Raw genomic sequence first — 137,094 nt, 5'->3', positions numbered from 1 at the left:
GTGACCTGATCAGATGTACTCTTTAGGGAACTCTTTCTGGCTGCAAGGCAGGCTTTTCCCGGGGAGGGAAAGCAGAATGAGACTGGGGGCAGGGAGACCAGTTAGGAGGCTGGTGTTGAGAATCCAGAGAGATGAAGACATCCAAGACTCCAGCAGCGGGTGGGCAGACGTGGACAGACGGGACAAACCCATACGAGGTGCAGCTGTTGTGGGGTAAGCGGTGTCCCAGATGACACCCAGCCTCTGGCTTGGGTTCCTGGGGGTGGCAGTGGGGGTGATGCGGGCAGAGGTCTGGGGCGGGAGATGCTGAGCTCAGTTGGAACACGATGCGACCAGGGGCCTGGGGGACACGGCGGGGGTGTCCACGGGATGGTGGTGTACTGGGCACCTGCTGTATTTCAGGCCTTGCACTTGGCTCTGGAAGTTGTGTCTCATCTGCCTTAGAGTTCTGAAGATGGAGAAACTGAGGCTCAGAGAGATTAAGTAACCTGCCCAAGATCACACAGCTAGCCCCAAACAGAGCTGGGGTCTAAATCAGGTTGGTCTGATTTCAGTTCCACGGTCTTTAGGGAGAAGGGGCAGGTAGGAGTTTTTTGAAGGGGAAGGAGGAACCTGAACATGCAAAGGTGACCTCCACCCACAGCCATCCGCCCTGTGTAGCAAGCGTGGCCAAGGGTGAAACTCGGCCCCGGGGAGGGTGGGCGAGCTGCGGGTCCCGGTACAGCCGCGTTATCCAGCCCCTCTCCCTGCCTCCAGCCCCTCTCCCTGCCTCAGGCCGACGGGAACAGCACCAGCTATCAACTTCGAGCTGTGAACCTGGGGACATAAATACCAATTAACCACCCCAAGGTTTCCTATTAATGAACATCAGTCCTCAGCCCTGATGCAGGGCTCATTTGTGAGTCACCAGCTGGATCCAAGACGGCATGAGGCCAGAGGGACACGCTGTGCAGGGGTGGAATTGTTTCTGGCTTAAGAGGACAAGATTGATTTATTGAGGCGTCTGCTTGGTGCCACCTTGCTTTAGAGGCCTGGGCTCTGTGTAGGGGTGAGACTGAAGCAGGAGGAAGGGGGGTGAGGAGGGGTTGAGGGGCAAGGGGTGCCAGCCTGGAGTTCCTGGGGGTGCTTCGGATGGCTGTGGCACTGGGGAGGGTGCTGGACTGGGCATCTGGTGGACCTGCCAGGTCAACTCAGAGAAGTGGCATAGTGCAGGGGTCAAGGCACGGGCTGTGAGCCACATCGTTGGGTTTGAATCCTGGCTCCTGCACTTCGTAGCTGACCCCTCTGTTCCTCAGGACCCGTAGAACTGAGCCATCTGAGCCAGGCTGCGTTCTAGGCACACTGCTTCGGGCTGCTCCCTGGTGCTGCCAGCTATATGCGAGATTTCAAGGGCTCTCCTGGGTGGACCCTTGCCTCCATCAAAAACCCTCACAGTCTGGGAATTCCCTGGCCGGCCAGTGGTTAGGACTCCAAGCATCCACTGCCAGGGACCCGGGTTCGATCCCTGGTTGGGGAACTAAGATCCTGCAAGCCACGTGGTGTGGCCAAAAAAAACAAAAAAACCCTCACAATCCAACTGGGGAGGCGCGACTCACCTGTCTCTGCCCCACTGGGCATGCTGACGGCCAAGTGCCTCTATAACATGTGCCATCCTCCCCAACCTTCAAAGCGGGAGAAAGTCACCAGGCTGGCGTGGACCAGTCACCGAGACAAGGGACCACTCTGGACCCTGGTCTGGGGCTTCAGGTAAGACTCCTTTGCTTCCCTGAGCCTGTTTCCTCAACTGTAAAGTGAACTGATCATATCTCCTTGCAGGCACCAAGGTCTCGGAGTTAGCTTGAAAGCCAGTATCAGGGGGTTTGGGCTAATTCACTTCGGGCCCTATCGCTGGGGGGGAGCCAGGGACTTTGTTGGGATTATCCAGGCATCAATCAGTCCAACTTCCTGACCTCCTAACCCTGCCTTGGGCTCAGCATCTGAAGCAATCTGGGGAGCTGGTGGGGCTTTTACCCGGAGCTCGTGGTGCCTGCTCTGGATAAGGATGCATCTGATCTCCAGGGTGGAGGTGACAGCTTGCCACACCTGCTTTCTGTCGCCAGGGCAAATCTTCAGACCTCAGGATCTCCACAGCCTGCTCTCACCTCTCTCTCTGGCCAGCCCCTCACGCTCCCGAGCCCTGCATTTTTCCAGGCCATCTCCTGGCCCCAAAGCCAGCTTGTGCCTGTCCATCCACCAGGCCTGGCTCATGCCGCTCCCAACTCTCCCACCACCTCGGAAGGCCTGCAATAGTTTGGGTAGCCACCAAAGATCAGCAAAGACCATTCCAGACCCAGCTCAGTCCCATCACCTCACACTGTCCTCTCTCCTCCAGGTGACCAGGTGCAGGCCTTGTCCACCGAGCACACCGTGGCATGTGCTCAGCGAGGAAGGGGCCCACCCCTCCGTGCATGGGGACAGAGACATTCACTCAGTAAGGTCCATCAGTTTCTACTGTGTCTCAGGAGCCCTGGGGACACTGGCACTTTGGGAACCTTGGCAGAGATTCCTGGGCTGGGCTGGGTCCTGCACTGCTATCTGACCTCAAGCAAGTTACTCTCTGCCTGAGCCTCAATCTTCTGCATCTATAAAATAGTGGGAGCAAGGGCATTGGCTACCCTTTTGGCTGCAAACACTAAATCAAAGGGCTTGTGTAAAGGGCCTGCTGGCACACAGTAGGAGCTCAACAAATGTTGTCACCCTGTTTTAGGAAACTCTGCTTCTGAGAAAGCTCTAATTTCAGGCGTGGTGGAAACAGCATGAGCTTTGGGGGTGGGTCCAGGTCCAGCCCAGCTGCCTGGTTGGGTCACTCTGGCAAACCTGCATTTTCTCACCCGTTCAAAGCACCAGCAAGGCCAGTTATCTCACAGCATGGTTGGGAGAAGTTGTGAATATTTCCCAAGCATTACCGCCGTCTGCCATGGGCAAAGGCAGGGATTTTATTTTGCTTTTTTTGTTCCCTATTGTATTCCTACCTGGAACATTGCCGAGCACGTGGCAAGTGCTTGATAGGTATTTCCAACGTGAATGAAATGGGAGGTATAAAGCAAAGGACCCTACCCAGCTGGTGAAATCAGCAAACAGGATTTCTTCTTACTGCCCCCCCACCCAACCCCCCGGCCCCCTCCCTGCTCCCCCCACCAACTTGGTAGCTCCCAGAGCAGCTAGTAACAGAGCTAACTCCTGTGTGGGCAGCCTCTGTCCAGTTCTCCATCCTGCCCTGACCAGCCCAGTCTGCTCAGGGCCAACTTGTATGTTTTCTGACTCACCCTAATGTCTGAGGCTGACTTTAACTGGCTGGATCTTCAGAGAGATTTGGGATTGCAGGAAAAATCTTGGCCGGCAAAGGATCGAGGCAGATTGGCTAGCTGCCTGGCTGTCTGGCAAGTGTATGATGGCTGGCCCATAAGCCACCTTCATCTGTCAAGCCTTTTGTTCACTGTCTGTACAGCCAAGGTGGGGTTCACGGTGGCCCCCTTGCTTGTCCCAGTGGTCATTCTCCTAGTTACATGGCTACAGGGCCAGGGATGGGTGGGCGAGGCACCATAGGGATGGAGGATGCTGCAGGGAGGTGCCCCACTTGCCAGGTGGGGATAGCTCGGTCCAGGCCAAGGACTTGTTAGGGGTTAGTTCGTGAGTCTCCGAGGCAGGTTAGTTATCTTAGAAATGCGCAGTCATCTCAGGGCAATTTCACAAAGTCTCAGCATGCCCCACCTCCTCATCTCTGCCAATAGAAAGCAGGCTGCCCTAGGGAATAACAGGTCCCACAAGTGCCCAGGCAGTCCCCAGGATGCCCTGGCCAGGCCTCTCACCTATCTGCTCCTAAAGTTCTGCAGCAAGAGATCCTAACCTCTTCTGAGTGTGGACCCTGCTTAGAATAAAAGCTATAGACCCTTTTATCAGTACATGCATACTCTCCACACAAAATCTTGCATCGTTTCAGGGGGTTCGTACCTCTCTAACGGCCCGCTAATTGAACCCCTTAGACCTGAGGTTGAGAAACCTTGCCTCAACGCTCTCTAGGGTGATCAGCCCTGGAGGTGTGCTGGAGGGAGGCCCAGAGAAGCAAGCTCACTGAGTTTGAGGTCCCTTCCCTCCCATCCTGCTTCTCCTCTGCCCCAGGCTCTTCCCTGCTCAGCCCCACCCCTGGGGCCAGGGGCAAAGCAGGGCTGTGTCCAGGCACAGGCCCCAGCAGAGCCCCCAGAGGAGGGCAAGCTCTAACGTGCCCCCTGGGCCTGAGTGGGCAGGCTCACCTGAGGGGGTTAATCACGTGGACAGGAAGGAAGGGAGAAAGGCCACCCCGCCCACCCACCTGTCCCACTCACAGGTCGCCCCTCACCTTACTCTGGCACACGGCCAGCCAGCAGCCACCTTGCTCACAGCAGCAGCAGCTTGTGTTGCATGGACACACTTTACTGCTTCCTCTGCCCTCCTCTCCCCCCAGTCTTGGGGAGGGTACCTTCCCCAACCCTGGCGACCTGGTGGGGCTTGCAGCCTCCCCTCTCTCAGGGTCCTGGAGGCAGCCCCGGACCTGTACCTCAGCCCCACGGAAAGACCCTTTTTTTCCTTAGGGTCTGGGGAACAGCTGGGTCCCATGAGTTCAGTTCAGGTCTGATCAAGCTGAGATTTGGGAGACAAGCTCCCTCCTCTGAAAAGCAGCCAGGATTCCAACTGGGTGAGAGGGAAGGTGGGGCAGAGCCCGAGCAGACAGGGAGGCTCTGGAAAAAGCCTGTCTTTACTCTGCCGTCAATGCTTCCTGGGAGAGGGCTGGGCACAGCAGGACCTCCCTTCAGGCTTCCTGCTGTGGCAGATCCCTTCCAGGAGGGGGCGTCGCCTTTGGTGTGTTCGAGCCCCAAGGGGAATAATGTCTGCTCCCGTCGGGGCAGAAGTGGCAGCGGCGGGGGGTGGCGAGGTGGGACTTCTTTGCAGTGAGTTTTTGGGCCTTCAAACAACACAAATTTATTCTTTTATGGTTCTGGCAGTCAGAATCTGAAATCTCTCCGGGCTAAAGTCAAGGTATCAGTAGTCTGGTCTCTTCCGGAAGTTCTGAAGGGAGAATCCATTTCCTTGCCTCTTCCAGCTTCTGGAGGCCGCCTGCATTCCTTGTCTTGTGACCCCTTCCTCGAGTTACTCCGATTTCTTGCTTCCGTCACCACATCTCCTGCTTCCTCTCTGAGCTCCTGCTTCCCTCTAATAAGGATCTGTGTGATTATATCTGGCCCGCCTGGATAATTCAGGACAGTCGCCTTGTCTAAAGACCCTTAACTTAATAACATCTGCAAAGTCCCCTTTGTCATATAAGGTAATGTTCACAGGTTCCTGGGATTAGAACATGGCCATACTGGGGGCCACTCTTCTGCCTACTACAACTAGGCTGCAGAATGGCGACCCCCTCCTGGTGTTTCAATGATTGGGAGAAAAAAGGCTGGGGATTACCTGCTTTGGGTTCAGCCGGGCCCTTCCTAACTTTGCATTTCTAAGGTCTAGGCTTCACCAACGCCCTCCTTCCAACCAGAGAAACTCACTGCCATGTCTCGTTGAAAGTCCGGTGACAAGCCTAAACCTAAGTGCTGGTGAGAGGTGCGGGGCCAGCCCAGAAGCCCCCTAGGCCAGAGGGTGCCTGCCCTAAGCCAAATCCTGCTGGTTGCAATGAGCCCACAGTTGGAAAGGGACACAGAGAAGGGTCTGGGGCCTGCCAAGGGTGCCAGGGAGGCCATGGGACGAGTGAGGCCTGCTAGGATAGCATGTCGGCCAGAGCTGAGTGAGGCGTGGCTGCGGTGCTGTGGGAGCCAAAGGAAGACGCTGTGGGCTGTGGTCCTGGCCCCCAGGGATGATGGAGACCGTGGCTGGGAGTGGCGCTGAGGTCAGTGAGAGAGCATCTCTGCCTCGCAGCAGCTGGGGGTGAGGGCCTCGGCAGACAAAGTCCCAGGCACTGGGCTTTTCCTTTGTAACGAGAGGGCAGTGGGGCGGGGGAGAGTGGCGCAGCGGGAGGGCGGGGAGCCTCTCTTGCTACCTCTTCTCCATGTTCTGCATCTGCAAGCTGAGGGAGGTGAAGCTGGCCAGCAGGTCGGTCACTTCATCCACCTGCGGGATGAAACCGAGGTTCTGTTATGGGGTGCCCCCGGGTCCCCCCAGCAGCACCACAGGCATGGAGGGCAGACACTGTCTCTCCCTGCAGGGCATGTGGTGGCTTCACCCTGTCCGAGGCTGAATCCTTGCTGCCAGGTGGTCTCAGACCGCCCCAGAGAGAAGGGCCAGGGCAGTTTCAAAGGAAGTAGACAGAGGCTCTGAGGTCCACAGTGGGCGACAGGCCCGCAGCCACGCCTTTCTCCTGTGTCAGAGCACGGGTGGACTGGCCCTGAGGCTCCGGCCAGGGCCTGGGTCTGGACCTGCAGCTGCGGCTCACCTGCTCTTTGGTGCTTGTCATCTGGAGGCGGGTGCAGAGGTCATCCAGCCGCTCCCGCTGCTCGTGCCGCCCCAGGCGCTCCAGGTACTCCCTCAGCATCTGGATGATCTGAAACCAGAGGGTGGGCTGAGGGTGTGCTGGGAGGCACAAAGTGGCCTAATGCTGCTGCCGAGGGGCACAGTGGAACAGGTGCCAGCTGGGGTCCGGGTGAAGCCACCCAGGAGCCCTGGTGCCGGAGGTGGGCGTGTCTGTGGTTCGGGCAGCACCTGCCCAGGGTTTGCTTGGGGCCGCAGGCTCAGCTGAGGGGGGCACTCACCTGCTTTACCTCCAGCCGCACGGCCTCCAGGCACTGGGAGTGGCCTTCCTGCAGGATGTTGAGCTTCGACTTGGCCAGGTGCAGGGGTGTGCGGCCCGCTCGGTCCAGGGCATCTACCCGGGCCCCTGTGGGAGCAGGCAGAGGTGAGCATGCTGGGGGTGAGGGGGAGAGGTGGAGGGAGAAGGGGAGGGGACCACTCACCTCCTCGCAGCAGTGTGGTGATGACAGGGACGTGGTTGGTGCAGGCCGCTGAGGGAGAAGAACAGAGACTGAGAATCCAGGACCACTGGGGCTTGGCCTGGGTGCCCACCAGAGGGAGCAGGACTATGTCTCTGAGGGTCCCGATGCCAGGTCACGCCCCTGAGAAGGCATCACCAAGGTAGCGACTGGGAGGGACTCGGTGATCAAATACGACTCCCTCCCTGTACAGCTGGGGAAACTGAGGCTTGGAGACGGGACCTGCCTCACCATGAGCCACAGTGTGAGTCAGCTGCAAGGCGGGAACCTCCCCTAACAGAGCTGCTGCTGAGTCAGTTCAGGTTGTGTAATCAGCTCTGCTCAGGGCACAGCCAGGTAGTGATGGATGGGGACAGCCATGGGACACAGCCCAAGGGGAGTGTGGCCCTGGGGGCTCAGGCTCCCCCCAGATGATAGCAGAGACTGCTGGGAGCCCGCAGGACCCCAGGCTCTCCATCAGAGGAGCCTGTCTGTGCTGCAGAGAAGGGTGTCTTGGCAGCTTGCCAGGCACTTACCCAGGTGCAGTGGCGTGTTCCCCAGCCCATCTCGTTGATTGGGGTCGGCTCCATGGTCCAGAAGCAGCTGCACTGGAAACAGGAAAACCCAAGAGGAGCTGTTGGGGGCTTCTATGAGCAGCACCCTAACCCCCACCTGTAACCTAGCTAAAGAGGTTCACTCAAAGTGGGGAACACTGAAAGCTGACACAGTCCCCCATGCTGTTTCATTCACTCACTCACTGGCTCATTCACCCCTAAGGCTCATGTGCAGGACTCTAGGGCCAGGAACTGAGGATTCTGGGAGGGCCCCCTGGCCTATGCAGGTATTACGGGACTGAGACTTCAGGGGTTAAAGAAAGTTCTTCCAATGGCAGTGGCTGCTAGTGAAGGCTCTTGAGGGCGTTTTCTGTTCCTTCCACAGCCAAGCACCACAGTGGGAATTAGGCCAATAGAAGATGCTGAGCAGCCCCTCCTTTCGAGTCTCTAGGTCACATCAGTGGTGGGCTGTGGTATCACCAGGACTCACCAATTACCCAGATGGATGTGCAGGCAGACTAACTCATATGAGAAGGCCAATCTGAGCCTCACAACATATACAGAAACTAATTCAAGAGGGACCATGGACCTAAATGCGAAAGCTATAACAGTCAGGTCTGTAGAACAGAACAGGAGAATATCTTCATAACCTTGGGATAGGCAAAGATTTCCTAAACAGGTCACAAAAATACTAACCATAAAAAAGAAAAGATTGATAAATTGGAATCATTAAAATTAAGAACTTGTGGGACTTTCCTGGTGGCGCAGTGGAAAAGAATCCGCCTGCCAATGCAGGGCACACAGGTTCGATCCCTGGTCCAGAAGATTCCACATGCCGTGGAGCAACTAAGCCCGTGCGCCACAACTACTGAGCCTGCGAGCCACTACTACGGAAGCCCGCGCTCCTAGAGACTGTGCTCCGCAGCAAGAGAAACCACCGCAATGAGAAGCCTGTGCACCGCAACAAAGAGTAGCCCCCGCTCGCCACAACTAGAGAAAGCCCGTGCGCAGCAACGAAGACCCAAAGCAGCCAAATATAAATAAATAAATAAATAAATAAATAAAATTAAAATTAAAATTAAGAACTTGTGTTCATCAAATGAGAACATTCAGAGAACAAACAGGCAAACTGAGAAAAAGTCATTTATATTTAATAAATGATTTATATCCAGTATATATAAAGAATTTCTACAAATCAATAAGAAAAAGATAGGCAACTTGTTAAAAAAAATGGACAAGAGACTTGAACAGATACTTCACAAAAGAGGATACAAAAATGGCCAATAAATACCTGAAGATGTGCTCAACATTACTGACCATCAGGGAAACGCAAATTAAACCACAAGGAGATACCACTATACTAGAAGGGCTAAACTTTAAAAGCGATAATACCAAGCACTGCCAAGGACGTGGGAAAATGTGGAACTCTCTTACAGTGCTGGTGGGAGTGTATATTGGTAGAACCATCTTTGGGAAAAGTTCGGTAATACACACTAGCTAAACATGTGTGTACCCCAGTGACCCAACAATTCTAACACAGATAAGTGCTTATATCCATCAAGTCACATGTACAAAAATGTTCCTAGCAGCTTTGCTCCTCCTAATAGCCCAGACCTGGAAAAAACACAAATGCCCATCAATAGTAGAATGGGTGAACCATGGTCCATCACACGATGAAACACCAGCCAGTAACGAGAGCAAAGAGCTACCATTACTCACAACCTTCAGGGATGAGTCTCAAGAATATAATTCCTTTTTTTTTTTTTTTGGCCGCGCAGCATATGGGATCCTGGTTCCCCGACTAGGGATAGAACCCTCCCCCATGCATTGGAAGCGCAGAGTCTTAACCACTGGACCACCAGGGAAGTCCCTCAAGGATATAATTTTGGGTGAAAGAATTCAAGATACAAAAGAGTGCGTATTCTGTGCTTCCATTTATGTGAAATTGAAAAACAGGCAAAACTAATCTATGGTGATCAAGGTCCACGCAGGGGTAAGGACTGGAAGGGGCATGAGGCAGGCTGCTGGGTGCTGAAAATATTCTATATTTTGATCCAGGAGGCGGTTACAGCAGTGTATACACACAGAAAGCTCGCTGTTTATAAGTTATACCACATCCAAAAAAAAACTTATAAAAAAGGGGGTGCTGTCCCGCTGCTGCCCTTAGCACTGAGTAAATGTTGCCTGAATGTCTTGAAGGACTGGTCCGACCTCAGAGGCAATCATATTCTTTCCCCAGGTGGACCCCTGGCCTGGTCTGGCAGTGCCAGTTCCACAGGCTAAAGGAGTGAGAGGGGCCGGGTCTTCCTTATATCCAGCACCCGGCTGAGCAGGCAGCAGATCCTCCCCCAGCCCCTCTGAAGTGATGCTACTCGCCCAGCCTCCCTCCCTCCCCCTCCCCAGGACTCACCAATCTGGTCATTGCCGTTGCAGGAGGCAAAGTGTAGGGCTGTGCGGCCCTTGTCGTCAGCTGTGCAGGGATCCGCGCCGTCTTCCAGCAGCTGCTGCACTGACACCACCAAGACAGAGGGAGCAAGTGGAGAGAGTGGCAGTGTTAGCCAGGCTGCAGCCCCAGGGGAGGGATGGGGATGCTCAGGGGCCCTTCCAGGCAAGGCACTGACAATGTTCGGGAGAGCTAGTCCCTCCTAGAGGCTGGCCCCATGGGGACTGCCAATGACAAGGGACTCGTTCTCCTGAGGGCACAACTGAGGGCCCGTATTCTGGGTGCTCAAACTACGTGTCTAGGGATAAAACATCATAGAAGAATCTCGGCCCTCAGGGTCAGAAATATGGGAGTCATGGAAATCGCCAGCATAGACTCTGGCCCCGCCCCTCTACCTGCATCTGGCTACACATCCATTCCAGCTGGACACAGCCGAGAGAGCTGTGGGCTGATTCTTACTTTGCTCCCAGGAGGCAGCCCTTTAGAGTGGACAGAGCACAGGCTCTGCCACACAGACCAAGTCCCAGGCTAAACGAAGCAAAAAGGAAAGGAGTTCATTGCCAACAGCATGGGGCAGTGGGAAGGCCTAGATTTGGGCCCCCATTCACCGGCAAATGGGAGGAATCTCTGCCCTGCTAACCTCCAGAGTTGCTGTAATGAGAATAATGGATGAGAAATTCCTGCCTTGAAAAGTGCAGAGCCATTATAAAATGTGAGGCCTTATGCATTACACGTCCACGTCAACTGAAAGGCAGAAATTGCTGCCAAACATCACTTAGAGCAAGAAACAAAATGCTCTAGTGATCCCCCAGCAAACCTCTGAAGGACTTGAGTCTTTCAAATGAATCTCCTGCTTTGTGAATCTCTCTCATCTCAGGCTGAGTGACCTGCCCCCTCTCCTGCATCCCCACAGGGCCCTGTTCATCCTGCTGCTTCATGTTAACACGTTGTGCTGTTTTAGAGTAACTACGACTGTAGATGGAGCAGCAGCCCGGCATCAGGTACCTGACTGCCGAACCCCTCAACCACTCAGCACAGTATCACGTCCATGGTACAGATCAGGAGACAGACTCCAGCCCAAGCCAACAGGAGGCCAAGCTCGGCTAGGAACCCAGGCTTCTCTGGCTCGAGAATTTACACCTCTCCAACTAAATATAGGACTTCAGTTTCCTCGTTTTTTTTTTTTTTTTTAGAAGTGGTGTTGCTTTATACTCGTCTTCTCCAACTATTCTGTAGGTTTTTTGTTTTGTTTCTTAATATCCTGGACCGAGATATGACTTGCCCTGCTCCACGAATGTTGCTGACTGACTGAATAAATGAACGAATGAAGGTGGTGGGAAAGGGTCATGAGAGTGGAGGAGGAGGAGGAGCTTCCAGTCACCTCGGTGTTCACCACCAAACGGGAGCCAGTATCTAAGAGACAAAGCAAAGCTAAAATAGTCAGTTCCAGTTTTGTGATTTGTGCAGCTACAGTCTTTATGGAAAGCACTTTAGCAACATCTATCAGAAGCCATCAAGATGTGCGTATCCTTTGATGTAACAACCCCATTCCTGGGAAATTATCTTAAAAATGAAAAACCAGTGTGCAAACATGTGACTGACTAAATAACTCCTGCTTTGTCCCTCTGAAGGCATCATGTGCATCCATTACAAATTGTGGTTATAACTGAGGCTTGGAATTACAAGGTGATTTCTACTTTTTACTTTATAAACTTCAAAAAAATTGTACAGCTACATATTCATTCTATAAATAGGAAAAAATAACGCTTCCGTTTTGAAAAAACAAATGGTTATGAAGACTATGAAAAATGTTTATGATACACAAAACATTATGCGGGCTACAAAACTGTATATACAGCACAGTTTGCAAGCCCTTCAAGAAAATTCCTCTGCATAGGAAAAAGGACAAGAAGGATATTCACCAAAATATTAACAGAGATTCCTTTGCTGACATTAAGGATGTTTTTCATGAAGATTTTTCTAATTTTCAAAACATTTTAAATGCACATATTATTTTCACATTTAAAATCTTTTAAATGATCATGAATTCACAGAAAGGCACTTACAATTTAACAATAGCAGGGTATAAATTTTACATCCACTATAATTGCTAACCTACACCAAAAAAACCAACAAACATGCAGAGAAACATTAAACAAAAATGGTAACCATAGAGGAAAAGGAATGAAGAGGCTAATCTACAGCCACTTTCGCTGTCAGAGTCTGGCAAGAGCCTGGTAAATCTAAGAGCCACTTAGATTTGAAGATGGATGTGTCACAGACTCTGAATGGAAAATTACAGCATTTCCACCAAAATAATAAAACCACCATGTGGACACCTGATTCAAGATAAACTAGATGTGGGACTTCCCTGGTGGCGCAGTGGTTAAGAATCCGCCTGCCAGTGCAGGGGACACGGGTTCAAGCCCTGGACCAGGAAGATCCCACATGCCGCGAAGCAACTAAGCCCATGAGCCACAACTACTGAGCCTGCGCTCCAGAGCCCCCGAGCCACAACTACTGAGCCCACGTGCCACAACTACTGAAGCCCACATGCCTAGGGCCCGTCCTCCACAACAAAGAGAAGCCACCACAATGAGAAGTCCTTGCACCACAACGAAGAGTAGCCCCTGCTCACCACAGCTAGAGAAAGCCCATGCACAGCAATGAAGACCCAACACAGCCAAAAATAAATTTAAAAAAAAAGATAAACTAGAATATAGCCAGTATTTTATAATAACTATAAATGGAGTATAACCTGTAAAAATTGTGAATCTCTATACTGTACACTTGTAACTTACATAATATTGTACGTCAACTATACTTCAATTTAAAAAAGAGAGAGGGACTTCCCTGGTGGTCCAGTGGTTAAGAATCGGCCTTCCAATGCAGGGGATGTGGGTTCAATCCCTGGTTGGGGAACTAAGATCCCACATGCCACGGGGCAACTAACCTGAGCGCCACAACTACTGAGCTCATGCGCCTCAACTAGAGAGCTTGCATGCCGCAACCTACAGAGCCCACGTGCCGCAACCTACAGAGTCCATGTGCTCTGGAACCTGTGCACCACAACTACAAAGCCCACGTGCCCTGGAGCCTGCATGCCACGACTAGAGAAGAGAAAACCCACACGTCACAACTAGAGAGAAGCCCACGTGTCGCAACAAAAGATCCCGCATGCCTCAACTAAGACCCAACACAGCCAAAAAAAAAAAAATTAATAAATCTTTAAGTAAATAAATGTGAGAAAGAAAATAAAAGAAAATAAACCCATTATAAAAAAAGATAAACTAGACTTTCTGTGAAATGGAAGTATAATTAAAATATTCTCTGGCCACACACTCGAGATATTAAAGAGAACACATCTTCTTTCCTTGAAAAGCTATTTAGGTTGCTACCCGAATATTCCACAATATTAAAGTTCATGGAAAAGAGATGAAAGTGGAGAGCGTTCAAAACCCCTCCAGTTTCCAGGCCTACTCACTATGCTCTGCCAGGGATAAGGGACCCACTCAAGGCCTGTGTTTTAACGCCCAGCTCCCTGAGGGGAACGACCTTCTCTCCACGCCTGCTATAAACAGGCTCTCCTATCCCTCGGCTGACTTTGAAGATGAAGGTAGAAGACTACGAGCCAGGGAATGCAGGCGGCCTCAGAAGGTGGAAAAGGCAGGGAAACAGATCTCCCTTGAGCCTCCAGAAAGAAATACAGCCCTGCGGACACTTTGATTTCAGCCTGGTGAGACCTGTGTTAGACTTCCGACCTACAGAACTGTCTGATGATAAACTTGTGTTGTTTTACAACATTATCTTTGTGGTAATTTGTTACAGCAGCCAAAGAAAACCCATATACCACTTTCCCCTGATTCACAGAAAGGATTAAGTCAGTGGATACAATGAAAATTTTTTTCCTATGGCTTGTCTTGTAGCTTTGATGCTGCTACTGCCCTGTCAGCTAGCAAATGGTGAAGGACAACAACAAAAAGCCAAGTGGTGTCCTGCTAGGAGCCCCTCCCATGCCTTTCAGATGTTCTGTCAACTAAAGTTGGAGAACCACTGACCCAACTACCACAAGGCCTCGGAGCAGTTGAAGGTGGTAGCTCTCCTGGCACTTCAAATTGACTATTCATTCCCATTAACCACAAGCTGCAGAAAGTTCCTACTCTGCGGCTGGGTGCCAGGGATACAAAAGCAGACACGGTCCCCACCACCATGGAGCCCACAGGGTGATCAACGCTATGGTATCAGGAAGTACAGGGTGACAGGGAAGCGTGGGAAGAGTGAGCATCTGAGCCAGACTTGTCATCTGCAAGATGACTGCAGTTATACAATAAGTACAGCAAGCCTGGTCCCAGGGGTGAGCCAGCAGAATTCAAGCACTGTCTTCCCAGATATTGGTTACCTGGATTTTTCCTTCCCCGACCAGACCAGGGAGCTGGACTCACTCTGCACACTCACCTGTTTCCACATCGTTGGCATTGGCGGAGTCCCTCAGCCTCTTCAGAGCTGTGAAGACAATAAGAGTGCCAGTTAAAAAAAAAAACAACAGCAACGGCCATGATGAAGCAAAAAGTGATGGCTTCCTAGCTACCCACCATTCAGCCACAGTAGCATCTAAAGAGAAAGAAAGGGGTCAGGATACAAGTGACACTACCCTGGGAACTAGGAGAAACCTGAAATGTGACACAGCTAGTGCAAAAGCCACATTTTGTAGCAAATCCTCCAAGGTCTTTGGAGCCAGATATTGGCTCGGCCACTTGTTGGAGCTGGGTGACCGTGAACAAGTTAGTTAACCCCCTGGGCCTCAGGTCTATCACCTGCAAAACAAGGTTGAGCTCTTTCCTGACAGGCCTGAGTCGTTGCAAAGACCAAATGAGATGATTTACACGGAAGCACTCTGTGAGCTCGTTACACAAATAATCTTACATCCTCCTTCAAAACAGACCACTCCCAAATGACTTACTTAAATTTGATGATTCCTATGCAGAAACTTTTTTCTCCACAATGACACTACCTGTATATTAGAGGCTAACAGAAAGCAATGCCTTTATCATCAGAGAAATGGACAAAAATTGCAATTCATATATATAACGATTCCTTACATTCATACAGCACTTTCAAATTTTCATTTAATCTTCATAACACCACTAAGATATGAGTAGGTATTAAAGGGACCCTAAAAGTCCCCATTCTTAAAACTTTCAGGGTGTTGGTTTCCATGGCATCCATAAAATGTAAAAGACAATATGGTAGAAGTACCAGAGCAGGAGTTCTAATACCAGCATAGCCAATTTCTAGCTATGTGACTTTGGAGCAAGACAATTTCTCTGAACCTCAGTTTCACCTTCAGTAAAATGGGAACAGTATCTGGATCTCAGTGAGTTTTTACGAGGATCAGAAATGATCACAAACCACCCAACAGTGTTTGGCACACAACAAAGGCAGAATAATAACTATATATTCCTTACCTTACTTAATAACTCTGGCAACATACCTGTAAAGCATACCATACCCATTCTACAGATGAGAAAACTAAAGCTGAAAGGTTCTATAGTTTGCCTAAGGCCTAAATGAGATAGAAAAGTCCAATCCAGGTCTGTGCAGTTAAAGAAATAAGTTGGTAGGACTTGGCTCTGATATGATAATATTCTCCAGTATCCCATTTATTATCTACAAATAAACACCTGGAGTTAGGAAAAGTTTCTATTCAGGAACTACCAAATGTGAAAAGCCATCGGGACTGGTTCTGAGCAGGAAGACTACTTTTTTTACACTCATGGTCCTTAGCAGCTATAATACTACTATTGGTACTGAAAGTGGACTCAGGGGTCACTCCAGGTCCGTAGCTCAGACGTCGGAGGACACCATCCTGAACGGGCTGGGGAGATCAGGGCCCGATTCTCAGCCGAGGGCCAGCCCCGCCTCCAGCCGCGCTCCTCACCGTGCACCTCCTTGCCAGTGGGCCCGAGCCGGCGGTGGGGCCTGGCGGCGCGCCTCAGCCGGCCGGAGGGGATCTTACAGAGCAGCTCATCGCGGGGCTCCGCGTCCTGCTGCCACAGGACGTGAAGGTAGCGTAGCGGGGACTGGGCCCCGCCGGCCGCCCGGCCCGGGAGCCCCTCGCCGCCGCCCAGCGCAGACCCGAAGTCGGCGAAGGAGAAGAGGCCCTCAGGGCCCGTCAGCGGCTCTGGCGCCACCGCGCACTCGCCATCCGAGCTCGAGCGGCCAGAGCGCGACTCTTCGTCCGCGCCCCCGGCGGCGGCTGCCATGGCAACGGCTCCGTGCTGGCCTGGCCGCGGGAGCCTCGTGCTTGACGGACCGACCGACCCGCTTCCCTCCGCCCTAAGCCTCGCTGTCAGAGGACAAGCGGGCGGGCCTGGCCTGCAACCACGGCAACCGGACAGGGGGCGGGCTCGGGCCGCAAGCGGGGCAGTTCCGGACCAATGAAAACCCTTTCAGCCTAAACCCCACCCCCTACAGCCAATCGGGAGTAGTACGGGCCACAGAACTTGGTTCGCTGCACCGTGACTGACGGATATAAGAACCAATCATAAATTTGAGATGCCCACGTCCTCGCCGTACGTCCCTAAGCGGAGCCAATAAAACAGCCGAGTTTAATACACTTTTTTTCTTCCCATTTCGCCCATCGGATCAAGGGAAAGATAACGGGCAGATGCCCTAGCCAATCATGTTAAGATGATTTGCAGCCAATCACAAAGGAGTGAAGAAGCCAAAGGAAAGGGATTGAGAGATAAGAAAGTGTGTAAATCAATGACCGTTAAAAACAACAACAACAACACAGAACTTCCCACAAATACAGAATGTAAGTAGGAAAGTGAGAATATGTTAAAATGTGGGGCTAGCAACACGAACTGTGGAGTGATAGTTTCTAAATGCGATAGATCCCGTTCGTTCTCTCGGTAACCCTGGGGTTGATCACTGATTTACAAAGAATTCTATAATTCAACACCAGAGCGACCGACGCTTGAGTCCGAGAGCCAGTCACTGACCCAGGTAATTCTCTGTGCTAGGTCCTGGACGCAGAATCAGACTCGGTGCCCTCTGAGATGCTCAAGTGGGATGGGAGAAGTCAGAGCCGGAAGCGGAAGTGTTCCGCAAACAGCTGATGATGAGCTTAGCAACCCCTCCCAGGTGCACTGTTCTGTAGAATTTTCACAACCCTGAATCCCACAAACACTTCTATAAAGTGAGCAAGGAGGACCATCCCTATTTTATAGACGAGGAGCTGAAACCAGAGAGATCACGGACTTGTTCATGGAGGCCCAGCTCTCTTGAGAGGAAGGTTGTGTCCAGGCAAAAGTTGTTCCTTGTCATTCAACGCAGTGAAAATATAAGTTTGGGCTTCCCTGGTGGCGCAGTAGTTAAGAATTCGCCTGCCAATCCAGGGGACACAGGTTGGAGCCCTGGTCCGGGAAGATCCCACGTGCCGCAGAGCAACTAAGCCCGTGCGCCACAACTACTGAGCCGGCGCTCTGGAGCCCGCGAGCAGCAACTACTGAAGCTCTTGCGCCTAGAGCCGGTGCTGCGCAGCAAAAGAAGCCACCGCAATGAGAAGCCCGCGCTCCTCAACGGATAGTAGCCTACTGCTCGCCACAACTAGAGAAAACCCCGCGCAGCAGCAAAGACCCAACACAGCGAAAAATAAATAAGAAAATTAGAAAAACAAAAAAAATGTAATCTTTCTCTGACAGTTGAAAAGCACTTTCAGATTTTGCAGTGTTCTCACAACACCACTATGAGGTTTATCATTGTAATGTATGGAGAAAAATGTTTATTTGAACTCTCCTCCTCTGCCCGATGCGGGAGAAGGACATATGCCAACTCCCCTTGTAGCTAGAAGGAAACCGAGGAAAGAAAGAAACATTGAACGTGTACCATTTACCAAGTGCTTGATACGTATTTTACCATATAGTTCTCCTTCACAAGTGTCTTAGCAGGTAGATATTATTATACCCACTTTGCAGATTAGAAAATTGTAGTCCCTAGATGTCATATGAATTGTCCAGGGGTACAGGACTAGAAATTTGGAGGACTGGGATTTGAACCCAGAAAAGTCCTCTCTTTCCATCACGCTGATCTCTTTAATGAAGAGCCTACTGGAAATCTGCCTCCAGAAAATTTAAGTGACATCTGGATATTTATACCTCACTCCTGCTGAATGTACCCTGAAATAACTTTATTATTCATTTCTCCTCTTTTTCCGTGTAATAACCTGCAAAATTGTCGTCATCCCTCCAGTCCCTCTGTGAAGAACCAAAGGTGTACTTGCTGTCTAAAGTACAATTCTCTTCACATCTCTAGGATCTGCTTGCCCATTGAGCTCAGGCTAAAGTCCAAACCTTTTATCGTAGCAGTCAAGACCCTTGATGATTCTGACCCAGTTGTCTTTGCAATCAGTGTCTTTCTCCTATCAGTGGGTCTTCAAACCATCTGGTCTACGAAGATGTTTGCATTGTCAGAAATCTTTTAATTTAAACAGGATCCCTAAACATCTAGGGGTGGCCGTTACTTCTAATTTTTAAATCAACTTTGTTGAAGTACATAGCCCAACCCTCTGTGTGTTGCAAGAACCACTTGTTGTTTTGGACTGGAAGAACGGGATGTGGGTTGAATTGGACCCAGTTAGCCTCACCAGCAGGATTTTAGACTGGAACTTGGGTCTATGAAGCTGTATTCCCTCATAATGCCTGGCTCAGCAACTGGCACCAGCATGTTGTAGCTATTTGACTGACTGATTGATTAAATGAATGAATGAGTAAAAATAGTAGCCCATTGGTTAAGACCATCAGTTTTGTTGGTTTGTTTTAATATATTTATTTATTTATTTTTGGCTGAGTTGGGTCTTTGTTCCTCCACGCGGGGTTTTCTCTAGTTGTGGCAAGTGGGGGCTACTCTTCATTGTGGCGCGCGGGCTTCAGTAGTTGTGGCTCATGGGCTCTAGAGTGCAGGCTCAGTAGTTGTGGCTCGCGGGCTTAGTTGCTCCGCGGCATGTGGGATCTTCCGGGACCAGGGCTCAACCGCTGTGCCACCAGGGAAGCCACAGACCACCAGTTTTTTTGTTTTTGTTTTTGTTGTTGTTTTGCGGTACGCGGGCCTCTCACTGCTGTGGCCTCTCCCATTGCAGAGCCAGGCTCCGTACGCGAAGGCTCAGCGGCCATGGCTCACGGGCCCAGCCGCTCCGCGGCATGTGGGATCTTCCTGGACCGGGGCACGAACCCGTGTCCTCTGCATCGGCAGGCGGACTCTCAACCACTGAGCCACCAGGGAAGCCCAGACCACCAGTTCTGAAGCCACAAATGAGTGGGTTTATAGCTTTGAGCAAGTGACTTTCCTTTGCTTATCTTCAGTTTCCTTATCCATAAAATGAAGGTAAGAGTACTACCTATATCGGACATCCCTGGTGGTGCAGTGGTTAAGAATCCGCCTGCCAGGGCAGCGGACATGGGTTCGAGCCCTGGTACGGGAAGATCCCACGTGTCGTGGAGCCACTAAGCCCGTGCACCACAACTACTGAAGCCTGCGTGCCTGGAGCCCGCGAGCCACGACTACTGAGCCTGTGCTCTAGAGCTCATGCTCCACAACAAGAGAAGCCACCAAGAGGAGAAGTCCACGCACCGCAACGAACAGTAGCCCCCACTTGCCGCAACTAGAGAAAGCCTGCGCGCAGCAACAAAGACCCAACGCAGACAAAAATAAATACATACATAAATAAATAAAAGAGTAGTACCTATATCATGTGGTTATCACAAGGACTAAATAATATAATGTGAGTAAAGCACCTAGTACAGAGCTGGGTACAGAATTAGGGCTCAAAATATGGTAGCTATTGTTGTTATTATAAAAAGTTTAGATGCAGGCTAGGGCCCATGCAAATCCTAGGCAACTGTGGGCACATAACACTGGCATGAACTTGACCTGAGGGTGCTGCAAGCATGCATACACAAGTCATGTATGTTTGGTCAATCAGCAAATAGAACATGAAGCACTTAACAGGAGACAAAGAAAGTACCTACAACGTTGCTTTGGGGGAAAAGCTTCTGCCTGGGAATCCAAGAGCTTGTGTTCTAAGTCCTACTCTGCCGTGACTCACCTCATGATTTGGGGGCAACTGTTTCCTTTCTTTGGGCTTCAATCTTCCCATCAGAAGGTATTGTTCTAGGTCAGCTATTGACACTGGCTCAGGCTGGCTTGGCTTTCCTTTTATTCTTTCCCTCATCCTGTTGGCCTACACGGTATTTTATTTTTTTGCTTTTGTTTTACATTTTATGTCTTTGTATCAACAGGGGCACAAGAGAAAAGATCCAAAAGCAGGTTGTCCCTGCTGTCTCAATGCCACCAGCCGCTTCCTTCCCATGGCTTCAGATGTGATAAAGAAAGCTGTGGCTTTCTGTAGTTTTATCCACAGTCCTTTTTTTTTTTTCCAAAATACCACAAATGTACTTTATTTCTTCCCATTCACCTAAAGCAAGTTAATTAATAATCAAAATAATCAGTGAATTTTCTTTTTTTTAATGCCTAAATCAGAGTTTATTATATGTTTTTTTAAAAAATCTTTATTGGAGTATAATTGCTTTACAATGTTGTGTTAGTTTCTGCTGTACAACAAAGGGAATCACCTGTATGTATACATATATCCCCATATCCCCCCACCTTGTTCCTCCCTCCCACCCTCCCTATCCCACCCCTCTAGGTGGTCACAAAGCATCGAGCTGCCCTCCCTGTCTTATGCAGCAGCTTCCCACTAGCCATCCATTTTACCTTTGGTAGTGTATGTATGTCTGCTACTCTCTCACTTTGTCCCAGCTTCCCCTCCCCAACTCCCCCCCACCGGCCCTGTGCCCTCAAGTCCATTCTCTACGTCTGCGTCTTTATTCCTGCCCTGCCACGAGGTTCATCAGTACCGTTTTTTTAGATTCCATGTATGCTACACAATATTTAAGAGCAATTTGAACTAGTTGCCAACATATAAAAATTGAGAGCTTTAACATAAAACTTTTGATTTCCAGATTCTCTTAAAAATGAGAAGAGGGAATTCCCTGGCGGTCCAGTTGTTAGGACTCTGCACTTTCACTGCCGAGAGCCGGGGTTCAGTCCCTGGTGGGGAACTAAGATGCCCCAAGCCGCGCAGCGTGGCCAAAAAAAATAAAAAAGAGAGAGAAGATATGGCAATACGGGACCAGTTGGCTGGAGCTGCACAGCAACTCTCCTCTTTAGATGGGGTGTGCTGCATCCCCACCACTCTCCCACTCTGTTACCTCCACACTGAGGCCTAAATACAATTGCCATTTATCCTCATACTTTTCATACTTGTGATGTTGTTTTTCTTTTTTTTCTTCGCGCTACACGGCTTGTGGGATCTTAGTTCCCCGACCAGGGATCGAACCCACGCCCCCTCAGTGGAAGTTCGGAGTTGTAACCACTGGACCGCCAGGGAATTCCCAGTGACGTTTTTCTTAAATGGAGTTAACAGGAAATTAAAATATCGCTTGTCTTTATCAAGTGTGGAGTAATGAAAACTAGTGTGGAGGAAAATTATTTAGTATCTAAAAACATGACATACAGTGATTATGTGACTTCTTAATGTCATGCTAGAGTATTTCTAATAAACCCACATAAGGGACATCTGACTCTGGGGAAGTTTAACTGTGACTAACAATTGACTAGGACTCAGTGATGTTTTATAAATCTGTAAAGTTAGAAGTTAGCTTTCAGGAAACTGATAAGGTGCAATAATTTTTGTATGTCCAGTGGAGAAGATAATCCCAAAGGTTATGGTTTTATTATTCTGTAGGGCAGGATACAGATTTGGATCTAATTTAGTAGTTGTATTTCATCATTCCTTTGCCCATTAACTATTCTCAAATTCTTTTCAAGCCAGCTCTGTCATACTGCTGTTTCCTTTATTAATGATTAAATAAGCTCACTCTTTATTGGTAGTAGAATTACGTTTTTAATCTCTTAGTGGCATTACTCTTTTGTCTATTGTGTAAGTTCCAAAAATTTTTGGTTAGTTATTTGTTAATTTTACTTATAATTTTTAAAATAAATTTATTTATTTATGGCTGCATTGGGTCTTCATTGCTGTGCACAGGCTTTCTCTTTGCAGCAAGTGGGGGCTACTCTTCGTTGTGGTGCGTGGGCTTCTCATTGTGGTGGCTTCTCTTGTTGTGGAGCACGGGCTCTAGGCACGCAGGCTTCAGTATTTGTGGCACGTGGGCTCAGTAGTTGTGGCTTGCAGGCTCTAGAGCACAGGCTCAGTAGTTGTGGTGCACGGGCTTAGTTGCTCTGTGGCATGTGGGATCTTCCCGGTCCAGGGCTCGAACCCATGTCCCCTGCATTGGCAGGCAGATTCTTAACCACTGTGCCACCAGGGAAGTCCCTACTTACAATTTTTTAATCAAATTTATTGAGGTATAAAGTATATACAGTAAAATCCCCCCACACACAAGGGGATTAAGTGCACAAGGCTGGCGATTTTTGACAAATGTATACACTTAGGTGACTACCGCTCCAATCAAGATATATAGCATGACAATTATATTTTTAACAATTTGAGAATTGATCTATTGATCTTTTAGACTGCAGAGAGAGGGCACTGTGTCTTAAGAAAAGTAAGTGAATATTTATTTGCAGGCAAGAACAACAGTCTTCAATATTCTCTGTGAAAGAAGGCTACAACTTAACATGCATTCAGGAAACATTCATTGTTTTTTTCTATCTAGTGGATTGCTATACCAGATGATCCCTAAAGACACTTCTAGCTCTGATTTATAAAGACTCAGCTACTGGTCTCTCAAGGCCTACACACTCCTGCCCCAAAAGGCAATGAGCAGAGTCTTCTGAGATCATCTCAGGAGAGTGAAACAAACCAGACAGTACATGAACTACAAACAAACTGGAGATTCTTGGGAAGTGGGGCTTGAAATGAACATAACTGAAGAACCCAGGACGACTATAAAACATAACTAATGGCTTTTCTGAGTCAGAATTTCCTGCCTCAAATCCCAAGCAAAAGAAGATCAAGAGAAATAGGGTAGCTTTTCAGCTGCTGAATCCTCTCAGCCAACTCTCCCAGGTAAAATTACACCAGGAGCTTTGTTCTGCCCACAGTTTCATTCTCTTTGAAGTACTGGTTTTCCATTAACCAGGGAGACTTGCAAAATCAAACACCCTGTGATCAAACATTTCATAGTCCACAATGGGGGTCCAGCTGCTCTCAGGTCAAAGTTGGATTTCTAAGCAGACTAAATGTGCTGCCAAGCAATGTCTGAAATTTCCATTCAAATGCAATTCTACAAATAGGGAGAACTGGAAGCAGGAAAGGTGAGGAAGCTGCTACAATGCAAATGAGGTGATAGTGGCTTAGACTAGAATGATAGAGGCAAGATGGTGAGAATTGAGTCAGGGAACATTTTGAAGGTAGAGCCAAGCAAGGGCAGATGCATTGAATGTGTGCTGTGAGGAAGACTCAGTACAAGGGTGGTTCTGAGTCTTTGGCCTGAGGGACTGAAAGAATGGAGTTGCCCTTAACTAAGACAGGGAGAACTGTGAGAGGAACAAGGTTGAGGCAAAAAAATCAGAAGCTTGGTTTGGAAGTGTTAAGTTTGAGGGCCTATTAGACATTCAGGTACTCACATGGCCCATGAGTCCACTTCATGGGTGGGGTCTGGGATGGAGATAGAAATGTGGGGAGTCAATGGCAGATGGAGGATATTTAAACTGGACTGGATGAGCCACCCAGGAAGGGAAGGTAAACAGAGGAGACCCAAGGACCAACCCCAGGAGGAGGGTCAGTCCACTATTTAGTGATTGGAGAGGAGGAATCCACAAAGGAAAGTGAGAAAGAGTAGCCAGTGAGGAAGGTCCTCCCAGAGCCTTTACTATTCTCTAAGTTAGGGTATGCATTCTGGAAGAGGTAGAAAGTCCTAAATAAATAAATAAAATATATGTTAGATGGTTATAAACAAGGGATACACGTTTCTGGTGACTGAAGCTTACATGAAGAATAAAGAACAGAAAATGACAAAACCAAAACTAGGTAGGAAGGAGAATATTTATTTAGAACAAGAAATCACAACACAAATTGTGGGAGAAATCTTGCAGTTACAAATTGCAATTTGTAATTTTAAAAAGCTGACAACACAAACATCACAAAATCCAGAAACGAATTAAATTTTCTTGAACACCTCCATAATATTTTTTCTTTTTAAGGTTGCATAAACTTTGATCACTTCTTTATGAAACAATTTTGTATCATTTTCCACAATGAGAATGGAAAGATAATTTAGTCTTTCCTCTAGCATGTTAGATCAAAAATTTTTTATTACTGCTATTTAAAAAAAATTTCTTCTGTGTTCGCAATTCTTTTCTAGTAATGTTATGAACACTTGGAGAGCTGTCAAAGTTGAGGGCAAACTGTATCAAATTTTTGTCATAGATTAACTGTAATTTCAGGCAATTTCAAGCTTTCTAGTGCCCTAACCTTAAATACTTATTTCATTGAGGACACTCATTGATCACAGCGGGTTAGGTGTATCTTACACACGGAAGGCCAGCAATAACTATTCACGTTAGAGTGTCACATAAATATATCCTACTGAACTCAAATGTTCCCAACAGGATTTCCTTTAGCTGAATCCCAAACGCCACTAGACACAAGGGGAAGTGTGACAGGGGAGAAATCGGAGTAGAGAGCGGCTCTAAGCGATTGCAATAAAAATATTACTTTTGCAAATTTTACAAAAACATATGATCATGTGAGCACGTTGCTGGGTTACCCTCCTTGCGCCTACGAAGAGTCTCCATGGGTCCTTACGCTTAGTTCCACGACGGTTATCACCTCTAGGTAAGAGACAACGGGGGAACGCAAAGCAAAAACTCGGTACAAAGAGTTGGGGCGTGGCACTGCTATTCTAAATGGCTAAACTAAGGCCCTTGACCCACATATCGGTTTGTGTTAGTCTGTTTAATAACCCAGTCCCTAACTCTAGGGTTTCCTCAGGAGCCCAACCCACCCCCGTGCCCGATTCCGAACACCACCCACAGCGCTCAAGGCTGCACGAAGAGGGTGGGTCTCACGACTCTCTCCTCACATCACAGCTGGCTTCATCTTTGCCTGCTCCAACCTTAATGTGTAAAGTCGGCGGGCGCCTTTTCTCAATGCCCTCTCACTGTATTGGACTAAGCCTCAACTTTTACACCCAGTAAGTTTAGACTTTTGAGGGCAGAACGTTTGAAGACTTTTTTTTTTTTTTTTTTTTTTTTGCCGCAGGCAAACCTCTTGCAGCTAAATCCACGATCAGGCCCCCCGCCCATATCCGATTTTCCCTTCACGCGAGAGGGCGGCCGAGGAAGCTGTCAGCCATCTTTTGAGTGGCATTATTTCTTGTTTCAACTACTTTGCCCATCCTTTATTACGCCGAAATATTTCACGTGTTTATTTCTAAATCTTTGCAAGTATTATAGAATCACCTTCCTTGTAGAGCCTCTATTTGAAGAAGGAGGAATAATGTATGGGTTTTTGCTTTCGCCCTTCCAAACATGGCTGCCTCAGATTTCCGGCGGCCCCGGAAGAGCTTCTGGTTTCCCGGCAGCCTCGAGGGGGGCTGGACTTCCGGCGTCAAGAGGCAGGCGAGGCCCACTTTTTCCGCTCTTTCCGGCCTGGGTCCGCGAGCGCCGCAGCCATGTCGTATCCTGCTGATGATTACGAGTCTGAGGTAATCTGGTCTTGAGCGTGTGCTGAGCTCCGCGAAGGGGCAGGGCTCTTTGGATGCTGGGCCCCGCGGGGAGACGGTGTCCGGGCCTCTCCGGGAGCACTCGCGGGCCGCGACCAGCCCCAGCCCCGCTTGCGCGTTCCTCGTGCCGTTGCCACCCGCAGCTCCCGGTTCTTGATCAGCCCGTCTCGGCCCGCCCATCTCGTGTGTCCGGTCCCCTGGTCCTCTCCTTTTCCAAGTCCGGGAACGGAGGCTAGTTATAGGATTCTGTGTGTCTGTAACTGCACTCTGATTTCTTATGGTCTGGGTTCAGTCTTGTCAAGCCCCGCAGACTCCCACAGCCTCTTGTGCTTTGCTCTGCCTTATTGCAGCCGTAACGCGGTATTGTCATCGTCTGTTTGTTCTCCCTTTTCTCACAGGCGTGTGAGTTCCTCAAAGAACGAGACTGTGTCTTATCCACCTTTGTATCCTTAGAACCTAGAATGAGCATTTTGGATTCACGAACTGGTGACTGTCTTGTCTGTGTCTCTTTCGTTTCTAGGCTGCTTACGATCCCTATGCTTACCCGGGCGACTATGATATGCACACAGGTGAGTCTACAGGTTTGTCTGGCCAGCTTCTAGGGATTGGCACCTTTTTGGATGTCTCAGAGCAGCCCTGACGGGCAGCTGCTTAAAACTAGGTCTGGATGGTCCAGGTTTAGAGTCAGTTACTATCTCTCAGCAGGAGAGCTATTAAACCAGGCCTTATTCATGGTCCACCTCAAAGTCTCAGAAGGGAAGGTTACTGTCCTGACTGTGGTTTCCTTGTTGAAGCTGTTAGCTGAAGAAGAAAATCTTGTTGTGAAAAATTAAAGTAATTAAAACCAAGTCCAAGTGAAATCTTTTTTGGAAGGTTTTTGATGTTTCCTGAGTTGTTCCAGTAACTTGGTTTGATTTAGCACTTAGTAAGTGCCATGTGTTGTTCTGGGTACTTGGTGTGAAGTATTTCATTTACCCCTTACAGCAGTTCTACAGAGACATAAACTAACATTACAGGTGAGAAAACTTGAGGACAGAGGAGTTTAGTTACTTGCACCAAGTCATATGGGTAGAAAATGGCAGTCATTCATTTATTCAAAAAATATTAAGTGCCTACTACTTACTGCCCTTCGCACAGTTCCCCGCCCCATAACTGTTCCGGGTCTTGAGGGTACATCTGGGTGCAAGACAGGGTTCTTGCTTTCATAGACGTTAGGTTCTGGTGTGGGAAACAATAAGCAAATAAATAACTTCAGTAAATAAGTAGTGGGAAAATGTTTTGAGGAAACAGGCCCGTGGGGATTGGGAGTGACATGGAGAGGATTTATATTTCTGAGTGTTTAAAGGGGAATTATACCCGATTTTATAGACTTGAGTTTTGTTTAGGGGATGGCCTTGCCCTTTTGTTATGTCCTATGTGTGGATTTCAAGTGTTTATTATATCTAATCTCTAGGAGATCCGAAGCAGGATCTGGCTTATGAGCGTCAGTATGAACAGCAGACCTATCAGGTGATCCCTGAAGTGATCAAAAATTTCATCCAGTATTTCCACAAAACTGTCTCAGACTTAATTGACCAGAAAGTGTATGAGCTACAGGCCAGTCGTGTCTCCAGCGATGTCATTGACCAGAAGGTATATGAGATTCAGGACATCTATGAGAACAGGTATGGGCCATTGGCTGAAATGATCTCTTACTGGGTGAGACTGGCTTAGTAATGCAGTCTCTAAAAAGGGGTGATGTTTATTCATTTCTCTGTAAAGAGAGTGCCCGAGGGGTTTCTGTGATTCTTTGGGGGCTAGGGACATGTTATTTTGTTGAACTCATTGCCCAGAACTTGTACAAGGCCTAAAATAATACCATCACTATCAATAATTATAATAGCAATAATATGTATGATCATTATAGATCAGGCAATGTTCAGAGTGCTTTTTCTGTATTTACTGATTTGTCCTTCACAGTAACTCCATGAAGTAGGTTCTGTTGTTTTCCTCATTTTATAGATGAGAAAACAAAGCACAGAAAGGATAAATCTCATAGCTAGCTAAGTGGATGTGCTGAGTTTTGCACCTGTCCAGTCTTTCACCAGAACCTAATTTCTAAACTGTGTTGGACAACTTCTCAACACAAAACAGGGTGAGCGGAGCTCTGAGTGGTTGCTTCTGGTTTTGAGGGGACTGCCCTTATGTAATGGGCGTTAGAAATGAGACAGGTCAATCACAGTTGGATAGTTAGGAAAGACTTCATCAAGGAAATAGGGTTGTGAAGCATCTTGGGCAGCAGTGTTTGCGTTGGATGCTTGAGGGCTGTTGTGGCATCAGACTGCAACAAACAGACTGATTTGCTTCCATGTTTGGAGAGGGGGAGGAGGCACAGTACTCCAGGAAGTGGAAGGAGAGGTGGAAAGCTAAGGGAGGGGGGTGGGGGTGTCTAAAAGGTAGTTCTCAAGTCAGGGAACAGTAAGCAGTGAAATATGACTAGAGTTCATGATACAGAGGCAGGAGATGATCCTGAAGAGCTTGGTAGGTGCCTAGCTGATGTAAAAGAAATGTTTCACCTTATTAAGAAAGATTGTCTGGGGTATAGAATTGGGTTGAGGAAAGTTGTAGACTTGGAGGCTCTGGCCCTGGCTCTGTTTCCGTGACTTCTTCCCTTTTCGGAGTTTGGGTACTTATTTATAAATATGAGGATTGTCTCTTCTCAGATCCTTCCTATTTTGGAGTTCTAGAATACTTTTTCTTGATTTTCAGCTGGACCAAGTTGACTGAAAGATTTTTCAAGAATACACCTTGGCCTGAGGCTGAAACCATTGCTCCACAAGTTGGCAACGGTAGGTGTGAGTGTTTTGTGTCCTGTGTGTTGAATGGGATCCTATGACTGAGGCTCATTAGAAAGCTCAGGACGATCTGTGTCTGTTTTGCTCACCATTTTATTTCCCCAGGGTTTGGTACATAGTAAATTCCTTAGTAAATAACTTGTTGAATGAAAACTGAATAGATGAAGAGGGGACATAGGTGTTTCACATGTGGTGAAAGCTGAAGTTGGGATTTTTGTCTTGACTGGTTTCCTCTTCCCTCCGTAATTTTTGGGGTCATTACAGTTGCTTCAGAATGGGTTCTCTGGCCTCCTCTCATGTTTCACTTTCTGATGATGTCTTTTAAATATGGTGTGAAGTAAGAAGAGCCAGCTTCATTCTTTTGCATGTGGATAGCCAGCTGTCCCAGTACCAATTTTCAGAAAGACCATTCTTTTTCCATTGAATTGTCTTGACACTTCCCGAAATCTGTTTTCATGTAAATGTAGAGGTTTATTTCTAGACTGTCACTTTGATTCCATTGATCTATGTCTATCCTTATGCTTGTACCAACCACACTGTCTAAATGGTTGTAGCTTTGGAGTAAGTTTTGAAATTGGCAAGTGTAAGTCCTCCACCTTTGTTGTTCTTTTTCAAAATTGCTTTGGGTCTTCTGAGTCCCTTGAATTTCCATGTGAATTTTAGGATCAGCTTGTCAATTTCTGCAAAGAAGCCAGCTTGGATTTCGATATAAATTATGTGGGATCTGAAGATCAATTTGGGAGAGTTTTGCCATTTAACAATATTAAGTCCTCTAATCCATGGACATGGGATGACTTTCCATTTATTTAGGTGTTTGATTTCTTTCAACAGTGTTTTGTAGTTTTTTAACGTACAAGTCTTTCACTTCTTTTGTTACAGCTAACATTTTTTGAATACTAAACATTAGTATCATCATCGTTACTCAGGTTTAGAACTCAGGTTTTTTTTTTTGGCCACACAGTGCGGCCTGCGGGATCTTAGTTTCCCGACCAGGGATTGAACCCGTGCCCCCTGCATTGGGAGTGCAGACTCTTAACCACTGGACCTCCAGGGAAGTCCTAGAAATCACTTTTTTTTTTTAAATTTATTTTTTATACAGCAGGTTCTTATTAGTTATCTATTTTATACATATTAGTGTATATATGTCAATCCCAATCTCCCAGTTCATCCCACCACCACCACCCCGCCACTTTCCCCCCTTGGTGTCCATACGTTTGCTAGAACTCACTCTTAAATGTGTTTCCGTATTGCTCAGACATTACGCTCTGTTTAATATTTTGCCTGTGAAGAATATAATATTGCGTATGTTGAGCACAATAGGAGTCCTGTAATACATGTTTTTAAACAGATAAGGATTCACAGGACTCAAAAGTATAAAAGAATTGGTATAAAAATCCCCCTCCCATTTTTATCCCAAGTTGTCCGTTTTTCTCTCTGGAGCCATCTAGTGTTCACCGTTTTCTTGTTTATCCTTCTTCTGATACTCTATGCATGTATAAGCTATTAGGAATAACTTGTTCCTTTTTTACAAAGACTAGATAGATGCTCCTTTCTTTCCATTTTTAAAATTTATTATATTTTTGGAGAGTATTCTGCAGCTCCAGGATTCCCAAGACCACCCCCAGGTTTGATTATTTGCTAGGAGGATTCAAAGGACTCAGTCCAACAGCTGTGGGGCTTTCTATGGCGCTACCAGAGCAGATCATTACAAACTCAATGTCCAGTCATTTTATTGGGGGCTGGTGTTGTAGGCATATCCTCTGCCTAGCATGTACTTAAATTCCAGACTCCCAGAAGGAAAGCAGGTGTTCAGTATAAACCATGTTGTTTGCACAAACAGTTTAGGGATAGCAGACCACCCTTATGAGATTGGTGGGAAACCCTCCTGAAATCTAGGTTCTCAGATGCCAAGCAAGGACCAACTTTACCAGCAGGCCTTTCTAAGGCTAATAGTCTCAGACCTGTATGTTAACTTCTGCACAACATTGATATCCAAAGACCTCATCCCCGCTTTTTAAAAAATTAATTAATTAATTAATTTTTGGCTGTGTCGGGTCTTCACTGCTGTGCGCCGGCTTTCTCTAGTTGCGGCTAGAGGGGGCTGCTCTTCGTTGTGGTGCGCAGGCTTCTCATTGCGGTGGCTTCTTTTGTTGTGGAGCATGGGCTCTAGGTGCACGTGTTTCAGTAGTTGTGGCACTCAGGCTCAGTAGTTGTGGCTCGTGGGCTCTAGAGCACAGGCTCAGTATTTGTGGCGCATGGGCTTAGTTGCTCTGTGGCATGTGGGATCTTCCCGGACCAGAACTCGAACCCGTGTCCCCTGCATTGGCAGGTGGATTCTTAACCACTGTGCCACCAGGGAAGTCCCCGCCTTCTTTCTTTTTTTTTTTTTTTTGCGGTACGCGGGCCTCTCACTGTTGTGGCCTCTCCCGTTGCGGAGCACAGGCCCTGGATGCGCAGGCTCAGCAGCCATGGCTCACAGGCCCAGCCGCTCCACGGCACGTGGGATCTTCCCGGACCAGGGCTCGAACCCGTGTCCCCTGCATCGGCAGGCGGACTCCCAACCACTGCGCCACCAGGGAAGCCCCTTCTTTCTTTTTAATGGTTGCATCATATCAATAGGATACATTCCTTGAAATAGGACGTCTAAGTCAAAGATCCCCATGTATTTGCAATTTTGATACTGTCACATCGCCTTCCATGGAGCCATTAGTATTTACGTCGTGGTTAAGCAACTGTATGGCAAAATATCTAAGTGGTGAAGGGAAATGGGCCTGAATGAGATTAAGATGAGGTTGAAAGAGTAAAGTGGGAAATGAATTTTCTCGTTGCATGTATTCTTGGGGTGTAAGTGTTAGAATTTTGATGTTGTTTGGTTTCTGAAATCACATTTACCACTTTACTTCCCACCAAGGGCTGAAACTGCCAGAAGACCCCAGTTGTTTGGTGGATTACTAAAGCACCCTTCTGCCATCTCTTTCAGATGCTGTCTTTCTGATTCTGTACAAAGAATTATACTACAGGCACATATATGCCAAAGTCAGTGTGAGTATCTAAACGTTGCTGGCAGTTTTTAAACTCTATGCCATTTTTGTCCCTGGAAAACAATTGCTAGTTTATATTGGTTCAGTGTCCAAGAGTGGTTGGCATGTTTTCTGAGCTTTCTTTTAAGAAAGGATGGAGGGAATGATTGAACCCAGAAAGCTGGGTGTCTGTTTCAGGCAAATGGTACCACTGCATAGCCTGTCCATCCTTTTAATTTCTTTATCCCCACAGTTCTTGACTGGACACTTATCACATGCACTGGGTTGCAGGACGTCATCCTAAAAGTGTGTTCCCAGGTACCTTCGGATGCCTCCGCTTGGAATGCCCTTGCTTTTTCCCTTCAGTGCATTGCCACTGAGCCTCCTGCCCTCTGAGAAATACATAGAACTGTCGCTGTGTGCCAGGCACAATTCTAGGCACTTGGCATGCGTCTGCATGTCTCTAGTCCCCATGGTGATCCTGCAAAGTAGGCAAACTGAGGCGCAGAGGGGTTGCTTTTTCTCAAATTCGTGCAGCTAGTAAATGGCAAAATTCTTTGAAGCTAGGCCTGTCTTATTGTGACATCATTGTTCGTTCTACCACACTCTTCCAACTTTGGGCACTTGCTTGATTCTTTTCTTCCTGAGTTCTAAATTTTAGAGTGCCCTAAGTCTCTTAAAATACTGTCTACACTGTTTACAGGCATACCTTGGAGGTATTGCAGGTTTGGTTCCAGACCACTGCAATAAAGTGCATATCACAATAAAGCCAGTCCCATGAATTTTTTGGTTCCCAAGTGCATATAAAAGTTTCGCTAGGGACTTCCCTGGTGGTCCAGCAGTAAGGAATCCGCCTTACAATGCAGGGAATGCAGGTTCGATCGCTGGTTGGGGAACTAAGATCCCACATGCTGCAGGGCAGCTAAGCCTGCGTGCCACAACTAAGACCTGACACAGCCAAAAATTTATTTTTATTTTTTTTAAATTTTTATTTTATTTTATTTTATTTTATTTTTTTGCGGTACGCGGGCCTCTCCCTGTTGTGGCCTCTCCCGTTGCGGAGCACAGGCTCCGGACGCGCAGGCCCAGCAGCCATGGTTCATGGGCCCAGCCGCTCCGCGGCATGTGGGATCCTCCCAGACCGGGGCACGAACCCGTGTCCCCTGCATCGGCAGGCGGACTCTCAACCACTGCGCCACCAGGGGAGCCCTCCCCAAAAATTTATTTTTAAATAAATAAATAATCTTTAAAAAAAAGTTATGCTACACTGTACTGTAGTCTGTTAGGTGTGCATATGGCATTGTATCTTTTAAAAATGCACATACCTACCCTAGTTGAAGGCATTATCTCTTGCCTGAATGACTGCATAACTGCTTACCTGTTGTCAGTTTCCACTCTTGCCCGCTTAAGTTTATTCTCAACCTAGTAACCGTGGTGATCCTTTTAAAACATAGTCTCATCAAGTCACCGCCTTCCTCACAATCCTACCATGACTTCCCATCATACTTAGAATAAAATCCCAAGTCTTAGTCATGGTCCTGCTTGACCTGGCCCCTGACTTCCTTGCCAGTCTCATTTCCTGCATCTTTCCCTCCTTCCCTTGGCTCCTAGCCATACTATGTGACACTTCAGAGCACATATCACTCTCTGACATTGTCTTATTTATTTGGGTTTTGTTTGCTTCCCCCACTAGAGGGTAAACTCCAGCAGGGCACGGACTTTGTCTTGTTCCCTGCTCTAATCCAGTGTCTGATCCCCAACGTTGACACGTTAATTGTTGGAGCGTGTATGTGCGTGTGTAAATTAAAGAAACTGCCACCACAGTCTCCTTAGGGTATTTCCATCTAAAGAGTTCCCAGCTTCTCACACTCACTCTCATCCCCCTGAGGATGACTTGACCTGACAAGAGCTCTGGTCTTGGCCCAGGAGCCCCCCACCATCAGTGGCGGTAGGTGAAGGAGTTCTTGTTGGCAAAGTAATGTGGGGGGCCATGTTTTTCTGGCATCCCAGTGACCTCTCTAACTACCTCATTTGATAGAAAGTAAAGATTCTCTTCTATCATTGATGCTATGGCTCAGGTACTTTGCAGGCTGAGCTAGTACTCTAACCAGCCTGTATAACATGGCTTTCGGCAGAACGTGGCATCAGAACCCATAGTATGGCTGGTTGTCACCTCTGATCTTTCCTCTGGTCTGTAGATGAAGATACAGCAGAAGTTTGTTGACCCCATGATTTCTTCACTAGGTACCAGATGGGGCAGTTTCATGTACATGATGGGGGTAGTTGGAGGGGGAGGTTTTCATTGAAAGAGCATTTACTTTATTAGGCACTTGCACTTCATAATCTCAGTTTTCAGAGGGATTAAGTACCTTGTCAGACCCCACAGTTAGTAAGCAGTGGGGCTAAGACTCCAAGGCAGTGTTCTTTCTACTCCATCATAAAATACACCATACATCACGTTGTTCCCCAGCTCAGAAATCTTCAGTGGTTCTATGTTGCCAGCCACATGAAGTCTAGATCAGGGGTCAGCAGCCTGCTATGTACAGGGCCAGACAGAGAGTATTCTAGGCTTTGAGGGCTGTAATGGTCTCTGTCGAATCTATTCAGCTTTGTAGCAGCCATGGACAGTGAGTACACATGGCTCTGTTCCAGTTAAGGTTCTTATTTACAAAAACAGGCAATGGTGGATTTGCAGACCCCCTGGCTTAATTCTTGTTTGGCACTGTAAGACCTCTGCATTTTTGGCCTAATGTAGCCCAGTGTAGCATTGTCTGCCTTACTCCCTAACCTTCAAGCACCATGATTTTACTTCTTTGCCTTCATTAGTCCTGTTTTTCCTGAAACACCTTGCCCTCACTCCTCTGCCTTGCCAGATCTATATGCCTGAGCTTTAATGGTCAGTTAAAGTTTTTTTTTTTTTTTTTGCGGTACGCGGGCCTCTCACTGTTGTGGCCTCTCCCGTTGCGGAGCACAGGCTCTGGACGCGCAGGCTCAGCGGCCATGGCTCACGGGCCCAGCCACTCCACGGCATGTGGGATCTTCCTGGACCGGGGCACGAACCTGTGTCCCCTGCATCGGCAGGCGGACTCTCAACCACTGCGCCACCAGGGAAGCCCCTCAGTTGAATTTTTTGGTTTAAAACTTGACCATTGGCGTCAGGTATTCAGTGCCCCTTTGAACTGCTGTAGCACTTAACTATCTTCCCTGTCACTTGAGTGCTCTCACATGCTAAGAAGGGGAGAGCCGACGTCAATTCTCATATATAGTTGACCCTTGAACAACACAGGTTGGTACTGTGCGGGTCCACTTATATGCAGATATTTTCAATAAATACTTACAGTGTTATAGGATCCACCATTGGTTAAGTCTGCAGATGTGGAGGGTCAACGATACATTATGCACAGACTTTTGACTCTGGAGGGTTGGTGCCCCTAACCCCTGTGTTTTCAAGGATCAGCTATATTTGTTTTCAACTGTCAGTGGCGGGCCACAAGTAGAACGCATTTAGATTAAATGTGTCCTCCTTTCTCTGCTTTGTTTACAGGGGGGACCCTCCTTGGAGCAGAGGTTTGAATCCTATTACAACTACTGCAATCTCTTCAACTACATTCTCAGTGAGTCTGAGGTTATGATGAGACCTCATATTGGCCTTCACCTCTTTTTAGCAGGATTTTAATGTGCAGGTGGGAAGAGGGAGAAGTCTTGTGGTTCATAGTCCTTTTAAGAGAGAAATTACAAAATGCATTCTGCAGCCTTACTGAATGGGCATAGTCATTGATTGAGTCTGACTTTTCTGTGGTCTCTTGCCCAGATGCTGATGGTCCTGCTCCCCTTGAACTCCCCAACCAGTGGCTCTGGGATATCATCGATGAGTTCATCTACCAGGTATCTGGTCAGCCTTGGCCTAATTTGAAATACTGGTCCAGACAAAGAGCAGCTGTTACCATTGTTTGTGTTGTTAAAAAGATCATGGTATATAGCCACCCTAGGGTAGTGTGAAATACCCTTTGCAAGTGGCCTCTATGTTGTTGTGTTTTGAATCAGTGAGGTCTAAGAGCTCCATTCTGAACTCCAAAGTCTGGAGAACTGAGCTCCTGACATTGACCACGTTCTTAACTGACCTTGAGAGGTGGTCTGGCGGGAAGAACACAGGTTTCCAGGCTTTGGAGTCTGCTAGGAGTGGGTACTTGTCTGGGGGCTGCCACCTGGTGGCTCTGTAGTGATGACGTGTTACTTAGCTCTCTGAGCCTCACTTTCCTCGCCTACAGGAGAAAGATTCTGTATCTTTTTTTTTTTTTTTTTTTTGTGGTATGCGGGCCTCTCACTGTTGTGGCCTCTCCCGTTGCGGACCACAGGCTCCGGACAGGCAGGCTCAGTGGCCATGGCTCACGGGCCCAGCCACTCTGCGGCATGTGGAATCTTCCCGGACCGGGGCACGAACCCGTGTCTCCTGCATCAGCAGTCGGTCTCTCAATCGCTGCGTCACCAGGGAAGCCCAAGATTCTATATCTTGATTGTGGTGCTGGTGATGTGAGTATATGTTGGATCAGAATGAAAGAACATTTTTATCAAAAGGGAAAAATTACCTATCTCAGAGTGCTGTTGCTAAAAAACATAAAATAGTTGATTTTGGAAAACATCTTTTCCATGTTTTACAGGGATGGCACAGTTCTTACTAGGTATTTCAGGAGAAATCAGTTTCCTAATAAAGCAGTTATTTGAGCCCCATGGATCAAAGAGACTTTGAGTACAGAGTGCTGATAAGTTGTGATTGGTGAGCTGAGGAAACCTTCCTAGGGCTCTTTGAGAAAGAGGCTTCCTGCTTAAGACAGGCTTCAGTCCTTTGTGCAGTAAAGGCCACAAACCACACTGGCCTTGTTTGCCCTCTCTGGCTCCTTGGCTCGTTATTTGGAGTAATTTTAGAAGATTGTCTGTCCTGTTGGCTAGCAGCAAGTCAGGGAGGATCATCTGTGCTAAGGTTCTTCATCCGTCTTAAGATAATCCTAATTCCCTGGGCTTAACTTGTGTTCTCTTAAGGGGTTTAAGTGCTCTTGCTTCTAACAAAGACTGGCCAGTGTGGGCCAGGTGTGATTCCACCAGCCAGTCTTTGTGAAAAGTGAGAGCACTATAAGCCGCTTAAGAAGAAAACACCAGTTAAACCGCATGGGGTGAGGGGCTCTTCCCCACCACTCTCTTCTTTATTCTTGTTGTTTGTCTTTTTTAAAATTTAAAAAAAAAAAATTTTTTTTTTTTTTTTGCTCCTTATTCCCCACCACTCTTTCATTTATTTGTATTGATGCAGTAATATATGAATGTGTTGCTATTGTTGAGTTTTTGGTTTTTTTTAACTGCAGATAAAGTGAAAGTGTCTTCCTTCCTTGCCTTTGCAGAGGCATCAATTACTGTCTGGAAAGATAGTCATCATATAGAGACGTGCCTTGTTCTTTTATGCCATGTACATGGTGTACCACTCTTGTGTATGTGTTACAGATAAAGTCTATTTCTAGGGATGATTGTAAGTAGAATTGTTGGCTGAAGGATATTTGCTTTTAAAATTATTTTATAAATTTGTTTATTTTATTTATATATTTTTGGCTGCATTGGGTCTTCGTTGCTGTGTGTGGGCTTTCTCTAGTTGCTGCTCTTCATTGCGGTGCGTGGGCTTCTCATTGCGGTGGCTTCTCTTGTTGCGGAGCACGGGCTCTAGGAGCGCGGGCTTTGGTAGTTGTAGCATGTGGGCTCAATAGTTGTGGCTCATGGGTTCTAGAGCGCAGGCTCAGTAGTTGTGGCACACGGGCTTAGTTGCTCCGTGGTGTGTGGGATCTTCCCGGACCAGGGCTTGAACCTGTTTTTCCTGCATTGGCAGGCGGATTCCCAATCACTGCGCCACCAGGGAAGCCCTTAAAATTATTTTAAATCAGATATGTAGAGTCACAATTTGCATGCAATAAAGTGTACCAATTTTAAGTGTACAGTTGATGAGATCTGACAAGTGTATACACCACTACAATTAAGATATAGAACATTTTGTCACTTTGGATTTTAATAAATAGTAATTACTGCCCTCCTAAAAGGCTGTGTCAAATTATACTCCTACCAGCAGCATTTGAGAGCAAGTTTTCTGTACCGGATGGTATCAATCTAATTTTTGTCAGTTTGATAGGAAAGAAATGATAATCATTTTAATTTACATTTCTCTGAAGAGATTGAGCATTTTCCCTGCTAACTGACCAATTCTGTTTTTCTTCGAAGTGATCATCAGTATCCTTTGCCCATTTTTCTATCGGATGATCTTGTTCTTTTTGGCTTATGAGAATTCCTTGTATATTCTGGATATTATTCTTTGTTTCGTTTTGTTTTTCTTATAAATTTATTTTTATTTTTGGCTGTGTTGGGTCTTCATTGCTGCGTATGGGCTTTCTCTAGTTGCAGCGAGTGGGTGCTACTCTTCGTTGTGGTGTGCGGGCTTCTCACTGCGGTGGCTTCTCTTTGTGGAGCGTGGGCTCAGTAGTTGTGGCACATGGGCTTAGTTGCTCCGCGGCATGTGGGATCTTCCCAGGCAAAGGATCGAACCTGTGTCCTCTACATTGGCAGGTGGATTCTTAACCACTGCGCCACCAGGGAAGCCCTGATACTATTTGTTTATTGTAAATTTGGAAACGTTTTCTCCTGCACTCTTCGAGGAGGATGATATTTTAGAGTTGAAAAGTAATCTTAGGTCATCTAGAACCTAGATTCTAGGTCCCTGGTTTCCAAACCTGTGTATGCACCAGAAATCAACCAGGGAGCTTTTAATTCTGACAGAGTAACTAGGTCTCCTGTGCTAGTCTCTGGGTGACAGATGGAGCCAGCCCAGTGCTGGTCCCAGATAGAAACCCTGCCCCAAACAAATAGCTGTGGTATGTACCCTATATGTGCCTTACACTTGGCCAGGCTCTGTGGTTGGGACAGGGGTGACTCAGACTGGGTTCCTGTCACAGGTGAATTGATGGTCAGCTCTGGAAGGGAAGACACACACATGCAGGTACCTGCCCCATCTCTACCATGTATGAGTAGATCTGTTGTAAGCCACCTGATTCTGGTGGCCAGGCTGACGGCACTGTGATGCCCAGAGACGTTAAGTAAGTCTAGACTATGTTTGACTCCAAATTGAATGTTTTTTTCCACAAATTACCTCTCATTTTAGAGCTTTTTGCTTAGCTGTGGAATAAGTAACATAGTCAGTAATGAACAAATCCACAGCTTAATCAAAGGTGGCTTTGAAAGAACCAGTCGTGCACACGCTGGTGTAGCGGGAGAAGTGGTAGCAGTAGCGTGTTGTGTGCTTGTGCTGTCCCTTTGGCGTGAACGCCACTGCTGCATGTTTCCCTTCTTCCTCAACAGTTTCAGTCGTTTAGTCAGTACCGCTGTAAGACTGCCAAGAAGTCAGAGGAGGAGATCGACTTCCTTCGTTCCAATCCCAAAATCTGGAATGTTCACAGTGTCCTCAACGTCCTTCACTCCCTTGTAGACAAGTCCAACATCAACCGACAGCTGGAGGTGTACACAAGTGGAGGTGAGTGCCGCCTGCCATCTATGCCTCGTGAGTAGAGGCCGCGGATAGTGCGGAGGAGCGGTGGGCTGCTCCTCTTTGGTATTTGGGTGTGAACAGGAGCCGAGGGCTGATTTGGGGGCTGCTGGGCTTGGCAGTCTGTTGGCCGACAGACTGAACAGGCACTTCCTGAGAGCTGCATTTGTAAACACTTCTACTCCCTCTCCAGGGCCTTTGTTTAGATAAGCACTTCGAAAACTTTTTGGTGTGAGGACCACTTTACAGTCTTAAAAGATTAAGAATCACAAGGTTTATCTATATACAGATCTTGTTACAGTGAGAAGAGTGGTGTTTTTGTAAACCTCTTTAATGTCTGGCTTCATAGAAGAGAGCTGGAGTCTCCTGCTTCTTCACTCAGTCTTTGGCAATATGCTGTTTTGGTTGAAGTATCTGAGGGAAATCTGGCCTCACACAGATATTTAATTGGGACAGGGAAGAGAAACTTAATAGCCTTTACAGGTAGCCTGGCTCTTCTCTGGTTCTGCATCACAAGTTGACAGGGGGTAGTTTCATACAGGTTAGTTGCAGTGTGGAATCTGAAGCCTTATCAGTGAACTTATACTTTGTTACATTAAAGTTTATTGGTTTATCCTGCAGCTTGAATGAATTTTTTTTAACCTGTGCGTGATTTTGTAAAATACTGATTCATTGAGCTATCGAGATTTTCTGAAAGTTGACACATTTTATTGTAGTTTTTTGTTGTTGTTGTTTTAATTATTTCTTTATTTTGGCTGCGCCAGGTCTTAGTTGCGGCATGCGAACTCTTAATTGCAGCATGCATGCAGTATCTAGTTCCCCGACCAGGGATCGAACCTGGGCCCCCTGCATTGGGAGCTCGGAGTCTTACCCACTGGACCACCAGGGAAGTCCCAATTATACAGTGTTTTGAAACCACATCTGTTACTTTGACCATCAGCCTTATCAGATAGGTCTTCATTGGGGAACTGTTGAGTTCGTAGTGGCAGATAGAAGTTTTATGAAATTCTCATTTTTACTTAAAAGCTCAAGTTTTCATTGGCAGCAAACACTGCCAGTTGTTTTCATTGATACTTTAACAGGCTCACTGCACTCATTTTTGAGAAAATACCCATGTCTCTCTATTCATACTCTGTGTATCAGTTATTTTTTCAAGTAAAAATGGGGTTTTGTGGGGAAAAGAAAGTGGCTGGTTCTTTTATTGCAGGTGAGTGGTGGTAAAGAATACAGTGATGACAGTAGAGTTTGGTGCCACTACCCGATTGATGCTAAGTTGTCCATAGTTTTACCCGCGTTGTTTTTGCACCATCAGTGCAAATGTCAACTCAGTGAGAAAGGCAAATAGTATCTTAGGAAGATAAATAGGAACACACCTAAATAGTGTTATTAGGAAGATAGCTTTGATCTCATGGACTTCCTGAAAGGAGGGACCTTGCCAAGTAACTCTTATTGATGAGAGGGGTCCTCTCATATTCTTACGTGTGTATGGATGGGGGGGCCTGCCACACCCCTTAGGTGACGTAGAAATGTAAGCTTAGCGTAATGCCAGGCATGATGTTTCTTGGTATTCCTTCTAAGGCAGTTATTCCCTATTGCAGGAAGCTTTAGAGACTGGCAGTAGATGAAGAGTTTACTGAGGGTAAACTTCAAGGGTCAGGCTTGCCCTCCTTCCACTGCCTCTGCTGAAGTGCTCACAGTGTCTGTGTGTCTCTCTCAGGTGACCCTGAGAGTGTGGCTGGCGAGTATGGACGGCACTCCCTCTACAAGATGCTTGGCTACTTCAGCCTGGTGGGGCTTCTGCGTCTGCACTCCCTGTTGGGGGATTATTACCAGGCCATCAAGGTGCTGGAGAACATCGAACTGAACAAGAAGGTAATTCATTCCCTGTTTCCTGAGGCCCATCTTCCCAGAGCCAGAAAGTCTGTCTGTCTGCTTCAGGAGAGACTCTGATCTTTTATTAGGACAGATTTCATGGAGAATAAAAGAGGATTCCTCCCCAGGTCAGTGGAAAATTGAGACAAGAACTGGGAAAACCACTGCAGGGAAAATCTGAACCTGGACCAGGTGGTTTCTCTTTGGTGCTTAACAACACTTAAAATATTCAGCAGTCTTTTGATTCTGTTTTCAAACCAGACTGATGCTGGCAGGTTTTTACTTTTCAACTTTCACTGAAGAATTAATGAAAGACTTACTTAGTTCTAAGGTGGCACAGGTAATGATACGTTAGCAGTGGTTGTTTTCCTAGCCACAGAAACTTGGCACGTTTTTGTTTGACGTGTGTGTATCTTATCTGTCCTTTCTCTTATAGGGCTTATTTGGAAAAGCAAGGACTAGAAAGCAAGAAAGAATGTGAAAGTGAGGTGTAGATGATTTTAGAGCTGAAAGAAATTTTAGGGTTACCTGGTCCAGTCCTTTTCTGTTACAGCCAAGAAAATGGAGTCCTCAGGTCACATAATCAGTAAGTGGTACAATCTGCACTCAGAGACTCTGACTTCAGAGCCAGGATTCCTCTGGGTAGTTCAGGGCCTCTGCAGGGAGCCCTCAGTGCTTCCACCTCAGCTGACACTAGGCCCCAGCAATTTTCAGATCCTACCTGGGATGAATTGGTCTTGAGATTCATGGCTGCTGCTTCTGCCTCCTTCCACAGAGCATGTATTCTCGTGTGCCCGAGTGCCAGGTTACCACATACTATTATGTCGGTTTTGCATATTTGATGATGCGTCGATACCAGGATGCTATCCGGGTCTTTGCCAACATCCTTCTCTACATCCAGAGGACCAAGAGCATGTTCCAAAGGACCACGTACAAATATGAGATGGTAAGGAGGCCTCTGACCAGCTGACACACCTATGCCAACAGTTTTTGGGTAAACACCTTCCAAAATTTTGCTCTTTTATATGCTTTTTCAATAGGATGATTTTTTAATGGCTAGCCTACTTAAGTGTTTTCTTTGTTACACCTATTACTTCAGATCATTAACACCCTGATGATAAGGACAGAATTTTTGTTTCACTTTTATTCCCCAGCAGTGCCTAGAGTGTTCACTGGGCTGTGGGTGTTTAAAATCAGTTAGATGTGGGTACTGCCCTCAAGCAGTTTGCCTGGAGGAGGGTGGATTCAAAACATGCATAGAATTGGGAGCAGGTTTCTAAGCAGAGCAAAGGTGTTGAGACTTGGAAGTATGGTCATGTAGTAGCACAATAAATCATTTTGGCTAGAAGGCAGGAGAACAGCCAGATTGGGGTATTAGAGTCTGGGATAACCTTCACTACCCAGCTAAAGTACTTAATCTTTATTCTGGAGTCATTAAGTGCCATCAGAGATGTCTGGGTGAATTGATCATAATTGGTGTGGAACGATCGACGTGCCAGTGATGAGGCAGAGTTAGCAGTAAAGAATCCAGGTCCTACAGAGGACCTGGAACTAGGCGAGAAGTTCCGTAGAGCTAGAGGGAGGATTGGAGGAGACATTGGGAAAGTTAGCTGAAGGGTGTAAGACAAAGGGAGAAGTCAGAAGGTCTGTACAGAGTGTACTTGGGAGGATGGTGGGGACCTCAGAAAATCCATTCATTTGACCCTGCACCGATCTCTCCCCCAACCCCCAGATTAACAAGCAGAATGAGCAGATGCACGCCCTGCTGGCCATCGCCCTCACCATGTACCCCATGCGTATCGATGAGAGCATTCACCTCCAGTTGCGGGAGAAATATGGGGACAAGATGCTGCGCATGCAGAAAGGTGACCCACAGGTCTACGAGGAACTTTTCAGCTACTCCTGCCCCAAATTCCTGTCACCTGTAGTGCCCAACTATGACAACGTACACCCCAATTACCACAAGGAGCCCTTCTTACAGCAGCTGAAGGTGTTTTCTGACGAGGTGCAGCAGCAGGCCCAACTCTCAACCATCCGCAGCTTCCTCAAGCTCTACACCACCATGCCTGTGGCCAAGCTGGCCGGCTTCCTGGACCTCACTGAGCAGGAGTTCCGAATCCAACTTCTTGTCTTCAAACACAAAATGAAGAACCTGGTGTGGACCAGTGGCATCTCTGCCCTTGATGGCGAATTTCAGTCAGCCTCTGAGGTTGACTTCTACATCGATAAGGTATGACTGCCCCTTGGGCTAGGTTCTCAAGGCACCCACTGTTCTGGGCATCTGGGACATATCATTGAACAAAATCAACAAAGATTTTTGCCCTTGTGCTGGTATTCTAGTGTTAAAAAAATGACAAAAAGCATTATAATTAAGCAAAATACATAGTAGTTTGGAAGTTGCCACATGCCGTGGAGTAAGTTGGGGTAATGGTGGTGGAAGGCACAGGCTGCAGTATTAAGGTGCTCAGGGTAGACTTTGTTGAGAAAGTGAAACTGAAGCTAAGACTTGAAGGAGGTGTGGAAATTAGCAAGCAGATACCTGGAGGAAGAGCGTTCCAGGTGGAGGGAGCAGTTAGAACAAAGGCCCTGAGGCAGGAGCGAGCCCAGACAGCTGCAGTGTGGCTGGAGTGGCCTGAGAGGAGGTTGTGGTGGGAGATGAGGTTGGAGAAGAAGGGGGGAGGGTGCTTAGTAGACTGCTGGAAGTACTTTAGTGGGTGGGAGGCCATTGTCCTGACTTGTACCACCCTAGATTGGTGCTGCCTGGTTTTGAACTTGATATAATGGGATTATGCAGTATGTGGTATTTTCTGTCCAGCTTCTTTTGCTCAACATTATATTTGAGAGAATCACCATCCACCGTTGCCATATGTAGCAGTAGGTCAGTCATGCTTATTGTTCTGTGATGTGTGATGGTCCAACTTCTACTGCAGTTACTGACCATGGTGTTTCCATGCTTCTACTGGTGGACATTTGGGTGGTTTTTGGCTATTGAACAGTACACATAACGGTGTTTTTTTGGGTTTTTTTAGCTGTGTTGGGTCTTCGTTGCTGCACGCAGGCTTTCTCTAGTTGAGGTGAACGGGGGCTGCTCTTGGTTGTGGCACACAGGCTTAGTTGCTCCGCAGCATGTGGGATCTTCCCGGACCGGGGCTCAAACCTGTGTCCCCTGCACTGGGAGGCGGATTCTTAACCACTGCACCACCAGGGAAGCACCTATGAGGCAATTTTTTAAAATATCCTACATTTTTGGTTGCTTTCAGAATGATGTTGGTCTACAATACACACATATGTACACAACGTCTCTTAGGGATACACAACCCTAAGAGACAAATAACCTCACGATATACCATACGTATGTGTGTGTTTATCCATTGCTAACAACTACTCTTTATTTAATTTAAATACTCTTTTTTTACAACGTTGTAAATCAACTATACTCCAATAAAAATTCATTTTTTTTTTTTTTTTTTTTTTTTCTGTACGCGGGCCTCTCACTGTTGTGGCCTCTCCCGTTGCGGAGCACAGGCTCCGGACGCGAAGGCTCAGCGGCCATGGCTCATGGGCCCAGCCGCTCCGTAGCATGTGGGATCTTCCCGGAATGGGGCACGAACCCGTGTCCCCTGCATCGGCAGGCGGACTCTCAACCACTGCGCCACCAGGGAAGCCCTCAGTGTTGTTTTTAAGTCATGTTTTTAAATATCAGAACTGTCCATCCCCTGCAGTATCGCATCAGCTAGCTAAAGTCCTTTTTGAATTTATTCCCAATGCCTGACATGTACACGTTCTTTGGCAATATCAGTCATTTGCTCCATCCCTCTATCCCTTTTAGTGACCCAGCTGAACTGGTCCCAACCATCTGGATGGTCTTTAATAAAACACTTCTCCCAAGATTTAGCAACTTGGTTATTACAAATAAAATTTTGCTGTGAGGTTATATTCAGGTTAAATTAATAATATGATTTAAATTTCCTACATGAAAATGTTTTTAATTGCATGTTTTTATTATTGTTCCTTATTGGTTCAGGTTTGTCTTTGGCAAAATACTTTCTTTTTTTTGCCTTTTTTCATCCTTGACTTGAAAAAATCCTATCAAAGAGATTCAGAAAGTTCTTGGGTCTTAACCTAGATTATGTCATAATTTACAAGTAAAATGGTGCTCAACAAAATATTTTGAGCTAAAAAGCAATTTAAAATCTAGACTAGTTTGCAACTTTATACTCATAAACAGTGTATAAGAATAAAATGCTATTTTAAATGTTACTATTGCCAAAAGATTCATGTTCGTTAAAAAAGACTAGAAAATAAAATAAATGAATTAACAAGAAGAAAATAAAAATCAGCCACCTAAAAAGAAAGAGTTGCTATTGACTGGTAATGCTCTTCCGCAGGGGTTTATCTAGCACTTAGCATCACTGCTATTTGCAGGTCCATAAGTGGCTCTCCCTCACTGCTCCTGTCTGGCTGCTTTTCTCATAGGACATGATCCACATTGCAGACACCAAGGTGGCCAGGCGCTATGGGGATTTCTTCATCCGGCAGATTCACAAATTTGAAGAGGTGAGAGGTCTGAGAGAGCGGTGTGTGGGCTGGGGACAGAGGTTAGGAACTGGGTGGGGAGTTATAAATCGTTTATTTCTCATTTCTGTTCTCAAGAAAGCCTGAAATTGGCCCTTTAAGTTTCTGAGCTAGACTGGCTGGCTGCTTGGGGTTTGGGGAGTGGGGTTGGGCTTGTAAGAGTTGCTGTGTCAGCCTTCTCTGGAGCATCTCTTTCCAAGATCTCCCGCTGCGGGTGGCCAGCTCTCTTCTCCCTCCCTGGTATTTCCTAATATGGGTGGATTCACTGCCTGCTCTTACCCATCCCTCACCATTTGGCAGTTACTCTCTGACTTAGGCAAGTCTGGCCAGTTTCTGCAGGCTGAGACCATGAAGCTCTGTTCTGACAGACTTGGTGCATACCACATCCTGCCCTTGGAGAGGTCTTGTGGGTCACGTTTTGTGGCCATAGCTAGAGCCACTGCGTCTTGGTGCTTTGAGTCCTCCGGCAGAGGTCACTGTCACTGCTGTGCTGTGGTCCATGCTTCTGGACTCCTCCTGCAGGATAATAATGCAGCCCTGGCAAGTCTAGCCACCCTGGGTCCCTTTCCTGTCTATAAAATGGGCAGAGCAGTATGGGATGTGTGTTTGTTGAGTGTGAAGGGCAGATAGAACAAGCTGCATGACTTGTGTGACACCATAAGAATGTCAGGTGGAGGACCTAACCGAGCATTTACACATGATAGTAGACAATTCATGCTCATGTCAGAGGGGTGGCCTGGCCTGGTGATATCGTGCACACTGTAGGAAAAGGTTTGGTGGAAAAGCCATATCTGACTGGGCTTCCCTAGTGGCACAGTGGTTAAGAATCTGCCTGCCAATACAAGGGACACGGGTTTGAGCCCCGGCCCAGGAAAATCCCACATGCCGCAGAGTAGCTAAGCCCGTGTGCCACAACTACTGAACCTGTGCTCAAGAGCCCGCAAGCCACAACTACTGAGTCCACATGCCATGACTACTGAAACCTGCGTGCCTAGAGCCCGTGCTCCGCAACAAGAGAAGCCACTGCAATGAGAAGCCTGCACACCGCAATGAGGAGTAGACCCTGCTCACCACAACTAGAGAAAGCCCGCATGCAGCAATGAAGACCCAACACAGCCAAAAAACAAACAAACAAACAAACAAAAAAAAGCCAGACCTGATTTTGCTTTTCTTTCTCTTCCAGCTTAATCGAACCCTGAAGAAGATGGGACAGAGACCCTGAGTATATGCATACTTGACACTACTCAGGAACCTATTTTGATGTCATCGTAGGTAGGGAGTGTTTTTGCCACCATGAAGCCTTTACCTGGCTCAGCCATCAGCCAGTCAACTGAGTTGAAGTTTATTTAAATCGGAGTGAAATTTTTAAAATAGGTCTCAATAAAGGATCTTGTTTAGAGTCAGATTTGTTGTCTCATTGTGGTTGGGGAGCATCTGCGGACAAAGGGCAACAATATGTGATTTCCCATTTGTCATGAGATACTTTCTCCTGATGCGTTCCTTATTGGTGTTTGAATTATTTAATCCCTGGATTCATAAAGTATTATACAGTATACAGGACATTTTCATATTCAGTATATTATCTGCATCTCACAAGAATCCTGTGAGCATTAATGACCTGCCATAATTTGCATGCATGTTTGTGGAAGTGCTGGGTTTCAGGAAGGAACTACTGAACACACTGCCAGGACTATGCTGAAAGGAATCCATGTACATTGCCTATACTTCACAGCTCGGGTTTAGTAGGATCCCCATTTCACTGATGAGGAAACAGACTTGGAGAGTTAAGTGACTTGATCGAGGTCACGTAGTTATAAGGAAAAGCAAAGAGTTGGCTCCAAACTCTACTGTCTTCTGCTGCCCAGGTCTCCTGACTTTTCACACTGAAAACTTTGGTTTATGTCGTGGGCAGCCTCTCCCACCCTCAGTGAGGTTCGGAGCTACTGCTTGTCTGCCGCAACCTTCACGGCCAGTCACAGCTGGGTTGTGTCTGTTTTTCCCTCTCTTTGCCATCCCTCCCTTAAACAATCATATGGGATCTGCCATCTTGGGTATTTCTTTGAGATGGCATCTTCTGCATCCCAAAACCTGGCAGCCCACACTGTTACCGGAGCCAATTTCTAATCTTTTCTAACAAAGCACAGATCATACTGATCTATAATAATTACAAACTTTACTGAAACTGGTTGTCTCAGGTAACTCACACAACCTACCCATCAAAGATCAAATGTTCCTGGAGCTGTAGAAACTTTATATTCAGGAGTAAGGCCCTCAGAATGGTCTGAACACTGCTTATGCATTATCTCACTCTGGAGATGGGTAGATGTGGAATCCTGGTTTTATTAATGAGGAAAGTGAGGCTCAGAGTAAATAGCTTGTCCAAGGCCAAAGTAGTAGGTAGTGAAGGCAGGTCTTTCGTTTCTCAAACTTGTGGTTTTACTTTAGAAAGCCCTACCCTAAGACTGGCAGCAAGAGGTGAAACAGCAATAAATACCCCATCAAAATCTGCACGGTCGGGACTTCCCTGCCGGTCCAGTGGTTAGGACTCTGCGCTTCCACTGCAGGGGGCACGGGTTCCATCCCTGGTTTGGGAAGTAAGATCCTGCGTGCCGCGCTGCATGGTCTATATTAGCTCCAAAGCAAAGGGGATATTTCCTGGAACTTGGACGGGCGTAGCTGATGAGGCTGCTACCCCCCACCCAGTGACAGGGTTGCTGTGAATTCTCACGCTAGGCTTTGTGCTGGTTCCTTTTGAGTTTTCTGGTTATAAAGGAGCTTGAGAACATGGAAAGAGCCGCTGGCTTGAAGGCATGACATCTAGATTCAAGTCTGAATTGTCTCACTAATTTACTATGTGACCTCTGGGCACACCTGAGTGTCCCTAGAGCCTACGGCCAGGCAGAGCTGGGCCTGCTCCAGGGGCTTGGCATGGGGATGGCAGTGGCTGGAGCTGGGTGAACTGGCTTCCTCCTTACCTGGGGTGTCACCTGTCACTCAGGTGGACACCAATATGGCTCTTGGAGTGGAAGCTCCTGCTTGCAGGAGCGCCGTTCCTTGCATGTAAACAAAGATAGTAGAATCTGCCTTACGGGGCAGTCGTGAGGAATAAATGAGATGCTCAGTTATTTCTCCCCCACGCTTGGAATTCATAAGCTCTTCTATATCCTTGTTTCCTAGTAGTTAATGAATGCTGGTCCCCGAAAAGATACATCTGTGTCCTAACCCCTGGAACTTATCAGTGTGACGTTTGGAAAAAGATGTGAGTTCAGGATCTCAAGATGAGTGTACCCTGGATTATCCAGGTGGCCCCTAAATCCAATGACAAGCGTCAGACACAGAGACACACAGGGAGGAGGGGACCACATGAAGACAGGCAGAGATTAGAGTGATGCAGCCGCAAGCTAAGAAACACCTGGAGCCACCAGAAGCTATGAGAGGCGAGGAAGTGCTCTCCCCTAGAGCTGACACCTTGATTTTGGACTTTTCACCTCCAGAACTGTGAGAATAAGTTTCTGTTTTAGCCACTAACTTTGTGGTAATTTGCTGCAGCAGCTCTAGGTGTCTAATACAATGCCTGCTGTGTATCAGGCACATTATAGGATTTTATGCACAGAAGGTTGTATCCTTTTTTCTACAAGTGAGCCAGCCAGGCACTGCTAGGCGAGAGGGAAAAGGAAGTGGGTAAAAAACAAAACCCCTAGAAAACAAACAACAATTTAATTTTTCAATTATAAAGAAAAAAAGCCCCTGTCCTTATGGGACTTAAATTCTAATGAGTGGAGACAGGTGGTAAAGCGTGTATAGTATGTTGGACGGCGAGGTATCTTGTGCAGAAAAATCAAGGGTAGGAGTTACCCTTTTAAACTGGATGGTCAGAAGAGATCACACTAATTGGTGTCATTTGGTCAGAGACATGAAGGGGGCAAGGAGGCCACATTGCAGATACCTGAAGAAAGTGTTAGGAAGAGGAAACTGCAAGTGCAAAGGCCCTGAGGTCAGAGCATGTTTTGTAGGTTGAGAGAATGTAGTGAAAAGGCCAGCTGGAGCAGAGCTAGCAAGGGCGAGGAAGAGGCCAGAGACCAGTGAAGCTCCCGATCGTGTGAAGTCATATAGGCCTTGTCGAGACTATAAAGGCTGTGACTAAGTCTGAGTTAGGAGGCCATTCTCCACCAGGGAGGTTACACAACTTGTCCAAGTTCCCAGAGCTAAAGAGGAGCCAGGACAGAACCAGGTCAGCCCAGTGCTAAAGCCTGTGCTGTCTCGGGGATGCCATCCTTCCTCCAAAAGGAAGGAAAACCAAAAGCAGCCTCTTAGTTAATATGTAATAAGTCCAAACATTCATAGAGCTCTTGGTAGCTTTCCAGGCACTTCATCTCTTACCTTGCTGGGGTCTAAGGAGTGGCAGCATTGGGATCCTGCCAAGCATTTGGATTGCCAGGCCAGTGCCAGCCAGGCCTCACTGCATCCCCTGCCCCCAGTGCCTGTGTACACCCTGGTTCCCTGGCCTCGTTAAGAATGGCCCATGCAGTACCATCTCTTCTGTACCTACAACCAGTCCTGACATTTGGCAATGGTGACTCATAGGATATAGACCCACCTGAGCACCCCTGGTGTTAACTTGTTTTGATTTCACCACCAGAGTCTCATAGTTCATGTCAGAGTCTCCCGTCTCCATCACTAAAATTATGCCAGGTCAAGGTGTGTTGTGTCTGACCTGGTCCCTTAGCACTCTTCTCTTTTTTTTTTTTTCTGCTTCCTAACAGTAAATTTTATTTTTTAATTTAATATTTTTTTTTAGGTTTGGGGGGAAATATTTTATGTGCATTTTATTAATAAACAAAATATAACATGCATTCACTTTTCTTTTCACACACACACACACTGCTTTTTATTTTTACAAGAGATAAATAAACTGACACCAAGCATTGTAAATGGATGACCACAACAAAAGCAGCAATGATTGCAATTACCAAACATGAAACACACTCATACTATGTCATAATATTGACATTCAGTCCAGTAATCCTCCACTGTTACAGCTCCTTTACTTTGCAGTGAAAATTGATTTGTATATTTTTTGCCTCTGAGTCCCTGTGGGATTTTTTTTTTTTATTCCAACAGAAAGTCACAAAAATTATAATCATCCTCATCAGTTCACTTAGTCCCATGTAATTAATTTTTTTTCATCTTGATCTTTTGTTAGCACTTTTATGAATTCATCAGTTTTCCATTAGAGTTCTGAAAATGCTTATTCATTCAGTTCAGCAGTATAGTCAGTTACCAGAAACCTGTCCTTGTCAGAGTCTTTTCCATGAATTCCTTGAAGATGAAACCCTTTTATAGGAACATTTTTGCAAAAGCATCAGAGTACACCCAGAACTGTCTGTAAATGACAAAAGACTTAAAAATGACCACAGTTAAAGATTTGATGAAAGTTCATAATAATGCAGTTGACAAGGAAATTTAGTTATTTCTGAGATATACATTTTAAAGTAATGACTAGAATTATGACCTATAACATTATACCAGAACATACAAGATTTTTAGAAATTTCATGTAATGTCTGAAACATTTATATTAACATATTTCCATACAAATAACCCAAAGAAAGTTTAGTATTAGTTGTTTTTTTTTTGTTTGTTTTTTTATACTGCAGGTTCTTATTAGTCATCAATTTTATACACACCAGCCTCAGCACTCTTCTTACCAGTGGATGGGCCATTTGAGGAGCTCAAGGTCACACACAGCCAGTGTGTGAGAGCCTGGCTTGGGCCGTTTCCCAGTGTCTTGGCCCATGTCCCGCGGCAGTGCTGGGCAGCCGGCAGCCCTTGTGAGGGGGCAGGCACAGCTGAACTCCGCCTGGTACCGCTTGAGGAACGCAGGGCTTTAAGCAGCTGCAGCCAGCTCGCAGGGTTTTTATTCCAGCTTGCCTGGAGTGGAAGAGGCAGGTTCATAGTCCTCCCACGCATAAAGGGAGTGAGGGTTTTATTAGCAGGGAATGGGGAGCTCTGGGTGGTGCCAGTTACCAAAAGTTCCTGCACCAGCAAGAGAAGGCAGCACAGCAAAGTGTGTGGCTCGGGCTTGGCCAGACCTGGGTTTGAATCCTGACTCCACATACTAGCTGTGTAACCATGGGCCAAGTTACTTAGCTTCTCAGTGCCTCACTTTCCTCATCTATAAAATGGGGGTAGCATTTCACTTGATTAAATTATATAAAGTACTTAGCACAGCACCTGGCTGTAGTGTGTGATTAGCGAAGAAGTCCATTATTATTAGCTGGCCATGACCTTGGAAATCACAGGCATAGATTATATGGATCAGCAAGGCTACTTCATGGTGGAGCTGGGACTCAGAGCCTGCAGACTCACCCAGGGGCTTTCTCTACTCCCTGCTCGTTGGTGGACCCAAGGCAAGTCTGTGTAGGGACAGTGTAGAGACCAGTTCACAGAGAGGCTGAGGCACTTGTCTAGAGTAGCCCAGCTGTAGAGGAGCTGGGGCTCGTGCAGAGTGGTGGCAGCAGGGGTGGAGAGAGGCTGGAGAATTCAAGAGCCATTTGGGAGGTTACAGAGGACAGGACTTGGCAGTTGGCCAGATATGCAGGGGCAGGGGCAGGAGCAGGGTCGGGGAGATGCCCGGTCTTCTGGCTTTTGCGGCTGCGGAGACAGTGGAACCACGATTGAGATGGGGGTGAGTGGGCACATTTGAAACAGGAAGCATGTGAAGGTGGGTAGAGAACTGGGTTCAGACATGAGTTCAAGGACCCTGTGAGACATCCAGGTGGAGATGCCCAGGGTGTAAGACTTGGGCAGAGGCAGTGAACAGCTGGGGCCGGAACCCTGCTCTTCAGACCCCAAGGCTGGAGCTGGTTCCTCGCCACACAGACCAGCCTCTGGTGGCCTTGGCTTCCTTTCCACAGTGTGGACTGGACTGCAAGCCCAAGATGGGGCTTCTCTTCCCAGAATGGCCTTGGCCTTCGGTGGATACTGACCACCTCCTCATCTGCAAAATGAGGCAGTGAGACCTGCTGTTGTCCGAAGGCTGCAGTCCTGCAGTTCTAGAATTCTGGGTAACATTCTAGGATTAAACGGGCCAGGAGCCCCCATGAATACCTGAGAAAAGGGGGGCAGCAGTTGGGAGCAATGGCCTTTGCAATGAAGAGAATTAGTTGAATGAATGATGGAGGCACAAGGAAGTGAGTCAACGGGCTTCATCAAATGAAACGATGTAAGTGTATCAATAAGTGATGGCGTACCTTAAATCCTTTCTAGAAGGCAGGTGCATAGAGTGGATAAATGATGAATGTATTCACTCTCTTGGGCAAATGAAGAGTGTGGGTGTGCTGCACTGGCTCTTCCTCCTGATGGCCTTTCATCCCCGTGTCCACCTGCCCCGCACACTGGAGAGGGGCCTGGGCTGTTGCTCGGGGTCAGGAACCAGGCTGTGGTGTGGGGGAAGCGCATCAGGAAGAGGTCGAGAGGGAGGCAGGGGGCGGCCAATTTGAAGATCCAAAACCTGACCAGCAATTTTCCTGATGTTTCCGAGAAGGAGGCGGGGACGGGAAGCAGCAAGTCATCCCAGTTCCCATGGCTCCACATTCCTGTCAAACCTGCCGCTGAAAAACCCAGCTTTCCGTATTCCTGGCCCCGCCCTTGATTAAGGTACCTTCTTCCTGTTCCCACCCCCACTCCCATTTCTCTCCCTGGGGCTGGTGGACCTGGAGGGTGGCCTTCTTCACTCTCTGATCAGGCAGGGGGCCTAGATACAAGTCCTGACACTGCCCTCTTAGAAGCTGGGAGATTTCAGGCAGGTTGCTTAACTTCTCTGGGCCTCTGCTTCCTCATCCATCAAATGGAGTGAGCAGTTCTTCCCCACCTGCCTCCCTGGGCCCCTCTGAGCCTCAGCGTATAAAGCTGTCGAGTATGATACAAGTGTTTGCTGTTACTCTTACCCGTCCCAGTTGTGTTGTATTGTGTCACCTGGAGATGAGGTTCGCCCTTGCTAACCTCTCTCTGTTCTATCTACTGGGAAAACAACTCACTCAGAGCTTCTGCAGGAAAGTCTCATGTTCGGTTTCAAATGGGAAGAGGCTTCAGGGATATACCCTCAGTCCCTGGACAGGAGATGAGAGGCTCCTTGTGGAAGTGCTATAGCACTTTGTCCATCTCTATATCACCTCCCTTGTCTTGTCTTTCTGTGACTGTTTATTGTGATTGTTTACATGTCTGTCTCCCACACTGGCCTGCCAGTCCCTCCAGGGTAGGCATGTGGAAATTCCTCTCTGAAATTGGCAAGGATTCCCCTCTAGTTTCCATCTAATTCAAGGGTGGGAATCTGTAAGAAGACCTGGAGTTGTGGCTTCCATCTGGGCCTATCAGGGAAGGCTTCAGGGAGGAGGTGATGTCTGGGCTGGGCCTTGAAGCCTGTGCAGGATTTGGAACAGCAGCAATACGTGTTTCAGAGGAAGCTAAAAGGGGCGGGGGACAGCGTGGCAGGCTGAGGCCTCCCAAGCATCCTGTGGCACAGAGAGTAAGGGGCTGGGGATGGGGTTCAGCCCCAGCTCCCCCTCTAACTGCCTCTACCATCCTGGGCAAACACCTCCCCTCCTTGGCTCCAGTCTCCTGTATACTGAGGGGCTTTGCTAAATACTCCCAAAGGGTCCTTTCCAGCCTGGATATTTCAGTGGCTTCTTTGACCTGCCTCCCCTCCGGGGACAGACCCAGAAGGCAAAGTAGGAGTATCTCCCAGCTCAGAGAGAGCCCTCCCAGTGACAGGCAGAACATGGTCCTCTCTGCTCTGGAGGTTTAATTGGAGAGTTGTTTCATTTTGGGGTAAGGATTCAAACTTTCTGGCCCAATCCCAGATAGATTTTCCAGAATGTATATACAGTATGTGGGGAACAGTAGGGTCTGTGGAGAATGGCTTGGAATAGCTGCCTATCCTCAGACATTGCTGGGATTCCAGGAAACCGAGGCTCATCCCGGCGGGCTGGGACGGAGGCACAGGATGCTGTCCTGGCACGCTCGGGGCATGCCTGTGGCGAAGTGAGGACCAGGAGAGCTGCAAAACCTCCCACATGCCTCCAGGCCCCAGCTTCGAGGTCCCACAATGTTCCTATTGTCCACAGGGCCCTGCTCCCCCGGGGAGCAGCTCAGAGCCAAGGGCCTGGGTAGGGCCCTGAGAGAAAAGCACAGTGGTCAGACCCACATGGATCTTGGAGTCAGAGAAGCTTAGAAAAATGAAATCCTAGAATTAGAAGCTCACAGGTACTGAGGCTTCAAGCTGTCCAGACTGGAAAGATGGTCCACTTCCTAAAGTCCTGCTCCCTCGCCTGTTATTTTTTTCATTATGAAGTTATACTTGCTCTACCTGACTTACCTGGATTTCTTGTCTTCCAGTGATCTGCTGTGGCCCTCTGTGTGAGCAAATTTCCTCTTGCTCATTTGGGGCTGCTTTTGTTTTAAAATTAGAGCCCCTTTCGCTTCTAGCACTGTTAATTAAACTGCAAACGATGTTGTGTTGGTATGAGAAAGTTCATTTGTTTTCTCAAGTGACTGGTTAAGATTATGATCAGAGCAAGAGTCTAAAATTAATCAGCAGCAAATATTGGATGATTCCACTTATAGGAGGTGCCTAGAGGAGTCAAATACACAGAAAGCAGAATAGTGGTTGCCAGGGGTGGGGCAGGGGTGGCGGGCAGGTATTGGGTGTGAATGCTAATGGATACAGACTTTGTGGGGTAATGAAAATACTCTAAATAAAATAATAGTTGCACAACCCTGTGAATATACTAAAAACCACTGAATTGTTCACAAGAGTGAACTTTATGGTATGTGAATTATATCTCAAAACTGTTATTTTAAAAAGTTATGCCTGCTGTTGTTACAAATTCGGACCATAATGACTTGTAAAAAGTGAATCTGGGGCTTGCCTGCTGGCTCAGTGGTTAAGAATCCATCTGCCAATGCAGGGGACATGGGTTCGAGCCCTGGTCCGGGAAGATCCCACATGCCACGGAGCAACTAAGCCCGTGCGCCACAACTACTGAGCCTGCGCTCTAGAGCCCGTGAGCCACAGTTACTGATGCCCTCTCGTCTAGAGCGCGTGCTCCGCAACAAGAGAAGCCACCGCAATGAGAAGCACGTGCACCGCAGGGAAGAGTAGACCGCTCTCGCCGCAACTAGAGAAAGCCAGCGCACAGCAACGGAGACCCAACGCAGCCCAAAATAAATAAATACGTAAGTTTATTGAAAAAAAAAAAAAGTGAGTCTGCCACACCCCCATCTCACTCCCATAATGAACCATTGACAGCATTTGGGTAGTTTTTTCCTTTCTTTGTGATGTTTTAAAATTCCATATATCTGCACATGTAAATGTTTATATACATAAGTATATATGATATATATGTTATATATATATAAATTTTGTTTTGCAAAAATGGAATCCTAGTATATCTGTTATTTTACAGCTTGCTTTTTTCACTTCTTTTGATGATGTATTTCCATGACACTTGTTAAAAAAATTTTATTGAAGTATGGTTGATTTACAATGTTGTGTTAATTTCTACTGTACGGTAAAGTAACTCAGTTATACATATATATATATTTTTTTCATATTATTTTCCATTATGGTTTATCACAGGATATTAAATATAGTTTCCTGTGCTATACAGTAGGACCTTGTTGTTTCCAGGACACTTTTTTTTTTTTTTTGTGGCCACACCGTGGGGCATGTGGGATCCTAATTCCCAGACCAGAACCTGTGCCCCCTGCAATGGGAGCGTGGAGTCTCAACCACTGGAGTGCCAGGGAAATCCCCCAGGATGCTCTTTTTAACAGCTGGTGGTTTTCTGTTTTCCAGCTGTATTGAAACTTAATTATGCTGTCCCTCATGAACATTTAGGTTGTTCCCAGTGCTTTGCTGTTAGCGAACAATGACCATCTTTGTATGTGCATCTTAGGGCCCCTGGGATAGTATTTCTGGAGGATAGAGTCCTAGAAACTGGCCTGCTGCATCACAAGGTGGGCAAAGGCCCATCTTTTATAGATGTTGACATTGAACCTTTGACAGGTGACATATTTATCCAGGGTCTCCCAGCAAGTCAGTGGCAAAGAGAGTAGGTGGTGAGTGAAATGGGGCCAACCAAGCATCACCTCCCACACCCAGGAACACACAGACACAGGTGGACTTCCAGCTCTGAGAGAGAAGCACTCCCCTGCCCCCGCCTCTGAGCAGGTGCAGAGTCAGGTGGGGACTCAACAGCCAGAGATTCCCAGAGGCAATGATGACCATGACGTTCTTTTCCCCTTCGGCCTCTCCAGGTCCCCACCATGGCCGTTCCTCTCCCTTTCATCTTTCTGAAATTTACCTTGAGATCTGTGTGTGAAAATAAGTGTAAGCTGTAAGTGCTGGTCATTCATTCACTCAGCCATTCCCACCAGTGCTCATTCGACATCAGCTTCTCCCCCCACTCCACCCCCTACCCCGTGGGGTTGTTTTTCATTCTGTCTTTGCATCTCCCTCCATCACAGACCTCCTGCAAAGCAAGCTGGCGGGAAGAATGGGAAGTGGGAAGTATGGCACCCTTTCCCAGACTAGTCAGGGCCCTCCTCTGGACGCCTGTTCTTCCTTGGGGCTTCTTTTTCCTTTGCCCCTTATCATTCTGGACGAAGAGTAGCCACTAGCCTGTCTCACTCACCACACTAGCCAGCACTTCCCTGCCAGGATCCGGCCTCGTGCTATTACTGGGAATAAATAAGAAGGATTCAAACTACTTGCAATGACATCTCTCACTGGCTCGCATCTGACTTGCTTTCTTGGGGGATGGGTGTCATTCAGCTCAAATGTTCCCACCACAGAGGCCTTCCCTGGAAGCCCCGTCTATTCCCATGGTTCTCTGTCACAGTGTCTTACTTTATTTTCTTTCAAGCCCCTTTCACCATCTGAAATGATCTTTGTTGCTTTATTTGTTCCCTGTCTTCTCCACTAGAATGTTAGTTCCACGAGGGCAGGGATCCTGTCTTGTTCACCCTATCTACCCTGGAGCTCCCCAGCCAAGGAACAGGTACTTGGTCAATATTTGTTGAATCCATGTTTGAATATAAATGCATGCACAAGATCTGGAAGGTTCGACTTCATACTGACAACCATGGGACTTCCCTGGTGGACCAGTGGTTAAGACTCTGTGCTCCCAATGCAGGGGGCCCAGGTTCGATCCCTGGTCAGGGAACTAGATCCCGCGTGCATGCTGCAACGATAGACCCGAAGCAGCCAAATAAATAATAAATAAATAAATATTAAAAAAACAAAAAACTGACAACCGTGGCTACATCTTAGGAGGGGACTGGGGTTGAGGGAGACAGTCAAGTAGGAACTTTAGCTTTATTTTATTTTAAAATTTTTGATATGGAGATATTTACTTCTTAACTGATAGTTAAAAAATAAATACACCAAACGAAGGGCCCAAATCCCTTAGTCCTAATCCTGATATTTTGGTATGATTTTGGGCTGGTGACCTGACTTGCATAGCTGTCTGTGGCTTCTGACCTCACCTGTAAACACAGTCCCACCTCCCACCTGAACCCTGGATTTACAGTTTGCATGGCATTTTTCCATTCATTATCTCACCAGATTACCCACAACCTTGGGACGCAGGCAAGGTGAAGATTATTATCCCAATTTTATAGGGTAAGAAATTAGGGTTCATAGGGGTGGAGTTGTCTGGCCTGTGGTCACACAGCTGTGGTCATGCAGGCCCTTACCTCCTATCATGATGAGCTGACTCAGATAATGAGTTTATAAACCCCACAAATGGCTAATTAGGGCCCAGAGGCTGGGCTGGGTGAGCTATTATCATGGCAAAGGGATCAAGGTCAGATCTGAAACTGTCTTCAGGGACCTGAAGGGAGCCCCTTAGGCTGGTGAGGAGAGGAATATAATCCCTTCTGGGCTTTAATGAAGAGTACTGGTGGTCTTTGGAGGCCAAGGTGGGTGTGGTATCAGGGTCCTGAGCCCAAGTCCCTGATTTAATGAGAATACCTGGAACCCTCCTTTCTTAGAGTTGCTTTCCCACAGGGACAGGGCCGGAGGTGGCAGCAAAGGGTTGGTGAGGGGCCAAGGGGGCTGGCCAGGCAGACTGGCTCATGGCAGCCCTTTCCTAGGTAACCTGAAAGTCGGCTTTCTGGGCCAAGATGGTGGCCTCCCAGCTGTGGACAGATCCAGGGTGTGAGGCTGCCCCAGGCTGGCAAGCTGGGGTCCCCTGGGTCATAATTGTATTCCGAGCTGGGACTCAGTGAACCTTTGAGGAGGTGGGATTCCCCAAGTTGGCCTCTTTCCTCCATAATTTACTCACAAAGGTCCAAGGGACAAGCTGGGTACAAAATGTTTTCAATCTGTTTCATCACGTTTACCAGGCACCAGGTATCAATAGTTAGAATTTATGAGTGAAGACTAATTGTGAGGCACATCTTACTCCTCTCAGGCACTTTGTAAAGCAGGAATTATCCCCATTATTAAGATGTGGAAACTGAGGTTCATGGAGGCACACGGTCACACGGCTGAGTGAGTGGGAAAAGCCAGGATTCGAGCCTGGGTTGATACACCCCTGTTCTTTCCATTCCTCCAAGGGCTGATGGCTGACAGAGATGACTAGGATCCTGCTCCTTCCTTTGGGGGGGGGTGTGTGACAGACTCATCCCAGCTAACTATTGCACTGGTCAGGGTGATGTCACTGCCATGGCAGCCTAGTGGAAGCTGATTCATCTCCTGGAAGTCAGGAGAGGCCTCTGGGGAGGGTGGCTAACCCAGGTCTGGATGGGGGAGCAGGAGAATGAGGCTGCAGAGGTTCCAAGGCCAGACACCCAATGTCCCATTAGACAAGGGCCTGCTTCCCATAGGTCCTTCCCGTGGGACCCCAACCCCCCCAACCCTAGTCAGGATGCCCCAGTGGGGAGGGATGAGATCCCTGACCCTACACAGGGGCTGAGGAAAACTCTGCAGGACCCCTTGTCAGGCTCAATACATCATTGAGTGGACACCTGACCACTGTGGTGGTGGTGGTGGTGGTGATGGGGGTCCCATGGGAAGGACTCCGGGGTCCCATGGGTGGGAGCATAGAGTCTCCCGGTCAGGCTCTGAGGGGAGGGGAAGGTGGCAGACAGAACTACCTGGAGGTCAAGGGTGTTTTGGAGTGGTGAGACAGGGTGAGTGAAGCTAGTGGTCATCTGGAGGTGCTTTGGGGTCTGCAGGGGAACTGCCTGATTGGCCGGGGGTGGGGAGAATGCCTCCGCAAAGTTTCAGGCCAGGGGAATGTGGGGGATTTGCAGGTCCTTAGAGTGGGAAGCACTCAGGATGGGAGCAAGAGGAGAGTTCCCGGTGGGCAGCGTGGTGGAGGAAGAAGTCACTGTGCGGGGGGCTAGTTTGCCGTGGGTGAGGGGTTCAGGGGCCATCCCAGAGTTCTTTGAGGAGTCCACGGCGGGGAGTGGGAAGGGGTGACCGGGAGCGCCGAGGAGAGGGGCGGTGGGGTGCTGGGCCCGTGAGGCGGGGTGGGGGGGGGGGGTCCGCGTCTGCGGGGCGGAGCCACCGCTGGGTGGGGCGCCAGGCCACCGCCCCCTCCCCGCTCCCCCGCGACGGCGGGCGGGGACCGAGGCCAGCGGGACGCCCGCGACCGCGGCCGGCCCACAGCGAGGGGAGCGGGCGGCGGTGAGTAGGCGGCGGCCGGCCGGGCCGGGCCATTCGGGCAGCGGCTGCTCCGGCAGGTCCGGGCAGGGCCGGGCGGGAAGCAGGCAGCCGAGCCGGGCCCCCGCTCCGGAGCCCGAGCGAGGACTCCGAGGCCGCGGCCCCGCCTCCTCCCCGCCCCGCGCCCGCCGCTAGCGGGTCGCGCCCCGAGCTCCAAGCCGCGCCGGCTGGGCCGCGCAGGAGCCACAGCCGCAGCCGTAGCCGGGAACCGGCCCGAGCCGGGCCCAGGGTGAAGCCCGGTCCCGGCGGCGCCCGGAGCCGGGCCCGAGCCCCGCGCGGCTCATGGCGGGGCCGCGGGTCGCGCTGCTGGCCTGGTGCCGCCGCCAGTGCGAGGGATACCGCGGCGTGGACATCCGCGACCTGAGCAGCTCCTTCCGGGACGGCCTGGCCTTCTGCGCCATCCTGCACCGGCACCGGCCCGACCTGCTGTGAGTGCCGGGAGGGCGGGCGGCCGGCCGGGGCGCAGGGCGGCGCGGGCTCGAGCTGGGGACCCCCGCCCCGCTCAGTGACGCGGAGCCGGGGCGGCGGCAGGCGCCGCCCCCGGAGGCCGAGGCTCCCACCCTCCCGCGGGCCCCCAACGCCTCGCGGAGACCCTCTGATCCAGTGCACCCCTCCCCCACTTGGCCTCTTTGACCCCGCCCACTGGAACACGGCCCGCCCCCCATGCTGGTCTTTCTGCTGAGGCCCTGGCCCCGCCCACAGGGCACTGATTTCCGCCCAAGGGACACCGAAGCCTCCAAGGCCTTTCCTCTTTGAAGGAGCACCGAGCCCTCCTCCGGGACCCTGGGCCTTTCTTACACTAAACTCTTAAACAGGCACTCTGAGCAGCCCCCTCCACGTGGGGCATTGAGGCCTGTTCCCTTTGTGGGGCCCCCTGGCTTTGATTCCCCCATGCGATCATGTTTCCAGGGCACTAGCACAGTGCCTGGCACAGAGGAGACCCTAGGTTAATAGAGGTCAGATGAATGGATGTAACCCCCTCCCCATTAGGACACAGACCTGTCTCCCCAGGTGTGTGCCCCATGACCCTCCTGTCCTCAGTGGGGCAGGGAGGCTGAGTGAAGACTCCTAGGGTCTGACCTACAGTCCTAATGGGCTGCTCCAGGGTGTGAAATGGCCTCTTCTTGCCCCCAGGTGCCCAGTGAGGTTCCCTGGGAAAATTTATTCAGACCCCAGAGCAGTTGACTTGGTGTTTCTATCTCAGCTCCCTCTTCCTTGGGCCCTGGAACCTCTTCCATTCATCCATTCATTCATTCATTCATTCATAAAACACTGAGTGCATGTTTATCTGGCAGCTGCCATTCCTTGTACTTCCGGTTTCATCTGCAAGTTGGGGACAAGAGTCATGGTCCTTGTCTGTCTTGCTTACAGCCCCTTGGACAGGGCTCCCCAAGCCTGACAGGGTCTGGAGTCTTTGTATGTCTGTTCCACCTCCAGACCTGTGCTCCCCAAAGACAGCACCTGGGAGGCTTTGATGAAGGAGGGAAGGAAGGGAAGGATTGCCTCAAGGATTCGATGGTGTAGATGCATTTAGTTTATTCTGTACCATGTAGATGGTGGGGTGGGCTCTGGAGGAGAGGGTTTTGGGGGGTGTGGATGCAGAAGTGAACGAGATGAGGTGGAGATGTAGGTGGGCTGCTGCCTCTTGTGGGGCCTGTGACACGGGGTAAGGGGGCTCAGGAGCCGGGCCTTGAAGGTTGGAGAAGGAGGGCACCCAGATTGGACCCACGCATTAGAGCGGAGGGCTCACGGGGTCTTCTGTTTTGGCTGGGGGGCAAGTGGTGAGGCAGGGTTGGCCAGTGTGTGACAGGACTTAGGTGTCAAGCTAAGCCACGCAATGGACCTGAGGCTGCCAGCACAAAGCGCAGGCTGCTTGGTTTCTGGTCCACTCCTCCATGTCTTAGGTGTGCAACCTTGGGAAAATCACTGGATTCCTCCAGACATCAGTTTCCTGGCCAGTAAAGGGGGGTTGACAGTAAGACCTACCTCACAGGATTGTTGGGAGAAATTAAATGGGACAATGAACATTCAATTAACATTAGTTATTATAAGTAGTGTTATTAGGCAGGAAGGGATGATGAAAGTGTCTCACTCCTGCGTTTATTCCACAAGTGTCTGCAGAGTTATACTCTGTGCTGGACACTGTGCCTGGTAATGGAAATAGCTACTAACCAACCAAGAGGCAGACCCCACACAGTCTCCCACGGCCTATGGGGAAAACAGATGTATAAGCAGTGCTGATAACTCCACGTGGGAAGCGCTGTATCCAAGGGCTAGGTTGGGAAGGCCTCCCAGCCGTCACATAAACTTCAAAGAGATAGCAGGAGCCGGGTCAGGGCCGAGGGAAGGGCATTCCCGGCAGAGGGGACCACCTGAGCAGAGACACAGGCGGCGCTGGCACAGGACAGGGAGGGCTGGGAGATGTGGCTGGGCCAGAGTGCTTAGGGCTTCCTGCTGGCTAAGGAGGGTGGATGGGGCCACAGGGAGGGATGTGGCTAGAGTTCGTGTGGAGCGGAGGGGGCTTCCCTCCTGAGAAGAGATCCAGAATCAGGTCCAGGCATTCATTTGCAAGGCAGGCCAGCATCTGAGCTGCCAGCCCATTGCACGGGAGAAAAACTGAGGCCCAGGTCCTATATAAGGCATAGAGAGGACGTCGGTGATGGCTAGGGAGGATCTCCAGGAGAGTAGGGCTGGGGTAGGGCGAGGGCAAGCACCATCTTCTAAAGTTGTTTCTGACTTCTCGAGCTGTGGGCTCATTCCCCCTCCTCAAATCTAGGCATCTTTAAGCTCCCTTGAGGGACCATGTGGGTTTCATGTTTGTGCTCCTCATCTCCCCCAGAGCCAAAGAGAACTTCCCAGCCTTCGAAAACTCTCAGAAAATATGTTTCCAAAGCCTAGATGTTGATTAGGGACGAAGGTAGGGGAGGGAGAAGTGGAGGAAAAATCGTAGTATCGTGGGGACCTTTACAGTTTTCACGCTGTTTCCGGCATTTATGCATTCAGTAGACATTTATGGAGTGCCTACTAAGTACCGGGCACTGTGGAGGGTGTTGAGTGCACGCCGTGAACAAAATGTGACCCTAGCCTTCTAAGAACACTGCTGGGAGACTGAAATAAAGGGCCCAGACCAGCTGCTTTTGTCTCATTCGGCCTCAGAACAAGCTTTTGTTGGGGGCTGGGCTGGTGTCACAGTGTCCCTGAGGTTTAGAGAGGTTGTGTAGCTTGCTCGGGGTCACACTCTTACGCAGTGGCCAAGCAAGGGGAGGAGTTCGGGACCCAGCTGAGGGGAGAAGGAAGTGGTCTGGCCAGAGGTGGCAAAAGGGGCTGAAGTGCATACACAATCCCCTCCCCAGTCCACTCGGGCCTTTTGGCCTTGGGCACCTCCTGGGGTTTGCAAACTACCCCTTCCTGCCTTGGCCCACGGTTCACTGTACCTTGATCTCTGCCTGGAGAAGTTAGCAGGCAGGTGGGCAGGAGGAGGAGGGCTCTCTTGTGTCTGTGAGGCCTGCCTCTAACAAGCTTGGTCCTCCCCACCAGCCTGGGAGGTGGTACGAGGGCTTCCCCTAGTTTGCAGATGGGAAAACGAAGGCCACGAGGACTGCCCACCCGCCCAAGGTCACGCAGCCTGACCTGGAAGAACAGGGCCTGGGACCCAGACTTTGGAGGCCGTACTGCCTTCTCCGGCCTCTGGGCCCACGTCTCAGGCAGTCAGGCTGCAGTTTCCAGCCATAGAAGGACAAGGCTTGGGGCGGGTGCACCCAGGAGGCTGCTGAGCAAGAAGGCTGGGTCTCCTCCGCTGGTTTCAGCCACTCCAGCAGCTGGAGCCAGGAGGTGGGGAGGGGAATAAATAAAAGCTAGGTTACTCCGGCAGGCCCTGCCACTTCTCACCTGTCCCAGCTTAGGAACTGGGACACCCTTCACTGCTCCCCAAAGGATGGTGCCCCCAGGAGTGGCCCAGCAGGGTTGGCCGACCGTTCAGTGTGAGCAGCTCTGGAGAATGTACTATTTCCAGGCTGGTTCAGACTTGTTCTATTCCTGGCACCATTGAAACAACATTCCTCTTCGGCCTGGGTTAGGGTTTCAGCAAGTTGGTGTGGCTTCTCCAGGTTTGTGACATGCAGTGGAAGGAACAGAAATGTGGATTCCAAGGGCGGCTTCCTCTTCCCGGGGTGGCTTCCTCTCTCTGGGCCTCAGTGTCCCTATCTGTAAAGTGGGGTAAATACCTGCCAAGTAGAGTTGAAAATAAATTCAAGACAGGAGCTCAGCCCAGTGCTCAGCGTGAGGTCAGCAATCTGTGGGTGTCCTTGTCGTCATCAGCATTGGTCCTGGTCTTAGTTTTGTCTTTGCCACTGAGTCAGGACATGGCTTCCTGGGGGTTAAACTTGAAGCTGGGGCTTTTCAACCCCGCCCCTTCTGAGTGATTTCCAGCCTCAGCTTGGAGGCCCCCGGGGGCCATGTGCTCATTCTCTGCCCGACCTGGCAGCCCCCGCTCTATTAGCACGGGTTCCTTGTCTCAGTTTCCTCCTCCACAGTCCACAGACCCCTCCCCCAACCCTGCTGAGACCCAGGCTGGCTGGGATGTGGTCACCTCCACTGGTCACACCCCTGCCCCGGCCCTCTCCTCAATGCTCCTCCCCCACTTTGTCTCTTGCAGAGACTTTGATTCACTTTCCAAGGACAATGTCTTCGAGAATAACCGTTTGGTGAGTCCCCCAGACAGATGGAAGCCCACGAGGCTGTGTGTTTCGGGAGGGTGTGTGTCGGAGGGCAGGGGTCTTGCAGGGCAGGAGCTGAGGTGAGGGGCTCGTGGACCAGCTCCCGGAGCAGCTGCCTTGCACTGGGGCTCTGGCTGCTCCTCTCCCCACCCCCTGCTCCCCTCTGGCCCACTTGTGCCTGGAGCACCAGACCTTCCCCTTCTCCAGGTCACAGTCACCCCTGCCCTCATCCCCCTCATCCCGCTGAGCAAAGCTCGGTCTATGCAGAGTGGTGCCCACTGACCCTGCCTCATCTTCCTCTTCCTGCTTGTGACTGCTTCTGTGCAACCCCCATCCTTCTCCCACTCCTGCACCTGCCCCCCACCCCACACGTTTCCCCCCCACCCCGCCTCAAACCTTCCCCCACCCTGGCATCTGCACCACCCCCCCAGGCCTTTGAAGTGGCTGAGAAGGAGCTGGGAATCCCTGCCCTCCTGGACCCCAGTGACATGGTCTCCATGAGTGTCCCTGACTGCCTCAGCATCATGACCTATGTGTCCCAATATTACAACCACTTCGCCAGCCCTGGCCAAGGTGAGAGGGGTGCAACCCTTCAGGGAGGCTGGCCCTGGGGGTGGGGCATGTGTCACACTGTCTTCTGAGCTGCAAACAGGCACAGGGAGGCAGCTCATCATTCATTCACTCACTGAAATATTAATTGAGTAAAATAACACTGTGCTGGGCCCGTGGGGTACAGCGGTGAAGGAGATCGCTGCCTTCGGGGAGCTCATAGTCTGGCGGGGGAGACAGACAACAAACGTGTGAACCAGTAACTGAGTGAAATAATGTCAGAGGAGGGAATTCCCTGGTGGTCCAGTGGTTAGGACTTGGCACTCCCAGTGCAGGGAGCCCGTTGAATCCCTGGTCGGGGAACTAAGATCCCACAAGCCACTTGGTGTGGGAAAAATTTAAAAAAAAAATTAATAATGTCAGAGGAGACAAAGCAGGATGAGTTCATCCGCTGTCTGTGAGTTCACCTCTGGCACCCACCCTCACTTCCTGTTTGCAGACACCTCCCTGGGTTTTTTTTCCTCCAGCAGGGAAGCGGTCCTGTAGGGCTCTTGTGCACCAGCTTCCCCAGCAGTGACCTTCAGGGCCTGAGAACTAAGAGGCTGGGGGATTGTGTGGGGTGGGATAGGGCGGCGGGGGTGGGGGGATGGGAGGCTGCAAGGGTATTTCTCTGCCCTGAGTCAGGTCACTGGGTGGCTACTGAGCCTCCTGCCTGGAGAGTCCCCATGTGGAAATCTCTCCTGGGCCTTGTCTTCCTCAGAGAGGAAATGGGCTCAAAGAGGGGAAGGGAGGAGCTCAAGGTCATACAGCAGGAAAACCAAATTCGGGTGTCCCGACTCCTGTGCTGTGTCACTGCTGTCGGGGGTCCTCTGGGGGTGGGCACCTTGCCCCTCCGCTGCCATGTCAGTCCTTCCTCCAGCCTCTGCTCTCCATGTGGACAATCTCAGCCCATCTCTCTTTTTTTTTTTTTTTTTTTTTTTTGCGTTACGCGGGCCTCTCACCGTTGTGGCCTCTCCCGTTGCGGAGCACAGGCTCCGGACGCGCAGGCCCAGCGGCCATGGCTCACCGGCCCAGCTGCTCCGCGGCATGTGGGATGGATCCTCCCGGACCGGGGCACGAACCCGTGTCCCCTGCATCGGCAGACGGACTCTCAACCACTGCGCCAGCTGGGAAACCCTCAGCCCATCTCTTAAAAGTATTCTAGGGCTTCCCTGGTGGCGCAGTGGTTGAGAGTCTGCCTGCCGATGCAGGGGACATGGGTTCGTGCCCCGGTCCGGGAGGATCCCACATGCCACGGAGCCGCTTGGCCCGTGAGCCATGGCCTCTGAGCCTGTGCGTCCGGAGCCTGTGCTCCGCAACGGGAGAGGCCACAACGGTGAGAGGCCTGTGTACCGCAAAAAAAAAAAAAAGTATTCTAGGAAGTACGGATTTTTTTTTTTTCTTACCAGGAGTAAAACATGCTTACTGTAGAAAATTAGAGCATAGAAAACATAAAAATTAAAAGATTAAAATAATCTGTTACTCCCCATCCCCCCCATAATACTAGGGATTAATATTATAATTGAACAAATAACATTATATGTATTTTACTAGAAATAAAAATGAAAGTATTTCTCAACCGCTGAGTGTCTGGTGAGAGGCAGCGTGGACTGAACGTTTTTGCGCTGCCATTTACTGTCTGGGTGACAGTGGGCCACAGGGTCACCTCTCGGCTTAGGGTCCCCTTTGCAGTGAGGATAAGAACAGCGCCCATCTCACAGGGTTGATGGGAGTAAATGAGGAAGAATGACCTGTGTCTGGCCCTTATTGAGGACTCAAGGTTACTATTATTATTACTTTTGTATTCCATTGGTTAGAATTTAGCTTGCTCACCTAGAATCACAATTCAGTCTTATCTTCTGGAGGGTTCCCTGTGGCCAAACCCCAATCTCCCTCTACTAAGCTCTTCTCTGGAGGGCCTCCTTCCGGGGACCTGCGGGGTGGGCAGGTGGGGCAGGGCCCTTGGTAATACTGTCGGTGGTGCCCACTTTGTTCCCAGTCCTCACCAGGCACCCTGGGGGTGAGGTCACCCTGGTGGCCCAGCTCCCCGTGCTCTGCCCGGGGCGAGAGCACCCCCTGGGCCCGTGGGGAACTCCTGTCGCTACCATACGGCTTGGCCCCTAAATGCAAACCATTTTTATCCCACCTGCTGCTCAACCAGAGGAAATGCGGCGAGATGTTCCAACGCTGGAGGCGAAGCTGGCTCTTAGGCTCCCCAGGATGGTCCTGTTCTGTACTTTCTGGGTGAGGGGAGGGATTTCAAGGGTAATTCTGACCAGGCTTGACTTTCACTGGACTGGGTCACCTTGGAAGCTGGCCGTGGCTGAGACAACACCGTGCCGTGCTCTCCTTTCTTTCATCTTGTGCCAGGCTCCGTGGAGGCCGGTGACCCTGGGCATGTCAGCTGACCCCTGACCTCCAGGAGCCACAGCCTAGTCTGGAACCAGAGTGTGACGGAAGGAAGCCCAGTGGCTGAGGGACTCAGAGGAGGGGTACCTCCCCCCTACCAGGGTGACAGGGGTGGTGTCATCAGGATGAAGCCCAGTTTCTTAGCAGGGCCCCTGAGGGCCTCTCCCCACTTAGCTTAAGCCACTCACTGCCCCAACTGTAGTCATACTGAATTTCTTGTGCTGCTTTGAATATATCACATTCCTTTACTGCTAAGCCTTTCTTCTTGGTGATCCTCCAGTCCCTGTCCCCACCCCCCATGCTCTGGCACATTCTTTCCTACTCATCCTCTCACCCCACATTTTGCCTCCTCCAAGCAGCCTGCCCTGATATACTCCAGGTGCTCTTATAGCCCCCTGCCCCGTGGTGAACATATAAGACTCTGGTCATAGTATCTCAATTACTCCCTCTCCCCTGTAGACCTGCTACATGACTCCAGCACCTGGCACTTACTCATTCATTTAACAAATATTTATTTCGCCTCTACTGTGTGCCAGACACTGTGCTAGGTGCTAGGGAGAGAGCTGAGAACGATACAGACTCACAGAGCTTTCAGTCTAAAGGATGGGGGAGGGAGAGAGAGAACAAAGTGATTAATGTAATTGCAGATGAGTCCGATAAGGAAACAAAATAAGGTAATGGTATAAAAAGCAGCGAGAGGAGGAAGTGGCTATTTTGGGTGAGTAGTCATGGAGGGCTTCTCTGAGGAGGTGACATTTGAGCTAAGCCTTGAACAAGGAGGAGAAGGAGGCCATGTGAAGATCTGGGGAGGAATATTCCAGGCAAGGGGGCAGCAGGGGCCTGTGTGCTCCAGGGGAGTGAGGGGGAAGGAGGAGGTGAGGCCAGGGTCAGGGTGGGGGTAGGGGGTGGGGGAGTGGGGTAGCGGTGGTGGTAGGGAGTGGGCCCAAAATTTTTGACCATGACTCATGGTAAGAAATATGTTTCCCATTATAATCCATGTTCATGTACATACATGTCACTGAAACAAGTTTCAGGAAACGATTCTTCCCCTTAAAACATGAGATGCCCGCAGATATTTCCTTCTAATTCGTCTTTACAATATGCTGGTTGCAGTCCACTCAGTTGATTTCAGGGTCCGTTAATGGATTGTGACCTGAGGTTCTGGCAATGCTACCTTAGACCACAGTAAGGAATTTGGATTTTTTTTTTTTTTTTGGGCCGGGCCTCACAGCTTGCAGGATCTTAGTTCCTCAACCAGGGATCCAATACAGGGCCACCTGCATTGGAAGCGCCTAACCGCTGGACCACCAGGGAATTCCCTGGATTTTATTTTTAAGAATTAGCATACAGGGGCTTCCCTGGTGGCGCAGTGGTTGAGAGTCCGCCTGCTGATGCAGGGGACACAGGTTCATGCCCTGGTCCGGGAAGATCCCACATGCCGCGGAGCGGCTGGGCCCGTGAGCCATGGCCGCTGAGCCTGCGTGTCTGGAGCCTGTGCTCCACAACGGGAGAGGCCACAACAGTGAGAGGCCCGTGTACTGCAAAAAAAAAAAAAAAAAAAGAATTAGCATACAGTAGTGATTTTTCTTTTGGTATACAGTTCTCTGAATTTGGGGGTTTTATTTTAATCACTGGGTACAGAGTAGGCGCTTAGTGGATATTTGATGAAGTAATGACGGAGCAGAGTCGTGGAGGAGGCGGGTGGGCTGGGCGGTGGGTTTCTTCTGGTTCGAGGGCGTCCAGGCAGGGTTCCGGGCCGCACCTGCCCACTTGGGCTTGGGTGGGGCAGCTCCTTGGCCCCAGGGAGCCAGCCTATCTTCCTGAACCTTCAGGCCAGCGCCATGTGGTTCCTCTTCTTTCCTTCCCTTCACCCGTTCAGCCTCGTGGGAAGGAAGCTCCCCGTCCTTTCACATGTTGGGCGCTGATGGTTCTGTGCTCGTCCTCGTGCCTTATTTTATTTTATTTTTTTTAAAAATAAATTTATTTATTTATTTTTGGCTGCGTTGGGTCTTTGTTGCTGCGCGCAGGCTTTCTCTCCTTGCGGTGAGCGGAGGCTACTCTTTGTTGCGGTGCGTGGGCTTCTCATTGCAGTGGCTTCTCTTGTTGCGGAGCATGGGCTCTAGGCACACGGGGTTCAGTAGCTGTGCCTCGGGGGCTCTAGAGCGCAGGCTCAGTAGTTGTGGCACACGGGCTTAGTTGCTCCGTGGCATGTGGGATCTTCCCAGACCAGGGCTTGAACCCGTGTCCCCTGCATTGGCAGGCAGATTCTTAACCACTGCACCACCAGGGAAGTCCCTGGTGCCTTATTTTTCACGCTGCCCTGTGCGGTGGGAGTCACTGTCCCGCTTTGCGGAGGCCTGGCAGGGTTGGGAAGCTTGCTCTTGGCGCTTAGTTTGGAAGGAGGCATCCCCTGCCTGTGTGAAGTGGGAGCCTGGTCCCACTGCGTCCGTGGTCTGCCCTCAGGTGGTAGCCATGGAGCTCAAAGCTCAGGCCAGGTTGGGCCTCCTGGACCTCCAGGGTCTCCAGCTGCCTCAGAGTCTCTTTCTGGTCTCTTGGCAGCCGGGGTCTCATCACCCAGAAAGGGCCTGGCAGCATCCTCCCCGCCATCCAAAGCACCCACTCCCGCGGAACCAGGAGACAGGGCTCAGGTAGGCAGATGCCAGGGGTGGGCAGGTGGGGTGGGGGGACAGCTGCCACTGCTGCGTTCAGCGGGTGTTCTTCGTCCCTTTCCCTTTGGCTTTGGGACTAGATTCTCACAGGCCAGGCCAGGGCGGTAGGAGCAGGGGATGGCAGGCCTGGGAGGGGCACAGGGCATCCACAGCACTGACTCTCCATCATGGGACTGACAGGACTCACCCATGCAGTACAGCACATTCTCCCCTTGATTCCCGTGAGGCAGAGCTTTAAACTTCCTAGCGTGATTCTGCTTAATCCTCTCAACAACACTGGGAGGTGGGTATTGTGTGTCCTGACGTACAGGTGAGGAAACTGAATCTCAGAGAGGTTTGGTCATTTGTTCAAGATCTCTCAGCTGGGAATTGGGGGCCGCACTGCCAGCCCCCTGCTCCAAGATGCTTAGGGGATGACACCAGTGTTTCACATCTGGACAGCACTTCACAGTGTGCAGAGGGCGTTTCCCACCTGCTCCCAACTGCGCCTTGCTGGAGGACCTCTTGAGGGACAGGGAGCCCAGCCCATGGTGGGTGCCCAGTGAGCATGTGCAGGGCTGAGACAGGCAGGGGTTATAGGATTCCATTTGGCAGGTAGGAGCCCAAGGCTCAGAGACGAAAACAGCTTGCTCAAGGTCACAGTGCTTAGAAGCTGAGAAACTTGGACTTAAATCTGCTTGGTTCTAGTTGGGGGGACAGAGAAGGCAGACGAGGTGGGCCTAAGAGGGCAGCCACCTCTCAGGCAAGGCCCACCTGTGGGGACGGGAGAGGGACAAGAGCAGCACAAGCGAAGGGATTATACAGCTGGAAGCTGCCTTTCTGGTGGAGAGGGCCCCAGAAAGTGGAAGTCTGGATTTTTATGTTTCCATCCTGACGCAGTGACCTTGAGCAAGTCTTTCCCCCTTTCTGGACTTCAGTTTCCTCATGTACAAAACAGTGCAGTCCCCACCCTCTGCCCTTCTGGGGCTCTGATGGAGTGTGTTAGCACTGCGCACTCTTGGGAGTGGGAGTAGGGCGGGGAACAGGGAGTGTTCTTGAACAGGAAGGCTGGTGACCCCAACCCCACCCCCAGTCTGCCCACCCTATTCCCTGCAGGGCGATGAGTGCTCCTCGGGCAGCCTGTCAGAGCAGGGCGCCCACCGGACCCCCAGCAGCACGTGTGCGGCCTGCCAGCAGCACGTGCACCTGGTGCAGCGTTACCTGGCCGACGGCAAGCTGTACCACCGGCACTGCTTCCGGTGAGTGGTGGGGGACCCTGGGGAGGTCAGGGAGCTTCCCTAGATTCAGCACCATGGTGTGCCAAGCCCCTTGGCAGGCTCGTCATGCTGGAGCATCTTGCTTTTCCCTATTTTACTGATGACAAACGAAGGCCTAGTGAGGGGAGACTTGGTCAGTCACAGAATTAGAGACAGAAAGGGGGCAGAGCTCTTTGGAACTAAGTACCTGATGATGATTAAGGAGCAGAATGTGCTCTAAAAGCTGTTGAAAAAAGAAAGCATTTTGAAAATCTTATTTTATTTTTATCTTTTGTTTTTTCTTCCTTTTTTTTTTTTCCTAAAGAAAGCAGTTAAAAAAAGAAATCATAGTAACAACTTGCTTTCAGTGTGTGGCTCCCAGGGGAAGCCAGAGAATGTATGAAAACGTTTTATATGTTAGAAAAAAAATCAGCAAAGAAAATTGAATAGTCCATGGAAACCAGTGACTGGGAGTTATAGTGTGTATTCAGTTGTGGTTTAGAGTATGTGTGTGTGCTGTGTGTGTTGTGTGTGTGTGCTGTGTGTTGTATGTGTTGTGTGTATTGTGTGTGTGTGGTGTGTGTATGTGTTGTGTGGTGTGTGTATGTGTTGTGTGTGTGTTGTGGTGTGTGTGTTGTGTGGTGTGTGTGGCGTGTGTGTGGTGTGTGTGGTGTGTGTGGTGTGTGTGGGTGGTGTATGTAGTGTGTGTGTTGTGTGTGTGTTGTGTGTAGGTGTGTGGTTTGTGTGTTGTGTGTGTGTGGTGTGTGTTGTGTGGTGTGTGGGTGTGGGTGGTGTGTGGGTGTGTGGTGTGTGTGTGTGTGTGGTGTGTGTGCGGTGTGTGCAGTGTATTCGGTGTGTATGTATGGTGTGTGTGGGGTGTGTGTGTGTGTGTGTGTGTGTGGTGGCTGGACCTGGAACCCCAGGCACCTGATTGCAAAACTGAGGGGGAAAAATCTCGAGGAAGGGAACCACTGCACAAACACAGTCACGTCTGGCCATCAGGGCAGTGTTTTAAATACTTTTTATGGTGACATACATTTGACACTGTGACCAGTTGTAAGTATATCCCTGAAATCAAACTTGTATGAATAGATGCACAACTGGAATTAGAGTCTCATAAAACAAGTGTGATACATTCTGATATATCTTATTTTATTCTATTTCATAACAAAACAAAACAAAAAAACCTGGTTGGTTGAAAACCACTAAATTGATTTCTTGAGCCACTAATGAGTGGCAGCCCACACACTGGATGGAACCTCTGTTGGAGCTGGGGGAACCTTTGCTTCCTCTTGCAGCAGAAACTGAAGGCGTGTTTCACAATTTATGTTGCTGATTTCACATGGTTTTATTGTTCTGCTATGATTCTGACATTTACCCTTTTTCTTTTCCGCTGGGAAGTTCTGGGTACTGAGACAGGATCCAGGCTGGCAGTTGGGAGGAGGGGTAGCCAGCACCCTGGGCCGGGCTGCCTGGCTAAGTTGATCCCCCCATCCCACCCCACCCCTGTTCTCCCTGGCAGGTGTCGGCGGTGCTCCAGCACCCTACTCCCCGGAGCTTACAAGAGTGGGCCAGAGGAGGGCACCTTCGTGTGTGCGGAGCACTGCGCCAGGCTGGGCCCCGGTGGGCGGTCAGGGGCCAGGCCCACACTCCCCCCACAGCCAAAGCAGCAGCAACTTACAGAAGAAGCCAAGGATGTGGAGAGAGGTGGCCCCAGCCCTGATGCGGCTGCAGGGGCTGAGGTGGACGTACCCAAGGCCGGCCCTGAGGGCCGACCCCAGATCCTCACCAAGCCCCGGGTTTCCGGCAAACCACAGGAGCTGGCCAGCACCCCGGGCAGCCGCCCCACACCTGCCTCCAGGAAGGTGTCTGAGAGCACAGCCCTGACGCTCCCCACGCCCCGGCCCCGGTCCAGCCTGCAGCAGGAGAACTTGGTGGAGCAGGGAGGCGCCAGCGGCCTGGTGAATGGTGAGCAAGGGCCCGACTGGGGCTGGGCGCTTCCTGAGGTGTGCCTGGCGTTTAAACGTACACGTGCCTGGGAGTATTCATGGGGCCGTGCTGTCTGTGCCTGTGTGTGCTGTGGATGTGCTGGGGACGACTGTGGTGCTGAGGTTATTAATTCACGCAGCAAATAGTTACTGAGGCCCCTCGGTGCACGCTCTGTTCTCCATGCTGCGAGGACACAGATCCCTGCCCCATTCTGTGTGCCCAGGATGTGTGTCCTTTTGTGTCCATCTTGTGTGCTTCAGTTTCGGGGTGTGGGGAGTGTACATCATGTGTGTCTGTGTCCCGAGTGTGTCTGGTTCTGTGTCCACACTCAGGTGACCTCCCCTCCCAGCCCAGCCTGTGTGCTTGTCCACATCTGGATGTTTGGCAGGGGACAGCTCAGGGGCTGGGGGTAGGGGAGGGTGTGTCCCTGGTCAGATGGGCCCCTGGGGCACTCCCCAGGCTGGCCTGTTCTGCAGTGGAGACCCCTGCCTCACCCCTCATTGTCAGACCTTCCCACATGACCTTCCTGGGCTTCCATGAGCTCATGGAAACATGGTTCCTTGTAACCTGAGACGTGCTGGTCAACTCTTATCAGAGGAGGCCCAGGGGAGGGAGACTCCCAGGGTCTCCCCCTGGGACTTGTTCATTCTGTTCCGCACTCGTGGAGGCCCGTTCCTGAGCTGGGCGCTGGGGATAGAGATACTGTGCAGACCTGTTTGTGCCTTTGAGGTGCTGCCAGTCTTGAGGGAGAGATGGACACAGACATGAGGATTTTGGTAGAATGCAGATGTCTGTTAAGATGGGGGAGCAGAGGCTATGGTGGGATTCACGGAGGACACTTGGGAGTCAGGGGAGGCTTGCAGGAGGAGGTGACCCTGGGGCTGAGTTGAAACAATATTTCCTGTCCACTTTGGGGAAGTGTCAGAGGGGCACTTGGGTTCCCCCTTCTTTTTTAAAAAAATAAATTTATTTATTTATTTTTGGTTGCCGCGCATGGGCTTCCTCTGGTTGTGGGGAGCACGGGCTTCTCACTGTGGTGGCTTCTCTTGTGGAGGAGCACGGGCTGTAGGCGCGCAGGCTTCCGTAGTTGTGGCTCGCAGGCTCTAGAGCTCAGGCTCAGTAGTTTTGCGCACGGGCTTGGTTGGTCCGCGGCATGTGGGATCTTCCCAGACCAGGGCTCGAACCCGTGTCCCCTGCACTGGCAGGTGGATTCTTAACCACTGCGCCACCAGGGAAGTCCAGGTTTCCCCCTTCTTTTTTTTTTTTTTTTTTTGCCGTAAGCGGGCCTCTCACTGTTGTGGCCTCTCCCGTTGCGGAGCACAGGCTCCGGACGCGCAGGCTCAGCGGCCATGGCTCACGGGCCCAGCCGCTCCGCGGCATATGGGATCCTCCCAGACCGGGGCACGAACCCGCATCCCCTGCATCGGCAGGCGGACTCTCAACCACTGCGCCACCAGGGAGGCCCTCCCCCTTCTTAACTGAAATACGAATGGGGTCTCTAGGTGTCCTGGCCTTGCCCCTTTGACCTTCTCTACCTGTCACCTTTGTTATTTATCCAATCTCCCTGAGTGCTGGCCTGGGGAGGTACGGAGATACAGGTGAGGTTGCCATGGCCACCTGGAGTCCATGACCTTCCAGGTGGGATGGAAGGGCATCCTTGGTAAGGCAGGCACTTGGGCTGGCTCCCTGGGTGCCCCACTGTGCTGCCTGGCTCACAGCTGCCCATGAAGACCTGTTTCACTCTCCTTTCCCATGTAGGGAAGCTGCATGAACCCCCCATCCCCAAGCCCAGAGGGACACCCAAGCTGTCAGAGAGGTATGCTGGCCCTGAGGGGTTTCAGGGCCCTGGTAGGGGGAAGGGGAGTACCCTGGGGTCTGGGCGGGTAGCAAGGCCACATGATCCACCAGCACGCCCTCCCGAGAAGGGGTGGGGCTCACCTCTGGGGGCCGGAGCCTGTGCCCACATCCCCTTCCCCGTGGCTCCCCTGGGACCCCCTCTCTTGTGGGCAGCAATGCCTGGTGGAGACGGCTGCCTCTGGGGTCCCTTCACCCCTCCAAGCCTCCACTGCCTGTGGAACGAGGGAGGCCTAGGCCTTGCCCCTAGAATCGTTGTGCGGATCAGCAGCAGAGTATAGAAGACCCAGCAAAGCTCAGCTGTATGCCTGGCTCAGATCCTCCAGCTCTGGGAGCCTGTGTCACAGGCGAGGACATCGATTGCCAGCTGTTCTTTGGGAGCTGTGTTTCCCCTGTATGGTCCATGAGAGAGAGGGCGGGGGAGAGAGAGACAGAGACAGAGGAAGGGGAAGAGAGAGGCCCCCCTCTTTCTGTTTCAACTCTGGGCCCAGACTGGCCCCACTGGGCTGGGGTGGGAGAGGAGAAGGGTGCAGTTTCTCATCCACCCGCTTTGGGCTGCACTCAAGACTGTCTGGGGAGAGAAGGACACTGCCCCCCTTGCCTCCTAATGGTTTCTGCTGCTTCCTGCCTCTGTCCAGGACACCAGCCCCCAGGAAAGACCCCCCATGGATCTCACTGGTGCAGGCAGAGCCGAAGAAGAAGCCAGCCCCCCTGCCCCCGAGCAGCAGCCCCGGCCCGCCGCCCCCAGGCCGGGACAGCAGGCAGGTGGAGAACGGAGGTGTGCATGAGGTGGCTGGCCCGGAGCCCAAGCCCTACAACCCCTTCGAGGAGGAGGAGGAAGAGCCCCCAGCTGCACCCCGCCCAGCCACCGGCCCCGCCCCGACTCACCCAGAGTCCACACCCAAGTCCCTGCACCCCTGGTACGGCATCACGCCAACGAGCAGCCCCAGGACAAAGAAGCGCCCTGCCCCCCGAGCACCCAGTGCATCTCCCCTTGGTGAGTGCCGTTCTCAGGAGCTCTCCTGACAGCTGGGACTCTGGGGTTGGGCACCTGGGTCAGCCCAGGGCCGGGGAAGGGCAGGTGGTGCCACAGGATCCCCTCCAGGCCAGGTGCCGTGTGTGTTATGTCTGTCCTCAGTCCTTGAGCAAACCTGTGAGGTAGGTGTCATACCCCATTTTGTAGGTGAGGAAACTGAGGCACAGAGAGGGTAAGTGATTTGCCCAAAGCCTCACAGCGCTTAAGCAGTGGAGGCAGGATTTGAAGCCAGACTCCTGACTATACTCTGAACCCTTTGTAACCCACCTCACAGGGCTGTTGTGAGAATTAAACGTGTTATCCATCGATGTGCATGACACCGACTCAGGCTCGTGGAGAGCGCTGGGCAGGGGTTAGCTCCAGCCCTGCCCATCTAGTCACTCTCCTCCGGTTGCCAGGCACCTCGGGCTCTGACCTGGCTGCGTGGCATGGGCGCTAGCAGCTCTGAGCAGTTCCTCCCCTGTGTCTGTCCTCCATCTCCCCATCTGGGATATGGAGGTGGTGGGCCAGCTCCCAGGCGCTGTGCCTCCCTCCGCCCAGCCCACCCTCTCGCCGTCTTACAATTTTCTCGGGCCCTGTGCCTGGTCACCTTCCACCACGGCTGGGGTCCAGCTGCCTCTGAGACCTCAGTGGGAGCCCCTCAGACAGTGGGTCCGAGGGCACATTAGAGATGACCAGAGGCCGGTGCTCAGGTGGCCCAGGCCCCCCTCTCCGGCCCCTGCTGGTGCCCTGGGACCCTCCATCTGAGCATGGTGGGTCAGTTGATTGGAGGTGATGGGAGGGTGGGAGATGCAGCCAATGGGATGAGCTCTGAGTCGGACACAGCTTGGTCCAATCCCAGCCCTTCTCTCTGAGTCTGTTGCTTCCCTGGGAAAGCACAGATGATACTCTGAAGCATGGTGTCCCTCAACGCCTGAGGATGAAACTGGCATGGGGCAGTGCCTGGCCTGGTGCCGGCCACCACCAGGGCTGCCTGCTTCTCCATCTCCTGCTGCCCTCCCTCCCACCTCTGCTCGGGTCAGAGGCAGAGAAGGCAGACAGAAGCAAGGCTTTTTTTTGGCCTTTTCAGTTTGGCTTTGCTTTGGGTCACATCAGACACGGGAGGGGAAGTGGAGGCTGCAGCCACGTGGGATGAGGAAGTGAGGGCCGTAAGGAACCAGGGCTATGACGTGCCACGAGGTGCACGCCAGAGCCCGAAGAGCGCAGGATGAATTGGGATGATTTGTCTGCCAATGACCTTGGTCCAGTCACACCTTTGCTGTCCTCTGGGCTCTTGCCTGTCTGGATGTGGAGGACTTGGGTTGCCAGGGCCTGCAGCTCTGTCGAGAGTGGAGCGTGTTAGGTGAGGCCAGAAGGCCTGACTGTGCCCCCTCACGTGGCACCCACTTGTGTGTGTGTTTGTACAGCTCTCCACACCTCCCGCCTGTCACACTCGGAGCCACCCTCAGCCACCCCGTCGCCAGCCCTCAGTGTGGAAAGCCTGTCATCCGAGAGCTCCAGCCAGCCCCCAAGTGAGGAGCTTCTGGAGCCGCCAGTTGTGCCCAAGAGCTCCTCAGAGCCTGCTGTCCATGCCCCTGGCAGCCCTGGGACCTCGGCCAGCCTCTCTGCCAACTCCTCCCTGTCCTCCTCTGGGGAGCTGGTGCAGCCCAGTGTAGACCGGACACCTCAAGCCAGCCCTGGCCTTGCCCCCAATACTAGGGGCAGCCCAGGTCCCCCTCCAGCCAAGCCCTGCAGTGGCGCTGCTCCCACCCCTCTCGTGCTGGTTGGAGACAAGAGCCCTGCGCCTTCCCCTGGAACCTCGTCCCCGCAGCTCCAGGTAAAGGTGAGTGCCTCACCCTCGCTAAAGACTGCTGTCCTGTCTAGTGGCCGTGGACCTGGTCTCAGGGCAGGGTCTCTGACCCTTCCATCGTTGCTGGCCCTGACTTGTTGGGTGACCTTGGCTGTGCCCGTCTACCCATTCACCACTCCATTCATTTGAGGCACAGCTCCACCTCTCTATCCTTTCATCCATTAGCCAGACCTCCCGTCCATCTGTTCACGTCTCCACTTGCCTGGTCTTCCATGTCTTGAGGCGTCTAGCTCTTATTTACCTGCCTAGCACATGCACGTGCCCATTTGGGACGCATCCACTAGCCACCACTTAAACCACACATCCTTCTGTTCACCCTTCCATTCGCTGAGGTCCTATTTGTGCCAGACCCTGGCACAGTGGCATTGAGACCCTGTCCTTGCCCTCTAGGACCTCACAAGCTGCTCAGGGAGACAGGCCTAGATGATTGTTCTACAAGGCCACCTGGGGTAGAGCACAGAGGGGAGGGGATGACTCCCTTCTTGGGGTCATTTTCCTTCTCCAGAGACCTCAGTCTCCCCTCCTATAGAATGGGGCAGATGGTGTTCATTGAGCCCCTCCTGTGTGTATGGGCTGGCCTGGGCTCCAGAGGTGAGATGACCGTGGTGATCCCTGCCCCCCAGGTGCTCACAGCCAGGTCGGGGTAGGGTACTGGGATGACTGTGCCTTGTGTAGAGTTTGTTTTTGGGGGGGACGGGTAGAGGAGGGGTCGGCCCTCAACAGGCAGAGAGCCGAGGAAACAGCTTTACTGGGTGCTTCTCTTGTGTGCCACTGCAGGGGTGCGGACAGCCCGTGCTGTGGGCTCCCCTTCTCAGGCCCCTTCCCAGGCTGGCCCCGTGCTCCATCCCCTCTGGGGGCTGCAGTGGGCACGAGGAGGGTCTGCTGGACACCCATCCCTGGGAGCTCGTTTTCCACTTGACCTCTGTGGCTGGTGAAGCACTTGTTTCTCAGTGTCATGCCAAGAACCAGAGGTCACCAGGGGTCAGGACATTCCTCTGGGCACCTAATTCATGAGGGGGCCTCTCCTGCCACCAGAGTCCCTTTGCGCCACCAGGTTCTGATTCTGCATTTTTTCCCGTACTCTGCAGCCCTCTCAGGGCCCGGCTGTAGTCCTGGTCTGACCGACCTGACAGAGGAAAAGCCTGGGGAGGAGCCTGAGCTGTTGGTCTGTGCACCTTTCAAATGCCACTTAACCTTCCCTGGCCTGGGCAACCACCTCCTGTCCAACTCTGTCACCACCTGCTGTGTGATGTGGAGAAGGCCCATCCCATCTCTGGGCCTCAGGATGCTCTGAGGAGCCCCAGGGTTCCTTGCTGTGGGAGGTGGGGGAGGGAGTTGATTTTGGACGCCCCTCCCCTTCCCCCTACAGGCAGCTGCCTTTCAGTATGTTTCCTGTCCCCAGGTCTGTGAAAGGTTGGTCTGAAGGAGTTCTGTGGCTGAGAACCCTTGAGGGACTCAGGGGCCTTTGGGCTGTTTGGCCCTGCTGGGCCCCTCGGGGTGTGACTGTGGAGGGTGTGGGCAGAGCCCACGAGGACTTCCTCCTGGGGCGCCCCATCCCTTACCCTAACCCCAGGATTCGGAGAGGACCCGAGACACTGGGGGCAGGAGATAGGCAGGCCCCTTGGGCGGGTGCTGCCCTGTGGGGCCCAAACTATCACCCTGCTGCGCCTGGACTCCGGCCTGGCACTTTCCTTGCTTCAGATCCCAGAGCAACTGCCAGCCTGAAGGAATCTCCCCCAGGCTGGCACAGGTGAGGTGAGCGGGGCTCCTCCCTCCTCCCCCCAGCTGTTGGAAAGCCCGGTAAATACTCCTGGGAACACTCCATGGCCTCAAGTGATGCCTGGGGAGGGTGGTTGGAAGATGCTGGCACTGCCCACGTGGCAGGCAAGGCCTGTCCCAGTGGGGGGCCTGCCCGGCTCTGCTGGCCTCAGGACAGGGATTACCCCAGAAGGACAGAAAAGTGCAGAGCTAGCGGGGAGCAGAGGATGGGGGTCTTCCCTGGGCAGGAAGGGAGTTACCTTCCTCCTCCCTCTAGTGATAGGGGGTTCCCTGTTTTTGCTCTTCCTGGCTGGGGGACCCTGGGCAAGGAGCTGAACCCCGGAATCCCCGCTGGGAGAGGGGTGGTTGTGAGGCCTGGATGAGCTACTGTAGCTCTGTCCCTCCCTAAACTGCATGTCCTGACCACTGCCCCCAGCGCCGGAGGGCTGCCCCAGCCTGAAATAGAGTCTCACTGCAGCTTGGGCTCTTGGGAAGAGCGTGACCTTGAGCCAGTTACTTAACCTCTCTGAACTTGAGTTTACTCAGCTGTAAAATGGGCACGACACTACCCACCTTGTGGAGTGGTTGTGAGAATTGAACAGGAATGTAGAGAAGTATCCAGTGCAGCAGCAGCACACGGGAGGCGCTGGGAAGCGGAAGTGTTTGTTGAATGACTGAGTTCCTCAGAGACTGGCAGCTGGGGGATTCTCTCTCTGCCTGATTCCTACCGCCTGCTTTCCATGGTCCCATGTGATCAAGCTGCCTGGGTCTTACTGACCCCTCTCTGACTTATCTTCTGCCACGTCTCCCTGCCTTTAGTCTTCCTGCAAGGAGAATCCTTTTAACCGGAAGGCATCACCCACAGCGTCCCCAACCGTAAAGAAGGCCACCAAGGGCTCCAAGCCAGCGAGACCGCCTGCCCCAGGACACGGCTTTCCGCTCATCAAACGCAAGGTACAGCTGGGAGCCCCAGACACCTGGGCCCGGGCCCCCTCCCTTGGCTGCCTCAGGCTTCCCGTGGGACTCTGCCACAGGATGGGCTGCCTGGGCAGCTTCCCTCAGATGCTGGAGGGGGGCATGCTTGGGAGGCCCAGCTGGGAGATTTATTAACTTGCAGCCAGGGGGATTTTGAGCAGATTAGCTGCTCTGACCAAAAGCACTGGGTGATGCATTTAAATTGTTACTAATAATAGTTCAAGGATCGAAGCGTTCACATGACATACTTAAACAGCTTAGAGTGTTCTCAGATTTCTCTCTCTAATAGGGTCACTTTCGCACATTGTGATATATTTTCTGGAGTGGCAGAGGAGGGGAGGAAGTTGCCTGAGAGAAGCAGGAAGTTGTATCGCCCTCTGGGCATGCCTGTCTGCGCTGGGACCAGGGGCATGGCAGGGGCGTGGCTGTCCCTACACCCACCCCTCACCACACCAGGGTTTGGGACGGAGCCAGGGCGCAGGGCTTGTGGAGGCCAGTGCTGGCTGGAGAGAAGAGGGAAGCTCCTGTTCCTGGCGGCCAACAGGTGGGAGGGCGGGCTGACCTTCAGGTAACTGGGCGCTGTCGGGCAGGTTCAGGCTGACCAGTACATCCCTGAGGAGGACATCCATGGAGAGATGGACACCATCGAGCGCCAGCTGGATACCCTGGAACACCGTGGGGTCCTGCTGGAGGAGAAGCTGCGTGGTGGAGCGAATGGTGCGGGAGCTGCGGGGGGCCTGGTGGGTGGAACTCGGGTAGGGGGAGCCTCTCTTCCAGGGTAGGAGCTGCCGTGGCCCCTTTGAGGGTTGGGGACTGCCCCCAGCCCTGGCCTCAGTGGACATCTGGTTTCCAGAGGGCCGTGAGGATGACATGCTGGTGGACTGGTTCAAGCTCATCCACGAGAAACATCTGCTGGTCCGGCGGGAGTCCGAGCTCATCTATGTGTGAGTCCTTGCTCCCCTGGGCTCCCGGCTCCTCTCCCCAGGATCCACAGAGCTTAGGCCTGGGAATCTTCACCTTCTTCCCTTATCAGTGACAGCACAGGGCAGGCAGCCGCAGAACTAACAGTCACCTTATTCCCACCTTCCAGCTTCAAGCAGCAGAACCTGGAGCAACGCCAGGCCGACGTGGAGTATGAGCTCCGGTGCCTTCTCAACAAGCCAGGTGAGTGTGGCCACACCCGCTCCCCAGACACCTGCCCTGGGACCTGGCGACATGGAGGAGTGGGCTGGGGAGTGGACAGACCGGGTCCTGATGGGGATGCACAGGCAGAGTCTGGGGACAGGCCAGGAGGTGCTGTCTGGGTCATAACAGGTGAAAAATAAGCTCAAGCCAAGACGGGAGAGGGAACAGCATGGCCAGTGCGGGGCTGTGTCATTCGTGGTGTTGGGATGACAGGCCTGCGGAGAACAGCAAGACCAGGAGCAGCTGGCTGGTCTTTGTTTTTGTTTTCTGTTTTTTAAGAAGATGTTGGGGGTAGGAGTTTATTAATTAATTTAGTGTTACTGTGTTGCATCTTCGTTTCTGTGCGAGGGCTTTCTCTAGTGGTGGCAAGCGGGGGCCACTCTTCATCGCGGTGCGCGGGTCTCTCACTCTCGCGGCCTCTCTTGTTGCGGAACACAGGCTCCAGACGCGCAGGCTCAGTCGTTGTGGCTCACGGGCCCAGTTGCTCCGTGGCATGTGGGATCCTCCCAGACCACGGCTCGAACCCATGTCCCCTGCATTAGCAGGCAGACTCTCAACCACTGTGCCACCAGGGAAGCCCCCCCTTTTTTTTATAAAGTATTTTTTTATTTTTTAAAATTTTATTTATTTTTGGCTGCATTGGGTCTTCGTTGCTGCGTGTGGACTTTCTCTGGTTGTGGCGAGTGGGGGCTACTCTTCGTTGCGGTGCACGGGCTTCTCATTGCGGTGGCTTCTCTTGTTGTGGTGCAAGGGCTCTAGGCGCGCAGGCTTCAGTAGTTGCAGCACTCGGGCTCAGTAGTTGTGGTGCACGGATGGGCTTAGTTGCTCCGAAGCATGTGGGATCTTCCCGGACCAGGGATCCAACCCGTGTCCCCTGCATTGGCAGGCGGATTCTTAACCACTGTGCCACCAGGGAAGTCTCGACTGGCTTGTTTTGGTACCCTCCTCCCCTGGAAGGTGTGGGTGGGCTCCTGGAGGGGAGGGGTCAGGCTCCAGGACCCAGGGCTGCCTTGCTGAGCGAGGGTGAGCAGGTACCTGTCCAGAGGCAGCTCTAGGCTCATGGCCATTAGGCCAGAGCATGGCAGGGCTCTGCTGGCGGGGGAAGGGCCAGTGGAAGTGCCCCTGCACAGCGTGGCTCGGTGACTCTGGGAGGGAGGGATGGGATGTGCTGAGAATGGAGGGGGGGCAATGGGAGGATTGGGTGTGGAGTCACACAGTCCTGCGTTCTGCCGCTAACTTGCTGGGTGCCCTTAGGCAGCTTCCTTAGCCCCACCGAGCCTCAGTGGGTTCATGTGTAAGACAGGGATGAAGGTGCCCACCTGGGAGGGTATTCTAAGGCCCAGGAGCCGGTGGATGTGGAAACACTCTGCTCTATGAGGGGCTGATGGCTGATGGTTATTATGTGGCTGAGTTGGGGTCTGGCCATGACGTGGGGTGAGCACAGCTGTGGGCTGAGAGAGAGCACAGGACTGTGGAGTGTCCAGAGGCTGGAGCCAGGGCTTTTGACCACTTCCTCTGGCCCAGGTGGTAGGAATCGTCGTTCCCATTTAACAGATGAGGAAATGAAGAGCCAGAGAGGCTGAGAGTCTTGCACATTGGTGGTGGAGCTGGGCTTCTAGCCATGTCTCTGACTTGGGCATGTCCCTGCACACGCAGCCCCTCCTGCCGGCTGGGACAGTGGCCCTGCTTTTCCACGGACCAGGGAACTTGGGAGGCTGGATGTGACCCAGAGGCAGGAGTGTCCCTGAGGAAGTCACAGAATGTCCCAGCTCTTTGCTGCCACCTATGAATCACTCCCAAATCTCTGGAGGCTGGGGCGCGGCCGCCACTCAGCGGAAGCCGCAGCGACACCTTGTGGCCAAAATGGGGACAAGCACCTCTGTACCCCAGGCCAGCCTGGCCCTGGGCTTTTTTGTGTTGCTTCTCCAGTCCTCTGTGTGGTGGCAACACATCGGGGCTTGTCATCCTGTCCTGGTTGTTGCCTTTGGAGGGTGAGACTGGTTTATAAGGCCCCAGGTGGGCTGGAGATCCATAAGACACTGTAAGGGCTGTAGCTTGGATCAAAGCGTTCCAAGGCTGGCCGGGTACAAGCACTGGCTCCACCCTTGCTGTGTGACACTGGTCAAGGACTTAACTTTCGCAAGCCTTGGTTTTCCCACACGTAGGTTGGGGACATAACTTACCCAGGCCCCAGATTTGGGAAGCAGCAGAGTAGCATTTGAACTGGGGTGGTGAGTCTGAAACCCACGTTGTCCCCAGAACTATGCTGGGTCAACGGTTCCAGTTTTGGCAAGAGGAGGTGGTAGGGGCAGATGTTGTGGAGGGAAGGTCAAGTGTGGGCATCCCTCCCCTGGGAGCCTGTGGGCTGGGTGAGAGGAATACCAAGGTGCAAGTGGGCCTCTGAGGGTGGCTCTGTAGGATGGCTCAGGTTCTTGAGAGGAGGCTGGAGCGGCAGCAGGTGTCTGAGACATCAGGGACACCTCCTGGCAGGGCTCCCTGCCCCCAGGGACCCCTCTAGTCCACCCTCCTTCATGGCATTAGATGAATGTCCCAATATGCCCCTTGGGTCACATTGCTTCTCCTGCATGAGGACCCCTGGGGTTCCCTGTTGTCTCCCCACCCCTGCCCCACTCTGGCCAGCTCGCCATTGGAGGCTCTCAGCAGCCCCAGCCTGAATCCTTCCCCAAGAAACCATCTAGTGAACATTTGTTGAATGAGTCCATGAACATAGCAGGAAACTCTCCGGCACGTGCTGTTCTCTGTTCTCAGAACACGTGTTGTGCTGGACCTCCCGGAGCCCCTTGGAGAGTTTCTTTGGTAGGCAGACTGGTATCCTTGGTCTCTCCTATGACAACCTTCATTTCTCCAAAAATTTGTAATCCCCACCCATCTGGGCCCCCTCCCTCAGAGTGTCCAGCATGGGGCTGGTCCGTAGCCACCCTTAGCACTTAGGCGTTAGTTCCTCGCTTCCTGGAGCTCATGTCCCCAACTTTTCTCCTTGGGCAGAAAAGGACTGGACAGAAGAGGACCGGGGCCGAGAGAAGGTGCTGATGCAGGAGCTTGTGACCCTCATCGAGCAGCGCAACGCCATCGTCAACTGCCTAGATGAGGACCGGCAGAGGTGACGTGGCTGGGGGAGGGGTTCCCCGGGGCTTCCTGGGGACAGGGCCCTCACTGCCAGTCATCACAGCGCTGCTTGCTTAGCCTGCATGGACTTGGAGTCTGGAGGGGCCTGAGAGATTACCTCGTCCTTCCTCCCATGGGACACTCAGCTTCCCGTTCTCATTTCAGGGAGGAAGAGGAAGATAAGATGTTGGAAGCCATGATCAAGAAGAAAGGTGAGGCCCTTCCTGGGGCTCTGGCGCACTTGAACTCCTGGAGGGTCGGGAGTAGGTTGAACAGAGGGTTGGAGTGGGCACTACAGGGACGGTGTGTGCAAACTCCTAGCCCCTGTTTTGCCAAGAAGGCCGTGTGTAGCAAGGCAGGTCAGCCTATGGCCAGGAGAGTGGGTGTGGGATGCCTTGGTGCCCACAGGGAAGACGGTGGCGTGTGGGAGCATTTCCCAGGGCGCGTCTGCCTTAAACTGTGCATTCCTCCTTGAGATCTGCAGCTGGTCTAGGAGGGGTCTGTGGGACCAAACAGCAGGCCCTCCCGCAGATACAATAGTGCCTAGAATGGTTAAGAGAGCACTGGACTGGGAGGCAGCCCTGGGCCTAATCCTGGTTCCACCAGTGACTCATTTTGTGGCCTTGCGGTTAAGTCTGGGCTCCAGTTAGACTGGATTCCAGTCCCAGCTCTGGCACTTCCCAGCTTGGTGGCTTTGAGCCAGCCACTTCACCCCTCTAGGCCTCGCTCTCCTTGTCCGTGGAATGGGGGTGATGGAGGCACTCACCTCCTGGGCATGTGCTGAGGATGACTGAGGTAATGTGTATAAAGCACTTAGTCCAGGGCCTGGCACCTGCAAAAAGCTCAGTTGGTGTTAGTCTGTTTCAAAACTCACATTTTCCTCGTCCATAATAAGTTAGGGGCTGGGCCAGATGATTTCTGAGGTCTCTTCTACCTCTGACAGTCAGTGTTCGTGTTGTAACCCACAGAGCTGTGAGCACCAGCCTAGGGGAACCAAGCCTTTTAGAGATGAATGTCTGCCACGCTGTAGGGCTCCGCCATTGCTTTCACGGGCACTCGTCTCCCCATCCCTGCCAAACACTGGGAAGGGGTAGGGTCCCGTCCTAGAGACGAAGAACCGAAGGCTCAGAAAGGTGAAGGGGCGTGCCCACGGTTCCAGGAGAGGTGGTAGCCGTGGGCTGAGCCTGTTGGCCAGCGCTCCTAGGCCATCACCACCATCCCCCGCCTGCCCCAATCGACTCCCCTCTCCCTTCTGCAGAGTTCCAGAAGGAGGCTGAACCCGAGGGCAAGAAGAAGGGGAAGTTCAAGACCATGAAGGTGCTGAAGCTGCTAGGAAACAAGCGTGATACCAAGAGCAAGTCCCCAGGAGACAAGAGCTAACGGCGCGGGCTGCCAGCTGGGGACTCCACCGCTCCTGGCTCGGCCCCCGGGCTGTGCTCTGCCAGGGACGCCCAGCTTCCCTTCAGGATCAGTCGAGGGGAAAGATGACTTAAGGGGAGGGAGCCTCTGGGTGATGGCCTCTCCCTCCTCAGGGTCCTCTGGCTCGTCTGGGCCAAAGAGTTTTCTTCCCTCTCCTCTGAACCACCGGCAGCTGTGCCTCAGCCCTGCCCAGCCTGGTTGTGATGACCCCAGATGCTGTGACTGACCAGGGAGCGAGCCGGCTCCTGGGTCCGGGGAGCGGCCGCAGCGGAGCACACCGGCCCCTCGTCCCACCCAGCACCTGGCCTGCCGTGCCGGGCAGCTCCTTGGTCCCTCTTCCCTTCTGTACCACGTACAGAGGGGAGCCTTACCTGTCAGAGTCTTTGGGTCTTTCTGCCCACGAGGTCGGCCTGGGGTGGACCTCTGGCCTGGTGTCTCCCGCCCCTGCCCTGGTTCTGAGTCCCTGTCTTCCTTTCGGTGCAGGCGGCCCTGACTCTCTCCTCACTCAGGACCTCTATTTATGAAGTCTCTTAATTAAGTTCAAGGTAGTTACTGTGTCCTCAGACACGAATGGGCCTGGGCAGACCCCTCCCTCTGTTCCTCAGAGTTCTAGGAGCTTCCCTCATCTCCCCTCATTCTCTAGGAGGTCTCCCTGTCCAGGACACCGTGCTGGGGTGGGTGGGAGCCGAGTGCTGAGCCCCCTCAGGGAGGGTCCCGGGGAGGCAGGCCCCAGCCGCCGTTCCGGCCCCTGCCCCTCAGCCAGATCAGCGGCAGGCGGGGCTGCTGCCGTAGGTGCTAACCCTGGTCCTTTACCACGCTGCAGCCCGGCCCCTCCTGTAGGCTGTCCCTGCCACCCCAGGGCTGGGGCACAGTGGACCCACTCCCAGGTGGTCATCGCCAGCCTGTCGTCTCACACTCGTCTGTTGTGTGTTCTCTCCCGACTTGTTGCTGCCGAAGGACTCATGGTCGCTCAGCCCCTGGGATGGCTGTGGGAGCGGAGGAGCCGATGGGGGCCACCACCTTCCCCCAGGGAGTGTGCCCAGCAGCTCTTGGTCAAAGCACTGTTGCTGTAAGCTATTTCCGGGGTGCCTCTAGGGCCCCCTTCCCTCAGCACACGTATGGGGAGAGGTCGCACTGTATTAACTTGAGAGGGTTTCCTCCCCGACAATGAATGGAGACCACCTCAGTCGCCAGTGCCCTGCAGCCTTGAGGCGCCTTCCCCTCGCCAGGCCTGCCTTCTTCCCTGCCTCTGCCAGGCCTCGAGGCTGGCATCTCTGCTTGCCCAGGAGGGTGTGGAGGGGCTGTCCACCGCCAGGGGCCCTGGCCCTCACTGCCTGCCCCCCGGGCAGGACCCCTTCCTCTGCAGGGACAGGTGGCTCCTGTGCAGCCCCCAGCCGCCTCCTTCCTGACATGCCTGTTGACCTGCAGCTGGGGTCACCAACTCCAGTGGCAGGTGACGCACATGAACCGGGCTGGGTGTGTCCTGAGGGAAGGCCCCGACACCCGGGTGGTGGGGACTGGGGTGAATGGGGGCGGATACACCACAACTAGAGGGGAAGTTCTCCCTCATTTAAGTCGACTGTAGCCTGTGGGATGTGGGCCCAGTGGGGCCAGATCTTTTCATTTTTCAAGAGAAACTGGAAATCCAGATGGTGCGTGTGTGTGATTTGTAAATGTTGGCAACGGATCCGAATTTAAATCAAGGGTAGGCTGCTGTGGTGTCACAGGTGGGCTGACTTTGCCCTGGGCTGTCCTGGGTTCTCTGGTTCGCTGCCCCTGGGCCACGTGCTGGGGCCTTCGAGGTGGAGGGCGGCTGTCCTCTTCATGTTGCACCCTTGGCCCTCAGGTTCTGGAGGGTGTGTGGATACAGGCTTCTCATGGAACGTTCCAGAGCCCAGCCCTTGATCTGGTCCTCTCTGTTTATTTGTTTGAGGCTGCAAGGCCATGTTTATTCTGCAAACCCAAACTTGGGTCATGTGGCCTGAGAGGATTACCTGAATTCCTCCAGGTGGGATGGTTGGTGGAAATTTCTGAAATACTCTGATTTACGGGGACAGGAAAATGACAGAATACTGGAGACCATAAGGCTTGTGGTTGTCAAGACATGGGGACTGCTGTGTGCTGTGCGCCAGGCCTGGGACGCTGCTCCCGTGGGCGGATGTCTCCTCAGCAGCCCTTGGAGGCAGGCCGCACAGGCGAGCCGTTGGAGATGAGGCTGCCGGGCTCAGACCGCACGGGCTGGGAGTGGACTTCCAAAGCAGGGCCCCTTCAGTCTGGGTCCCTCCCACCCCTTTGGGTTTCTTTCTATGGGCTGTGCGTTTGATGGAAAGACAGAAAGTTAACTTTTAATCCTGCATAGGCTACTTGCTAGTTAAATGACTCAGGTCATAGCATCTTGGTGAGCCCTGGTTTTCACATAGGGATAATGAACCGTCACAGGCATTTATTGAGAGAATCAGCCGAGAGTGACACCGGCACCCACCGTAGTGCCCGGCCATGGGGTGCTCCAGGAGCCTTCGTTCCATTTTCACTTGAAATGTGCAAAACAGCTAGAAACCAACTGGACTTGAAAAATTCTAACTCCTTGAACAAATAAGGTTTATCCCTCTGAAAACAAAATGGTGTGCGTAATGACCTACGCTAAATGTGTTTTATTAGCCTGTTAATCACAGTGGTTAAATATTTGCCCAAAGCTATAAGAAGTCAAATAAGTAGGTCCTAAGACAGGTAGGAAGAAAGGAATCATATTCATTACTAAGTTCAGAAAACCTAATGTGCCGGACACAGGGACATGCAGTGGGTGAGGCCATGGGAAGGGAGCCCAGTGGATGCCCTTAGACATACACCCAAGATGGTGAGACCTGGATCCTTGCTTTCACTGTGTGTGGGGCTCTTTCCCCAAGAAAAGACTGTGTGTGTGTACGTGTCTGTATCTGTGTCTGGTCTTAGAGGCTCAGCTGACCGAGGATCCCTGGGCAGAGTCTCAAGGAGAATCAGCTCATTTTCTGAGACGTCCATTTTCTAGGGTGCTATGTCCAGGGTTCCCTAAGTAGGGGCAGTGCTATACAACCATTTACATGGCTGAAGGCCGGGGTGGGTGGGCTGACCTGGGGCTGACCCTGCTTGGCAAGGGGGTGGGCTCCAGTGGTAGAGGTTGGGCTCTCCCGCCCCCCTCCGGAGGCAGATTAAGTGGTGGCGAGAGCCTTCCTAAGTTCCTCACTCCTCTTGTGGTCCAGGTCTTCCATTTCCTGCAGTTTCTGCAGAGGGCATCAGGGAAGGCTGGGGATCAGGGAAGGAACTCCGGGAGCCACCACAGATGGGAGGCTAGAGCCGGACTCCCGAAACGGCCGCAGCTGACCCTTTATTCCTGCTCACATCTCGTCCTCCACACTCACAGGGGTGCATCGCCCCCTCCCCCCCAGCTCCATTTCCCTGTTGCTTCTCCTACCTGGGAGATTTCAGTAAGGATGATCCCTCGGTACTGTCTGCCCTGCCCTAGGGCCTCCATGTCAGCCAGGAATTCTTTCCTCTCCTGGATTTCCTTTACCACTGGAAAGGGAAAGGGCCGTCAGTGTATAGGGCAATGGGGGCCCTCAGGCTCCCAGGAGGGATGGCAGGGACGGCAGGTTGCTTCTCTTGGGACCAGGAAGCAGTTCTGCGGTTGCCCCTCAGGGATTCCCCCCTCCACACACCCCTCCCCAGCGTAACTGGCACATCAGGGGCTCACGTTCTTCAAACCGGTCCAGTTCAGGGTCTGGGTTCTCCCGTCGCACAGGAGGGGGCTTTCTTTTCCGTTCCGCTGGCTCCTTCCCGGTGGCAAAAATATTCTGGAGTCTTCGCTTCTCCTTCTCCAGATCTCCTGTCGGGCCCGGACATGGCCTAGTTAAGGTGTGAAGAGCACTGCCATTCACGGTCCGTGTTCCCAGTTGGGCACACTCGCTCCAGGGTAACATGGGTAGGGCTTCTGCAAACCCAGCACCTTCTACCCTGGGTGCCCCTGAGCTGATAGGCAGGAAGGGGTTGAAAGAACCCACAAGAGAGCTTCGTCAAAACCCACACGTTGCCTGGGTGCAGAGCAAGGCTAAGAAAACTCAGTGACTGCCGCGGTGCAGCTGGGATGGGGAGGCTGCGTGGGAGCTGTCGGAGGGGCTAGCCCAAGAGCCATGTCAGGTGCCAAGTAGAAACGGGTTGGGGGGAACGACTCCCTGAAATAGGCTGCAGCGCAGAGGAGCCCTGGGTTCCAGGCACCGTGTGAGCTTGAGAGAACAGTGGCCGTGATGCCTGACCGCCAAACATTCATCAGAGATGGGCGGAAACCAGTTAATGGTTAAAGAGAGTTCTGGAAAAATGTATGAAAACGAACACCTAACTGGTTTCCCGTGCACCCTGAATGCCCCCAAGCTAACATGTGCTGAGGTTCAAGAGCATCGGTATAAACAACGTGCGAATTTGATTAGCTTCCTGCTCAGCGCTCCACGGGCTGCAAGCCTCCCTGCCCCCTACCCCCTCGGAGGGAGGTAGAAGAGGGGCTCTAGTGGAGGCCCCTCACTTACGGGTGGCTTGAGGCTTGAACTGCTCCCGGCTGTAGGCCCCGTTGGCTTGGCACATGCTGGCAGGCCGGAGGTGGGACCGAACGGCCAGGATGGGAGGCAGGTAGATGGCTGAGGCTGGCTGCTTGGAAGGCAACACCCTCTGGCTGGAAGTTGGACTGCACTGTAGGGGGAGAGTGTCTCCTCCTGTGGAAGGAAGGGTCAGGGTGGGGGGGGCCTCCTGGCTTTTTTTTTTTTTTTTTAGTTTATAAAAGTGGTCCCTACCTGTTATAACAAGTCAAACAGTACAGAAGGGTCTTCCCTTCTCCCCTCCGAACCCCCCTCTACAAGAAGCCATGGTAACAATTTGGTGGTCTCAGCCCATTCCTTTTGATGCTTACATAAGCATGTTCAAAGATACGTGTGCATATATAAGATTCATGTTTCAAACACTGGATCATACTGTATTCTATTCAGTAATAGACTCTTAACAGTCTATCATGGACATCTTTCCAGATCACTCCATTTATATATAACTTATTTTTTATAGCTGTATACTAGTCCTTAGAATGGAAACATTATTTATTCAATGAGTCTCCTAGTTTCAGAAATTCAGGCAATTTCCAGTTTTTTTTTTAAACTATTTCAAACGATGATGTAATAAACATTCTTGTACATTAAGCCTTCGTCCTGGTGCTTTTGTTTCTATAGATGGATTCCTAAAACCTGCTTGGTCCCTGGGCAGGGAGGGATGGTTTGGATGGTGCTAGACACCAATCCCTCCTACCGTCCATCCCCACTGCCTTGACCCAGATCTGGGGCTCCTCCCCCAGGCCAGCCAAATGTGTCACCTTCTACATGGTTGACTGGCCCCTCCTCTCAATTGCCTTAAAGCCCAGCTCAGCACAGTCCCCAGCCACTGGTTTGATCTGGCCCCTGTCTACCTCCCTTACATTTCCAGCCTTCTTCTATCATCCATCTGGCAAATACGTATTGAGCGTGTACTCTGTGCCAGGCCCAAGGCACTGGGGGTAAAGTGTAAGTAAGATGAAGCCCAGCCCTCATGGCACTTACATCTGGGGTTCAGATGATGATAAAACAAGTAAAATATATAATACGTTAGATGGTGATGGTGACAGTACAGCGATGGAACGCAGGGTGTGTCAGAGCAGGATTTACAATTAAAAGTAGGGTAGCCAGGGAAGGCCTCACGGAGACAGAGACATTTGAGAAAAGACCCAAAAGTGGTAAGAGGCCAGCCCTGCAGGTATTTCAGGGAAGAGCATTCCAGGCAGAGGGAATGGCAAGAATAAAGGACCTGAGATGGGAATGTGCCTGGAGTGTCTGAGGAACAGCCAGGAGGTTAGGGTGCCAGGAGTGGACTGAGCAAGGGGTGGGGTATAGTGGGAATAGAGGTCAGAGGTCACAGAGGGCAAGAGACATACCGGGCCTCGTAGGCCTCTGGAAAGACTGGCTTTTACGGTGTGCGAGGTGGGAAGCCATCGGAGGGTTCTGAGCAGAGGAATGACATAAGCCCTTTAGCTGCCCTTGAAAATACAGCGTTGGGACTTCCCTGGCTTCCCAGCGGTTAGGACTCTGCACTTCTACTGCAGGGGGCATGGGTTCAGTCCCTGGTCCAGGAACTAAGATCCCACAAGCTGCGAGGCACAGCCAAAAAAAAAAAAAAAAAAAAAAAATACAGCATTGGGGGTCGAGGGTACAGGTAGTCACAGTCAGGATATGTTTTTGTTTTTGTTTTTGTTTTTGTTTTTGTTTTTTGCGGTAGGCGGGCCTCTCACTACTGTGGCCTCTCCCGTTGCAGAGTACAGGCTCCGGACGTGCAGGCTCAGTGGCCATGGCTCACGGGCCCAGCCGCTCTGCGGCTTATGGGATCTTCCTGGACCGGGGCACGAACCCGTATCCCCTGCATCGGCAGGTGGACTCTCAACCACTGCGCCACCAGGGAAGCCCCAGGATATGGTTTTAAGACCAAGCAGACAGGACTGCTGATGGGTTGGATGTGGGGTCTGGAAGAAAGAGAAAGAGGAGATAGGATGTCTCTGAGTTGTCTGCCCTGAGGAACTGGAAGGATAGAGCTGCCATTATTCCCCACTACCCTTCCCTTCTCATGTCCTCTACTTAGGGCCACACCATGGTTTATCTCTCTTCTCTGAAGAGATGCTGTGCTTTCTAGAATGTTTCTCCTACTCTCTCTGCTATTTCTGCCTGTCCAGTACCGAATGCTACCTCTTCCTTTGGCTCAGTCTCAGTAAATAATTATGGCCCAAGTAATTCTGGGAGTTCAGGTGAAGGAGAGGAATTTGTAGCTTGCAACAGAATTTGAACTAAGCCTCAAACCAACAAGTAGGACTTGGTTAAGAAGAGAGGAATAGGGCTTCCCTGGTGGCACAGTGGTTAAGAATCCTGCTGCCAATGCAGAGGACACCGGTTCGAGCCCTGGTCTGGGAAGATCCCACATGCCGCAGAGCAACTAAGCCCGTGCGCCACAACTACTGAGCCTGTGCTCTAGAGCCCGCGAGCCACAAATACTGAGCCCACGTGCCACAACTACTGAAGCCTGCACGCCTAGAGCCCGTGCCTAGAGCCCATGCTTCGCAACAAGAGAAGCCACCACAATGAGAAGCCCGCGCACCACAAGGAAGAGTTGCCCCTGCTCGCTGCAACTAGAGAAAGCCCACGTGCAGCAGACCCAACGCAGACAAAAATAAATATATAATATAAATTAAAAAAAGAAAAAAAGAAGAGAGGAATAGAGAGATGATTCTAGGAGAAGAAACCAGACTCAACACCAGTGCTTGGAGGCAATATTTTAAAGAAAAGTCTTTTAAGGAGAACAAAACTGCCAGGCAAACCGGTGACTTGTGTTGCCCTAACCACTAATGCAATTAGTCCTTCAACTAATATTGAGCGCCTAGGAGCCAAGGTACCATGGTGAACAAGGCAGACCCAGTCCTTGGTCTCCTGGTATTTACTTTTAGTGGAATTTCTAGCATATTCTCTTTGTAGTCATGTTATAGGGGACCCCAAATGATTAGTAGATTGCTGAGTATGGAGATTGAGTTATGTGACTCAGCTGTGTTGTGGTGCTAGGCAATGGCAGCCTGAGTTGTCCTTGTCTACAATGAGGAAGGAGATCTGACTTCTGAACTGGTCTGACGGAGCCTCCCTCCCTCTGCCAGTGCTGGGCAGGCACTGTTGATATTTGTCCCTCTGACTTTCCCATCCCTATACCTCTGTGGTTGACCAGATGCCTCCTGATAGGTACCTTCTTTCTGGAGAGACGGCAATAGCTATTGGTAGATTCAAGTGAAATTTGGCAGGTTTGGACCTTCTGGCATCCTCTTAAAGGTAACTCTACAGATCTTTGTTCTGATCCACTACATGTTGATTCAGTTAAATCTCAGAAAGCAAGGTTGTTTTTAAGATCTTAGCGAGCACCTTGTTATTGTGCCCATGTACATTCACTTTTTTGTTTTCCTTAAAAATAAACAGTACAATGTGTGGTTAGAGGTGAGCTGTGGAAAGGTTTTGCATATTTTTCCTAAGTTGGAAGCCTGCCAGTAATCTTGTTCCTGCCAGCTAAGCTATGAATGAAAAAAACTATGAATGAGACACACACAGTCCTCTCCTCTGGAGAGCTCATATGGTATGTGTGTAAGAGGGCGGGATTAGTTTGTAGACTGGACAGCGTTCAGAGTATTTGGCTGGGCAGGAAGTCTCGAATGGGCTGTGATCTGTTGGGAAGGTTGGCTGGAGCCAGACTGCAGGAGGGGCTCATGTGCCGTGACCCATGTCTGGGGAAGAAGCAAAGACCCTGCAAAGTCAGTTCCCCTGGAGCAAGAGTCAGAAATACTATTCAATTTTTTTTTCTCTTTTAAAATGAGGTCCCCTACTCCTTAATATGGAGAAGCATGAAAAATGTGGCCCAGAATCCCTCTGCCCTGGAAGCTTCTGCAGATGGCCTCTTACGTTTCATGGTGTCCATGATGTGGCGCTGTTGGAAGTTTGTCAGTCTGGATTCCTTCATCATCACTGCAGGACAAAGCACTTCAGTGAGGCCTCCAGAGCTGCAAGCAGATGCCTTCATCTCACCCCACTGAAATTTAACATTGTATCACCTCCTGCCAGCATTCAGCACCTGAGTTTGGGCCGCCCCCGCACTGCGGCTTGTGGGATCTTAGTTTCCCGGAACAGGGATTGAACCCAGGCCCCTGGCAGTGAAAGTGCCAACTCCTAACCACTGGACCACCAGGGAATTCCCTTCCTTTCCTGTTTTGTTTTTTTTCTATAGCACTCATCAATATCTAAGTTCTATGTACCTTACTTATTATTTGTTACTTTCCTACTAGAATATTAGCTCCATGGGACCAAGAATTTTTGCTTGTTTTTTGTTTTTCTTTTTTTTTTATTGCTTTATTTTCAGCACCTAGAACGATGTCTAAAGCACATAGTGGGCTTAAATTTTTTTGTTGTTGAGTGAATGAAGGAATGAATGAACAAGTATTCATTAAGCATGTGCCAGGGGCTGGAGTTACAATTGTAGCTACAAATGTAGCCAAAACAGGCATCCTGTTCTGATGGAGTTCATGAACTAGAGGGGCAGATGGATGTTAATTCAATGTTAATTCAACGGGACACACTAGGTATCTGACTACAGGTTGCCAATGAAGGAAACTGACCACTAAGTATCTGACTACTAAGCCCACAAAGGAAAAGGTATTTGGTAGAGTGCTGGCACCTAACAGTTGGTTGCACTGTGGTGGCGGGTGGGGAGGAAATAAAGCTTCCCTGGGGAAATTGAAAGTGTGATCTAAGGGACGCAGGGGAGTTAAATACTCTAAAATTCTTAGTTCTTTGACTTTTGGCCACTTCCAAGTTGTAGGACCCCTGAATCTTTCTGAACTCCAGGCTTCTTATATGTAAAATGGAAACAGCAATTGCTAAACCATAAGTCATGCAGGGGAGAACTGAGTTACAGAGAGTAACTGTGACCACCGCTCTTCTTGTGTCCTTTAACGCACTGACCTCTGAGCAGCTCGCAGGTCTCTGGAGTGTAAGTGGCCGGCTTGGGGCAACGCAAGATCCCTGTTCCTTTGGTCATTGTCTCCACCCTCTCATGGGAAGCCATGGGAGGGCTCTGAGGAGGGAAAAACGCAACGACACACCCCCTGTCTCTCATATCCAACCTCTGCTCCCACACCCCCAACACCACCCATAGTTTGGGAGCAGGGGTCGAGTCGCAAGAGAATCGTGATGCCGTCTGTGAACATCGCGACAGTGCCCGATCCTCCCACCCCGAACAGATCTACTGGCAGATCCACACGCGAACAGAGACCTCAACCTGACCTGGCGCCTGTGTCAGAGAAGTCGCCTCAGGAGGAAAGGGGCGTTAGGGTAACCGTGCCCGCTGGGTGACACGCCCAAACGGAAACCTCACCCTAAAGTAAGACCCCGGCTGGGTGGCCCCTCCCCACAGAGAGCGGAGGCTGGGCTCACAGATCGTAACCAGGGCTCTGAAGCAGCACCCGCCCCGGGGCGCCGCAGAAATACTTTTGAGATCTCAGCGACTAGAGCCCGCAGCTAGCCTGTCTGGCTGCCATGGTAACGCGCACGCGCCGCTCGGCGCATGCGCACATTTATTGCCGCGCCTGCCTCCCGGAAGTGATTACCTCTAGGTCACGGCGCAGGCGCAGAGTACGCTTGGCGTCGAGCGAGGCGGAGGCGTATAGTTTGCGGGTCTCCGCTCGGGTCTGGGGCGCAGAACCCGGTAGCTGTGGCGCGGGTGTCATGTCAGACAACGAGGACAAGTGAGTGCGGGAGCGAAGTGACTTTTGCGGAGCCTCGCAAGGGGCGGGTGAAGCGGGAGCCTGGGTCGAAGGAAGTTGAGGATTCAAGCGTCGGGGGGCAGTTTTGAGAGGACTGGGGGTGCTGAGGGGGCCCGCGGAGCTGGGGAAGGGTAGGGCGGTGAGCCGGCAGCATAGACCCGGCCAGAGGCTGGGCACAGAAAGACCCCGGCTCGAGGGTCCACAGAGGATCACTGAAAAAGGTATCTTTCAGCAGACTTCCGCTGAGTCGGGCTCTGTGTCAATACCTAATATTGAGGTGTGTTAGGTATAGTCTCTGCTCTCCAGGTGGGGTCCCTTTCTAGAAGAGGGGGCAGGCCCATAGATATAATGCGGGGTCGTGTGAATTGCGTAGTAGGTCTGTAGTATAGAAGTAATCCAGAGGAGGGTCTGGGGAGACTTTGAGGTGGTAAAGGTCTGGGAGGCTTGCAGTAATCCAGGTGAGAAAAGGTAGTGACTTGTACTAGGGTGATAGTAGTAGAAGTGGTGAGAAGTGGTTTTGAAGTCTGGATTTATTTTGAAGCTAGAGCCCAGGAGATTACCTGACGTGTGGTGTTGGAGGAGAGGTCTATCCTGAAGATAAAAATAGGGGAGTTCTCAGCATAAGTACATTAGTCAAAGCTGAGAAACAGAGGAGATCATCAGGTGTGTGTCAGTAGAGAAGAGGAGATGACTGCGTGTCAGAGAATCCCAACATGGAGTGCTTCGGGGGAAGAGAGGAGAAACCGGCAAAGGAGACTGAGAAGGAGTAGCCAGTGAGGTGGGAGGACACCAAGAGCGTGAGGTGTCCTTGCAGTCAAGTGAGGAGAGTGTTTTGAGTGAGAGGGAGTGGTCCTGTGGGCCAACTGACAGATCAGGCTAAATGAGAACGAGAATAGTCCATCGCATTTAGCAATGTGGAAAACATTAACAAACTTGAAAGGATGGTTTGGGTGGAATCATGGAGGTGAAAGTCTTTGGAGTGAGATGTTGACAGAATGGGAAGAGAAGAATCGGAAACAGTGAAGATGGACAACTCTTGCAAGAATTTTGCTCCCAAGGGGAGCATGGAAATAGGGCTCTGTGAGGAGGGAGTAGAAAAGTAAGCTCTGTTTGTTTTTTCAGACGAGGAAATCCAACGACTTAATGATTTATTAAGTGATTCACTCATTAAGTAGATATTTACTGAGCGCCTCCTATGCTAGTAACTGAGATGAGACACAGATCTCTGCCCTCTTTGATCTACTAAGTGGTGCTCTAACTGGCTTCTTCTTCTTGTACAGTTTTGATGGCGACGACTTTGATGACGTGGAGGAGGATGAAGGGCTAGATGACTTGGAGAATGCCGAGGAGGTCAGTATTTAGCCTTGGGCTCCCCTCTCTGCAGCCCAAGCTGCCGCCTAGCCCAGCCAGTGATGACTGACTGAATGCATCTGCCTCCCGTTTGTGGTCAGGGCACCGCCAGTTAGAGTGAGGATAGATCTAGTCCTGGGTAGTGGAGGAGCCCCTCAGGGTGGGCCTGAAGGCTTTTGTCCACTTGGAGCACAGCGCGTGGCTTCTGGGGCAGTTAGCTTACTGACAGTTGAAATACTCCCTTCATTCATTGAGCAAACATGTGTTGAATGTTGATTACGTACCAGGAGCTCTGCAAGGTGGGGCTACATAAAGAGCGAGGGGGAGAGTGACCTGGGGTAAGGCTGGAGAGGTAAGGGCCAAGATCAGGCAGGATTTTGTAGCGTGAAGGTATCGGGAAGCCAGTGACAAGTTTTGAGCTGGGGAGCGGCATGATCCAGCGAGGAATGAATTGGGGAGGAACAAGGGTAAAAGAGAGCCCAATTAGGGAGCTCTCAGAGACCTCCAGGTGAGATCTGTCACTTGCACTTGGGTGCTGGTAGTGTCGGTGATGGGAAAACGGATGAAAGAGAGATTTTGGTGGTTTGGATGTGGGGCTGAGAAAGTGGGAGATGACAGGGATGACTCCCATGTTTCTAGCTTGAGCAACTAGGTGAATGAGTTACTAGTGTCATAGATAAAATAGGACTTTCTGTCCCTTTTGACAGATGGAGGGAGAAGTGCTTTATGTGCCTCTTGGAGAGAGAGTGATCCCTCGATTTTTTTTTTTTTTTTTTTTTTCTTCTTTTTGCGGTATGTGGGCCTCTCACTGCCGTGGCCTCTCCCGTCGCGGAGCACAGGCTCCGGATGCGCAGGCCCAGCGGCCATGGCTCACGGGCCCAGCCGCTCCGCGGCACATGGGATCCTCCCAGACCGGGGCACGAACCCGCATCCCCTGCATCGGCAGGCGGACTCCCAACCACTTGCGCCACCAGGGAGGCCCCGATTTTTTTTTTTTTTTAAGGCTAGGAAGCTGAAGGCCCTCTTTTGGGATTTCCTGTCTGCCTGGCACTCTGAGGTTATATGTTCTCTGAGTCAGAAACCTCCTTCTCTATCCTTCTGATCCCTTTCCACCTCTGTCCTATTGATTCTGCCTCCTATATGTGGTTCAGTCCTGTTTTCGTTTCTCCATTCCTAGTGTCTCAGCCTGGTTTGGATCTTTATTGCTTTTCACCCACATTACTGCAGAAATGTGTTGCCGGTTTTCCTGCCTTCAGTCTGCTTTTTGCCTTTCTGCTGCTAGAGTCGTCTTTTTCACCTACCCACGTGATTGATTACAGTTGGTCTTCCTAAAAGGTCTCTCTGCTTCTGCCCTTTCCACCTACAGAATATTGTCAACAAAGTATCCAGAGTGATCCTTTTAAATCTTAAGTCACTTTGTCTCTCCTCTGTTCAGAATCTGCATCCGGTGGCTTCTTAGCTCATTCAGAGTAAATGCCAAAAAGATGTACAAGGTCCTCCATGATCTGGCCACCTGCTCCCCCTGTGACCTTATCTCTTCTCGCTGTCCCTGTCATGCCAGGGAGACCCCAGCTCAGAACCTTTGACTGTGCTGTTCCCTCTTCCTTTCCCTTAGATATGCACATGACCTGCTCCTCAGCCTCCTCAGGTCTTTGTTAAATATCACCTCAGTGGGGCCTTCCTGACCATCCTGTTTAAAATTGCCGCATTAACCCCTTCCTCCAACACCACCACCCTGGCACTCCCTGTCTTTTCTCTGCTTTTATACTACACATTGTACTTAACTAATTTTGTTTATTGTTCTTCTCATCTCATTATAATGTAAGTTCTATAGGAGAAAGAATTTTTATCTGTCTTACTGCACTCTCCCAAGTGCTTAGAATACTATCTGACATATAGTAAGCACTCAGTAAATATTTGTTGACTTAATTCTTTATTATAGAATTTATTCTTCTGCCTATAACCCTATACACACCTTTTGCTCTAATCATACTCCACAATTAGGTGTCCACACTTAGTACCTTCTCTCCCTCCTCTGTGCCTGTGTGCATGCATTTCAGCCTGCCTGGAATGCCCTTTCCTTCCTCGTTAGCTTGGCAGCTCATACTCATCCTTCTAGACCAGCCCAAGTCTCATCTCTGGACTGTATTCGTAACCCCCAGTATGAGGTAGATGTCTCTCATTTTCTTGTTAAGTTTGTGGCACACTTGCATACTTTTTTTTTTCTTGCTAATATTTTTTTGAAGTGCTTTGATATTCCATTTTGTTTATTTAAATACACATGCTCACACACACAATTACAACTCTGTAAATTAGTGAAATGGCACTCATTGGATGAATTAAATTACAACCAGTAAATGAGTGAACAGGAAAGACAAAGAGTTAAAGAAGATATTTGAGAGATATAAGAAAGTACATCTATACAATGAATTCTTACAAATCAATCATAAAAATGCAGAAAATCCAATACAAAAAGGGGCAAGGGATTTGAACAGGTACATCACAAAAGAGAATATCCAAATAGCTAATAAATACATAAAAAAGATGCTTAACTTCATTAGTCATCAGGAAACTGGAAAGTAAAACCACAAGACACCACTCCACACCCACTGAGATGGCTAAAATTAAACCAGACAAAACAAACATCTTACAGTGACAATACCAAGTGAGAAGAAAGGTGTGGGGCAATCAGAGCAACATTTATATTATTCTGGTCCGAGTGTAAATTGGGCCAGCACTCTGGAAAACTCTATGGAGTTATATACTAAAGGGGAGTGTATATGTATATTTTTTAGGAACCAGTGATCCCGCTCCTGGGTGTATACCCAACACAGATGAATACTTATGTTGACCAAAAGACATGTACAAGAAAATCCATAGCATAATAGCAAAATAGTCCAAATGCTCATTATAATTGAACGATTATATGGATTGTGGTATATTCCAACAGTAAAATCCTAGATGGCTGTGAAAATGAACAAAGTACTGGTAGACACAACAGAATGGATAAATCTACAAATATAACATTGAGTGAAAGAAGCTATACAGAAAACAGTACATAAGGTGTGATTACATCCACAGGAACTTCTTTTTTTTTAATTTTTCAATTTTATTTATTTTTTTATACAGCAGGTTCTTATTAGTCATCAATTTTATACACATCAGTGTATACATGTCAATCCCAATCGCCCAATTCAGCACACCACCATCCCCACCCTCCCGTGGCTTTCCCCCCTTGGTGTCCATACGTTTGTTCTCTACATCTGTGTCTCAACTTCTGCCCTGCAAACCGGTTCATCTGTACCATTTTTCTAGGTTCCACATACATGCGTTAATATACGATATTTGTTTTTCTCTTTCTGACTTACTTCACTCTGTATGACAGTCTAGATCCATCCACGTCTCAACAAATGACTCAATTTCGTTCCTTTGTATGGCTGAGTAATATTCCATTGTATATATGTGCCACATCTTCTTTATCCATTTGTCTGTCAATGGGCATTTAGGTTGCTTCCATGACCTGGCTATTGTAAATAGTACTGCAATGAACATTGGAGTGCATGTGTCTTTTTGAATTATGGTTTTCTCTGGGTATATGCCCAGTAGTGGGATTGCTGGATCATATGGTAATTCTATTTTTAGTTTTTTAAGGAACCTCCATACTGTTCTCCATAGTGGCTGTATCAATTTACATTCCCACCAACAGTGCAAGAGGGTTCCCTTTTCTTCACACCCTCTCGAGCATTTGTTGTTTGTAGATTTTCTGATGATGGCCATTCTAACTGGTGTGAGGTGATACCTCAATGTAGTTTTGATTTGCACTTCCCTAATAATTAGTGATGTTGAGCAGCTTTTCATGTGCTTCTTGGCCATCTGTATGTCTTCTTTGGAGAAATGTCTATTTAGGTCTTCTGCCCATTTTTGGATTGGGTTGTTTGTTTCTTTATTATTGAGCTGTATGAGCTGTTTATATATTTTGGAGATTAATCCTTTGTCCATTGATTTGCAAATATTTTCTCCCATTCTGAGGGTTGTCTTTTCGTCTTGTTTATGGTTTCCTTTGCTGTGCAAAAGGTTTTAAGTTTCATTAAGTCCCATTTATTTATTTTTGTTTTTATTTCCATTGCTGTAGGAGGTGGATCAAAAAAGATCTTGCTGTGATTTATGTCAAGGAGTGTTCTTCCTATGTTTTCTTCTAAGAGTTTTATAGTGTCCGGTCTTACATTTAGGTCTCGAATCCATTTTGAGTTTATTTTTGTGTATGGTGTTAGGGAGTGTTCTAATTCCATTCTTTTACATCACACTTACATACTTTTATAGCACTTGTTGTTTTGTTTACTCTTGTCTTTTTCCCCAGACTATGTATTCTTTGAGAGCAGAAACCCTTAGCTTTCTGTCTCAGCACCTATTATGATGTCTGGCACATGACAGATGCTTAATAAGTGATTGTTAAATATATGAATATGTAAAGATGGGGTGCTTGTTCCTCTTCCTGCTTAGGGTGATTTGTTGTCTGTGCTCAAGGACTTCTTTGTATGGATGCTCAAGGACTTCTCTTCTGGATGAGGCAGCTGGCTTTGGACTCCCTGATCATGAGTCCTTTTTTACTAGGTCTGAGACTTTGGCCAAGTTAGCTAACCCTCCAAGCCTCTAAAATGGGCATTGTAATCCCCACCGCATACGGTTATTGTGAGGATTAAATGAGGTGTTAATAAGGCAGTTGCATGGTCACTGGCACGTAACAAGCAGTAGCATAGTGGTGGTTATAATCGTTGTCATCGTCATCCTGCCCCTCACCCCCGATAATGCATCCTGAGATTTTTCCCTCTTTTCTTCCTTGGTGTCCAGGAGGGCCAGGAGAATGTTGAGATCCTCCCTTCTGGAGAGCGACCGCAGGCCAACCAGAAGCGAATCACCACACCATACATGACCAAGTATGAGCGAGCCCGTGTGCTGGGCACCCGAGCCCTTCAGATCGCGTGAGTATGAGCCTCCTCACCATCTTTTCCATCAGACAGGCTACAGGGAACCTCCACGCTGTTGATGCGGCTCAGCCTGGCACCTGACCACAGACCTTCCCTCTTCTCACACGCTAAACAAGGGTGGTGCTGTCCCTGTGTGCCAGGCACTGTGCTAGACCCCCTGCCCTCAGAGAGTTTGTGATCCAGTGGAGAAATAGGACATAAACATCTGAGAAGTCAGATAACAGTACAGTAGAAGAATAGTGATAAGAACACAGAGTGTAACAAGTGCCTGTCAGTTAGGGAAGCAGAAATAAATAAATAAATAAAATAAGATCAACCCTCGACCGTTGTGGGCTGGTTAGTTGGGGGTGCTGTAGCAGCACCCCCTGGGCTTAAGGTGGTTCTTGAGTCGATAGACAAGGGCCAGCCCAGAGGAGTGAGGGAGCCCTCCCTGTAGAGGTCCCGCTGGAAACGTGAAAGCACAGAGCAGTGGGGAGGGGGTTGGGGGTTTGAAATTAGCAGCCTTTCCTTTGTCCCCCGAGCTTGGAGCTAGTTGAAGACTCACACGATTCAGGAGCAAGCCGCAGGCAGGTGGGGATCGCAGCGTGCGACGCTTCCGTGTCCACCCCCACAGCCGCGGGCACGGCAGCCACCAGAGGCCCTTTGTGCAGGTGTCAGCCTGCCTGCTAAGTTTGTGGGCATCGTGGAGGACAGATCAGGCGGCTTTGAGGAAGCAGGGACTCTTGAAGAGGCTGGACCGCAGATGCGTGCTTTCCCCGCCAGGCTCCCTTGTCAGATGAGTTCCTCCTCCGTTGTGGCGAGAGTAAGTGGGAGGACAGAGAGGGGACGGGCAGGTTACTGTGGCTCTCGTGGGACGTCCTCCGCAGGGAAACGTGAGGCCGGGGAAAGGAGCCCTACCCCAGGCCTCTTACAAGCTGCTGTGGGAAATGGTGGGTACCTGGAGGAGGGGGTGCTTCAAGTAGGGAGTAGTCGAAACTAGGCTTGAAAGAAAAGCTGGGGCCAGAGTTGTGGGACGGTGCGTGCTGGTGGAGTGGTGATGCTCAATCTATGCATCCATCCGTCCCCACCCCGCCCAAGTTTTTAAACAGCATTGGGCTTCATCTCCTCCAGTCTTGCAGAGGGAAGGTGACCGCCGTGTTCACCTCGATAGAGGGCGTTATGGGCGGGCAACGTCATTCCTCACCCACTTGGCAGCAGTAGGCCTCCTGCCAGCCTGGTTGTACTCCTTGCTGGTCTGGGTGAAATGAGAGCTGCACTCAGTGTGATGATTTTGGTATCGCTGGGGTCAGGATCCTCTAGGCCTGCACCGCAGTTATGGTTGCCACTGGCTACATTTGGCCATTTAAATTTAAGTAAAACTAAATAGAAGTTCAGTGTTTCAGTCTCATTAGCCACATTTCATGTGCCCGGTAACTCCCTATGGCTACCGTGATGGGTAGTGCAGATCGAGGACATTTCCATCATTGCAGAGCACTGATTGGGCAGTGCTTGTATCTGCTGAACGTGATCAAGCAGAAAGAATAATTCATAAAGTACTTTTCAAACAAATAGACTGTATGCAAGTTAAAGTCTTTGAGCATCGAATAAGATATTGTGCTTGCACCTGTTGGGGATGCAGGGATGATTAAAGACACAATTCCCCAGGTCTCTAGGTGTTTACAGTCTGGTGGGAGAGATGGACCCGTTCTAAATACCCAGAACCCAAGGCGGATGGGGTTGCTGCTTTACAAGAGAAACAAAAGAGAGAAGGGAGTAATGGCAGGGGTGACTGGGGAAGCCTCATGAAGAGATTAGAATTAAAGCGAGGTGGTTTTGAAGGTATCCCAGGCGCCAGAAATAGCACTAGGAAAGGTCCAGGTAGAGGCAGGCATGTATGGATTGTGGTGGGGGAATGGCAAGTAGCTTGGGGCACAAGACTGGAAAAGATGTCACTGGTTCATTGAGTGACAAGTTCAGAAGATGGGCTTGCATTTGGTGGACAGTATGGAGCAGGCATTTAAAACACTACCGAGGCCCAGCGTGCTGCTTTCCTTGGGGAGCAAGACTCGGTCTAGCTTAGTCTAGTCTATAGTGCTCTTTCCGATTGAGGGCTAGGGTGCTGTCTGGTGGTTCTCCGGCTGCTGTAAGCCCTTGGACAGCCAGGGCTGGAGCTTATCCTGAGTACGAGGCCTGCAATTCTGCACTTAGTAGATGCTGAACAGATGTTTCTTGGATATTTGTGGATGAGGCCTCTCTCTGGTTCATTAGCCCCACCTGGCGGCTGAATGGTTGCCACAGGGGGAGACGTTCCGGGCGCACTCTCACACTTCCTGTGCACATAGTAGGGCTGGATGAATTACTGCTGTTGAGTTATTCGTATCTTGAAAGAAATAAGGCATATGCAGATCAGGGAAAGCATTTTGCCCCATTCTTTAACGGTTTACATTTTGGGGAAGTTCAAATAATTATTGAGAGAGGATATAGAGAAAGTTAAAGAACTTGGTCTCTGCCCTTGGGAAATTTTCAGGCTTTGGGGAGTAACAGACACCAGAATATTTAGCAATGAAATTAGTAGATTATTTAGTGGGAACTGGTGGCTCTCAGACTGGCTGGTTATCAGAAGCACCTGGGGAGCTTTGCTAATGCAGGTTCTCAGGATCCTTCACTAGAGAGTGGGGGGGAAGGGTCTGGGGAAGGACCTGGGAACCTGCATTTTTAGCATACTTTCCCAGTAATTTTGATGATTATCAGGTTTGGGATCCATTAGTGTAAACTTGAGCTGGAATCAATAAGTGTGGCTTCCTAGAGGAGGTGGGCCTACAACTGGCCTGTTTGTTTCTAGAGCCTCTGCTGTGGGTCAAGTGTTGTGCTAGGGCTTGGGATCCTGGGCCACCAGGTCTCGTTGGAAAACTTCAAACAAGTAGTCACAGTGTAGTGATAGTGGTGCCGAGAGAAGCGTATGTAAAATGAGTCAGGGCACTGAGGCTTCCGCAAGTGCTTTCCAGAGTGGAGACATCTGAGCCTCTTGCAGGCCTGTAGGGAGAGGAAGAGCTTGTACGAGGATGCAAAAAAGGAAACAACAGGGTATGTCTAGGGAACTGTAGTAATTTGGTATGGCTGGAATGTGGGGTAAATATAGGCAGGTAGCATGAGAAGGTACTAGAAAGGTAAGCAGGGGCCAGGTGAGGTTCTTCCTGCCTGATGGCTGTGGGGTGTCATGGAAGGGTGGTAAGGAGGGGAGCGCCTCACCACAGGCCCTGTGTAGAGGCTGGAGGAGCAGGACCCTTGTAGGGGGCATTGCCAAGACAGAGAAGGAAAATGAGGCAAGCTGGGCCCTGAGGCAGGGCTGGGGGGTCGAGTTAGAGTGGTCAGAAGGGGGAGCTTTTGCACATGCGGGTCCTTTGTGCTGGAACACTCTGCTGTGGCTGCAGGCTCAGGAGTCTGTGATGGGCCCTGGGGAAGGCCCTTGGCAGGGGAGCTGACATGACGCACGTCACACGGCCCGGTGATGAAAGCTCACACTTGTCCCGTTCACAGTGCCGGTCTTCAGTTTGTGAATCACCAGCTTTTAAAAATAATGGGAGGTGTTGCAGCACAGTAGGGAGGAGCCTTCGGGGTTCAAATCTTGGTTCTGCCACCTACTGGCTGTGTGACCTTAGGCAAGTTACTGACCCGTCTGTGCCTCAGTTTCTTCATCAGTAAGACGGAAGTAACAAGAGTACTTACCTCAGATACAGCACTCTGTAAAGGGCTGAGAGCAGCTATGGTACTCAGTCTTTGCTTGTTAGCCAGTAGCGTTTTAGCATCATTGTTGTGTAGGTGTGCTAGGGCGTTTTGTCTTCATTTACAAATGAGGATAGTGAGATTTGGGGAAAAAAATTCAGTACCTTTGGAGGCAAAGTTTAAGTCTAGTCTCCAGGCTCCCGCTCACGTACCCTCGCCGTCAGTGCCCCTGAACTGCCGCTCCGCATCCGCTGTGCCCGCCTACCTGGAAGGTGCCCTTTCTGGGTGAGGACTGGGATGCTGATCTGGTCCTGTTTGTGAAGCTCCCCCCCGACCTCATTCTGGGCCCTCCTCCCTGTGTTTGTAGTCTCCCCAACACCTGTCCCTGTACCTGCAGGATGTGTGCCCCCGTGATGGTGGAGCTGGAGGGGGAGACAGATCCCTTGCTCATCGCCATGAAAGAGCTCAAGTAAGTCGCCCAGATCATGGTTCACTGCTCCAGAGCCCTGGGAGGCATCCCTTGGGTTCTCTGCTGCACACCCTTCCCCCACTTCCCTGCTGGGGAAGTGTGGTTCTTGTTCCTGTAGACCCTTAGTTTGTTTGGGAGTCAGCCCTGCAGGGAGGAGGAGGGAGGGGGAGGAGGGGGCAGGCAAAGGGGGAGGGGAGGACATTGATGAGACCTGGACCTTTGCTGACTGTCCGAATTTCCCTGTTCCTACTGCAGTTGGCCTCACCAACATCCTCTACTTTTCCCCCTCCTCCCTTCAGCCATGGGATGGCAGAGCCCTTCCAGACTCAAGTCCCGCACTCAGAGATGCAGGAACTTTTTCTGTTGTAATTCCTTTCCTACAAAGTGCATTCATAGTCTCAAGAGGATGCTGCTAAGACTTCTCTTGCCTTGCATTCTGCACATTCTGTCCCTCTGCTGCAGGGCTGGGGTCACCAGCCCTCATGTACCTTGACTTCTCCCCTGCCACAGGGCCCGAAAGATTCCCATCATCATTCGCCGCTACCTGCCTGACGGGAGCTATGAAGACTGGGGGGTAGACGAGCTTATCATCACCGACTGAGCCGGAATCATCTTCCTGACTGTACCTCAGCCCCAGTTTCTAGTCTCATATTCTTTATACGTGTAAATAATAAATTCTTCAACATTTCAACCCCTCCGCCTCCAACTGCCTGGGAGGCCTACCCACTTCTTCTGCCCTGCTGCCTGGAGGGTGCACCCATCCCAGTGGCCCTGCGACTGTCAGCTCTTTAGGAAGCACCAGGGGCCCTGACCCCCTGTGGCTCCCCCACGTCCCTCCCTCCATCTCGCAGTCCACCAGAGCAGAGGCTGCTGCAGGAGACACCTCAGCTGCCTTCCGAGCAGACAGACAAGCCTTTGTGCCCAGGGAGCTGGTTGCCACGGAAACCCCCAATTTCCTTTCCAGTGGGGACTGGCTGCAGGGGCTTCTCCCTTCTCAGGAGTATCACAGAGCAGGTCTCATCAAGCCACCCATTGTTTCCTAAGGACCTGCCTCGAGCCTCTTATCGTGGGCTCGGATCCCCTTTCAGGAGCCAGTGCCCCAGCAGGAAGCTTGGGGATGCAGTGATCTCCTGCCCTCCCCGAGAGAGCCCTGCCGGGCAAGTCAGCAGCTGGACCAAGGGCCGAGCACCTGCCCGCCCCTGCCTCCCCTCCCCTGCCCCCGCCTCGATCCCCGCTTGTCAGGCCACTCCCCACACACCGTTTTTCATGACCCACCTCTCTGGTCTGCCACACCCATACCCTCTCCTTCCCAGCTTCTGGAAGATGTCCTTCCCCTTCTGTGTGGGGCCCCTGCTCCTCCGAAGCCTTCACTAGGATGGGTGCTGGGATGATGGTGGGCAGGGGAGCAGGGCTGCTGGGTTCAAGGTGTGACATTAAATCAGGACTGGAGCTCCCCTTTCTCTGCCCTAGGTTCTAATGGGTCCTGTTCTCTTCACTCTGCTTACCCAATCAATCATGCTGGTTCCTCCCTTTCTCGGGGTTGGCAGGTGGGGGGAACAGATGACAGGGAGAGGGTGTATACTGACACCAACAGGGATAGAAGGGAAAATGGCTTCCTGAATATTCCAGCCTTGACCTCCCTTCTGCTGCCAGCTCCCCTTCCACGAAGAGGAGGAGCTGGGCTTGCCTGACCTCTGCAAGAGGCAGGGACCCTGGGGGTGCGTGCCCCCTGGACAGGGTGGGAGTGATGAGCATCCCCAGGAGCGGGAGGGGTGTTTGCTGCTCTGGAGAAGGGTTAATTTAGGGAGCAGTGGACTTCGCACCCCCTTCCACCCTCCTCCAAGCCCGTGGAATCCTTTAATCAAGTTGGGTGCTGAAATTTCAGCTCTGAAATGCCGCCTTTGTGCTGGCATCCAGGCGGCCGCCCCAGAGTGCGGGGGTCACTTTCTTGGCCCCGTTTCTCTAAATGGTCTCTTTGTTCCTGCTGGGCCGCTCAGTATCAGATGTGATTAAAGGGAGATGGGGCTTGGGTGGAGGAGGAGAGAAGCGGCTGGGAGAGAGAGGGGGTTAACCCTTAGGGGATAGGGTGTAGAGGAGTTGGAGAAAGGGGTGTTTTTCCTCCCATTTCCCCCTTCCCATTCTGCTACGCTTTCACGGAGTCAGCCCCTTCCTGCTCAGCTGGCCAGGCCAGGGCATAGTCTCCTCAACCCTCTCCAGATACACCTGTCCCTTCTCTGTTTACATGTGGAGCCACTACTTCACTGAGGCCTGAGCTCATCCAGAATCTCAGGTCTAAGGCATGAGCACAAGCCAGGTCTCCCGACTTCTGTCAGGTTATTTGTTCTTTTGGGCCATTTCCCCTTCTCCCGTATCCCCAGTGACTTTCCAGTGAGCCTCACAAGGTCCTGGAGGTGGTGATTTCATCTTCTTGATGTAGCCCCTCCCACCTGCCCTGCCAGCTCCATGTCCACAATCCCACTGAGCACAGGAGAAGACTGGAAATACTGAACAGACTAGAAATGGACTAATGTCCTGCTTGTCAGTAGAGGGAAAGGGTGGGTTGTAAGAATTATGAGCACATTAGGTTGGTACTGACTGATCCCTAACAAAATTCTAGAATAGGCTATGCATATTTGAAAACACTTGGATAATACAAGGATCCTGGAGCTAGCATAAGGTTTCTAAGAATATCACCAAGTGAACCAAATTTTCTTTTTTCAATGGTTACTGGGCTGGTAGGTTGGAAGAATGCCACAGATACAGTGAACCTTGATTTTAACAAGGCATCAGGCAGTCTTTCTGTGCAGCTATGATGGAGAAGCATGTCCTTCAAGGTGATAAAATTAGATTCAGAACTGATTGGACAGTCTTTTCCCTAAGAGTATAGTTAACAGAACGGATGGAGAGGTTTTTAGTGGTGTACACAGGGCATGTCCCTCTGCATTCCAACCTTTTTTCATTAATGACCTGAATGAGGATATTTCAGTTTCAGACATAAAGCTCAGGAAAACTGTAAGTTGGATTCAGAATTCTGAAGGATCTAATATAGGTGGGGAAATGGTCAGATGCAACAAGATGAAATCTGTTAAAGATCAATATAAAATCCTGCATTTATCTACAGCACAACATCAACAAAACACTAGAAAACCACTTGTATACAGGTGGTCTGACTTGGCCGCAGGTTTTATCTACAAGAGCAGGGGTTTGTAGTTACCACTCTGCTTCATGGGAGCCAGCGGTTTTGGCGAAGTGGCCTGAAGAGCTTGCATGACGTAGCTTCCAGATGGTAGTCTGGCCACTCGGGAGGTGCCCCCTACCCCGCCCAAGGTCCTGACTAGGAGGTGAGGGGCTGGAGCCCACAGACAGAAGAAATAGATACAAGATCTGGGGATGCTGGTCTGGAGCCGTGAAAGCATCATCACTTCAGATTACAAGCGGAAGTAGGGCAGGTGGAAAAGATGGTTAAGAGCGCAAGCTTTGGAGTCAGCTGGCTTCAAAATCTGCACCAGCACTTCTTAGCACCCACCTCTCAAAGTGTCAGGTCCCTATCTGGGAAATGGGGATAACGATTGGACCCACTCCCTCATAGGCCTGAAGGATATAAAGCACTTGGCCAGGGAGCACCCAGTACATGGTAGCTATTACTGTTGCTATGAGCTGAGTGTAAGGAAGGACTTGCAGCCATTGGAGGTGTCTGTCAGTGGAGCACGGGGAAGAGGTTTCCCTGTCCCTGAGGTGGAGGAGCTCCTGGTGCCAGAGTGCAGGTTGGAATTCCGTTGAGGAAAGAGCTTTTGGGGAGGAAACGCTGAAGGATTAGATGGCTCGTCTGCCATCCTGGTTCACACTTAGACACAGGCAGCTGCTATGAGGACGGCTAGATCCTGGTGTTGGACAAGTGTGTGTGTGTGCGCGTGCGCACGTGTGTTATTGGGGGAGGTGGCAAGTGGAGGGTACAGTGAGAGAAGGCCCATCCACCCATCCTGAAGGACCAGGCCTGCTGACTGCAGACAGCAAGACGTGAGGCCTGATCTACCTTTCAAATACTTGTTCCTTGAATTTTTTGCAAGGCCCCCTCTCTGCTGGGCGAGAAAGGGCTGCTTGGAAGGCGCTCTCGCTGAGTTCCAGCTGGGTCAGCAAGTGGCCCACCTGCAGTGTGGGCACAGCTGGCGCTGGGGGCAGAGCTCCCATCTGAGGCCTCAGTTCTGAGCACACACTGACCCCACTGCGATGCCAGTTGTCCTAACCTGCTGCACTGGGAGAGAGGAGACCTTTGGATTGTCTGTTCTTTGCATTCTACCCCTAGCTCCTTTCAGAAAGTGTTTGAAAAAGCACAGGTACAGGGATAAGAGACCAAGAGACAGGCCAGGTCAGGCCCACCAAGCAGGTAACCGGAACCTTTAATTTTATTATGTAGAATGCTTAATGCAGAGTTAATAGGGGCTAGAGTACCTAGCAGAGGGGAAGGGGGAGAGGGAGCTACTGAGATAAATAAGAGGGGGGCAGTAATGAGTTACATGTGGATTGGGGGGCTGCAGAACAGGAAAATAGGGGCAGAACAGAGCTACATACTTTATTCAAATACCATTGGGAGGCAAAGGGCAAAAGGCCAGGGCAGAATGTACATGTCAGGAGTTTAGTGTCTTCAGCCTGCTGCCAGCAACCTGGGTGCTGGGCCCTGGGTCTCCCCCTGGAGCCGAGGGTTTGGGCCTGAGCAGCCTATAACTCTGGGAAGCCCAAGGAGTTGGGGCTGACAGAGCAGGGGCCACAGAGCCTGGTGAGGGGAGAGGGAGTTGGCGGGGAGCCGGGAGGAAGGCTCTGTGAATTGTCTCCGAATCCTTTCCTGGGGTCCCTGCCTCCTCATCTCCTGGGATGTGCCTCAAGGTCTGGGAGCTTGTAGTGGAGTAGGACCTGGGTCCTCTTTCTCCATTAGACAAAGAATGAGGTTACTGGCATGAAATTGGATCTGGGGGCCTCTGTGCCAATCCCTTCCTGTGTTCAGGAGGGGAGGGGGCACTGAAGGGTTGAGGAGACCTCCCTCTGAGCTCCCCCCACCCCCTCTCCCTCGAGGCTATTCAGAACTGTCCTCAGCCCCCGAGGGGCAGACGGGGCCTGCTGCAGGCACTGGCGCAGGTCTCTGGCTGGCCTTGCCCTTAGGCACGTGGCACAGGTGGCACGGGTTATGTCAGCCCCCTTACTGCCCACGAAAGAGGAAACATGGGCACAGGAGTGGCAAGGCCTCCAATCCCCATCCGACCCTGGATGCTTTCCCTCCTCCCAGAGGAGGGTGAGCGGGGCCTGCTCAGATCCTGGGATCGAGGGTCATTTCTGGGGGGAAGGTGCAGCCCCTCATTTTTCAGTCTGGGGCAACAAGCAACCTCCTTCTCCTCTGCCCAGCCGAGTAGCCCAGGGCTGTGCCTGGGCCGGAGTCTGGATAGGACGGGGTGGGGTCATCAAAGGCAGTGGGCCAGACAGAAGGCCTTCCCTCAGCTGTCAGCCTCTGCAGCTGCCTCCACAGCTGCCACCGGGCCTGAGATGGGCGAGGAACAGGGCGCGAGGGCTGGGGGAAGGGGCAGGGCGAGGGTGGTGGTGACAGGGCCTTCTTTAAGGCCGGGACAGCGTCGTATATACTGGCTGCTCCCAGTGTGTGGGGCTGTGGGACTGGGGCCCTGAGGGGCTGGGGTCAGAGATGGCCGTGTAGAGGGGCCGCTGTGAGGGCCCCATGTAGGAGAAGGCCGAGTAGAGGCCAGAGGTCTGGCCTGAATGGCCATAATAGGGTCCTGAGGGCTGATGGTCAGAGTAGTCAAACTGGGGGCGGGAGATGGAGGGGAAGGCGGAGCCATAGTGGGGCAGACTGAGGGAGGTGTAGGCGATCTGCGAGGTGGACGGCTGGTCAGTGTAGTGCGGGGGCCCCTGGGGCCCCGCGGTCTCCGTCTTCACCTGGGCTTTGGCATCCACACCAGGTGGCGAGACCGTGGGCAGAGCCACACCTGGAGGCTTGGAGATCCAGGCAGAGTGTCCACTGGCCACAGCCAGGGCGCTGCCCAGCCCATAGCCAGCTGCCGAGTAGCTGCCCACATGGCCCGGGTGCCCGTTGGGCGGCAGGTACTGGTCCAACTCAGCCACATCAAAGGTCTCCATGTTGGACATTACCTCGTGGCTGATCTCACCGATGTCCACGTTGCCGAAGTCGATGTGAGGCTTCCCGCCCTCCCCCATGGAGCGCCCATCCCGCTTGGGGTCTGCCTTGCCCGACTGCAGCTCTGTCTTTGGGGTGGTTGGAGGGGTGGGCGGGCCATGGCTCTGGCCTGCGGGGGAGGGAGACAGAGAGAGAGGAAGCAGGAACCGAGGTCAGAGGCTGCTGGATTCTGATGGTTCACTTTCAGACAAGATGCCTCCAGAGGCTGAGGACTGGTCACTGCATGACCCTGTAAGTTTTACATGTTTGGGCAGCCCGAGGTGGCATGTAATTATGTAATGATCTTGGGTTGATCTCCAGTTATTTATGAAGTTCCCCAATCTTAGGAATGAGTCCTGTCTCCTACCAAAATAGGACTCCCACATCACCCACCTCCTGGAGAGGCCTGCTTCATTTTGTGAAGCCCTTCCCATTGGAAAGTTCTTCCTTCCTCACACCAGCTGAAGTCAGCTTCCCTCCCTGCTCCCATTGTTCCTTAACTGTTGAGCCCGATGGGGTCTGGCCTGTAGGTCCGGGCTCGCCTGTTCTCTCTTAAGCACACTCAGCCTCTGCTGGCCGCTCCCTCTGCTGACCTCTCTCCCGCTCATCGCTTTTGCTGGCTTGTCTGGGCCTCCTCCAGCCCTGGGCCCTGAACAGCGACGTGTCACCTCCAACCCCCTCCATCCTCCCAAGGCCACCTCAAGTGTCCCTTATTCAAGGAAACCTTCCCTGTGACCCAGTGCCCCCGACCATGCTCTCAACTCCCATCACACACTGCGCTGTCCCATTGTTCCTCCAGCTTTCTCCCTGCCTGTTCAGGAGAGCAATGAGATAAGTGACCTGCTCTACCCCGTTCCTTTGTCTGTCCATTTGCTCATTCACATATTCATTCAGCAAACACTTAGGGGGCACTGCTAAGTGCCAGGCACTGTGCCAGGCGTAGGGGATACAAACGTAAATCAAATGGGTCCTTGTCTGCACAAGCTCCTAGTCTTGGGGGAGATCCAGGGACCCACACATGGCTAGAGGGCAGCATCCGAAGTGCTGTGATGAGGGGATGTGTGAAGGGCTCAGGGGACCAGCGCAGGAAGCTGCTCACCCTGCCCTGGGGACGTGGGGAAGGTCTCACTGAGGAGTAACTGAGCTGTTGAAGGGGAACAGAAAGCCCAGGCCCACAGTAATACAGTGAACTGGTTGTTCTGTACAAGGTCCAAGGTCTTCTGGTGTGTCTGTGTCCCTGAATCTCCAAAGGAGTGTGAGGGCGGAATGGCTGGACTGAGGATCCCATTGGAGAGAGAACATGTTCATGGTCTCGGGAACCAGACGCTCCTTAAGGGCAGGCCTGTGCCTCCATCAGACCAGAGGTAATGCTGAGTCCTGTGCTGGCCAGAGTGTCTAGACTTTGAGTTTGAATCCTGGCTCTGTCACTTACTGTGTGACCCTGGGCAGACCCTCTATCTTCTCATCAGTTTCCTTATTAGTAAAACAAAGGTGATACCAAGCAGCTCAGACATGGCCTCCTTCTGGAAGCTTTCCTTGACCAGAGTCTGGTGGGTAGCTGGGTGTTTTTGGAGACCGACTGGGTGGACAGGTCGATGACTCCTCCCTAGAGGTCATGCCCGCTCATGGGCTTTGTGTGCACTTGTTTCATCCTGTACTTAATTCAGTTGTTTTCATCCCTCTAGAGTGGGCTCCTGAGGCCAGGGACCATGGCTTCTCGTTTGTGTGCCTGGTGTCTGCTTCCAGGTCTGGCACAAAGGAGTACTCGGAGCGTGTCTTCTGAAGGCAGAGCTCTGCTCACCGAGACTTGCCAACGTGCCTGACCCCAAGCACACGGCGTTCTGTACGCTACGAACACCAGTGAGGCAGCTGTGGTGCCAGCAGAGGCCCTGGCGCCAAACGACCTGGGCTCAGACCTCAGCTGTATGGCAAGTTACTCTCAGTTTTCTGTAGAGTTTTCTCTCTGTAAAGTGAGAGTAATTTGCCACAGCTGAGGTCTGACCCCGGGCAGTGTGACTGCCTCATCACAGTTTAGAGTGGTTGAATGTGTGCCTGGCACACAGTAGGTACTCAATAAATGTTAGCTGTTATTATCATTAATGAGAAGGAAACAGGATAGATACCCTGTGTCTGGCTCATCCATGGCGCGTGCTCAATGTCACATGCCGTGTCTCCCCCATCAGACGGGGAGGTGGGAAAGAGGCAGTGATCTCCCCTTCATCTGCTCTCCCATTTCTCAGAATCGTCCTGTCCCACTCTCCTTTGGTGTAACTCCCCCACTGGCCTCCATGGCCTCCTTAACTGGTCTCTTCACCCCAAAGCAGTGCCCCTTCTATCAGTCCTGGTCAGAGCCCTCTTGCCCAGCCGCCTCCCCTGACACCTGAGTCCCCACTGAGCTCCCTCTGGGCCCCTGCACCCCAGCTGGGCAACCACCCAGCCCGGCCAGCCCTTCCCAGAGCCTCGGGTCTCAAGCCATCCAGCCTTTGCCTCTCCCCACCACCCAGCCTCCCCCAACCCAAGCTCCCAGCTCCGTGCTCACCCGAGGGGTGCTCAGGGTTTCCATCTGACATCGGGGAGCCCTCGCCCGGGTGCCGGTGGTCCAGGTGGGCGCTCTTGTAGTGGGCCTGGATGGCTGCAGCACTGCCCTGCTCGGCCTCCCCGCCCGGGCACTCTGACTCTCCCTGGGCCGCCTTCCCATTCTTCCGCCTCCGCGGCTGGTACTTGTAATCTGGGTGATCCTTCTTGTGCTGCATCCGGAGCCGCTCGGCCTCCTCAATGAAGGGGCGCTTGTCACTCTCGTTCAGCAGCCTGGGGTGGGGTGGTTGGGGGAGGCAGCAGAGGGGGAGACATCATGAGTGTCTGCCCTGGAAGAAATGAGGCCCCGGGATGGGGAGCCCAGCGGGCAGGGGGCTGTGCCGTTTGATTTATGGACTGGAGGATGTGCGCCCAAGGCACCACAGCCTCAGAGGGCAGTGGTCTCCGCCCCAAATCTCTCGGGGGCTGGAGTCTGAGAGAGGAATCAGCTTGCTGCTCCTGGCAGCCCCTGAGGATGGAGTTAGAATAGAGCTTACAAGAGGCATAGAGCTTCCTTCAGTTCAAGGAAGGGAAAATCTTTCTCATCGTCAAAGCTGTCTGCTTTGACAGTGGAGCTGGCTGCCTTGTTAGGGGGTGAGCTCCCTGGGACTGGAGGTGTGCAAACAGAAGCAGCATGGTGAGGGGGAAGAGCCCAGTGTCTGCTACTTACTAGCTGTGTGACCGTGGGCAAGTCACTTCTCTGAGCCTTAGTTTCTTCACCTATAAAACGGGGATGATAATACCTACTTTACCAGGTGTGGGATTGGCCAAGATAATGGCTGTGAAGCACTGTGCACCAGACCTGGGGATGGGGGACTGGCACCTTGAGAAACAGGTGCAGTTCTAATGCTGCTTGTGCGGTGGGTGGACAGGAGGACCTGGCGTGGAACCCCTCAACTCTAGAATCCAGATTTTTGTGAATCCCAGTGTGGTGGGGCCTAGGGGGCAGGATATGAGTGTCCCTTACTATGTAGGGGCCACTGCCTCCTGGGGGAGATCAGATCTCCTTGTCCAGGGGGGTGACAGAGGGTAAAGGAAGCTAGACTCTCTTCTGAGACCCTGGACAGGGGCAGACAGACCTTCTCCCCAGTCCAAGCCCAGCCAATGGAAGGCAGCCCGTGAAGATAGTACCCCTGCCCACTTCAAGCAGCAGTACTCCAGCCTCAGGCCAGGGCTGGGGTGGGGGGAGTTCAGGGCTTGGCTGCTCCAGGGTGAGGAGGGCAGGATGGGGTACCTCAAAGAGGGGCTCCGGGGAAGGAACACAGACTGACTCCGAGACATAAGGGACTCTGTGGGAGCAGCTCTGTCCTTTGGCCCAAAGGGCCTCTCTCTCCAGCTGCCCGCCCCCCCCACCCCCCGCAGTGGGCGCCCTCTTCACCCAGTCAGCAGAAGGCTGAGCCCTCCCTGCCCAGGATGGGAGGGGGTGGTCATACCAGGCACCTCCTAGCAGGCAGCGGCATTCCTCTGCAGCTTAGCCTCTCCTGGCTGCCCTCCCCCTAGGCCACCTGGCCCAGCCCTAGTGCAACTTTCACTTTCCAAGGGTCCCTCTAGCTGAGTGATGGGATGGAGACCCCAGACCAAGGCCTCAGGAGTGAGGGAGTGGGATGCAGCCTTTTTCACCCCAGCTGTGCTCACTCCCCCACCCCAGCCAGCCCAGGGGAGTAGGTGGGGCAGGCCCAATGGTGTGTGTGTGGTGAGGGGAGAAGAAGCTGCATGTGAGGGCGCCTCAGCCAGCTGTGGCCCCGGCACAGAGGCTCCCAGGATGTCTGGGGACACTGCACTCCCTCTCCCACCCCAAACTTTCCCTGTGCCCTCTGTTCAGCTGGCAACCGGATGTGAATCAGCAAGAAAATGGCAGGGGGCATGGAGCCAGGGCACAGGCCAGAAGAGAGGGAAGATTCCAACACTGCATCCCATTGGCACCTCCCATGCTAGTTCCCAGCAGTACCCTAACCTCGATAGAAATCTAACCCGGGGGCGGGGTGGGGGGATGGCCAGCTTTAGCCCAACGCTAAAGGTTGAGGCTAAAGGTGAGGTTACTCACCCCCAAACCACCCAGCCGCACCCAGACCTTCAATCTCGGCTCTGTTCAGGCTCCCTCCTGACCCCCAACCCGCCCTGCCCCACCACGTAAATCCAATCCCAAACTTAATCTTGACTCCAGCGCCAGCCCTCAGTCACCACAGCTCTAACTACAAACCTCATACTCATCTGCACTTCACTTCATCTCTGGGTCTCCAAGGTCTGGAATAGGGATGGGGAGGGGGTAGGCTGGTTCCCCACCCAAACTGGAACCCCATCTGGGGGGCTTCCACGGTGGGGCACTGGCTGCCACTTCACCTGCTTCTGTCAGGGAAGGGACCTGGGAGTCGGGAGAGGCTCCAGCCTACTGTAATTATTCTCTCCAGGCAGGTCAACCTATACACCCCCAGCACCACGTGAACAACATCTAACAGTCCTTTCCCAGGCGGGCACCGAAGGTTAGCGTGACTGTTGGCGCTCCCCCAGCCATTTAGGAGCCAGGACCTGGACGCTGGTGTGTCTGACCCCAACCCCCTTCCAGCACCCGACACAGTCTGTATGCATGTCTTTCTCTTCTCAGGTATAGGGCCCCTGACTTCCAGTTCTGCCCAGATAACCATACCCCTTCCTGACAGCCTGGGAGTCATGAGCCTGGGCCGGGGGCGGGGGGATTTCAGGAGGAGCCCCTGGAGAGACTGGCCAGCCCAGCGCATATACAGATGTTTCCTGGGGCCCCCACCCAGGATCTAGGTAGCCCGCCCCCTGTTGGCGTAGCCTTTGATCCTTGCCATTGTCTGGGGTTGGGTCCTGAGTAAGCAGTGCCTGCTTTCCTGATTGCCCCACCCCAGGTTGGCCCCTGGGGGGCACCCTGGGCCCCTGTGCGCACAGCTTGAGTGGCGGCCAGGAACAAGTCCTTCTGAGGGAGCCCATGCCTGGAGTTCTGGGCTAAGGGAACAGGGACAGACAGGGACAATGGAGGGTCCAATTTTAAATCCTTGGCAATGGCATGGGGGAGAAGCAGGGTGTCCATCCCTGCTTTGATGCCCTCACTGGGCTCACACTGTGGTCTGCTTGTGGTCCCCAGGGCCTGTTTTGTCTGCCTGTCTCCCTCCTGGTTGTCTGTCTCTCACTTGCTCTTCTCTGTCCCATGGCACCAAGGGTACTGGCCTGGCTGAGCCCTGCCACAGTGTGGATGGACCTTGGGCAGAGGAGCTAGGTTTGACCTCTGCTCCTGGGCAGAGTTAGACCCTCTGAGTCCATGCAGCAGGTTGGCCACTGAGCCCAGCGCCTGCTGGGGTGAGCAGAGCGCTGAGAGCAGGACGGGAAGGAGCACCAGGCCTTTAGCAAACGCATGGCCAAGGACGGGGCCAGGGGGCTGGATGGGAATTCCTCTAGGTCTCTTGGGGGCCCTCCCGCTCCTTCCACCACCTTAAGCCTTTGGCCTTCTAGGCCAATCTGCACTGTGCTGGGGCCGGCAAGGGGAGGGCAGCAGCAGGAGGGTGGCAGGCCCCTCTGACAAAGCCCAAACTTTCTGCAGCTCAGATGTTCCTCGCTCCTGCTCTCCTCTGCCCTCACCCTCACCACCTCCTGACCGTGTCTCAGAGTGGAGGCGTGACCCACTTCTGTCACCAAGGATGGTGTGTGGGAAGACCATGGCCGAAGAGTCAGGAGACCTCGGTTCTGGCCCTGGCTCTGCCACAAGCTGTTACATGGCCTTGGTGGTCCCTTTGCCTCTCTGGCCTATCTCTTGGGCAGTTCAGTGGGGAATCAGGTAACCTCTGCAGACGCACATCTTCTGGAGCCCCTGCTCTCGTTCTGAGCTGCCCAGGACTTCTTGGGGGGTGGGGTTGCCCTGGTCAACAACATATTCCCAAGGGGCCAGCCTAAGCCCCAGACCTGAGGTGAGGCCGACTTCCTCCTCGAGGGATGTTTTCCCCAGAGGCTTGGGCTGCTTCCAGAGAACCTGGGACTCTGAGGGACCCTGGGTAGGCAAGGCACCAACGTTTCCTCCTGGCCAGGGCTCTCAGGTCTAGGGCTGGAGGGGTAGGAGGTTACTCACTTCTGGGTGGGGCCCTGGAAAAGAAGATGGCGCCTGGACTGGGAGAGGGAGGGAGGGGAAGAGACGGGCCTGGCAGCTCTGGGGCCGGGTGGGAGGGGGAGGCTTCTTTCCATGTGTCCCCTTCCCTGGGGGAAGAAGCAGCCCCCGGCCTGAAGGAAGGGTGGTCAGAAGGGCACAGAGAAGGCAGCTGGGGTAGGACAAGATCCTGCAGTGGCCGATTTGTCCTCAGCAGTTCTCCATCCCTCACCCTTTTAAAGACCCGGATCTGAATTCCTTGTCTGCACCCCCCCACCATCTCACTACCCCAGCCCTCCACCTGGCTGCCTCAGTTTCCCTGCCTCTCCAGCCTGGCCTTCAGTTCTTTCCCAAGCGTTTCCCCCGAATCCCCCTGACCGGCGGCAGTGGCACCCTTGAGTGGCTTGCCTGTGGATAGGGGTTAGTGGAGCCCTGTGGTGTGGAGTCCTCCACCAGCCTTCCCTCCCTTCCGCCTTCACTCTGGCCCCAAGAAACACAGGCCCGAGCGCCTGCCACCGACAGAATTCCAACCGCGAGGGGGCGCCTTCCAGCCCGCTGCCCCGGCTGGGGAGCCGGGCCTAGGCCGCTGGAGATCCGAGCGAGCGCAACCACAAAGGGGTACTGGGGGAAGGGCGGGTCCGATGCACCCCGCTGGCTTTCCAGTCCCACCATCAAGGCGGTGGCTGCCCCAGGAGAAAGGCTCAGGCAGTGCCCGTCCAGCCCGAATCCACCCGCAGGTAGAGGGCCCGCGGGAGCTCCCCGGAGGCGGGTCGGGGCGCTCACCTCCAGAGCTTGCCCAGCGTCTTGCTGAGCTCGGCGTTATGCAGGTGCGGGTACTGGTCCGCCAGCTTCCTGCGCGCTGCCTGCGCCCACACCATGAAGGCGTTCATGGGCCGCTTGACGTGCGGTTTGCTCTTGCTGGCGCCGTTGACGCGCACGGGCATGGGCACCAGCGTCCAGTCGTAGCCGCTGAGCACCTGGCTGACGGCCTCGCGGATGCACACGGGGAACTTGTCATCGTCCGCCTCGCCGTCCTGCTGCTCCTTCTTGACCTTGCCCAGCTCGCCGGGCCCCGGGCTGGCTCGCAGGCCCGCTCCGCCGCCTCCACCGCCGCCGTCGGGCCCCAGAGAGGGCGCGCTCCCCGGGGACAGGCAGCGCGGCTCCTCGGAGCCCACGGGGCTCAGCTCCACCTCGGACAGGTCCTGCTCCTCCGCCATGTCGCCCCCGGCCGCCGCCGCTTCGGCCGCCTCCCCGGGGCCCGCCGCCGGGGTCCTCGCGAAGAGTCCAACGCCCACCTGGACGGGGAGACGGGTGCGATGGGAGGCGTGTGCGCAGCCCCGACGGCGGCGCGGCGCGGCGCGGGACGCGACGCAGGCACAGCCCCGAGGTGGCGTCTGCCCGGCTCCCCCTAAACCCACCGCAGACCCTGGGCCCCGCGCACATGCCAGACCCTGGCTCGGCCGGCCTCCTAGCTCCCGCCTCCGTGTGTGTCTTCCCGCCACCTGGTCCCAACCGTCTCTTGGTGTGGGTGGGTTTGGGTGTTTTTTTTTTTTTAAACCTCCTCTTGGGTGGAGGTTTGTTGATGGAAAGGAAGAAAAACGGACTCTTTATTCTGCTCTAATCCTGGCTCCTGGAATTTCCCACCTTTTCTCTCACCTTTCCTTCTTCCCTTCCGCCTGCCCCGACGGTGCCCGGAGGAGCTGGGTGGGGGGCAGATGCGGGTGTCAGCCTCTCGCCACCCCATGCCCCACCGCAGGGTCCCAGGCCTGGGCCCCGGAAGGGAGGAGCGGGCTGCGCACTCACTCACCTCGGACCTCTCCTCCAGTCTGGGACTCGTCCTTAGGAAGTGGAAAACCGTGTCCCAAGGTGTGCGGTCCAGCTCGGGGCTGGGTGGGGGACGCTGGTGGGCTGGGAGGGAGGGGCTGGGGGCCCTGAGCTTCAGGCCACGGCCTTGTCAGGACGGAGCCTGAATCCTCACCACCAACCACCCTGGCCGGACAGCCTGAGACTGACTGAGCGCTGAGCTGCTGCCGAGGGCTGGGGAAGGAAGGAGGGGGAGAGGGGGAGGGGGAGGGGAGGGAGGGAAGGGCAGAAGGTGGAGCCTCCAGCGCTTTCCTTCATCCCCAACACTCAGGGCTCCTCCGCCAGCCCCCCCCCCCCAACGCCCGCTCCCTGCCCTGCTGCCCCAGGCCCATCCTGGGAGGTGTAGGAGTGGGGTGGTCAGGCCGGGAAAGCCAATGGACGCAGGTGGGCAGGGTCACAATCTGTAGCTTGAAGGAAAATTGGGCTCAACTGGGACCCCCCACCTCTTCCTCAGGTGGAGGGATGGGCAGTTGGCAGAGGACTGGGGAGGAGTGAGGAGAAGGCAGGTGAAGCCTCTGTCACATGTGGGGCACTGGCCTGTGTCGCTTCACTTAAGACCTCTCGTTGAGTGCCAGCCTGTCTCACCCCACCTCCTGCCCGCACCGGGGCTGCCCTCTCTTTCTCACCTTAAACAGAAAGAGAGGAAGATTGCAGGTCCATACCTGGTGAGGCGGGGAGAAACTGCACACCCCCTGCCCAGTGCAGATGCCCCAGCTTGACCCCTGGTCCCCTCTCACTGGACACCCAGCACCGCAAGGGCTGGGCTGGCTCAAGGTAGAGAGACAGGACTAACGTGCAGGAGGCTGGGCGTGAGCTGGGCGTGAGCTGGGCGGGGGTACTCTCCGAGTAGGTCTGAAAGGCTCTGGGGCCCCACTTCCTGGCACCCAACTCCCTCCACCCTGGTAGGGTGAGTCCCAATCCTGGTTATCATGATGTCCCCCCCACAACCCTGAGAAAGAGGGGGGAGTTGCCCTGCCTCTCTCTTCCTCCTCTCTGCTCACTTCTCCCCTCAACCCCCTCCCCAGCAGGGTGAGCCCTCCATTTTTCTGTCCTGCTCATCATCTAAGGCTTTCTCAGGCCTCTCCTCCAAAGATCGCAGCCCCTCTCTCTTCTCAAAAGGTGGGTGTCGAGGCAGAGGTGACGGTGTGTGTGGAGGACAGATGGAGCCTGGGCCGCACTGGCGCCCATGGATGGTTCTGAGCTTCTCAGCAGCTGGGCGAGGCCCCAGGCCCACCCCAAGGGAGTCCTGTCTAGAGTGGGGCTGGGAAGGGGGCCTAGGCAAGGCCTCATGCTTGGGAAAGGCCAAGGGGGTGGAGGGGTGGGTAGTGGGACACAATGAGGTAGTCACACGAGGCGAAGGCATGTTGGGGGTGGGAGGAGCGGACACTGGAACACACACACACACACACACACACACACACACACTCGCACACACACAACCAGCCAGACAATCGGGCCAGTGTGTCTGGGCCCTCGGAGCCCAGTGAATTAGGAGTTTGATAAGGGTTTTCTCTTTCTGTCGCTCGCCGGCCTTGGACAATCTCCCCCCAGTTTTCCTCGACGCCACCCCCGGCGCTGCCAACCCTCCTCCCCCCCGTCCCCCCCCCCCCCGCCTCCCTTCTCTTCCCTGTGCCCAGACTGTTGTTCGGGGCCTTGAAACAGTGAGCTGTCTTTGTTCGAAATACAGGTGAACGGCAATCATGTGATTAACACACACACACATAAAAAGCTTTTTAACAGCGCCCGCCTGGCCTCAGAACCGCCCAGAGAGGAGCCGCCCTGGATGGACAGAGGGACAGAGGGACGAGCCTCCAGCCGGTCGTGTCTGGCTACCCTCAGCAGTCTCCGACACCCGCTGCTGCCCGCCCGCTGCCCGCCTGCCTGGCATCTCTCGATCCCGGTGGGTCCCCGCTCATCCTTCCACCCCTCGGTTCCTCCTCTCAAGGAGGTGTGGTGCCTGTGGCGTCTGTGACTTGGCCTGAGACCCCCTGGGGCAGGGAGGGGTGGCTGTGGAGGGTAGGAAGCCAGGTGTGGGGTCCCACAGCTCCCCTTTCGGCTCCCCGCCTCCTCCCCTACCCTCCTTGGCCCAGCTGTGCCAGGATGGGGGTGGGGGTGGCAGTGGGTGCTATGGGTCTGCAGAAAAGCCACACTGGACAGAAGGGGCCTCTCTCTTCCCTTCCCTCTGTCTCTGTCTCTCTGTCCCTCTCTTCTTGTTTCCACAGTGCTGTGTGGGCTCTCTGCTGAGAGGTGCTAGATGAGGCAGGTGGGCCTGCAGGGGGGCAGGGGTACAGGGCCGTGAGATGCCCAAGGCTGTGCGTGGGTGGGGTACCCCATGCTGTGAACACACTGCCCACCATGCGGGCAACTCTGATCCCCTCCATCTGTTGCAGGCCCCTGGGGCCCAGCTTTCTCCAGCAGGGGAGGGTGAAGGATCCATATTCATCCCTGGAGAGCAGGGAGTTTGGAGAGGGGGAGGGCTCCTGGATGAGGACACCGGTGCCTCTGCCCTTGACAGAACAACCTGCTGGCCAGCGCCCGCTTCTGCTCCCTTCTCTGCTCGGGGTGGGAGGGGTCCTTTTCCCCCTCATTCCTGACCCTTCCCCAAGGATGCTGGTGACCCCCTTGCCACACCCCGAATCCCACTTGCCCATTCCGGGTGAGGTGTGATGCCTGGTGGACTCTCTGGCCTGTTCTCTCTCCCCAGCAGGGAGGGCCCAACATGAGAGTATAATGGTGAGGTTCAGGCTTCCTTCCCTGGGCAGAGGCCTTTCAGGAGTATCAGGGTTTTTCTGCGATCCAGCCTGGGCTCTGTGAAGCTGGTCCCAGATTTACTCCTCAGATGGGCCCCTGAGAGGAGGAGAGCAAATGAAATTCTGTCAATCAAACGTAAAGCCCAAAGCCCGCTGATGCCCCTGCCTGGTGGAGCTGCTTCGGGTTCCCCGTGACCCTTAACCCCTTAGCTCCCCGAGTCCTCTTCTTGGGGCACTGGTCCTGCTTTGTGGAAGGCCCACCCTTGGCTCCCCGTCCTGGGTCCCAGTCGCTCATCTGTCCCCTGGGGTGATGATCATCTCGCCTGGCCTGCCTCTCAGAACACCCCAAGGTGAGATGGGAAATCTCCTGTTAAGCCGAGCCACGGCCGAGCAGGGAAGGCACTTTCCCACCTCTAGGCACCTCGGGGGTGAGACCTGCGTGGGCCAGGCTGTCCTCTCACTCATTCCTCAGGCCTGGGCCCTGCTCCCCGTTTCTGACCAGCTCCCAGCAGCCGCCTTGAGTACCGCTTCTAAATCTTGCTCCATGTTAGGGTCACTGTGGAGTCTTAAAGAAACATTGAAGCCTGGATCCCCTGCAGACTGGCTAATTCTGAATTTCTGGGCATGTGGTCCAGACATGTTTCCTTTTTGAAGCTCTCTGGGAGGCCTTGCTTTCCCTCACTGGGGTCTCTGGAGCCCCGAGGTGGCGGTGACCCTCTGCAGGACCCAAAATCTCCAGGGAGAGGGGAGGGTGCTGGGCTCTGGACCCCAGAGCTGGAGGCCAGAACTGCAGTGATCCTGGGGTGTGCAGGGAATTGTGGGGTGTGGCAGGGGAGGGGCTGTGCATTGGAAAGGGGGAAGGCTGAGGGGCACAGGTCAGGGCCAAGGGTACACTACTGACTGAGACAAATCTTAGTCTGAGTGAGTGTATGGTCGGGGTGGGGGTGTGGTGGGAGCTCCTCCACCTCTGGACAGGTGTGTTCTTCTGGGTTCGGGTGCAGTGGAAAGAGCACTGGTCTTGGAGTCAGGAAATCCTGCCATTCGTATCCGTATGGCCTTGGGTGGATTATGCTGTTAACCTCTCAGGACTTGGTTTTTGCATGTATAAAATGTTGATGATTTTATATATCACCGTATCCCAAGTGGCTGGGAGAATTAAATAAGAATACACAGGGAATTCCCTGGTGGTCCAGTGGTTAGGACTCGGCCCTTTCACTACTGGGGCCTGGCTTTGATCCCTGTTTGGGGAACTAAGGTCCCACCCCATGCAGCGAGGTGAAATTAAAAAAAAAAAAAAAAAGAACACACACACATACACATTTGGTGTGGAGTCAGTGCTCAATAAATGGTAGTTAGAAAAGGTAGTTTAGGGACTGGTAGGTGGGGAATGCTGACTTCAGTTCAAGTGCAGAGGTGTCCACAGAGCAGCCACCGTGGATTCGCCTCAGGAGTTTGTAACCTGCCTGTTGAATCCCAGCATCAGACCAGGGCGGTGTGTGATAACCTCCTCATGGCTAGGCCTCTCCTGCTGTGCCCCTCAACAGCGAAGGCCCACACTTCTACAGCCCCACTGTGGGCCGGCCCAGCTCCGGGCCCCTCTGTCCCTGGAGTCTCAACAACTCTCTGAGTAGGTGCTGTCATTATTCTCCTTCTAGGAAGGAAACTGAGGCACAGAGACATTCAGTGATGAGCCCGGGCTCACCCAGCTAATGATGGGAGGGCGTGGCCTGGTGCCCGCAGTTTCCCTCGCAGCCCAGCCTCTGATCATGCTGCTCTACTGCCTCTGGACCCCAGGCACGGCCTCCCCCCGCCCCCCAGGCCTTTGCACTTGCTCTGTGTTTCCCCTCCCCCTCATCGCTGCTTGCAGCCCGGCTCAGAGGCCCTCTCTTCGGGGACACCCTGGTTGGGATTCTCTTCCTGTATTACTTTCCCGTGGAGGAGAGGATGAAGGCTTCAGAGCTGCCTCACCTCCTCACTGCGCCGCCCAGCCCGGCATCCAGGCCCGTCTCCGCTTCCACCTGGGAGCTCCCCCGAGGGCAGGGCCACGCCTTCCTCTTGGTCTCGGCCTCTCGAGGCCCCAGCACAACCTCAGGGAGTCTTTCCTGAGTGGAGTTGCCATCAGAGTTCCAAGGGGAGAAAGATCAGGAAGGCTGGGATGGGCAGGAGTGGCTTCCTGGAGGTGGAGGGTCTGAGTGCTGGGTGCGGGGGGAGAGGAGGGGGCACGACAGCATTCCAGGCCTGTCCCGACAAGCGCTCTCACCCGTCCCTGTTTCTGGTCCAAGCTGAGGGTTGAGGACCTGCGCCAGGAAGGCAGCTCCTGGGGCCTGCGTCTTCCTTCCCCTCCCAACCGCACCCACTCCGGGAACAAGGAAGCCGGGGCCAGTGCCCAGCGCTGCCTCGGGGCAGTTGGCCTCTGCCCTCTTCTTAGAAGCCCTGAGCTGAGACTGCTCGTTCCTGTCATCTGAACCCAGCTGCCGGAAAGCCCTTCCTGGTGTCTCCCCAAACCTCTCACGCTGCAGTGAACTTTTGTGAATGTACCCTCTGTGCAGGGCACTGGGCCAGGAGCTGGGGTAGGGAGGTGGTGGAGGCCAGACCTTGCTTTGAGGAGCTCAGAGTTTGATGAGAGAGACCGGCATGGAAACCCGGAACCCTGGCACGGCCGAGGTCCTCCATGGCCAAACGGGGGTGAGGGAGGTCAAGTCCCAGCTGGGCTGTGGGGGTCCTGTGTTGCCTCTGTCGCCTTCTTCCCTCTCTAGGCCTCAGTTTCCCAATCTATAACATGAGAGGCAGGCTGGGTTATCTCCGAGGGCATTTCCAGGTTCAATAGCCTGTGAATTTTATTTCAAAACAAGAGGCCAATGCCTGACCCAGTGTTTCCAAGGTGCTGCTTCAGGGCCCTCGGTGTTCCTTAGACATTGATCAGCATCTCTTGAAGAGACAGTTTTGTAGTCTAGTAAGTTTGGGAAACACTGCTTTCCACTTTTTATTTTTAAAGATGCAGGGCCTTTGAGGGTGTTAAAAGTTCTAACTGCTGCAGTTAAGAAATAGATCTTTGTTTGTTTGTTTAACTGATTTATTTTTGGCTGTATCGCGTCTTCGTTGCTGCGTGCGGGTTTTCTCTAGTTGCGGCGAGCGGGGGCTAGTCTTCGTTGCGGTGCGCGGACTTCTCATCGTGGTGGCTTCTCTTGTGGCGCACGGGCTTAGTTGCTCCGCGGCACGTGGGATCTTCCCGGACCAGGGCTCAAACCCGTGTCCCCTGCATTGGCAGGTGGATCCTTAACCACTGTGCCACCAGGGAAGCCCCAAGAAATGGATCTTTGTTTAAAATACTTACCTCAACTCCTCTTCCTCCTCATCCTTCTCCTAACGCCTTTCCTCTGACTCTGGTCCTTTTCTCTCCTCCTTCCTTTCTCCTAAGAGTCAAGAAGAAGGTGGGGTGCTCCCGTGAGGAGCCTGGGTGTCCCTTAGGGCATGGTCCTCAATTCCGCACTCCCCTCAGTGCCAGCACAGAGCTCCACCACCCCCATGCCCCCTTTACCCCCTCCCTTGACCGAAACTGCAGCCACGTCTACTCTCCCCACCCCCTGTGTGGCCCGAACCCCGCAGGCTAAGCCCTGCCCACAGGACGCCTTGCCTGTTGGCTGAGGCATGGAACCTCCCCTGTGTCCTGATTCCGTCACCTTTCCAGCAGGACATTGTGCCTGCGGGGGTGTGGGTCTGTGAGCTGAGTCTTTCTCACCTCCCTCCACGGTGCAGGGCGCACAGAAGGTGCACAGTGATGCAAATGAACGAATGACTTGCAGGTCGATGAACATACACAGGCAGCGAGGTGTGGTGCTCTTGAGTCAGGCAGCTCAGGGTTTGAATCCTGGCAGCCCCGCTCACTAGCTGTGTGTCCTTGGCAAATGCTTTAATGCCTCTGAATCTCAGTTTCCTTCCAAGTCAGGGTGAGGATTAAACCAGATAATGTGTGTAAACACTTAGGACAGTGCCTGGCACATTATGGGGCTCAATAAACGGCAGCTATTGTTATTAGCATCTCGGGTATCTGCCTCAAAGGGTGGCTGTCGGTTGACCTTGGGTTTGATAGAAGTCACTGCTTCTTGTCCCGTCCAAGTGCTGTTACTAGATGTTCCCTCGGCAGGTTCATCATCCCACTGAACAAAAGCAGAAAGGGAAGTGATTGGCTGAGATCACATGACTGTTTGGTCTTGGAACTTGACCTCTCTGCCAGGACTTTTTGCCCCAGGTTTCCTGAAGACCCACCCTCTGCTGTCTGTGAGGTAAAGAGAGGCGAGCGCTCAGCTTGTGTTCAGGAAGCTTGTGGACGAGCTGGGAGTTGGTTCATTCATTCGGACTTTCCCACACACCTATTAGGGAGACTTGAGTGAGGATGAAGAGAGTGGTGATGGTGGAGGAAAGAAAGGATGGGTGAGGAGGGCTGAGGGTGGCCTTTATCAGATGGGACTCTTGGTGTTGTCCCTGGAGGGGGCTGCTGCTCTGAGCAACAACTGGGCAGCTTGTGGGGAGGGGCTTATCCAGGTTTCCCAGTTTAGGAGGTGACTGGAAAAACCCGAGTCTTCCCATTCTGGATTCCCTGTCCTTTCTCTCTGTCATCCAGGGCATTGCCCAGGACCAGGCTGTGGATGCCAAATGGCAGGGGACTGGGCTGGGTGTAAATGGAGCCAAGGACGCCCATTTGAGGTTGGTACTGTGAGTGCATCCCTGACCTCGCAAGGTTACCTCTGTTCCCTGAAAGTGAAAACGGGTGATCCAGTGGGATTTCAGTGTTGTGTGAGCTTGGAGGACAGCCTCCCCACAATGAGATTACTTTATCCTTTGTCGATGTCACTTTATAATGAAAAAAGAAGCTGAGTGATGATAAGCCTGAGACCCAGAGCCAGAGAGACCAGGGTTCAAATCCAGTCCTTGCCCCGCTAACCGGCAGTGGGCTCGCGCCAGTCCTGTCATCTTCCTGTGCCTCAATTTGCTCATCTGTAAAATGAGGATAACACTACCTGCCTCATGGGAATGCAAAGGTGGAAGAAACAAGGAAAGGCAGGTGCTTAGCACAGTGCCTGGGACAAAAGGCAGGCCTTTTGGTCGTTGCCTTCTCTACTCATCTCAACTGCTGGCTGATGCCCAGTATTTTCCAGGTCATGTCAGGTAAAATAATGCCGTGGATATAACGCACCCAGGAAAATCTCTTCCTTTTTTAGGGGCGAAAGTTGTACTTACTGCAATAAGAGCACAGGACTTGGCACAGCCCGGGGGCTGCTCTGATTCAAGCAGAAAGTGTAATATATCCTTGAGGCTGCCAGGCACGGGGATTTTGTATCCAGGTGGCAGGCTGAGAAGTCAGAGTTTGAAGATCTCCTGTTTGGGACTACAACCCTGAGCGGAAGTCTCCATGCCTCAGCTTTGGCAGGTGCAGCGGGAGGAGCTGCTCCTGACTCTGCCAAGGTCTCCACTCTTGCTGTGTGACGTTGGGCAGGTCAGCCACCCTCTCTGGGGTCTCTCATTCCTTCATCTGTACAATGCAGGAGTTGGCCTCTGAGATATCTGGGGGTGCTTTCAAATTTACTGTCAGGGGTTTCAGGGTTCTATAGGAAAATGCTCGTATCTGGTTTCGTCTCCCTGAGGCAGCTGCTAAGGTCTGGGCATGTGAGCATATATCAGGTGCTCAGTGAGTGCTAGTTGAATCTCATTGACCAGGGAGAGAACCCACTGACAGCCCCGCCCCACGTCTCCTCTCCCCAGAGAGCCTGTCCGCTGGCCTGCGTCACAGCATCCTGTTAGCCCTTTGTGGGCAGGACCCTCAGTTCACTCTCCATGGTCAGCCATTCACCCATTTGTTCTAATGCACATAGATGCCACAGACACACATGCATGCAGGGGAATAAAACCTCAGATTGCAGATGGATCAAATAAATGTTTCCTTCTCATGGCTCCTAGGGTCAAAATCCCAAATCTTTAGCCTGGTCTGGCATGACCTGGCCCCACTCTCACCCCCAGACTCCAGACAGAGTGGCCACCCTCCACCTCCCTAAACTCAGGCATCTGAGACCCCATGAATGCTCTCCCTCCCCTGAATGTGCTTCCACCATCACCTCATTGGCTTCTCCTTTGGGCTCAGCCTAAAGGTCTGCAGAGTCACCTCCCCAGTCCTCCAGTGTCAGTTATTCTTTCTGACAGCCCCCTGGCCTTTTCATTTATAGCACTCACTGCAACTTATGATCATATATTTATTGTGAGATTAGTTCTTCTTCTTCTTCTTCTTTTTTTTTTTTTTTTGGTCTGTGCCACGGCTTATGGGATTTTAGTCCCCTGGCCAGGGATCAAACCTGGGCCCTCAGCACTGAGAACGCAGAGTCCTAACCACTGGACCACCAGGGAATTCCCGAGATTATTTATTCATTGTCTCTCCTCCCACAAGGATGTCAGCTTCATGAACCCCTGGTGATCAGCTGAGTGCCTGGCACACCAGAGGTGCCCAGTAAATGAATGAATGAGTGAACAAACATAGCCTCATGGGGAGGATGGGTGGGGGGAGGACTGGAGAGGTGATGAGAGGAGAGAGGCTGAGGGTCAGAGGAGGAGACTTGTCCAGGGTCTCTCATGTGATGGAGGCAAGTGTCTTGATTCCCAGGCCAGTGCTCTTCCTCCTTCTGGAACGCGGGGCGCCTGGAGGGCCAGGCTGGGTTTCGTGGGACACCAAAAGCCCCTGAGGACGTAGGGAAGGGGAGGAGGGGATGGGGCATCTGAGCCAGTTTCCCAGCCAGCTCCACCCCTTCCCCCAGCAGGCAGGAAGGACAGGGCAGATCTGTCAGCTTCAGACACCACCGCCCCGGGGGACCCAGCCCTGAGCCCAAGGAGGCTGAGGGAAAGAGCGGAGGGTGTGTGTGTGGGGGGCTGGGGGACAGGAAGCACCCGGGTCTTCTCCCCCTCCCTCCTGCCCCACCCTCCACCCCCATCTCTGGCTAGAGCTGGCAGCCCCAGGCCTTGGCACTAGGGGGATGGGGGCAGGGAAATGGGGGATAGAAATCCCATTCTGGCCCAATGCCTTCCTCTCCCCCATTTGATTTCTGGGTCTCAGGATGGCGACTGCCCTGACTACCCTTGGAGAGTTGGATCCAGAGCCTTGAGGCTAGAGGGACAGAGGGAAAGGGAGAGGGCACGGCCCACTTAAGCCCTTCCTGTGTGCCTGGCACTGTGCGGACCACCCTGTGGCTCCGGGCTGGGACCTGGGAGGCCTCACTGTGAGGCCCGGCTCTGCAGGGAACTGTGGTGTGACCTTGGGGTGGGGCACAGCCCCGCTCTGGCCACCAGCATCCTCCTCATTTGTCCAAACCCGGCGTCGCTGCAAGCTCATTGGAGGGCTTGTTGTAAATACTGATTCCTAGGTCTTATTCCAAGTTGTAGATTTGGGTGGGATTTCTTTTTGAAAGTTCCACTGTGATTATGCTGCAGCTGGTGGGGGAACTACTGGAAGAGATGGTCTCTAAGGCCCCTATCCTCAGCCTCAAATCTCCAGCCTCTTGGGCAGGCCGCCCCTCTGGACTTCCATGGTGCCCTCTTGCCTGCTGTGTCCTGAGAGGCTCGGCTCTGGCCTTCCAAAGCCAATGGCCGAGTCCTCCTGCGTGGCGCTGGAGCACTGTAGGTGTGCAGGCTGCAGGGGCCCATGGGGGCTGTGGGGACCTGCTGGAAACGCAGAGGAGCCTGGGAGGGGCCTGAGCAGCGCAGCCAGGGCTGCCCCCACTTCGTCCACCCCTCTTCGTCCTCCTGACCTTCGCTTTCTCCCTTTTCCTCTTCTGTCACCGCCTCTTGTCCACGGCCTTGTTTTTCTCTCTGCCTTGACTTCCTTCTCTCCCTCCATCACTTCCAGTTTTCTTCTTTATGTCCGCAGCCCACCCCCTCTGGGAAGCTCCGTCATTTTGACCCAGCAGTTGGTGGCTCTGTCTTGGTGTCCTTCCCTTTCCGGCCCTCTCTGCCCCTGGCTGGAGTTGTCTCTGTGCTCACGCTCTCTCTCCAGCCTCTGGGTCTGTTCTCAGAATCTCACCTTTCTGTCTGTCTCTCCCTCTCTGTTTCTCTCTATATCTCTGGCTCAGCCCCCTACCATCCCTCACCTGCCCTATCGCTGTCTACCGGGAAGTCTGGGGAGGCTGCCAGGGAGTGGAGGGCCCTGGGAAAATGAGAGAGGTGGGGAGAGGCGACTTAGAGAGACCGAGATTTGTGCGAACGAACGCTGCAGAGCAGCTCTCAGGGCCGAGGGTGCTGGGCTTCCTGCCCCGACCTTCAGGGTCCTCCTCGCCTGGCTCCAGCCCACCTTTTTAGCTTGCTTCACCACAGGCCACCTTGCCCGGTCCACTGCCATGCCCTGGTTCCCCTGTTGCTCCCTTGGGCCTGTGCCGGCACCTCGTCTCCCTCTTTCTATTTCCAGCATCACTGCCGCTGCCTCTGAGGCCTTCCCTCCACCCCACCCCTATCCCCTGCCCCGTGCTCCCACGGCACTGAGTCTGGGTTGGGGACAGGCAGGAGATGAGGCTGGAGGATGAATTCAAGCCTCCCTGGGACGGTCCTCATTGAGTCAGACCCAAGGATCTGTACCTTATTCTGGGGCAAGAGGCAAAGGTTGCAGATATTGGTGGCAGAACAGGTCTTTGGGTTCCCTTGGTGCATGAGTTTTCCAGCACCCAGAGAGCCAAGATGATTTGCTCAAGGTCACACAGCAGGCCTGCAGGACTTGGACAGCAGCAGGGGGAGGGTGGAACGTGGAAATGGAGGCGGTATGGGAAAGGAGACAGTGTCTTGGTCCAGAAGCCAGAGACCTGGGGACAAGGCTGTGCTACAGACTTGCGGAAGGACGGGGGCCATGCTCTCGCCCTTCTGGGCCTCAGTTTCCCCATCTGAGCAGTGAGGGGCTGGCCTCGATGGCCCGTGAAGCTCTGCCTAGTCTCATTGTCTAAACTGGTGCGGGTGGGGGTGAGGACAGGGAGTGAAGAGATGGTGGGTTTTGACTCAACAGGCCAGTTCCTCCCTGTCCTCCAGGCTCAGAGGATCAAAAGAGGCCACGGGCACCTCTTGTCTCTCCTCAGTGACCTGCCCGGACAGGTGGTGTCGGGCCTCTGGTCCTGTTAACCCCCTCGGGGCCAGGGCAGGGCCAAGGGTCCAAGCCTCCCAGCTGCCCCTTGAAGGAGCCTCTCAGTGGGCCAGAGACATCAGGCTGGCCCGGGGAGAAGGCTGTAGATCCTGGGCCTCCCACACTTCGGGGGAGAGGCCTTCTGGCCACCAGGGTCTGGCGAGAGCCTCAGACGCGGAGCTGGGGTCAGGCTCCCCCGGGACGGTTAGGGTGGCCCTGCTCCCATCGTGGGGACTTCATTCCAGGAGCTTGGGCTGGAGGGGTCCCTGTTTCTCCTAGATGCCCTCTCTGCACCTCATCCCCTGCTGGCCCCATGGCCCCGGGTGTGGGGACATGCAGAGGAGCGGCCAGGAGAAGGGTTAAGTCAGGAACTCTTGGGATGGCTTTGGCCACGGCTATTCCTCCGGGAGAGGAGAACAAGGGGCCCATTCTCTGTGTGGGAATTAATAGCAAAGAGTCATCTGGGGTGTCATTCAAGCCCTGATCGGCTCCCAGAGGAATGCAAGAGAGAGAGAGAGAGAGAGAGAGAGAGTAAAAGAGTTGGGGTGGGGGTGGGGGGAGGGGCCTGAGGCAGAGATGTCAGAGGAAGGGCATCAGGGTCCGGCTGGGAACAGGAGCCTGCCCTGGCGGGTGGGTCCATGGCCCTAAGATGAGAGTCTGGCTTTTCATCACAGATGTGCCCCTGCCCCACTCGGGATGGAGACCCCCTCTCGTCATTCCCTCACCAAGGGTCTCCTCCTTCTGTCTTCCCTCTTTCCCAGAATGGCTGCGCCCTCCATCCCCTCGTGACTGTCTTCCCTGAGGCCTGGAACTCAGCCTGGGCTATGGGCCTGTCAGGGCGGGCCATCGGGTTTGCTCTCCTGGGTGCCCCCAGTCTGAGTCCGTGTTTGCCTAAGGGTCCCTGGTGTTCCCTCTGGAAACAGGCCCCAGGCTGTGGATTGCCAGCCTGGGCTCCTGACTTGTACCCTCTGTCCAAGGGTCCAGTGTCCTGGCTCCAGGTCCAGCTCAGACACATTCCTGTCTGGTGACAGCAGGCGCCTTCAGCTGTGTGCTTGTGGTAGGCACGGGGACACTTCAGCCACCACAAGGCCTCAGCCTCCCCTCTCTGTGTCAGCCTCGGCTGTAGCCCGTGGGTGAGGTCCTGCAGGCCTCCAAGGCATCTTGAATGTCACGGCCTAAGGAAGGGCCTTGGAGAAGCTCCAGGTCAAACTCCTGTTTTTGCAGACCTGCAGGCTGAGGCCCAGGAAGACACTGCCTGCCCCCGGGTCATTTGTCTCTCAGCCCAGTGCCCTGACTCCACCCCACTGAGGGCGTCCCAGGCCACTGGGCAAAGGTTGGGGGCTTTGGGGCGATCGGAGCAGGGCTCCTGCTTCCTGCCTGTGTGACAGGAGTGGAGCTCGTTAGTTTCTTGAGCCCGCGTGGTGGGGTGGGGCGGGGAGGGTCTCGTCTGTAAATGAGGCCATGTAACACTCAACTGGCAGCTTTGTTGTGAGGTAAGAGAAGGTAACAGGTGTACAGTGCCTGACACAATAGTAGGCTGCTGAGTGCTGTTGTGATTTGTATTGTGATTACCATTATTATTGGAGGTCTGGGCAGCATCCACTGCCCTTGGACTGAAAGGCACACCTGCGCACCATTTGCCTGAATCCACTCCGGGCAGGCTGTGTCCTCTTGGGCGAATCTTAGGAATCCCATAGTTGCTGCTCCTGGGCTGTGGTTTTGGTGGGGGTGAGATACCCAGCCCCCAAACCTCCTGGTGCCAGCATCATTTCCACACCTGGTGACTCATCCTGCTGGTCCTTCTAGAACTTGGTGCCTCTCCCCCGACAGCCTGGTGCAGGGGCAGAGTGTGCAGCCGTTCTGGGAGCTCTGGAAAGCTCTAGGCCTCTGTTTCCTCCTCTGTAACAGGGCCAGCCTCCTCACCCTGGTAGACTCTGGGCATGTTGAAGCTGAAGGGATTTAGAGGTTGTCCAGTCAGATCCCCTTACGGTAAAGATGGGGAATGGAGGTCCAGAAAAAAGAGGGGCTTTTCCGAGATACTGAGAGATGAGCAGAGCTTGCAAGCCCCTCTGCACTCAGCTGGGGTCTAGACTCCTGGGTCCTGGTCCAAACTCTGCCTCGAGCAGCCAAGTGGGCCTGGAAAATTCCATACCCCCAGTTGGGATGGAGAGAGGGTCAACTGAAAGAAAGGAGAGGGAGCCTTTGGCAAACTGTAAAGTGCTTGTTATCTGGGGGCTTATCAGGAGGGCCACTTTGGGACCCCCCTGGCCTAGAGGCCCTGGGAGGAGGACAGCAGTTGGCCAGGCCTGTCCCCGTGCTCTTCTACAAACCCCGTTTAGGGGTCTAGGTCCAGAGGCTGCTGGACTGAGGCCCCTCCCAGAGGGACAGATTCAACTTGGGTGAGAGGTGGGGGCAGCCCAGGAGTTCCCTGCCCAGCCTGGGAGGTGGGCCCCACGTTGGAAGGTGACATTCGCCAACATCCTCAAAG

At 52.2% G+C, this 137,094-nt stretch overlaps 6 protein-coding genes and 1 pseudogene across 13 annotated transcripts; 4 read left to right on the top strand and 3 right to left on the bottom strand.

The window, feature by feature from the left end:
• Positions 1 to 4,969: 4,969 nt before the first annotated feature.
• Positions 4,970 to 16,339, bottom strand: ANKRD54 (ankyrin repeat domain 54). 3 transcript variants are annotated; one of them, XM_060113773.1, is made up of 8 exons: positions 15,910 to 16,339; positions 14,427 to 14,474; positions 9,939 to 10,037; positions 7,511 to 7,582; positions 6,960 to 7,007; positions 6,759 to 6,883; positions 6,443 to 6,550; positions 4,970 to 6,120 (listed from the first exon to the last, which is right to left on the bottom strand). In XM_060113773.1, exons 1-8 carry the CDS (start codon positions 16,232 to 16,234, stop codon positions 6,046 to 6,048), a joined length of 900 nt encoding a protein of 299 aa, XP_059969756.1. In that variant the 5' UTR covers positions 16,235 to 16,339; the 3' UTR covers positions 4,970 to 6,045. The 3 variants fall into 3 exon arrangements, with proteins under 3 accessions (XP_059969756.1, XP_059969758.1, XP_059969757.1); XM_060113775.1 differs by having other exon boundaries at positions 9,939 to 10,032; positions 15,910 to 15,999; XM_060113774.1 differs by having other exon boundaries at positions 6,035 to 6,120; positions 7,511 to 7,577.
• Positions 16,340 to 25,596: 9,257 nt separating this feature from the next.
• EIF3L (eukaryotic translation initiation factor 3 subunit L) lies at positions 25,597 to 46,991 on the top strand. 2 transcript variants are annotated; one of them, XM_060113106.1, is made up of 13 exons: positions 25,597 to 25,702; positions 26,241 to 26,289; positions 27,174 to 27,384; positions 28,469 to 28,548; positions 31,535 to 31,596; positions 35,119 to 35,188; positions 35,386 to 35,459; positions 38,958 to 39,129; positions 40,859 to 41,013; positions 41,789 to 41,959; positions 42,746 to 43,243; positions 45,490 to 45,570; positions 46,772 to 46,991. In XM_060113106.1, exons 1-13 carry the CDS (start codon positions 25,670 to 25,672, stop codon positions 46,808 to 46,810), a joined length of 1,695 nt encoding a protein of 564 aa, XP_059969089.1. In that variant the 5' UTR covers positions 25,597 to 25,669; the 3' UTR covers positions 46,811 to 46,991. The 2 variants fall into 2 exon arrangements, with proteins under 2 accessions (XP_059969089.1, XP_059969090.1); XM_060113107.1 differs by lacking the exons at positions 25,597 to 25,702; positions 26,241 to 26,289; positions 28,469 to 28,548 and having other exon boundaries at positions 27,306 to 27,384.
• Positions 46,992 to 60,239: 13,248 nt separating this feature from the next.
• MICALL1 (MICAL like 1) lies at positions 60,240 to 88,776 on the top strand. 2 transcript variants are annotated; one of them, XM_060114249.1, is made up of 16 exons: positions 60,240 to 60,749; positions 64,976 to 65,024; positions 65,468 to 65,609; positions 70,593 to 70,681; positions 71,798 to 71,940; positions 73,460 to 73,905; positions 75,685 to 75,742; positions 76,419 to 76,777; positions 78,223 to 78,632; positions 81,243 to 81,377; positions 81,989 to 82,115; positions 82,252 to 82,342; positions 82,489 to 82,562; positions 85,590 to 85,704; positions 85,875 to 85,921; positions 86,968 to 88,776. In XM_060114249.1, exons 1-16 carry the CDS (start codon positions 60,604 to 60,606, stop codon positions 87,087 to 87,089), a joined length of 2,553 nt encoding a protein of 850 aa, XP_059970232.1. In that variant the 5' UTR covers positions 60,240 to 60,603; the 3' UTR covers positions 87,090 to 88,776. The 2 variants fall into 2 exon arrangements, with proteins under 2 accessions (XP_059970232.1, XP_059970231.1); XM_060114248.1 differs by having other exon boundaries at positions 60,241 to 60,749; positions 78,223 to 78,638.
• A 668-nt stretch (positions 88,777 to 89,444) lies between these two features.
• C11H22orf23 (chromosome 11 C22orf23 homolog) lies at positions 89,445 to 97,276 on the bottom strand. Of its 4 annotated transcripts, none has more exons than XM_060114251.1 (7): positions 97,229 to 97,276; positions 96,704 to 96,815; positions 95,648 to 95,710; positions 91,682 to 91,864; positions 90,856 to 90,987; positions 90,577 to 90,677; positions 89,445 to 90,385 (listed from the first exon to the last, which is right to left on the bottom strand). In XM_060114251.1, the coding sequence occupies exons 2-7, from the start codon at positions 96,804 to 96,806 to the stop codon at positions 90,314 to 90,316; spliced, it is 654 nt and encodes a 217-aa protein (XP_059970234.1). In that variant the 5' UTR covers positions 96,807 to 96,815; positions 97,229 to 97,276; the 3' UTR covers positions 89,445 to 90,313. The 4 variants fall into 4 exon arrangements, with proteins under 4 accessions (XP_059970234.1, XP_059970233.1, XP_059970235.1 ...); XM_060114250.1 differs by having other exon boundaries at positions 97,116 to 97,270; XM_060114252.1 differs by lacking the exon at positions 97,229 to 97,276 and adding an exon at positions 97,025 to 97,090.
• Positions 97,277 to 97,364: 88 nt separating this feature from the next.
• Positions 97,365 to 108,700, top strand: POLR2F (RNA polymerase II, I and III subunit F). Its single transcript, XM_060113047.1, has 5 exons — positions 97,365 to 97,485; positions 98,784 to 98,853; positions 103,702 to 103,832; positions 107,938 to 108,009; positions 108,520 to 108,700. The coding sequence occupies exons 1-5, from the start codon at positions 97,466 to 97,468 to the stop codon at positions 108,608 to 108,610; spliced, it is 384 nt and encodes a 127-aa protein (XP_059969030.1). The 5' UTR covers positions 97,365 to 97,465; the 3' UTR covers positions 108,611 to 108,700.
• Positions 108,701 to 113,610: 4,910 nt separating this feature from the next.
• On the bottom strand, positions 113,611 to 122,850 carry SOX10 (SRY-box transcription factor 10). The gene is made up of 5 exons (XM_060113295.1): positions 122,662 to 122,850; positions 122,413 to 122,415; positions 121,638 to 122,149; positions 116,724 to 116,992; positions 113,611 to 114,314 (listed from the first exon to the last, which is right to left on the bottom strand). Exons 3-5 carry the CDS (start codon positions 122,069 to 122,071, stop codon positions 113,611 to 113,613), a joined length of 1,407 nt encoding a protein of 468 aa, XP_059969278.1. The 5' UTR covers positions 122,072 to 122,149; positions 122,413 to 122,415; positions 122,662 to 122,850.
• Positions 122,070 to 125,607, top strand: LOC132499566 (uncharacterized; annotated as a pseudogene).
• The last annotated feature ends 11,487 nt before the right edge of the window (positions 125,608 to 137,094 follow it).

Source organism: Mesoplodon densirostris, chromosome 11, assembly GCF_025265405.1.
Source record: "Mesoplodon densirostris isolate mMesDen1 chromosome 11, mMesDen1 primary haplotype, whole genome shotgun sequence".
Taxonomy (NCBI): Eukaryota; Metazoa; Chordata; class Mammalia; order Artiodactyla; family Ziphiidae; genus Mesoplodon; species Mesoplodon densirostris.
The sequence above is the reverse complement of the archived record's forward strand: the minus strand, read 5'-3'. Positions and strand labels throughout refer to the sequence as shown.

Bases quoted from the DNA above. Each gene is read 5' to 3' on its own strand.
- ANKRD54 (XM_060113773.1), bottom strand. From the start codon at position 16,234: ATGGCAGCCGCCGCCGGGGGCGCGGACGAAGAGTCGCGCTCTGGCCGC. The intron at 14,475-15,909 runs GTGAGGAGCGCG...TTGTCTTCACAG, and splicing joins CACTGGCAAGGAGGTGCACG to CTCTGAAGAGGCTGAGGGAC. The intron at 6,884-6,959 runs GTGAGTGGTCCC...CTGCTCCCACAG, and splicing joins CACCACACTGCTGCGAGGAG to GGGCCCGGGTAGATGCCCTG.
- EIF3L (XM_060113106.1), top strand. From the start codon at position 25,670: ATGTCGTATCCTGCTGATGATTACGAGTCTGAG. The intron at 28,549-31,534 runs GTAGGTGTGAGT...CATCTCTTTCAG, and splicing joins TGCTCCACAAGTTGGCAACG to ATGCTGTCTTTCTGATTCTG. The intron at 41,960-42,745 runs GTAAGGAGGCCT...CCCAACCCCCAG, and splicing joins CCACGTACAAATATGAGATG to ATTAACAAGCAGAATGAGCA.
- MICALL1 (XM_060114248.1), top strand. From the start codon at position 60,604: ATGGCGGGGCCGCGGGTCGCGCTGCTGGCCTGGTGCCGCCGCCAGTGC. The intron at 60,750-64,975 runs GTGAGTGCCGGG...TGTCTCTTGCAG, and splicing joins CGGCACCGGCCCGACCTGCT to AGACTTTGATTCACTTTCCA. The intron at 75,743-76,418 runs GTATGCTGGCCC...GCCTCTGTCCAG, and splicing joins ACACCCAAGCTGTCAGAGAG to GACACCAGCCCCCAGGAAAG.
- C11H22orf23 (XM_060114251.1), bottom strand. From the start codon at position 96,806: ATGGCTTCCCATGAGAGGGTGGAGACAATGACCAAAGGAACAGGGATC. The intron at 95,711-96,703 runs GTCAGTGCGTTA...TTTGTCCTGCAG, and splicing joins GACCTGCGAGCTGCTCAGAG to TGATGATGAAGGAATCCAGA. The intron at 91,865-95,647 runs GTAAGAGGCCAT...TTCCTTCCACAG, and splicing joins CATCATGGACACCATGAAAC to GAGGAGACACTCTCCCCCTA.
- POLR2F (XM_060113047.1), top strand. From the start codon at position 97,466: ATGTCAGACAACGAGGACAA. The intron at 98,854-103,701 runs GTCAGTATTTAG...CTTGGTGTCCAG, and splicing joins ACTTGGAGAATGCCGAGGAG to GAGGGCCAGGAGAATGTTGA. The intron at 108,010-108,519 runs GTAAGTCGCCCA...CCCCTGCCACAG, and splicing joins ATCGCCATGAAAGAGCTCAA to GGCCCGAAAGATTCCCATCA.
- SOX10 (XM_060113295.1), bottom strand. From the start codon at position 122,071: ATGGCGGAGGAGCAGGACCTGTCCGAGGTGGAGCTGAGCCCCGTGGGC. The intron at 116,993-121,637 runs GTGAGCGCCCCG...ACCCCACCCCAG, and splicing joins ACGCTGGGCAAGCTCTGGAG to GCTGCTGAACGAGAGTGACA. The intron at 114,315-116,723 runs GTGAGCACGGAG...CCTCCCCCGCAG, and splicing joins AAACCCTGAGCACCCCTCGG to GCCAGAGCCATGGCCCGCCC.